This window comes from Apium graveolens, chromosome 1 (genome assembly GCF_009905375.1).
Source record: "Apium graveolens cultivar Ventura chromosome 1, ASM990537v1, whole genome shotgun sequence".
NCBI lineage: Eukaryota > Viridiplantae > Streptophyta > Magnoliopsida > Apiales > Apiaceae > Apium > Apium graveolens.
Window position 1 is genome coordinate 195,144,868 of NC_133647.1, and position 113,726 is coordinate 195,258,593.

The 113,726-nt window shown below is 35.4% G+C and overlaps 9 protein-coding genes across 13 annotated transcripts; 6 read left to right on the forward strand and 3 right to left on the reverse strand.

The window, feature by feature from the left end:
• Nucleotides 1–7,098: 7,098 nt before the first annotated feature.
• On the forward strand, nucleotides 7,099–8,983 carry LOC141714626 (uncharacterized). The gene is made up of 3 exons (XM_074518137.1): nucleotides 7,099–7,816; nucleotides 7,903–8,079; nucleotides 8,271–8,983. The coding sequence occupies exons 1-3, from the start codon at nucleotides 7,099–7,101 to the stop codon at nucleotides 8,981–8,983; spliced, it is 1,608 nt and encodes a 535-aa protein (XP_074374238.1).
• Nucleotides 8,984–32,842: 23,859 nt separating this feature from the next.
• Nucleotides 32,843–34,558, forward strand: LOC141675356 (chalcone synthase 9-like). Its single transcript, XM_074482032.1, has 2 exons — nucleotides 32,843–33,081; nucleotides 33,293–34,558. Exons 1-2 carry the CDS (start codon nucleotides 32,901–32,903, stop codon nucleotides 34,282–34,284), a joined length of 1,173 nt encoding a protein of 390 aa, XP_074338133.1. The 5' UTR covers nucleotides 32,843–32,900; the 3' UTR covers nucleotides 34,285–34,558.
• A 3,065-nt stretch (nucleotides 34,559–37,623) lies between these two features.
• On the forward strand, nucleotides 37,624–45,961 carry LOC141675372 (uncharacterized). Of its 3 annotated transcripts, none has more exons than XM_074482034.1 (9): nucleotides 37,624–37,780; nucleotides 38,784–39,796; nucleotides 41,196–41,859; nucleotides 41,963–42,046; nucleotides 42,648–42,851; nucleotides 42,958–43,043; nucleotides 45,034–45,133; nucleotides 45,366–45,461; nucleotides 45,553–45,961. In XM_074482034.1, exons 2-9 carry the CDS (start codon nucleotides 38,787–38,789, stop codon nucleotides 45,613–45,615), a joined length of 2,307 nt encoding a protein of 768 aa, XP_074338135.1. In that variant the 5' UTR covers nucleotides 37,624–37,780; nucleotides 38,784–38,786; the 3' UTR covers nucleotides 45,616–45,961. The 3 variants fall into 3 exon arrangements, with proteins under 3 accessions (XP_074338135.1, XP_074338136.1, XP_074338134.1); XM_074482035.1 differs by having other exon boundaries at nucleotides 37,629–37,780; nucleotides 38,787–39,796; XM_074482033.1 differs by lacking the exon at nucleotides 37,624–37,780 and having other exon boundaries at nucleotides 38,768–39,796; nucleotides 41,993–42,046.
• Nucleotides 45,962–48,207: 2,246 nt separating this feature from the next.
• Nucleotides 48,208–53,958, forward strand: LOC141675425 (bystin-like). Of its 3 annotated transcripts, none has more exons than XM_074482038.1 (12): nucleotides 48,208–48,423; nucleotides 49,180–49,386; nucleotides 50,124–50,250; nucleotides 50,488–50,539; nucleotides 50,625–50,952; nucleotides 51,276–51,355; nucleotides 51,722–51,769; nucleotides 52,042–52,188; nucleotides 52,646–52,718; nucleotides 52,802–52,877; nucleotides 53,353–53,461; nucleotides 53,531–53,958. In XM_074482038.1, exons 1-11 carry the CDS (start codon nucleotides 48,298–48,300, stop codon nucleotides 53,430–53,432), a joined length of 1,344 nt encoding a protein of 447 aa, XP_074338139.1. In that variant the 5' UTR covers nucleotides 48,208–48,297; the 3' UTR covers nucleotides 53,433–53,461; nucleotides 53,531–53,958. The 3 variants fall into 3 exon arrangements, with proteins under 3 accessions (XP_074338139.1, XP_074338140.1, XP_074338138.1); XM_074482039.1 differs by having other exon boundaries at nucleotides 53,568–53,958; XM_074482037.1 differs by having other exon boundaries at nucleotides 48,209–48,423; nucleotides 53,540–53,958.
• A 14-nt stretch (nucleotides 53,959–53,972) lies between these two features.
• On the reverse strand, nucleotides 53,973–57,434 carry LOC141675408 (purple acid phosphatase 23). The gene is made up of 7 exons (XM_074482036.1): nucleotides 57,006–57,434; nucleotides 56,567–56,758; nucleotides 55,910–56,246; nucleotides 55,527–55,744; nucleotides 55,227–55,417; nucleotides 54,604–54,885; nucleotides 53,973–54,506 (listed from the first exon to the last, which is right to left on the reverse strand). The coding sequence occupies exons 1-7, from the start codon at nucleotides 57,268–57,270 to the stop codon at nucleotides 54,348–54,350; spliced, it is 1,644 nt and encodes a 547-aa protein (XP_074338137.1). The 5' UTR covers nucleotides 57,271–57,434; the 3' UTR covers nucleotides 53,973–54,347.
• Nucleotides 57,435–71,776: 14,342 nt separating this feature from the next.
• Nucleotides 71,777–76,258, forward strand: LOC141675461 (putative pectate lyase 8). The gene is made up of 7 exons (XM_074482041.1): nucleotides 71,777–72,038; nucleotides 72,660–72,713; nucleotides 72,857–72,928; nucleotides 74,189–74,831; nucleotides 74,919–75,022; nucleotides 75,180–75,318; nucleotides 75,459–76,258. The coding sequence occupies exons 1-7, from the start codon at nucleotides 71,962–71,964 to the stop codon at nucleotides 75,678–75,680; spliced, it is 1,311 nt and encodes a 436-aa protein (XP_074338142.1). The 5' UTR covers nucleotides 71,777–71,961; the 3' UTR covers nucleotides 75,681–76,258.
• Nucleotides 76,259–77,956: 1,698 nt separating this feature from the next.
• On the forward strand, nucleotides 77,957–78,746 carry LOC141723656 (uncharacterized). Its single transcript, XM_074525517.1, has one exon. It carries the CDS (start codon nucleotides 78,008–78,010, stop codon nucleotides 78,482–78,484), a length of 477 nt encoding a protein of 158 aa, XP_074381618.1. The 5' UTR covers nucleotides 77,957–78,007; the 3' UTR covers nucleotides 78,485–78,746.
• A 4,616-nt stretch (nucleotides 78,747–83,362) lies between these two features.
• Nucleotides 83,363–85,574, reverse strand: LOC141675477 (GATA transcription factor 1-like). The gene is made up of 2 exons (XM_074482042.1): nucleotides 85,362–85,574; nucleotides 83,363–84,204 (listed from the first exon to the last, which is right to left on the reverse strand). Exons 1-2 carry the CDS (start codon nucleotides 85,482–85,484, stop codon nucleotides 83,584–83,586), a joined length of 744 nt encoding a protein of 247 aa, XP_074338143.1. The 5' UTR covers nucleotides 85,485–85,574; the 3' UTR covers nucleotides 83,363–83,583.
• Nucleotides 85,575–98,282: 12,708 nt separating this feature from the next.
• Nucleotides 98,283–103,660, reverse strand: LOC141675493 (chaperonin CPN60-2, mitochondrial-like). The gene is made up of 17 exons (XM_074482043.1): nucleotides 103,440–103,660; nucleotides 102,995–103,019; nucleotides 102,752–102,883; nucleotides 102,319–102,478; nucleotides 101,803–101,978; nucleotides 101,623–101,718; nucleotides 100,947–101,051; nucleotides 100,706–100,792; nucleotides 100,530–100,619; nucleotides 100,345–100,425; nucleotides 100,188–100,256; nucleotides 99,833–99,910; nucleotides 99,608–99,703; nucleotides 99,425–99,524; nucleotides 99,244–99,347; nucleotides 98,844–99,112; nucleotides 98,283–98,752 (listed from the first exon to the last, which is right to left on the reverse strand). The coding sequence occupies exons 1-17, from the start codon at nucleotides 103,475–103,477 to the stop codon at nucleotides 98,641–98,643; spliced, it is 1,818 nt and encodes a 605-aa protein (XP_074338144.1). The 5' UTR covers nucleotides 103,478–103,660; the 3' UTR covers nucleotides 98,283–98,640.
• Nucleotides 103,661–113,726: the final 10,066 nt, after the last annotated feature.

Sequence of the window (113,726 nt, forward strand, 5' to 3'; positions counted from 1 at the left end):
TATAGCACTTGTGTTGTCACAAAAGAGAGGAATTCTATCAACATGAAGTCCATAATCAAGGAGTTGATTCCTCATCCATAACAGTTGAGAGCAGCAACTTCCAGCAGCAATGTACTCAGCCTCAGCTGTAGAAGTAGAGACTGAATTTTGCTTTTTGCTAAACCATGATACAAGCTTGTTTCCCAGGAATTGGCAGAGCCTGTTGTACTTTTCCTGTCTATTTTGCAACCTGCATAGTCTGCATCTGAATAACCAATTAGATCAAAGCCAGATTTTCTAGGATACCAAATACCTAAATTTGGTGTACTCTTGAGATATCTGAAAATCCTTTTGATAGCAATTAAGTGAGACTCCCTTGGATCAACTTGAAATCTAGCACACAGACATTAGCAAACATTATATCTGGTCTACCTGGCAGTTAAATATAAAAGTGAACCAACCATGCCTCTATAACTTGTAATGTCCACAGACCTTTCAGTCTTATTCAATTCAAGTTGGTGGCAGGTGGCCATGGGAGTTTTTGCAGATGAACATTCCATTAAGTCAAACCTTTTTAGAAGATCATGAATATATTTAGTATGACTAATGAAAATTCCATCACTAACTTGTTTAACTTGTAAACCAAGAAAATAGGTTAGTTCTCCCATCAGGCTCATTCATACTTACTTTGCATTAGCTTAGCAAATTTTTTGCAAAGTTTATTATCTTTAGAACCAAATATTATGTCATCTACATAAATTTGAACAAGTATACTAGAGCCATTAACATTCCTAAAGAAGAGAGTTTTATCAACAGTTCCTCTAGTGAAGTGATTCTCCAAAAGGAATTTTGATAGGGTTTCATACCAGGCTCTAGGTGCTTGCTTCAGTCCATAGAGTGCTTTCAACAGATAATACACATAGTCTGGAAAATTTGGATCTTCAAACCCTGGAGGTTGACTTACATAGACTTATTCCTCCAATTTCCCATTTAGAAATGCACTCTTGACATCCATTTGATAGACTTTGAAATTGGCATGGGCTGCATAGGCTAGAAAAATTCTGATGGCTTCAAGTCTTGCAACAGGAGCATATGTTTCATCAAAATCTATTCCCTCTTGTTGAGAATAGCCTTTAGCAACCAATCTGGTTTTATTCCTTATGACAATGCCATTTTCATCCATCTTGTTTCTGAATACCCATTTTGTGTCAATAGGACTCTTATTCTTTGGTTTGGGTACCAGCTTCCAAACTTTGTTTCTCTCAAATTGGTTCAGCTCTTCCTGCATAGCTAATATCCAATCTGGATCCAATAAAGCTTCTTCCACTTTCTTAGGTTCCTCCTGAGATAGAAAACTACTATACAGATATTCATCTTGAGTAGCTTTTCTTGTTTGCACTTTAGATGATGCATCACCAATGATCAGTTCAAAGGGATGATTCTTGGTCCATTTCCTTTGAGGTGGAAGATGTGCTCTAGATGAGGTGGCCTCAGTATTGTCATGATGTGAGACAGAGTGTTGATTAGTTGAAACTCCCCCTGAGTTATTGGTTCTTTGCAGGGAATTTGGAGTTCTATCAACTGATGATGTAAATCGATTATCCGTTGATGAACTATGATCAACGGATGCTTCATTTTGTACTTCAACGGATGATGCACTATGTCTTTCAACGGATACTGCATTGCCGTCTATCAACGGATGCAGAATTTTGTGCATTATCCAAGGGCATATTTTGAATCCCTTTTGAAGTGTCATCTCCATCAATCTCCTCTTCACTATCATCACAATATATCTCAATGTTGTCAAATTTGAGTCTCTCATTGTGTCCCTCATCTGTTAGTCCATCAATCTTTTTATCATCAAACACAACATGCACAGATTCCATAACAATGTTGGTTCTTAGATTGTAGACCCTATAAGATTTTCCAGCTGAGTAACCAACAAATATCCCTTCATCAGCCTTTGCATCAAACTTCCCTTTATGGTCAGATTGATTCCTCAGTATAAACATTTACATCCAAAGACATGAAGAAAGTTTAGAGTTGGTTTTCTTCTCTTGAACAACTGATAAGGAGTCATGCCTTTAACTTGATTGATCAAAGAAATATTCTGAGTGTAGCAGGCACAATTAACAGCTTCAGCCCAGAAATATGTTGGTAACTTTGATTCTTCAAACATTGTTCTGGCAGCCTCAATCAAAGATCTGTTCTTTCTTTCAACTACCCCATTTTGCTGAGGGTGTTCTTGGAGCTGAGAACTCATGCATGATTCCATTTTCTTCACAGAACAGCCTTATTGACAAATTCTTGAACTCAGTTCCATTGTCACTCCTGATATTCCTAACCTTCAAGTCAGGATGATTATTGACTTGCCTGATGTGATTGATAATGATTTCACTTGCTTCATCCTTTGATCCAAGAAAATAGACCCATGAAAACTTTGAGAAATCATCTACAATCACTAAGCAATATCTTTTTCTTGCATTGACAATACATTGACTGGTCCAAACAAATCCATATGCAGCAGCTGTAATGGTTCATCAATTGTTGTTTCAAGCTTCTTTTTGAATGATGCTTTCCTTTGTTTGCCTTTCTGACAAGCATCACACAAACCATCCCTTGAGAATTCAACTAGAGGAATTCCTCTAACTAAGTCCTTTTTGACTAGATCATTCATTGTCTTGAAATTCAAATGGGATAGCTTCTTGTGCCATAGCCAACTCTCAACTGAACTTGCTTTGCTGAAGAGACAAGTAATAGATTCTGCATCTGTAGAGTTGAAGTCAGCTAAGTACACATTCATTTTCTAACTCCAGTTAGAACCACTTTGTTATCTTTCTTGCTGGTGACAACACAGGCTTCTGAATTGAAGGAAATTGTATTCCCTTTATCACATAGTTGACTGATGCTCAGTAAGTTATACTTGAGACCATCAACTAATGCAACTTCATCAATGATGACATTCCCTGTTGAAATCAAGCCATATCCCATAGTAAACCCTTTGCTGTCATCTCCAAAGGTTATGCTAGGGCCAGCTCCTCTCCTTAAACTCAGTGAGCAGGGAGAAATCTCCTGTCATGTGTCTTGAACAACCACTGTCCAAGTACCATAGATTTCTTCTTTTCCCTGCACACCATAAAATCAATCAAGTTAATTTTGGTACCCAAGTTTCCTTGGGTCCATTCTTGTTAGCCTTTCTCCCAGACTTCATTCCTCCTGCATCTTTAGACTTAGGTAACTTTGAGTCAACCTTGATCTTAGATGTAGTTGGTTGAGGTGTAGGGTTAGTCACAGAATCATTTAGCACATTTGGAATTTGATAAGGCATGGATTGTGTAAGCATGTTATTCCATATTGGCATATTGTATGGCATTTGAGGCATACTAAATGCAGCAAGATAAGGATTGTTAAAATATGGCATGTTTGCAAAATGTGCATAAGGATTCTGTTGAGACATAACAGGCATAGCATGCAGAGGTGATGCAGACATATTAGGCATGGAAGAGGGTACAGGTATGGGAGTTTTCTTAATAGATTTGCAATTAGCAGATAGATGATTAACACTACTACAATGCACACAGCTTTTTCTAGGAGCATACTTATCAGGTGTGTAATTGTTATGTTTGTTAACCCCTACCTTCCCATTTCTATTAGATTTCCTTTTAGTTTCCTTTTTATCCTCAACCACTTTGAGCCTATTCTTTAACTGTTCTAAGGTCATGTGTCCTATATTCACCTTATTGAAATCTTTGGATGTGCTTGCTCCTTCTTTGACAAAGTTCTTGGAAGTTGAACCAAACTTTTTGTTGAGTTTCTTTAGATTTTCACTTTTAGAAACATCTGCCTGTTTTAATTGAGGAACCTTCAACGGATGCTCCTTTTCTTCCTTCAACGGATAACTTTCATCATCCGTTGATTCCACATCCGTTGACAGCCCATCAATTAATTCCAGTTTCTTTTTGTTTTTATCCCAGGCATTCTCACAGAATGATTCAATTCCTTGGACCTTGGAAATTTGAGCACTAACATCCCTAGATGTCTTCCAGGCTTTAATCACCTCTTGCTCTCTCTCTAATTGATTGGAAAGTATTTCTACTTTCTTAACAGATTCAGCTAGTTCATTTTCAACAGATATACAATGTAGCTTAGTTTTCTCTAGGTCAATCAACTTATCTTCTAACATAGCATTTCTATTACTTAAAAACAGATTGTTCTCTTTAATTCTACTATTTTCTTTAGCAAGAGATTTAAGAGACACACGCAAATGATACAATTCGGTAGACATGTCATTAAAAGCATCATTGCACTCTTCTTTAGTAAGCTGTGTTAAATCCGTAGTGATTACCTGGTTGCTTGATGAACTAACTTCATTTTCCTCAGAATCAGCCATTAGAGCCAAGTTGACATATTCCACATCTTCATCCTCTTCTTCTCCATCAGCTGCCCAGTCTTTTTCTTGAGTAATGAAAGCCCTCTCCTTTTGTTTGAGCAGATCAAAATATTTCTTTTTGTAATCTACTTGGTCAAATTTCTTCTTTTCAGAAGTTGGCTTTCTGCACTCACTTGCAAAGTGTCCACTTATACCACAATTGAAACACTTGAACTTGGATTTGTCCACCATGTTCTTATGAGGTTTAGTGGCTCTAGTGTTTTTCTTAAATTTCATCTTTGCAAATCTCCTGGACAGAAATGCAAGATGCTCATCAATACCATCAGAGTCATCTTGGCTGGAGTTGTCTTCATTCTCAGTAACTTGCTCCTTACCCTTGCTTGATTCTGATTTGCTTGTGCCATCTTTGGAGTTTGATGTAGATCTCACAGTTTCTTGTCTGCATTCTTTCTCATTTTCAGCTACCAAGGCAACTGAACCTCCTTTCTTTCTTCCCTTCTCCAATACCTCATCATGTTCCAGCTCTAGTTTACAAGTCTTCAAGATTCCATATAATCTTTCAAGAGTGAAGTCCTTATAATCTTGAGAGTTTCTCAAGGAGACAGTCATGGGTTTCCATTCCTTTGGCAAGGATCTTAAAAATTTAAGATTTGAATCCTTCACCTGGTACACTCTACCATACAGCTTCAGTCCATTCAACAGCTTTTGGAATCTATTGAATGTGTCATTTAAAGATTCATTTTCTTCAAAATGAAAATACTCATACTGTTGAATGAGAAGCTGCATTTTGTTTTCTTTTACTTGTTCTGTACCTTCACACAGTAGCTGAACTGTGTCCCAAACCTCTTTGGCAGTTGTGCAATTTATCACATTATCAAACATATCCTTGTCAAGACCATTAAACAAAATGTTCATAGCCTTCTTATCCTTGTGGACTTCTTCTGTGTCTTCCATTGTCCATTCTGCTCTAGGTTTTGGAATGGATTGACCAACAGCAATTGTGGCCGTAGCAACTGTGGCTACTTTGTGGGGAATATGAGGACCATTCTCAATGCAGTTTACATAATTTTCATCTTGGGAGAGTAGATGAAGGTGCATTTTCACCTTCCAATGGTGATAACTGTCTTTGTCAAGAACTGGGATTTTTACTCCAATATCCTTCTTACTCATCTTTGTTAGTTTCCAAGATCTTTAAACTCTTTGTGTGTCAAGAGCTTGCTCTGATACCAATTGTTATTCCTAGTGGACTAACAATGAGATTTACAGAATGGGGGTTGAATGTAAATCTCAAAACTTTTTCAAGTTTTGAGCAGTTTTAAAGGCTTTGTGTTCAAGATAGACAAGTGTGTGAATTGCTTTAAGCTAATACAGACAGATATATATTCAAGCACTAATGTAAAGAACACAACAGACCTTAAAAACTTTTCTGGTGGATTATTGTTCCACCAGAGATGGTATTTCAGAAAATCTGTGATTCAAGATGTTGATCACAGTTGCGTCCTAGTACAAACTAGATAATTTTTCTCTCAAGATTTTTCTAAACAGCACTGGAAAAATTCTTATCTAATTACTAGCTGCTACTTGGTTTATATATCACCAAGTGTACAAGTGAAGACAAAGATAAAAATACAATAATAAAATAAGTTCTCCACTTGTTTTTTCTCCATATCACTCAAGTACTTTGTTGACTATTGCCTCTTTGTACTAGAGTAGAACGGCTGCTTTTTCTGATGTTCCTGAAATTAGGCTTCCACATTTCAGTTATCTCTGTCAACCCACGTGCCTCTGTCTGCTGTTACAACTACCACTTATCAACTGCTATTTAACAGAACATCCGTTGAAGCCTTCATCCGTTGATGGCTTTATCCGTTGATGTGTTAGCAGTTGAAGCTCTATCCGTTAAGCTTTAGAGACATCCGTTGAAGCTTTGTTTCTCATCCGTTGAAGGTCTTTAAGATATCCGTTAATACCACTTCATTTATACAAAATTACAAGGCATGAAATATTTACAATTGGCCTTCCTATTTGCATATCTTCTAGTAGTCAACATGACTTATATTTTCTCTCAACTTCTAAGAATTATATCTTAAATACAGAGACTGAAATGTGCTACAACACTAGACTTATTTCTAAGTAAAGCTGCACCATCAACGGATAGCCAAAGTGGTCTTATCCGTTGAGGCTACAAACACTAAACTTCTACTTAAGTGTTTTGTTAAACATATCATCAAACTAATGCACATATAATCCTAACAGAAATGATAAAATTTACTTGTAAATTTAACTTGTAAATTTACTTGAATATATTTTTACTTTTAAATTAAAATAAAATTATTTGCAATATGAAAAATTAAACAATGTGACAATGAAATAAATAAATGATGGCATAAATTTGTTTAACACATCAAGTGTACAATCTTTGGACATATAAAATACATATTTCAAATGTAACAATTTTTAGACTCACAATCAAAATAGTATCAAAACAAAATATTTTATTTATCTAAAAAACCTATATCATCATAGGCTCATATATGTCACTCCTAATTTATTCTACTAATCTGCTGATTCTGCTCATAATATATTAATTCCATATAACTCTCTAAATCCTAACAGAAGCACCGACTACTTCACCTACACAACTATATAATATCATATCGTTTAGCCCTGTAAACACACATCACAGTAACACCATCCTCTTCTCTCTGCTAATCACCCGGACCTCTGCAATGACATCATCACAGCAGCCAACAAGGCCAAACACAATACAACAGACCCCGTTTGATCCAGCACCTTTATGGAGTCATGTAACAGTTGTTAAAGCTCCAACAAAAGGTGGAGGTAATCGTGTCTGGATTTGCAACTACTGCCACAAACAAGTGATAGGGTCCTATACCAAAGTAAAAAGTCATCTTCTACAGCTGAAAGGAAATGGCGTTGATCTATGTAATAGTATATCTGATCAAACAAGAGATGAGTTGAGCAGAGAGCATGAAGCAACTGAAAGTCGCAAGTCAAGGCAGGCTCTGGAAGCGAAGAGGAGACAAGAATACATGTCTTTGCCTCCCGGGTCAGACATCAAGCAACAAAAAAATTTGAAAGGAACGGTGGAATCATGCTTTAATGTTGTTAACAGAGATGAGTGTGACAAAGAATTGGCTCGTATGTTATATGCATCTGCTCTACCATTCTCATTAGTCAAGAATCCATTCTTTCGTCGATTTTGTTGGAGACTATCAAATAGCAAGGTGGTTGGCTATGTTCCTCCGACATATAATAGGATGAGGACTAACTTACTTGAGCAAGAAAAGGCACACGTTAATGTTTTGCTCCAACCATTTCGAGATTCTTGGAATAAAAGAGGAGTTTCATTGTGCTCTGATGGGTGGGGAGATAGGCAAAAGAGGCCACTAATCAATGTCATGGCAGCTTCGGGAGAAATTCTATGTTCATCAAATCATTTGATACAAGTGGCAATATAAAAGATTTTGATTATGTTGCAAGTTTGTTTCTGAATGTTATTGATCAAGAAGGGGCTGATAATGTGGTTCAGATCATCACCGACAATGCTGCTAACTTCAAGGCAGTTGATTTAAGCATCGAGGCAAAGTACCCGCATATTTTCTGGACTCCATGTGTGGTTCACTCGCTTAATTTGGCTCTCAAGTCCATTTGCGAACCAACGGTAAACTCCAACCACTTTGAAAATTGTAAGTGGATCTCAACCTTAATTTCTGATTGTGATGAAATCACTATGTTCATTCTAAATCATGGCAAGGCCCTCACTTTGTTTCAAAAGCATTCAAATCATATGTTGGTTAAAACGGCCGAGACTCATTTTGCATCTCATGTCATCATGGCCCAAAGGTTATTGTTAGTTAAAACTTCTCTTGAAAAACAGTTTTAGATCCTAACTGGAAAACATTTAGAAAAACAAACTTAGAGTCCAAGGCTGATCATGTTAAGGAGTGTGTAATTTCTGATCGATGGTGGGATAAACTTGAGTATTCTATAGGCTTCACATCTCCTATATATAACATGATAAGGTTGGGAGATACTGATACTCCATGTTTGCACTTAATTTATGATATGTGGGACACAATGATTGAGGAAGTAAGGGAAAAAGTTTTTAAGGAAGAGGGGGTAGATTTAAAAATGGGTGAATCTTTATTTTTTAATGGTATTCAACATATTTTGGAAGCAAGGTGGAATAAAAGTAACACCCCTCTTCATTGTATGGCTCATTCACTTGTTCCTAAATATTATAGTCAAACATGGTTGGAAAGTGGTAGTGAAATTGTTCCGAGAGTGGCCCCAAATGAGGACCAGGAGGTTTCTCTTAATAGGGCTAAGTGCTTTAAAAAAATGTTTCCAAATCCAGATGATTTAAGAAAGGTGAATGCTAAATATGGAATGTTTTCTGCTGCGTTGGGTTTTTTTCGGAGTCTCATGTTATGGATGCTAGGATTCATGAGGAACCACTTAGTTGGTGGGCTAGTTATGGGTCTGAAACACCAATGTTGCAAAACTTGGCTTTCAAGTTACTTTCACAACCTGCTTCTTCCTCTTGCTGCGAGAGAAATTGGAGTTCTTTCGGAAATATTCAAAGTGTAAATAGGAACAAATTAGCATCAAGTAGAACCGAAGATCTTGTGTATGTTCATAGTAATTTGAGATTGCTATCTCGTAAAAGTGAAGAATACACTAAGGGTCCTTCGAAATATTGGGATGTTGGTATGATTTTTGAACTTTACAACCAATTTATTTATTTTTTTCTAACTAATGCTAATATTTTCTCTCTTTTTTTTGTAAGGTGGAGATTCACTTTATATTGATGATGGATATGCAGAAGCATTTGTTAGGAATATATGTGCATTAGTTTGATGATATGTTTAACAAAACACTTAAGTAGAAATTCAGTGTCTGTAGCCTCAACGGATAAGACCACTTTGGCTATCCGTTGATGGTGTAGCTTTACTTAGAAATAAGTCTAGTGTTGTAGCATATTTCAGTCTCTGTATTTAAGATGTAATTCTTAGAAGTTGAGAGAAACTATGAGTCATGTTGACTACTAGAAGATATGCAGATAGGAAGGCCAATTGTAAATATTTCATGCCTTGTAATTTTGTATAAATGAAGTGGTATCAACGGATGACTTAAAGACCTTCAACGGATGAGAAGCTAAGCTTCAACGGATGTCTCTAAAGCTTCAACGGATAACATCCTTCAACGGATGAGTGCATCAACGGATGAAAGCTTCAACGGATTTTCTGTTGATTAACCGTTGATAAGTGGTAGTTGTACCTACAAACAGAGGCACGTGGGTGAACAGAGATAACTGAAATGTGGCAGCCTAATTTCAGGAACATCAGAAAAAGCAGCCGTTCTACTCTAGTATAAAGAGACATTAAGTCAACAAAGTACTGGAGTGAACTGGAGAAGAAACAAGTGGAGATCTTACTTTATCATTTTATTATATCCCTGTCTTCACTTGTAAACTTGGTAATATATAAACCAAGTAGTAGCTAGTAATTAGATAAGAATTTTTCCAGAGCTGTTTAGAAAAATCTTGAGAGAAAAATTATCTAGTTTGTACTAGGATGCAGCTGTGATCAAATTCTTAGATCACAGAATTTCTGAAATACCATCTCTGGTGGAACAACAAATCCACCAAAAAAGTTTTTAAAGGTTTATTGTGTTCTTTACATTTGTGTTTGAATATATATCTGTCTGTATCAGCTTAAAGCAATTCACACACTTGTTCATCTTGAACACACAGTCTTTATAAACTGCTCAAAACTTGAAAAAGTTTTGAGATTTACATTCAACCCCCCTTCTGTAAATCTCATTGTTAGTTCTCTAGAAATAACAATTGGTATCAGAGCAGGCTCTTGACAAACAAAGAGTTTAAAGATCTTGGAATCTAACAAAGATGAGTAAGAAGGATATTGGAGTAAAAATCCCAGTTCTTGACAGAGACAGTTATCACCACTGGAAGGTGAAAATGCACCTTCATCTACTCTCCCAAGATGAAGGTTATGTAAACTGTATTGAGAATGGTCCTCACATTCCCCACAAAGTAGCCACAGTTGCTACGGCCACAATTGCTGTTGGTCAATCCATTCCAAAACCTAGAGCAGAATGGACAATGGAAGACACAGAAGAAGTCCACAAGGATAAGAAGGCTATGAACATTTTGTTTAATGGTCTTGACAAGGATATGTTTGATAATGTGATAAATTGCTCAACTGCCAAAGAGGTTTGGGACACAGTCCAGCTGCTGTGTGAAGGTACAGAACAAGTAAAAGAGAACAAGATGCAGCTTCTCATTCAACAGTATGAGTATTTTCATTTTGAAGAAAATGAATCTTTAAATGACACATTTAACAGATTCCAAAAGCTGTTGAATGGATTGAAGCTGTATGGTAGAGTGTACCAGGTGAAGGATTCAAATCTTAAATTCTTAAGATCCTTGCCAAAGGAATGGAAACCCATGACTGTCTCCTTAAGAAACTCTCAGGATTATAAGGACTTCACTCTTGAAAGATTATATGGAATCTTGAAGACTTATGAACTAGAGTTGGAACAGGATGAGGTATTGGAGAAGGGGAGAAGGAAAGGAAGTTCAGTTGCATTGGTAGCTGAAAATGAGAGGGAATGCAGACAAGAAACTGTGAGATCTACATCAAACTCCAAAGATGGTACAAGATATCAGGAATCAAGCAAAGGAAAAGAGCAAGTTGCTGAGAATGAAGACAACTCCAGTCAAGATGACTCTGATAGTGTTGATGAGCATCTTGCATTTCTGTCCAGGAGATTTGCAAAGATGAAGTTTAAGAAAAACACTAGAGCCACTAAACCTCATAAGAACATGGTGGACAAATCAAAGTTCAAGTGTTTCAATTGTGGTATAAGTGGACACTTTGCAAGTGAGTGCAGAAAGCCAACTTCTGAAAAGAAGAAATTTGACCAAGTAGATTACAAGAAGAAATATTTTGATCTGCTCAAGCAAAAGGAAAGGGCTTTCATTACTCAAGAAAAAGATTGGGCAGCTGATGGAGAGGAAGAGAATGAAGATGTGGAGTATCATTTGCGTGTGTCTCTTAAATCTCTTGCTAAAGAAAATAGTAGGATTAAAGAGAACAATCTGTTTTTAAGTAATAGAAATGCTATGTTAGAAGATAAGTTGATTGACCTAGAGAAAACCAAGCTGCATTGTATATCTGTTGAGAATGAACTAGCTGAATCTATTAAGAAAGTAGAAATACTTTCTAATCAATTAAAGAGAGAGCAAGAGGTGATTAAAGCCTGGAAAACATCTAGGGATGTTAGTGCTCAAATTGCCAAGGTCCAAGGAATTGAATCATTCTGTGAAACTGCCTGGGATAAAAACAAAAAGAAACTGGAATTAATTGATGGGCTGTCAACGGATGTGGAATCAACGAATGATGAAGGTTATCCGTTGAAGGAAGAAAATGAGCATCCGTTGAAGGTTCCTCAATTAAAACAGGCAGATGTTTCTAATAGTGAAAATCTAAAGAAACTCAACAAAAAGTTTGGTTCAACTTCCAAGAACTTTGTTAAAGAAGAAGCAAGCACATCCAAAGATGTCAGTAAGGTGAATATAGGGCACATGACCTTAGAACAGTTAAATAATAGGCTCAAGATGGTTGAGGATAAAAAGGAAACTAAAAGAAAATCTAACAGAAATGGGAAGGTAGGTGTTAACAAACATAACAATTACACACCTGATAGGTATGCTCCTAGAAAAAGCTGTGTGCATTGTAGTAGTGTTAATCATCTATCTGCTAATTGCAAATCTATTAAGAAAACCCCCATAACTGTACCCTCTTCCATGCCTAACATGTCTGCATCATCTCTACATGCTATGCCTACTATGTCTCAACAGAATCCTTATGCACATTTTGCAAACATGCCATATTTTAACAATCCTTATCTTGCTGTATTTAGTATGCCTCAAATGCCATACAATATGCCTATGTGGAATAACATGTATGTACAATCCATGCCTTATCATATTCCAAATGTGCTAAATGATTCTGTGACTAACCCTACACCTCAACCAACTACATCCAAGACCAAGGTTGACTCAAAGTTACCTAAGTCTAGAGATGCAGGAGGAATGAAGTCTAGGAGAAAGGCTAACAAGAATGGACCCAAGGAAACTTGGGTACCAAAATCAAATTGATTGATTTTATGGTGTGCAGGGAAATAGAAGAAATCTATGGTACTTGGACAGTGGCTGTTCAAGACACATGACAGGAGATTTCTCCCTGCTCACAGAGTTTAAGGAAAGAGCTGGCCCTAGCATAACCTTTGGAGATGACAGCAAAGGGTTTACTATGGGATATGGCTTGATTTCAACAAGGAATGTCATCATTGATGAAGTTGCATTAGTTGATGGTCTCAAACATAACTTACTGAGCATCAGTCAACTATGTGATAAAGGGAATATAGTTTCCTTCAATTCTGAAGCCTGTGTTGTCACTAGTAAGAAAGACAACAAAGTGGTTCTAACTGGAGTTAGAAAAGGAAATGTGTACTTAGCTGACTTCAACTCTGCAAATGCAGAATCTATTACTTGTCTCTTCAGCAAAGCAAGTTCAGTTGAGAGTTGGCTATGGTACAAGAAGCTATCCCATTTGAATTTCAAGACAATGAATGATCTAGTCAAAAAGGACCTAGTAAGAGGAATTCCTCTTGTTGAATTCTCAAGGGATGGTTTGTGTGATGCTTGTCAGAAAGGCAAACAAAGGAAAGCATCATTCAAAAAGAAGCTTGAAACAACAATTGATGAATCATTACAGCTGCTACATATGGATTTGTTTGGACCAGTCAATGTATTGTCAATTGCAAGAAAAAGATATTGCTTAGTGATTGTAGATGATTTCTCAAAGTTTTCATGGGTCTATTTTCTTGGAACAAAGAATGAAGCAAGTGAAATCATTATCAATCACATCAGGCAAGTCAATAATCATCCTGACCTGAAGGTTAGGAATATCAGGAGTGACAATGGAACTGAGTTCAAGAATTTATCAATGAGGCTGTTCTGTGAAGAAAATGGAATCATGCATGAGTTCTCAGCTCCAAGAACACCTCAGCAAAATGGGGTAGTGGAAAGAAAGAACAGATCTTTAATTGAGGCTGCCAGAACAATGCTTGAAGAATCAAAGTTACCAACATATTTCTGGGCTGAAGCTGTTAATTGTGCCAGTTTCACTCAAAATATCTCTTTGATCAATCAAGCTAAAGGCATGACTCCTTATCAGTTGTTCAAGAGAAGAAAACCAACTCTAAACTTTCTTCATGTCTTTGGATGTAAATGCTTTATACTAAGGAATCAATCTGACCATAAAGGGAAGTTTGATGCAAAGGCTGATGAAGGGATATTTGTTGGTTATTCAGCTGGAAAATCTTATAGGGTCTACAATCTAAGAACCAACATTGTTATGGAATCTGTGCATGTTGTGTTTGATGATAAAAAGATTGATGGACTAACAGATGAGGGACAATATGAGAGACTCAAATTTGACAACATTGAGATATATTGTGATGATAGTGAAGAGGAGACTGATGGAGATAACACTTCAAAAGGGATTCAAAACATGCCCTTGGATAATGCACAAAATACTGCATCCGTTGAAAGTCAGAATTCTGCATCCGTTGATAGAGGCAATGCAGTATCCGTTGAAAGACATGGTGTATCATCCGTTGAAGTACTAAATGAAGCATCCGTTGATCATAGTTTATCAACGGATAATCGATTTACATCATCAGTTGATAGAACTCCAAGTTCCCTGCAAAGGACTAACAACTCAGGGGGAGTTTCAACTAGTCAACACTCTGTCTCACATCATGACAATACTGAGGCCACCTCATCTAGAGCACATCTTCCACTTCAAAGGAAATGGACCAAGAATCATCCCTTTGAACTGATCATTGGTGATGCATCATCTAAAGTGCAAACAAGAAGAGCTACTCAAGATGAATGTCTGTATAGTAGTTTTCTATCTCAGGAGGAACCTAAGAAAGTGGAAGAAGCCTTATTGGATCCAGATTGGATATTAGCTATGCAGGAAGAGCTAAACCAATTTGAGAGAAACCAAGTTTGGAAGCTGGTACCCAAACCAAAGAACAAGAGTCCTATTGACACAAATGGGTATTCAGAAACAAGATGGATGAAAATGGCATTATCATAAGGAATAAAGCCAGATTGGTTGCTAAAGGCTATTCTCAGCAAGAGGGAATAGATTTTGATGAGACATATGCTCCTGTTGCAAGACTTGAAGCCATCAGAATTTTTCTAGCCTATGCAGCTCATGCCAATTTCAAAGTCTATCAAATGGATGTCAAGAGTGCATTTCTAAATGGGAAATTAGAGGAAGAAGTCTATGTAAGTCAACCTCCAGGATTTGAAGATCCAAATTTTCCAGACTATGTATATTATCTGTTGAAAGCACTCTATGGACTGAAGCAAGCACCTAGAGCCTGGTATGAAACCTTATCAAAATTTCTTTTGGAGAATCACTTCACTAGAGGTACTGTTGATAAAACTCTCTTCTTTAGGAATGTTAATGGCTCTAGTATACTTGTTCAAATTTATGTAGACGGCATAATATTTGGTTCTAAAGATGATAAACTTTGTAAAAAGTTTGCTAAGCTAATGCAAAGTAATTATGAAATGAGCCTTATGGGAGAACTAACCTATTTTCTTGGTTTACAAATTAAACAAGTTAGTAATGGAATTTTCATTAGTCAAACTAAATATATTCATGATCTTTTAAAGAAGTTTGACTTAATGGAATGTTCATCTGCAAAAACTCCCATGGCCACTGCCACCAAACTTGAATTAAATAAGACTGAAAGGTCTGTGGACATTACAAGTTATAGAGGCATGGTTGGTTCACTTTTATATTTAACTGCTAGCAGACCAGATATAATATTTGCTACATGTCTGTGTGCTAGATTTCAAGCTGATCCTAGGGAGTCTCACTTAATAGCTATCAAAAGGATTTTCAGATATCTCAAGGGTACACCAAATTTAGGTATTTGGTATCCTAGAGAATCTGGCTTTGATCTAATTGGTTATTCAGATGCAGACTATGCAGGTTGCAAAATAGACAGGAAAAGTACAACAGGCTCCTGCCAATTCCTGGGAAACAAGCTTGTATCATGGTTTAGCAAAAAGCAAAATTCAGTCTCTACTTCTACAGCTGAGGCTGAATACATTGCTGCTGGAAGTTGCTGCTCTCAAGTGTTATGGATGAGAAATCAACTCCTTGACTATGGACTTCATGTTGATAGAATTCCTATCTTTTGTGACAACACAAGTGCCGTAGCCATAACAGAGAATCCTGTACAGCACTCAAGAACCAAGCACATTGATATCAAGTACCACTTCATTAGGGAGCATGTCATGAATGGTACAGTGGAACTACATTTTGTTCCAAGTGAACAACAAATTACAGACATATTTACCAAGCCACTTGATGAATCAACATTCACAAGATTAGTAAGTGAGCTAGGTATGCTTAATTACTCTTAAAATTCATGTCCTTATTGCAATTTGAATTGAAGCCTGAAATATATTAGTTGCTAGAACAAATTTGACTTTTAACAAAGTTTATACCATCAACGGATGTTTCCTATCCGTTGAAAGTCAAAATTGCTCTATCAACGGATATTCATTATCCGTTGAAAGACAAATACATTTCTGGAATTTTTATCCGTCAACGGATAAAACTGAAGTACCTTTCAACGGATGACAATTTGCCTTATCCGTTGAAATGTCACATCAGTCGATTCAGGTGTTTCACAGCCGTTGATTCTATTTTCTTAACCGTTAATACTCATACATACATCTGTATGTATTGGTTTTAAAGGTAGTTGTTAGAATACTTACAGTTTATTCTTAAACGGCTGAAATTCACTAACATATACTTATTGATTAATCTTTTACTAATTTATTTTTTTTTGAAAGCATATAAGCCCTTCTGATTTTTTATTTTTACTTTACGCTTTCTTAAAATTTCAAGCATTTACCATTTTCTCTCTGCAAAACCTTCAAGTTATTCTCTGCAATTTCTACTCACAACAATGGCACCAGTCGTGAAAATTATGTCTCAATCTGGGTTCATCTATGAGAAGAACAATTTCATAGCTTTGGTAGAAAAGAATGAAGCCCATTCAGACTATCACAAAATGATGGACTTCATCAAAAACTGTAAACTTAGCTATGCAATGCTGGAAGCCCCAACGATCTACTGTGAAGTAGTTGAGGAGATTTGGACAACTGCTGAGTTCAACTCCATAGATATGACTATCTCCTTCACTCTCAAAGGTAAAAATCACTGTATTAACTGTGATGATTTACAAGCATGTTTTAAATTACCTGAGAACAATGCCATGACACCACACACTGATAATGATGTATCCAGCATGTTAGATTCCATAGGTTATTCTCTTAACTCTGCTAGTTTAGGGAGTATTAGAAGAAAAGGCCTTAGGAAAGAATGGAGTTTTCTTGGGGATGCCTTTATAAAGGTTTTCTCTGGGAAGATTAGTAATTTTGATGCCATAACTTCATCTCTTGTTAATATGCTCTATATGCTTGTTTCTGATAGGTATTTTAACCTTAGCAACTATGTGATGCTAGAATTGGGTACTAGATTAGGTAACAAAGCTAATAGACCTAATAACATCTATTATGCTAGATTCTTTATGTTATTGGCTAACCATGTTGCTGAAGGTTTGGTCATAATCAATGAGAATAATAAACTCAAGTGCTGGGCACAAGAGAAAAGAGTTCTTGCAGATTTATTGAGAATGGATCTCAACAGCAGTGTGCCATTGGTATATTTACCAATCATGAATGCACCTCAGGTAGGTGAGGTAATTGCTTCTACAACTCCTACTTCTTTCAACCCCTCTATTTCTTTATCTTCTAGTGTGGCCATGAAATCTGTGACAATGCCCCAACAGATTTCTACCAAGGTCACCAAACCTAAACTTTCAAAATCAAAGACAAAGAAAACCACCTCTGTTGTTTCTCAAAAGACAACAGTTGTAACACCAACCATTAACCCTGAGGGGAGTGAACAGGGTGTGAGTGGTGAGGGGAGGGGTGAACATCAAAGAAACCCCCAGGATAAGGAAGGAGAGTTAAGTGCTTCCCAAGCTAGCCAAGCCACAGTTTCTCAAAAAGCCGTGGTGGTTGAAAAGGTATCTAGCACATCCCTAGTTGCATCCTCCCAAAAGGATGTTACTATTGAAAATAGTTCCCAACCAGGAACACAGAACAAACGAGGGAGGGACACTGAAGCCAAACACTCACCAACAAAAGCTTTTATTAGAAGAAAGAAGGCAAGAACCCAATCTTCTACACAGGGTGCACACACTGCACAGATACATCCATCTGTATCTATGCCTTCTCAAACTCAGTTTGATGTGGCTCCAATAAATGTGGAGTCACAGCCCCATTCTCTCACAATAATCACACATCAATCACCAAACACTTCATCACCATCTCTGGATGTGGATATGTTATTCCCATCAATTCCTGATTCTCCCTCTTTACAACTCAGGGAGGAGCCCCACTCAAATACAGGTGATCATCATCTCTTAGATGATTTGTTGGATCACCCGCAAATTCTTTCAGATATAATTGAAGGATCTGTGTCACCACATCTCAAATCAATCTACACAGATTCAACAGTTATATCACTTTCAATTTCAACTTCTTTTCCTTCTTCAACGGATATCACTCATCCGTTGACAAGTGGTTGCTCTTCAACGGATAAGCTTAACAGCAGTTATCCGTTGATAACATCAGTTTCACCTTCAACGGATATTCCACATCCGTTGATAGTCTCTCCACACATAACTGAATCAATTCCAAGTGTAGAAGACATGAATACTGTGCAATCACTCTTAGGATTGAGGGAAGGGAGTGAAAATTTGAGTGAGAGGCTGGGTTGCTCCCAGGCAAAAGGAGAGATTGAGAGCTCAAAAATGCATGCTATTTCTTCCAGCATGGCAAAAGTAAGTGAGAGGAGTACCACCTTAGTAGGTAAAGGTGAGGGAGTGAGTTGTGTGAGCCAGAGGGAGCCCCTGATGCAAGAAAATAGAGAAAAAGAGAGAAAGGCAGGTACAATAGATATAAGGGTGGAACCAGCCATTGCTAGTGAGTCAATGATTGTGGATGATGCTGAAAAGGAAAGACAATTTCAGCAACACTACAAAGCTGTAATTGATAACATTTCCTTGGATGCTGACACTTTTACTCATCCTGTGTCAGCCTATCAAATGTTGGCTGCTCAGGGCAATGAGGAGGCAGAAAAGACACTACATCTAGTACACACAACAGAATCTCTTCAAAGGGATAAAGCTGCTATTAACAAGATGCCTTCTACAGCTGGTGAGCCATCTGAGGAATTTGGAGTAAATTCTGATGATGATGACTCTGTTTCTTTTGATGGAAGCATGAACTTAGGGGGAGATGAAGGCCCTAGTTCAATTCCAAATCTACCTGAATGGGCTTTGACAAAGGAGTATAGATCAGGGGAATTCAATGTCTCCTTAGTCAAACAAATCAACACTATTCAACAGGCCATTCAGAACACTTCATATGCAAGTATCAAGGCTATCCTTCAAGCTCACCTGGACTCACTGCATCTCATGAAGTTGCAGCAAGTAAAGCAGAATCTGAGTATGGATGATCTCAGGAAGGATACTGCTGACTTGAAATCCTACAGTTCTGAAAAATTGGATTCAGTCATGCCCTATGGTACATTGCAGGACTTGGTTTTGAGATTGAAAAAGGAATCAGTTACTGAGAAAAGGCTGGCCAAGTTGGAAGACAGAGTTCAAGTTATTGAAGATTCTGTGGCCACCATTCTTCACAACCAACAATCTCAAACCAGTCTCCTCATGCAGCTGGCAAAAGCACAAGGCTTGACCCCTCTCCTTGATGATAACAAAAAGGGGGAGAGTAAAAGGGAAGGGGAAGGAGAGCCATCTACAAAAATCAATATATCTAAAGTGCTAGTTCCTGCCATCACTACTTCTCCAATCATTCAAATCAAAGGAAAGCCTGATGGAATTGATTTGATTCAGCTAGCAGCAGCTGAAATTCAAGTGAAAGAGCAAAGGAGGAGAATTGATGAAAGGTTGCAACTGTTGTTTGGCTCTACACAAGATAAATCAACATCTGTGAAATATAGCACAAAGATTGAACCAATCAACATGGAGCTCAAGCCAGTAGGGAGACATAAGGATGGAGAAGCTTCTTCCAAAGAACTACAAGCTATAATTCTCAAGCCCAATAAAAGATCCAATAAGGACTCTACAAAGAATCCTTTAAAAGAAGTGGACTTTCCTCCTCCAAAAGCTGATGAGAACAAGCTTTTAGGTAGGAGTATTGCTTATCTCAAAGAGACCATGGATGAGGCTGTAAGGAGAAATAGGGCTATTATCTCTAGAGAGGGAAAGAGCATATGTGTGATGCAAGGACATCCCAAATTCTCAATAGCCAAGAAGGAAGAAGTCAAGCAACTAAAGGCTGACAAAAGAGCACAAGCAAAGCTTGAACAACAGCTAAAGTCAAGTCAAGTTGAAGAAGATAAAGGAATTGAAGTCAGGGGTGAAGACAAGATTGCAAACCTAGATGAGGTTTTTGGGAGTATATTTGGTGAGAGTATGGAAGAAAGAGAGGAATGGCAGAAGGGAAACAGAAGAAAGGCCAAGGCACATAGAAGGAGTGAAGATAATACTGAAGTAACCAAATCTATATCTAAACCACTACCTTCTATACCTGAACCTCTTGTTGCTAATCCCACTATAAACATCCATGGTGAACCAATCATTCCAAAAGAGGAACCTATTGATTGGGACACCATCAAATTGCCTACCTTTCTAACCACTCTTCCACTACCAAAGAAACAGAAAAGAAAACCCAAATCTACACCTCCCATAACCTCTAAGAAATTCACTCAAAAACAAAAGCCTAAGCCTAAGCCATCCATTTCTAAAGATGATTATGTTCACATCTGTGACATAAAAGAAATTTCAGACATTGAACTCTATCTGGATGAGCTGGAGGATGTAAGAGGAATAGCTGCTTACAGACAGCTACCAGAGAGATTAGTGTTCAGATACAAAGGAGCTGGGGAAAGAACATGGCCTCTCCACAGGATTCTGAATGAAGGCTACTCTACCTTGATTAGAGTCTTTTCAGCTATACAAAAGGATTCTGGCTTTACCAGAACTGCCAAGACTGAAATTCTCAACAAGATTGCCAATATAAGGAAAACTTGGAGGGAGCCCAATGCTTTACCCAGGACTTTACTCATTCAAGAAAGGGGAATTACAATTCACAAATCACCTCATTGGTTGATAGAATTTAGAGATGATAAAGGAGTCAGAAGATTTTTCAGACTTGAAGACCAACTCAAGATTGCCAGCAATGAAACTCTCAAGGAAATGCAATCTAAGTTGGATATCAGTGTTGAAGATGAAGCTGAATTCTTCAGACAACTCCAACTCCAAATTGAGGAAAATGACAAAGGGCTAGGAAAGAAAATCAGGGAACAAAGAAGAAAAAGATGATTTGCTCAGGCTAAAGGAGTATCCTTGGAAATACTGTAAATCTTCAATTTCCTCCTAGTACATACATTTTTGCAGCATTTTCAAATTTCTACTTAGTTTCAATTCATATATCTGTTAAGTGTTTTGTTATCATCAAGTTAACCCTGAATTTATGCCTACAAGTCTTATAGACATAAATAGGGGGAGATTGTTAGGAATATATGTGCATTAGTTTGATGATATGTTTAACAAAACACTTAAGTAGAAATTCAGTGTCTGTAGCCTCAACGGATAAGACCACTTTGGCTATCCGTTGATGGTGTAGCTTTACTTAGAAATAAGTCTAGTGTTGTAGCATATTTCAGTCTCTGTATTTAAGATGTAATTCTTAGAAGTTGAGAGAAACTATGAGTCATGTTGACTACTAGAAGATATGCAGATAGGAAGGCCAATTGTAAATATTTCATGCCTTGTAATTTTGTATAAATGAAGTGGTATCAACGGATGACTTAAAGACCTTCAACGGATGAGAAGCTAAGCTTCAACGGATGTCTCTAAAGCTTCAACGGATAACATCCTTCAACGGATGAGTGCATCAACGGATGAAAGCTTCAACGGATGTTCTGTTGATTAACCGTTGATAAGTGGTAGTTGTACCTACAAACAGAGGCACGTGGGTGAACAGAGATAACTGAAATGTGGCAGCCTAATTTCAGGAACATCAGAAAAAGCAGCCGTTCTACTCTAGTATAAAGAGACATTAAGTCAACAAAGTACTGGAGTGAACTGGAGAAGAAACAAGTGGAGATCTTACTTTATCATTTTATTATATCCCTGTCTTCACTTGTAAACTTGGTAATATATAAACCAAGTAGTAGATAGTAATTAGATAAGAATTTTTCCAGAGCTGTTTAGAAAAATCTTGAGAGAAAAATTATCTAGTTTGTACTAGGATGCAGCTGTGATCAAATTCTTAGATCACAGAATTTCTGAAATACCATCTCTGGTGGAACAACAAATCCACCAGAAAAGTTTTTAAAGGTTTATTGTGTTCTTTACATTTGTGTTTGAATATATATCTGTCTGTATCAGCTTAAAGCAATTCACACACTTGTTCATCTTGAACACACAGTCTTTATAAACTGCTCAAAACTTGAAAAAGTTTTGAGATTTACATTCAACCCCCCTTCTGTAAATCTCATTGTTAGTTCTCTAGAAATAACAGCATTTGCTAATATATTTTGAAGTCCTAATGATGCACCGTGGCATCTCATATGTTTTCCTTTGTTTTTCAAAACTTTATCACTAAGTTTGTTTCATTTGAATTATTATTGCAATTGCTGCTACTTGGTTTTTTGATGGTTATTTCATGGAATTTAAGTTCTTAATTTTGTTATATTTTTTTTGAATAACATAACTCAACATAAATTCCGAAAAACACTTTATATATAATTTAAATTTATTTAAAATAAAAAATTGAAGTGTCCATATCACCGTGTCCGATCCTTATTAAACGTGTCCCCGAGTCTACGAATTTAAATTTTGAAGAGTCTGACACTCCGATCCGTGTCCGATCCTTTTACAAGAGTCCGAGCATCCTAGCCCAAAAGGCCAAATCATACACATACTAGCCATGGCTATACGTGTCCCACAACTTCGGTGACATGCCCATACAATTTAAGTACACCGCATAGGAGGTGCCAAGTACGAGATTATCCACTCGCGACGGATGTCTTACAAACTCCCAAGTCATACAAATAACATAAATAACTCAAAATAAATACTCAAAGATCACACACTCAAATATCTTACATCTCCAAAATCATATATAAATTTATCAAATAACCTAAAAAAAACTATAACCCAACATCATGAAACAAAATAACATAGCAAACCACTAATTATTGATAAGCTCAAATCTGATCAGTTTCAAAGAATGTCAAATTACTGCATAAAGATGAAATCAACTGAAAAAGTACGAAACACGAAAGTCGTAGGAAATTCCGAGACCTTTCCAGAATGATAAGGCTCGTCAAAAACGAACAAGTAAAGAATTCAGAAAATAAATAAATGTGGACTGTAGAACAGAATCAGCCCCTGATTACAATTGTATTTTGATGTTTAAGACATCAAAATCACAGAATTTAGCAGCAGAATGTAAACGCAAATTGTAAATATCGAAAAGAGCTTTCCAGAATGGTATTACTCATAATATTTGAACAAATATTCAATTTATAATAAATTTATGAAGTTAGGCCGAACAAACAGAAATTTCAACAATAGATTACACAAATAACAGATTTTGACATATTTACAATCTGAATTTCAGAAAATACAAATAACGAAAAACGAAGATAATCAAATTAGCTTTCCAACGAGAATAAAATCACAATCATACGATGAACAACGAATCGGATGCGAATTTAACAAGATTCAGAATATGCAATATACATACACGAATTCGAATACGAAAAGAAAGAATATAAGAAAGATATCCGTACCTCAAGATCTTAGTGACCGAGAATGCTAATAACGATTTCAGAAACACAAATCACAAGAACCCTAATTTCACAAACGCCAAATTCATAACCCTCCAAAAAGTTCTTGATATTCATCTCAATCTCCATCCATTTTTCTCTTTCTCTCTCCCTCTCTCCTCTCTTCTCCGATCAAAATAACGCAAACCCTTTTTTAGCAAACCCTAACTCTTCACTTCCTTCTTTCTCCCTTTTTTCTTAGTAAAACCCTCACTCTTTTTTAATAAAAGCCTTACTATTTTTTTTTAAACTAATACTCTTAAAACAATATTCTGATTATAAATATAAAAATAAATTTACACAAACTATTTTAATTACAACACATTGACATTAATAAATAATTAAATCAAATAATCCAACTAAAAATAATTATAAAATATCGGGATGTTACGGTGTATATGATTGATCTACGCTAATTCGTTGTTAGCTATAATGTAGGTTTAAGATTGTGGGATAACTAGGATGCGACCCTAATAGCCAAAATATTAAAAGTTTGATTGCAGATTTGTGTGTAAAATATTTGATTTTATATAATTATGGCGTTTTTTCAATTTCTATAATATCCAAAACTATTTTAATAAAAAGAAAATAGAAATGATTTTTTAGTTAGTATAATCGCGTCATACTAAAATAAATCAATATATGTTATTCATCCGGACTAAAAAGTTATACAAATGATTCATGATAAATCAAAATTAAAATAAGAAAATAATTATACTAGCTAACATAAAATAATATGTACTTTTATTCGGTTTATCATTGATACATAAACTTTTTATCATTGATCCGGGTTTAAACAAATTAACCCAAAATAAATTTGAATATAATTAATTAGATTTGTTCGGTATACCAAAGTAAAGATAATTCGTTTACTATTGATGTGCGCTAAAATTTATCTTTTAATTAAAACATAATTATCTTTTGTAAACACGCCTATGAATTTTAAAATTAAATATTTCAATTAGTGATATTTCTTTAAAAACTAAAATTTAATAAACTATACACATGCATATTTACAATAATTATCAAATAATATTATCAAAATTTTCTAAAAATAAATTTCAGAGCTTAAAATTTACACTTCAAATTAAATTCAAAAATTATATAATATTAAAGACAATGTATGCATCACACGGGTTTTAGTAAGCAATAATAGATGCTAAATATAAACTTAGGGGCTATTTGGCAAATCTGAATGATTTATATCTGAATTATTAATATTTCTGAATGATCTGAACGAATCAAAATTTTGAATGTTGAACGAATAATATTGTTTGGTATATAATTCTTTTTATAACTTCTGAATGAAAATTTCGCAAATAATTTTTCTAAACAACAAGTTTAAAAAAAATACAAAATTTAATAATATTGATTTATTGAATGTTCGATGTAGAGAAAATATGTATTATCAATACAAATAATATATATCAAGATGTTAGATGATACGTTAAATTTCGATAAACGACGACTCTTAAAACAATATTTTTTTTATTTGTCAATTTTTTTATTAATATTTTATTTTGAAATCGGAAAGAATTTTTTATTCATCAAAATTATTATTGAAACATTTATTTAATTTTAATGCATTGTTTTACATGAACATCAAAATAATAGTATAATAAAATAGAAAAGTTGAAATAAGGGGCAAAGTGCAAGGCAGCAGGCTAGGACATATGAATCATTCAGACACATTTTTTTACATGAATGGCTAGGTAAAATATGAATCATTCATATGTAGAAAACTTTCAAACAAATGAACTTATATAATATAAGATTCGGTCAGATGAGAAGTCAAGAGTTCATGGGTAAACAAATGAGACCTTAATAATTACTGAATCATAATAACATCACTCTAGCACTGTTACATTTCATATTAAGACTTCATACATAACTAAACAAGCTCCATAACTGCTAATAATTAAAAATTAATCTTACTACTAAACAATAATCAAGATATACTCGTGCAACTCCCACATCATCATCTTCGCAGACCCTCTTTGCCCTCTCAGTCCTCTTCCATGCTTTCTCCTTCATCATCTTCTTCTCCTTCCTCTTCCTCACTTTCCTCACTTTCTCCTTCATCATCTTCTTCTGACGAACTTGCAGGAATGCTTTCTTCGTGATCCCAGTGATAGTGAAAATGACTATGAGCAGTTAAAGGATTTCGAGGATAAAGATTTTCAATTTGTACTAGAAGATTGTTAGGTGGTACATGATTTGCAAGGTCATTATTACGATAATTTTCATCCCAATTAAAGTCACGAGCAAAATGATGATAATGCACGTGTAGATAATTGTGATCTTCACGATTTTGCCAAGCAAAATGTGGGTGTGTTTGATTTGGTGCAGGGTCGTGGAGAAGGGAGTTGTGATTGTATATGAATATAAGATTTTGCGAAACAATCGGTATTTGGTCCGGTTGAAAATGTTGAAGACTCTCTCTAGCTTCTTCATTGATTTCGCTCATAAATCCTTCATCTACACGTGCAACAATATGAAGGTTAAAGTGATGGTGATAATGATGGGTAGAAAGAATAGGAGGAGGAGGAGGAGGAGGAGGAGGAGGAGGAGGAGATGGGGTACGGGGAAGAAGGGGACGAACCCTTTCATGGCATGGAGGCATAGTGTAGAATTAGACTAGAAAAGAAGAGGATATAGGATTGAGTAAATAGAATTTTTTTAGAGCTGTAAATATATGTAGTAGAGGTGTGAAAGTTGATTGTGCATGTAGTTGTATTATTAGGTTGGGAGAAAGAGGTGACTAAAATAAGATTTCAATGCATATATAATATTGCAGAGCTCCTACAATATATATATATTAGTGATAGTACATACCTAACTAGTCTTCATGAGATTTAAAAGCTTACCACTCAATCTGATATCCTTGCAAATCTTTAACCAGAGGTATCCAGGCAAGACAAGATAACAAAACCAAGAAGTTGGAGATAAGTAAGAGTTGTGCAGAGGTTTTCTAAGAAGATTTGTATTGGGATGGTGATGTCTCCTGGGCTAAAGCTAGCTAGCATGAGTAATGTTTGATTGTTACATTCTTGTGTTTTTTGTGAGCACAGTATGGGTATTTTTTAATGGCTCTGTGCTTGTGTCTGTAGCATGTAGGATGGTAGATCTGTGTTTTGTATGTGCAATTGGGCTCACTATTTTGAGAGAGATGTTTGTGTAAAATTTTCTAATATTGATGTCCTCTGTTTACAGCTCAAATGTACTTCTGTTTATAAGATTTCATGTACATAAATTGCAGGAGCTCCTGCTACTTAAATTAATGAAAAGGTATTTTTTGAAACATAAAATGGTAAAAAAATTGAGCTACTAAACGCCATTCTTAATTTAAAAATAATACATACTAATGAAATTGACAACTAAAATTTTAAGAGTGTTGTATTTATCTTAATCAATAAATATAACAATAAATATAAGTCAAATAATTATTATAAGGTGCACACTTTGCATATGCAGATATGCTATCATCTTTGACCTGAGGCATGCAGGAAAGAGTGAGGCCCACGTGAAATCTTTGGGATGGAGGATGAAGAGAAGATACCAAGATCAAAAAGTTAATAAGAGGTGTGCAGAGATTTTTTCAGAATCTTTGAATTGAGATGTTGATCTATGCAACAAAACCAAGGAGTTGGAGATAAGTAAGAGTTGTGCAGAGGCTTTGTAAGAAGATTTGTATTGGGATGGTGATATCGCCCAGGCTAAAGCTAGCTAAAGCTAGCTAGCATGAGTAATGTTTGATTGGCACATGAAAGTAGATTTGTGTTTCATATAGAAAGTGTCCAAGTGTTGTTCATGTAGTTTGTACATGTGCTGCTACATACTATTGAGAGAGAGAGAAAGCAGATGATGGCTTAAATATGGTTTATAAGATTTTCATGTGCATATATAGCAGGGCTCCTGCAACAGTACCTTGACGTGCATAAACTGCTAATGTTAATGCACTGCACATCACAAACCCTGGCTAGTCATTGTGACACGTGTTTACTTGAAATTAATGATAAGGTCGGACTTCGGGTTGAGCAAAAAACTAAATTAAAACGGAAGTCGACTGAAATAAGTAAAAACTGCAAATAATTAAACCGCACAAAATCGAACAGAAACAGAAACAGAAACCGAAAATTAAAAACCGAACCAAATTTAATGGTTGCGATTCTGGTTTTAGGTTAAAGCCGAATAGAAATAAATCGAACCGAACCCATTATCAAAATAAATAAATATTAATAATATATATATTATATTAAAGTAAAAATTATATTCATATTAATAATAAATTATAAACTATAGTTTTGACTTGGTACTGCACCTCATTTTTATTGCTAGTGTTCTTAATGACATATTCACAAGTTTAGCCTTACCCTACATTGACCATAGACGTACAAATTCAAAAATGGAACAAATTAATTTACTGCTATATATTCCACTATTGTAATTATAGTTCTATAACATAAAATTAGTTTTATTTTCTACTTTCAGGTCTTTACTATAATTTTCAGACCATATATATTTTTGACATTTTTATTTTTTGCGATTTTATAACCGAAACCATACCGGTTGAAACCGAAACCGAGACCGATCTGGACGTTTGGTTACGGTTTCGATTTTTATTTTAAAAACCGAAGTTATGTGGTTTCGGTTTCAGTTTTAGCATAAAACTGCACCGAAACAAACCGTACTCTCCTCTAATCGGGCCAGTCAAAAAAATTGAAAAATTGGATTTTCATCCAGAAAATTAGTTTTCATATCTTCGAGAAAACTGGAAATTATCTGTATTTAAAATAAAGCGGATATTATTTTTATCCGAATCCGGAAATCTAAAATTAAATATGTATATGATATTTAGAATATATATAATTTTAAAATTTGTTCTACATTAATAATACACTTATACAAATTTTATAAAATTTTAAAAAATACTTAATACATGTATAAAAATATAATTTGAGTTTAATCATAAAAAAATGTTATAAATTTATCGTCAATATGGTAGGGAAATAAAATAATTTAAAAAATCTGATATATGTCCGAAATATCTACATTCTTATCTGAGAAAAAGAATATATTGTCAATATTCGAAATAAAATGGATATATCTCTATATGAATTTGATAATTGCGGAGACGGATACATACAGATACAGATATAGTCAGAATCGTATCCGAATTATCGGGTTAACAGGCCTGTTAAGGTATTATTTAAAATAAAAATGGTAATAATTTTGAGCTACTAAACGTCATTCTTAATTTTAAAATACGACACACTTGTGAAATTTAAAAATAAAATATAATTAAAAATAAATATTTTGCACTTGCACATACACGTTTCGGCAAATTTATAGTTATGTCAATATTATACTCCAAAAATTGATCTTGAAAATTTTTACATTCCCCCTAAAACACAATATTTGAATAATTTTGTTTCTAAAACTACAATTTAGTACTCCCTCAGTCCCTTCCAATTGTTTACATTTCTGAGAAGTGTCGGACACGCATTTTATGGTGCACAAAAAGTATAGTTATTTAACTTATTTTTACAAATTTCTTTTTCCGAATAAAAGGTTGAATGTTTTAATTTTTATTCAGAAAAACAAAATTGTAAAAAACAATTACAGAACTATACTTTATATGCACCTTAAAATGCGTGCCGGACACTCTCTAAAAAATGTAAACAATTGAAAGGGACGGATGGAGTATTATTTAAGTCGAAAAAGGCCATCATATTCCACCTAAAACGTAAAATTAAAAAAAAATTAAAATTAAAATTATATGTATTTTTAAATATTGATATAACGGATATTATCGGTATCTAAATCCGATAATTACGGATACGAATACGTACATATACGGATGTAGTCCGACAAGTATATATAAATTCCCAAAACGTAGCACCTATCTAGCCCATTTACAAATTACAATCAATCCAAAGATCCGGCCCAATACAAGATCCCACCTTCCGGTTACTGCAGGTCTGTAGAAAGCCCTCAAAACAGAAGAAAGCCTAAAACTTTACTTGAAAACGCGAATTTGTAAATTTATGCAGCAAGTCTACTTCAATATTTCAATATATTCAAACAGATAGGAAGCAGCAATAAACATCAAACATCTACAAAAATATTCCATCGATAGATTATAAGCAACTAACTAGCTAGGCGTTGAGATTTATCATAGAATGTCCTCAACTTGCAAGCTCTGGATCAGTATCAGTTTGGCCTGTAAACGCTATCAACTCCAACTTCTAATCAATTCATGGAGTTTTCTGGAAATTAAATGCAGATTGCAGGTGAATAAGAGGTCGGGTACTATATATTCAATAAAAACGTGCCATTTTGGAGTAAATTTTGTGAATGAAGGTCATCATCTGCATTTTGTGTTGAAATTTTGTAATATAAACTTGTAAAAAAATATATTTTTTTTACAAAAAAATGCCAATAATGACTTTTCAGCGACAAAATTAATTACAAAAATGCAGGTTTTTAATGATTACTAGTACTGGAGTACCCAACCTCTCAATTCACCTGCAATCTGCATTTAATTATTTCCCGAAATCGTCATGAATTGGATAGAAGTTGGAGTTGATATAGTAGCGTTTACCGGCCCAACCTGCCTCTTCTTCGTGTTTTCTTCTGGCATGAATCCGCAAGTTCAGGACAATCATTGTTTTTAGCACCCCACTGCATGCAAGGACGGAGGCCGGGAGTGGTCGGCAGGTGCGGCCGTCACCCCAAACTCAGTTATAATCATAAAATTAGTATTAAAATTTATGGGAAAAAATTAAGTATTTATATATTTAATAGTAAAAAAAATTATTTTTAATTTTCGCCCCCTCAAAAGTATATAAATTTTATAAATTTAGTACTAATATTAATGATATTTACAATTGTTCTTAATTTAAATGTACGAATTCAAGTATATTCTGTAATTGAAATTGTTAAAAAAATATTTAATAATTTATTTAAAATATGATAAATTAAAAATATATATATCGTTTACTCAGAAAATATATATTTAGTAGTAAAACAATTATTTTTAATATTCGCCCCCTCAAAAGTATATAAATTTTATGAATTTAGTACTAATATTAATAATATTTATAATTGTTATTAATTTAGATATACGAATTCAAGTATATTTTGTATATTGAAATTGTTAAAAAAATATTTATTAATTTATTTAAAATATGATAAATTAAATATATATATTAGTTACTCCAAGAAAAATTTCGCTATCCCAAACTCCGATTTCTGGCTGGTGTGCCTTGGACTGTTATTAAGTGTTTTTACCGCATTAGTATTGAGTGTCGACATGATATCTCTCAACTTTGCTGATAGGTACAAATTGTAATAAGTTTTGTATTTGTTATAGTATCACCCTTCTTTGTAATTGAAATTTCATGCTAAAGAAATACACAGAGAAATTATAATCATGCTATAAAGTTATTGCAGTAAGGTAAACTTGCTCTAATTCTTTTGAATTCTTATAGCGTAGTCGCTGATTTAATGCAATTACTGATCTGGACGTGTACATTCTGCAGGAGGCAGGGCTAGGTATAAGAATGGAGGTGCTCAATTTGAAGGGGGAATTCTGCGTACACTACAAAAATTTGGCTAAATTTGATCAAATTTTTTCGGTCGAATTTAGTTTCCAGCTAAATTCGACCGATATTGTGTTGGTCGAACAAAGGCTGGTCGAAAATGATAAATCTAATCGAATTTATCTAAATTCGACCGTCCTAAATTCGACCAACTAAATTCGACCACCCTAAATTCGACTGTTTTTTGTGTTAATTTATTTTACAATTTTTTGAATGAAATTTCAAATTATTTTAAAAAAAAATCAAAAATCCCGCCAAAATACTAAATTCAACCAAATTTGGTCGTACCTAAATTCGACCTAATATAGTCGGATACCAAATTCGACTATCTTTGGTTAAATATAAATTCGACCTGATATGGTCACACACTATATTCGACCATATCTTGTCATTATAAATTCGATCAGCTTTGGTTGGTTTTAACTTTAAAATTTACTTTTTCTAGTCGAATATAATATACCATATTTTTTTTTCAAGCTATATTAGTCTAACTTTAGTCGTATTTAACATATTAAAGCTTTAATTGCCTAATATTACATACACAAAAAATTTCATAAAATAATTTATAAAATGAGTTGGAATATTTTAATTGGTACTGTTTATTTGAACTCTGAGAGCCAATTCTAATTAACACTTCTCACACCTCATTTTGTGGAAAATTTCACATTTAATTTTAGAAAATCTAGCATTTTCCTTATATTTTCAATAACTAGGTGCTTAGGCCCCCTGGTACTAGGTAGCAATATCATAGCATTTTCTTAAAAATTTAGCAATTCCTTACTTTTATTTTTAATAATAAAAAATTTATTTTTATCTCTTTCTCTATGATCAAATACATAACTAGAGTTTAAATATAATAATAAAATATTATTGAGATACATTTCCAAGAAATGTTGTTAGAGTTAATCTGTAATAAATATTCCAAAATACTAGAATTTATTTTATAGGAATATTTTTAAAAAATATGTTACTACTCTAGTGGAGCTACTGTCCTGCATCAATCAAATGGGGGTGGGTGATTGCATTATTAAGTTCATTATTTCTGGAGTAATATTAGGTGCACACTTTGAGGTACATAAAACATTTACTACATAATGATGCGGCAGTGTAAATTAATTTCCAGCATTAAATATGTTGGTATTTTCTATCTGTTGTCTAGGTAGTTTCACAGTTACCTTTCATTTTATCTTAGTACAAATTTTTAACTATTTGATTTTATTTTTAGTGTAATTATCATAAAAAGCATATTTTAAATTAATTAATTCAAAATACAATACAATACAATTAAGCTAAGTTGACATTCATAAAAAAATTGTTATGAAACTTTAGAGACAGAAATAACATATATGTACTAAGGTTCATAAGGAAATCAGAAGATTAAAAAACAGCAGTATTTAAAAATATAATCCAAATAACTATTATCGATAATATTATACTCCTAAGTACGTACTCAACTTGTACTCAAGGTGTACAACAATTTACTTGTAAGGGTTTGCTCCAGAGTTTTTTAATGTAAAGAAAGGAAATGTTTAGTAGGTGAAGTGAAAAATTGTCAAATTTACATTTATTAACACTTACTTTTGCACCTTTTAAAAACTCGGCAGCAGAATTTACTTATCATTCACTTGATTTCCTTCCCTTTTAAAACTCTGGAGCAAAGAGTGAGTTCACGTGACAACCGATAAAATAGCTAGTCTGGCTACCAGGATCAACGCCTATAAATACAAAACCCTAACATGCAATAATCACAACCAAGCATTCCAGCATTAAGTTCCAGGTTAGAAAATGGTGACAGTGAATGAGTTCCGAAAGACACAACGGGCTGAAGGTCCTGCAACTGTGCTTGCTATCGGAACTGCTACGCCGCCTAACTGTCTCGATCAAAGCACGTTACCGGATATTTATTTTCATGTCACTAATACTGAAGATAAAACAGGTCTCATGAAAGAAATATTTAAGCGCATGTGTAAGTGTTTTCATGTTATCATAATTTAAATCAAAATGTAATGTTACAACTAGGTTTATTCAATGTGTTAGAATGTAATATAAGATATTGTTGAGACTTTTGTCTAATACAGCTGTACTAGACAACGGTGCAAAACTGTTGTGTGATTGCTTGTTTCTTGTAGTGCAGTGAGATTTCTGCAGAACCCATAATTTAACACTAAACTTCTCAGGTGACAAATCGGGGATCAAAACTCGTTACTTGCACTTTACAGAAGAATTACTGAAAGATCATCCAGATTTCTTAGATAACATTACACCATCACTTGACGCTAGGCTAGAAATTTTGGTAAATGAAGTGCCGAAATTAGGAAATGGAGCTGCCACAAGGGCCATAAAAGAATGGGGGCAGCCAAAGTCCAAAATCACCCACCTTATCTTTTGCACCACTAGCGGTGCCCATTTGCCTGGAGCAGACTTTCGCCTTGCCAAGCTTCTGGGGCTCTGTCCATCGGTGAAGCGCTACATGATGTACCAACAAGGTTGCTTTGGCGGTGGCACAGTTCTTCGTCTTGCAAAAGACTTGGCTGAGAACAACAAAGGTGCTCGTGTGCTTGCCGTTTGCTGTGAGATGACTGTCATTGGATTTCGGGGGCCAAACGGAATGCCAACTGATAGTCTGGTGGCCCAGGTCTTGTTTGGTGATGGAGCTGCTGCGGTGATAGTGGGCTCGGACCCGGTTGTTGGAGTCGAGAACCCTTTGTTCGAGATTGTTTCTGCAGCTCAAACCTTCCTTCCGGATAGTGTTGATGCTATAAGCGGTCAGCTTAGAAGTATAGGGCTTACTTATCACATTCGTAGAGAAGTTCCCGAGATGATTGCAAAAAATATTGGGAAGAGTTTAGTTGAGGCATTCCAACCCTTGGAAATAACTGACTGGAACTCGATTTTTTGGATTGCACATCCTGGAGGCCCAGCTATACTCGATCAAATCGAAAAAGAGTTAAGCTTGAAGCCTGACAAACTGAAGTCTGCACGAACGGTTCTAAGGGACTACGGAAACATGTCAAGTGCTACTGTTCTGTTCATACTGGATGAAATGAGAAATGCTTCAGCTAAGGATGGAAAGAAAACTACTGGAGAAGGACTTGATTGGGGTGTTCTGTGTAGTTTTGGGCCTGGTCTCACTTTCGAGACTGTTGTTCTTCACAGTGTGCCTACTTAACAATTAAGACCTCGCTTAGGGTTTGAAGAACCGCCTACCATCATTTGTCTTTATCCTTTCTCAAGTTAGCTGAGGGGTTTCTACTGAGTTTTCTCCGGTGAAAAATCCCAACCGCTTGCTTTTCTTTCATTTTCGTTGATTTTCCTTTAAAAATCCAATTTGTTGGATATCTGCGTATCTCTTTTTTGGAGTGTTTGTTTTGTCTCTTTTTTATATGTTTTGTTATATTTTTGGCTGTTGCTTATTTTCAGGTAAAGAATTTGTAATTTATGTAGCAAGTGTGCTTAATGTTCCGACAAAAATAATTAAGGTAAAAATGCGGTATTGGAACATAATTTTCATTATACTCCGAGTTTCAATATTCAAACAGATTGGAAACATTAATAAACATCAAACGTCGATAGATTACAAGCAACAAACCCAATTAGTATATATAAGGAAACATATAAACATCTATTGAGCAGAGCAAAGATAAACATACTCCATATAGCCTTCAAACACCGCATTCCATTTAGAACAGCATTAAACAACCTAACGTGATGCTTATATGATGGTCTTAGTACTAGTTTCGGAATTGATGTAGGTTGGATTACTCCAAATATCATTATAATACTTTTTAGTTTAAAGAATTTGAATATTTTATGTATTAAACAATCTGAAAACAAAACAGCTATTTGGTTATCTCGATTTTTGTTTTACAATCAGGTTATAGTTGACAGTTCGGGGGTTTCTCCCGGTTGGGGTTCAATATTTTAATAAATTTTTTACTTTGTTCGTAAAAAAAAAACCTAACGATTATCCCCTCCATATCGTAAGTAATTACCATTTCATTCTAATTTTTTAAACCCTTCTGATGAAACAAGACTCTATGTGTACTTCACAACTAACTCTACTGATTTACAATTATGTCTATCAAAGCATGTATCCAGATTACTATTTTCATATTACTAATTGTATAAGCAAAACGGAGCTTAAAGAGAAATTTAAGCATATCTGTAAGTTTTTAAGCATATATCTCTGTTTACTGTCTCGTCTGTCAACAATAGCTACTATATATGTCCTTATGAATTGTCAAAAATATGTAAATATCACATTCAAAATACGAGTATAATATGGACATACTTATGTTTTGTCGTGTCGCATCACCTAGGCATAAAGATGCTTAGGGCCGTCAAAATAATTTGAAAAATCTGATATCCGTATTTGAAATAAAACGAATATTATCTGACATCCGTATTCGAATATGACAATTGTGGTTACAGATACGGATATTAGTATCCGGATAGTATCAGTCGGATCCGGATTCAGATATTATTTTTTAAATATTTCGGGATATAAATATGGATACGGATTTTCGGATTAAGATCTATAGGTAGATCCGTATGCAAATTATCCGTTTGACAGCTCTAAAGAAGCTGATCATTACCGATAGCCTTGTCCATAGCCACCATCATATCCCTGATAAAAATCATTGTAATAAGCCTGCATCTCAAAATCATTGTAATAAGCCTGCATTTCAGCACCATCTTTTAGGCATTGTTTATATCTTTGACGTTGCTCGAATTCAGGCATATATAAATTCTGAGAGCATCCTCCGGATTGGAAATCAACAAGGAGTACTGCTGTTCTGTCAGTTTTTCCCAACACCTTAAGCAGTAGTTTGGGATCCAATGCTCCAGATACTTGAAACAAGCCCTCACCATACATCCTGAAATTAGATATCTCTGTATACAAAGTAGAGTGTTAAGCAGTAACAAGAATAAGCGCGAGAACTTATAATTTTAGTGCATCTTGATTGGTTCTTTTTTATGATAGTGGTGGATCCCTGCATCCAACTCCATCAATCTAAAATAATACTCCCTCGTCCCAATTTATCTGTCTTGTTTGACTTTTGATGGTCAAATTGACTTAACTTTGACCGTAAATAAAAATTCATTTTTTTATTATTTTGAAAAATTAAAATATACAGATAAAAGTAGATTAAACATACTTTCTAATGATATAAATTTTATAAGTATTTTCGATATTATACTATGTGAAATTTTCGGTCAAAGTTGGGTTAATTTGACCTTAAAAAATCAAACAAGACAAATATATTGAGACGGATGGAGTAACTTCTGGCGTTTATCATGTGCCCATTAGTACATAATAGAAAAACCGTTACTTAATTATTAAGAAAAAAAAGCCTTACGAAGTTGCGAGGACAAAAATTATAACCTAATTTTGTCTTTTTCAAGATTTTTGCCATAATCGATTCCCATGCTAGAGTTGGATCTACCTTCACAACAAAACTCTACATCCACCATTCAGAAAAACTATGTTAAGAATTACAACTATTTGTTACAAAAGAAAAAAAATCAAAGCTTACATAAGATGCTACAATGGAACAATATATACGTTATTTGATTGTAAGTTTATAAAGAACACGAGATAAACTGACAACAATTTGCATTGATCGTAAATTTATAAAGAACACGAGATAAGCGAACAACAATCTACGTCGAAAGAATTGTACCGTGAAGGGATAAAGAGGCTTCTCCTCCTCACTTTTGCCAAATCCAAAGCAGGCCAACATCTCTTATTACAATTCTTCAAGAATTAAGGGTATAAAAAATGGAGCAGGGGTTTTCAGTTTATGATTTGCAAGAGTAAAATATGTATTCTTTGGTGTGAATATAATACCTGCAGCAAGGGTAATAATAACGGAATAAATTGTTTATGCATGGAAATCTTGTAAGCAGAATCTTAAAATATAATTAGTTTTTAAAACTACATGTTAATTGCTTAAATGGAGATATTAGTTTCCTTAACTAAAAATCAGCAGAATCTTTCAATCATTTAATTGGTATCAAATTATTTATTAGATACATATATGGTTATATTAATAAGTCGATTTTTCAAACTTTGCAGATAATTCGGTCAAAATTATTTGTTTGATTCGATAAATCATCCAGTTTTTCAAAAATCATGTTATATACTATAAATCGGTACATCATTCCGATTTTCGAAATTAATAACCATAATAACATCTTATTTTTTCGAAGTTATATTTACATATTTTTGAATAACAAAAGTACAAATTATTGAGCGCGATGAGATAGCTCAATTGGTTAAAGTCTTATCTCTTATCGTTCCCGGTTCTAAATTCGATTTTTGCTCACCCCGAGATTTGTTAGGACAGATGCTCAATTGTAAGGGCATATAAGCCAAATTAGTCAAAAAAAGTACAAACCGATCCGGCCCATTAACAAATTTCAAGCGATCCACAGACCCGGCCCATTCATACCAATACAAAATCGTCTACAACGGACACGTCACTTTCAAAAAATTAACAAGCTCCTCATCTCTCACAGAAGCCCAATTAACGCGATTTGATAGCGCGTGGCACACACTTTCCCCTCATTGTAAACCACAAATCTACATTTCTCTCATCACTATATATAAATCTCACCGGTAAATTTTTCCGGCGAGACGAGTCGTCGGAGATCGTCGCAAGGTTCGATCTTTGTCACTCCGATTCATTGTTATAACTCGCTGTTTGTTTTTTCATTGATTTTTTAAGTTTGTAAATTGAATTTAGTTTAATTTGTGATATTTGTAGCTTTGATGTGTGTTTGTGTGTGTGTGTATATGTAATTTTGTGATTTTAGGTTTAATCTAGTGTTTGATTTGGAATTGATTAGAATTGAACATTTCGATTGTTTCGTTATTAGGTTATTATAGTAATTGTTTGCGTAATTAGATTGATATGTGTGTGTGTGTGTTTTGTATGAAAGGTATATTTAGTTTTATGTATTGATTGGTTGTTGTGTGTTATCGGATTTCGATGCCTGATTGTTGTGTTTGTTTCCGTCGATATGATGAATTTGTCTGTTTCCATTAATTTTTGTTGATTTTATTGAAAATAAAGATTAATTAGATTTTTATGTGATCTGGTGGTGTAGATACACGTATGTTTGTTCCGATCTGGTAATGATAGTAAGCCTATGCCGTCATCAATATTTGTTTTCATTTTTATTGTAAGGTTAATGTTTCGGATGGAATTTCTTTTAACTAATGGTTCGGAGATTTGGATGAACGGGATATTGACATAAAGTGTATTCTTTTATTCTAGGATTAATGTCTCGGATGGCATTTTATATATGATTTTAATAAACGGTGTGGAGATTTGAATGAACGGGATAATGAGTGCTAATGTTTTTGGATCGCTTCTTTCAGTTGAATATAACGATTTTTCTTTTTCCTGCTTACCCGTTTCTTTTTTCATTAACGAGTTCGATTTAACAAGCATTTTTATCATGTTTTTTCACATTTCTCAGAATTGTGAAAAATTACATGAGTTTTATTTGGTTATGTATTTTGTGGTGGCTTGGTACAGTGCTAAACTGCTAGATGCCTAGTCCACACTTTGAAGCTTCTGACATTAGATGCAAGGTTTGTTACTTCTCTGTGTAGAATTAATTAATTAAATGTTTCTTATTTGGATTGTTACTTTGCAGAAGATGGATGACATGGATATTGATCAGGTTGTGGAGGTTCCTGATACCCCAGATAGATTAGCATCTCAGAATATCAATGGCAAAAACTGTATAAGACGAGAGAGACATGTATCATCCATGGGTAATCTTAATGAGAATGCTGATATGTCTAATGCTGGGTTACAAGGTGGGCTGAGAAACAATAAACGGACAGCTAAAAGTGAGGGCAGAAGCGTTTATCTTCCCCCTAGAAATGGTTCCAAAAAATCTGAGCTTCAGGGGAATATCATAAATATTTTATCAGGACCTGCACTGTCTTCTAGGGGTGCGTGCAACTCAAGAAGAGCTGAGGCAGACCTTAAATTCAATCATCGGGGAAAAAGTAGCATCCAAACTGAATACACGGGAAAAGGAAAAGCTCTTTCTAGTTCTCATTCTGAGATGCCTGGATACCAAGGACCTGTTAAAGTACCTGATCTGACCAAAGACGATGACCATTTTAAAATAAGTCAGAAATTCGTCACAGGAAGTAGTCAATCTGAAGAACATAAAAAGGAAATGTCAGACACAAGCTTTTCGCCTCTGCTCATTGCAGAAGAATCTGATATTGGGAAAAAAGTTGACTACCCGAGGACTTCAAATAGAAACAGTTTTCAAAGAAAATTGGTTAGAAATGGATGCATATCTCCACTTAACGTAGCAAAAGCTAAACTGTCGACACAGAAACAGAATAATACTTTTCTGCACACCCACCAGGATTATTCTGCAACTAGTAGGGATTCATCGGCTGAATTCAAAGATTCTTTTCGAGTCGAGGGTAATGGATGTGTATCTCCACTTAATGTGGCAAAGGCTAATCAGTCGGCTCATAAAAAGAATAACACTTTTCTGCACCCTTACCATGAAGATTCTGGAACTAGTAGGGAATTACCTGCTGAAGACTTGGATTCTCGTCGAGTCAAGGGGAAGGGATTACTAACCCATAGCAGATTATTAAAGGAATCTGAGGCAAAAACAAGGCCTTCATCTGGAAGGTATATAGCTGAAATTTAATCAGGCATTTGTTTTTTTTATATGTGTATAAGTATATACACACACGTCAATTAATTTGGCCATCACATTTTCCCTTTTGGTAAGCATACTGCATCATGTTTAGGAGGTAATTTATTTCTGAACAGAATTGGTGTTGATATGCCTTAATTTCTAATTGAATTACCTCACTAACACACACACACCTTCTGTATATGTGATTTATGAATTCGGCATATTCAAAGTGTCGTGTGCGACTAGCAAAATAATGATATCTACGAGAGGCCATTCTTTTAAAATTTATGCAGTTTCAGTTATATATTGCAACTTCAGCTTGGTTTGACTGCCTTATCTGCTAGAGGAGATGATCAGTAGTTTAGATTGGGTTTAGTGGCTCTGTCCTTTTAGCCATTTTGTGCCTCACCGGCTGATCAGACCATGGCCTTGTTTTTTTAGTTTTTACTAGTAAGTAACTTATAAGTTATAACATGAAATAAGTAAAAAAAAAAACTTTTGTCCATGTGTCTATAAAGTCAAAGGAACTAGGCACTAATTCCATTGACATATTTTGAGTAACTTATAAGTTATAAAATGAAATAAGGACTTAAAACAGGCTTTTAAGTTGAATTTTTATGAAGTAGAAACTAGGCACTGATTCCATTGACGTATTTTGAGTTAACAATCTGACTTGATATGGTAGATATTTATATCCCCACATGTAAATTTTGATATAAATACTTTTTAATTTTATGTTTACTAACTTCTAACTTCGACATTATCAGAGAAAAACATATAGTGACAGAAGTAAAAAAATTCACTTCTACTTGTTAAGTTCTGAAGATAACTTTAAAGTAGCTAGTTTTCAAGCAGTATTCTGAATTGCAAGTTCTTGGTTTTTTATTCATTTTTTTCTAATTTTGTTTTCATGCAATATTGAATTGATTCTATACTACCGGCAGCGAGCATTTGTAGAATTTTATAATGGCTGCCCAACAATTTGTTGGTGTTTACAAAATTTAGAATACATGGAGTCGCTCATTTAAAATTTAACGTTGAAGTATGCCAAGTTGAATGGGCAAATTCCAGTTTTTCCTTTCCTTTCTCGCATTAATGAACCATTTATTGCAAGTAACATGTTTTAAGGACACCTACTAAGTGTATCTATCTATGATATAATCTTTATGTTGATGCCATTTTCTGTTTTCTTGATTCCAACACCATAATGAACAAGAGATATTTTATAAAAAATTTGCATCTCTGCCATTCCTGTTTAATGTCAATTCTGTGGTGGCGCTTAGTTATGTAGTCGATGCATGTGAATTGAATAAAATTTAGTTTTAAAGTTGATGAATAATTTTCCCTATTGATTTTTTTTTGAGATATTGACTTGTAATAAACTTACAGGACTCTTGCCGGTAAAGTAGATGTAGCTAGTCATGCCAACAAGGATGGACCAAGTGGATGGATAAGTACACATGAGCATACAAGAAGATTAAATCCTTCCTTGTCCAATGAAGAACCTCTTCTTTCCCGCAGGGCAGATGATCCATGTAATGTGAATAAATTTCCTAGGACTGTGGTGGTGAAAAGGGATAATAAAGATGGAAATATTACAAGAAAACACTCAATTCAATCCCAGAATGTATCAGCTGCACCTATAGTCCAGACCGTGCCCCAAAAGCAACAAGGATGCCACTTGAATGATCATCATGATCCTTCAAACATAGTGATTAAAAGACAGAGGCAGGGTTCCTCTAGTAGTCATCAAGGTGAATCCTCTTCATCAGCAATTGCTAACTCTGAATTGGTGGTTCTTGGGTCACCAGGAGAACCATCAAACGGAAGATCAAATAGGACACAGAATAGTCAGGCAGCACGCGGTTTTAAGCCGATTATTGATATTGATGAGTTTTCCCCCGAAACAAGAAATAATGGCTCCTGTAACATAGATTGCAGTAGTAGAAGCGTGTCAGATATGAGGGATAGACAGCTTGAAGCAGATGAAATTTTAGCTAGGGAACTTCAAGAACAACTATATAATGAGTCGAATTTCGCAGCAGATCATGAGGTATGTCACTCTATTTATTGTACTTTCTGTTTTTGGATCTAAAGAAAACAAGGCACCTTAAAAAAAATTGTTTGCTTAATGTTTTGTTGTCACCTAACAACAGTTTGATGAACACTTTGCATTGGCACTGCAGCAAGAGAATTTACAGCATGCTTTTGATAGTAGAAGTCGGCATGTATCTCATCCTGTAAGTGCATCATCAATCATTATGTTAAATTTTGGTGTACTATACTTTAAGGCATCAAGATGCACACATTTTGTTGTCGGATTTGTGAACAATTAGTTAATTATCACAGAATCTCAAGGGGTAAGTTAAAATGCTTAAATTAAGAATATAATTGCATATGCTGTTGTTTCTTATAATCATGTTGATGTGTTTTCGTTTTAGATCCTTCAACAAATATATCTCCGTGCCTTGTATTAAGGGGCTAATCGAATAATGGAGAGTTTTATTTTAATGAATCTACAGGCAAATTTTTGGCCTATACTAATTATTAGTTCTCAATATATAAAATTGAAGATTTTAAGCTTTCAGAATCTTCGTGGTTCCAGTAAACTATACATCATGTTTTACAAAATGTTTTTTTGCTATCATCTGAAAGCAATTGCGGGCATGCAGCTATGTTTTCATTGCTTTAGGTGGTAAACTAATACTGATGGAGGTATTTCTGCAAAGAAAAATATGAATATCAACCATGTATTCATATGTAGAGCCACTACTAGCAAGTCTTTGCCAGGCAATCATTTTTTAAATGCTTTAGAAATTATCTGTATTTTTTTTGTTGCAGAGAAGCTCGTCCATATCAAATTTACATCGAGAAAACGTATTTCGGTCTTCTCCAAATTCTTCCACCCGGAGAGTTACCCAGCCTCGAGTGCCTACCTCTACTAGAATGGCACGGCTGAGAGGAGGTCGGTTTCCAGGACAATCTCGTACTGTATCATCTAGACAAAGAAATGTCGTGTTTCCTCCCAACATGGATGTTGACATGGTATTGACTTATATATTTGGTGCTCGTACTTATACCCGCTGTTTTAATATTTCTCTAGTTCAGGGTTTAGGATAGACGTGATCAAGATTGATGTTTTATACTGCAGAGAATGCATATACTGGAAACACTAGAGGCCTTCAATGATATGGGAATGGCTGGTAGTCTCCTTCAAACTCAGCGTGATTTCAACGAGTAAGTTATTCATCTTAAATGAGCAAGTTTTTCTTTCTTCTCTTGTTTAGTAGCCCAATATTCTCACTGTCATTCTAGACAATAAACTTTGAATGAAAGTAAACTGCCACTTGTATCTGCACGGCTCATGGAAATTTTAGCACCACTACTATGAAAGTTGAGGACTTCAGGTTATACCTAAGTAACTAGGATTTGATAATCGTGTCTAAGAAAAATTGCTTTGAGTACATAACTACATATTAAACAGTACTGTTACTATCACTTAATTAAAGTTACGATGGTGTACCTAAATCAAAGCCAAGTCCGTCACTGTTTTTTTTGTTTATTTTACTTCAATGAAAAGTTTATGAATTTCTGCCTACCTAGTGCACTGCCTCCATTTTGAGGGAGAAGATTTAAGGGAGGAGTTGGACTGAATCTTCCCTATATACCTTTTCCAGGCTAAGATTTCCCAAATTAAGACAGAGTATAGAAATGTAATCTCTATTACTATGCGTTGTAAATAATGCATTACCTAAAAAAATTTCTACCATAGAATATAGGAAATTTGTGATTCCGACTAATAATTACGAGAAAAGTTAATTTTTACTTGGACAGTAACCAGTCTAACATATGAATTTATAAGCTGTTTTTAAAATTATTACATGAAGCTTCTTATATTAAGGTTTACCTAAAGGAATAAAAATACATAAAGTGTAATGTATCCACATGGGATGTATAAATAATCTTTACAACAAAGTTAATGAAACATATTGCTTATGTTATTAGTGTTTCCCAGAAAGTTCTTCATATATTTCTTGCTAGCTTATAACTTGGGAAATGTACGGATTATCTGTAACTTCTTTTTCTCATATTTATAGAAGTTGGAATTTTTTTATAAATATATAGTTTTACTAGAACATGATGTACTACTAACATTTTATATCAATTATAGTTGTTAAGGTTTAAAACATAGGTCTATTTAGCATAAAAGTATTAAATATCAATTGGTTCCATTTTGTATAAATAATATACTATTATATATCGATTTATGACGTGTCAATTTTTTTCATGTACTATCGATATATTATATTAGTGTATAATTAATAGTTGAACCCAAATCCTCTTTGTTCTTTGATTAAAAAGAAGAAAACGTGATTGTAGTTGTCAAGGTTTGTACACAACTCTACGAAATACTCTCTACCACTAAATCTAACAGTTGTTATCTATTTAGTTATAGATCTAATGGTTCTTCTTCTTGTTTTCATTGCGGTACCTAGACAAATGCCCCTAAACAAAGCCCTTTTAAACCGTCTCATTCCTCATTACTAATCATATAGTGGAGTCCGGTCCTTTTCAGACGCAGCTGCCCAATGCCCAATGGTGCCAACAACTACATCTTGCCAGTTCTAGTGCAGTTAACCTGCTAGGTCATTTATTCAACAATTGTCATATCTGTTGTGGCAGATTATTCTACTGGGTTTCCACAAGATGTGTTTGTTAGAACTTAGGAAGTAGATATAGAGAGTTAAAAATAACTCGAGAAAGAATTAGATCATAATATAACGGTATAGATAGTTATAACATAGACAGAGGGAGAAAATATTGATCTGACAACTTACAAGTACTTGTAGGAAAATGAAAGGTCACCTAGTAGTTTAAGTACTTGTAAGTTTATTTTTGTCTTATTTGGCTGATAGAAGCATTGCTATTGATCTGTTTCATTTTTTGTGGAGTTGCATTCTTACATGAAGAAATGTGCTTGACTAATGACTGCTGCTTTTACCTGCTAAAATTCCTTTTACTAGTTGTTTTTAACAATTTATTTTATTGTTTATGACAAACAATTTAAAACAAGTCATAGAAGGGTACCGTATAATGCATTTTCCTACAATTTTTCTTCCACACTAGAGAGACCAATTCCCCTTTTTGGACATACATTCCTGCATGAAGTGATTGTATCTTAAAGAAGTTTAGTAGTAATCTGAACCTCATTTCTTCTCTGCGTCAGAAATGATTATGAAATGTTATTGGCTCTTGATGAGAACAATGACCGACATGGAGGTGCATCTGCGGCTCAGATAAATGCTTTGCCAGAATCTACGGTTCAGGTACTGTTGGAACCTACTTACCCATAAATACTAATATTAGAAAAATATTGAATTGTAAAGGTGTAACATAGTATTACACCTACTGTACTTGCAACCTTTAAGAGAAAATAAGGATAATTTTCTGTATTTTCCTTCTCTCTTTTTTTTATTTGTATTATTTAGTCCCTTCCCTGTCCAATTCGTGCGTACATGCTGCTGATCTAATAATTTGTTCGTCCACTTGTTTATGCAGACTGATAATTTTGAAGAGTGTTCAATTTGTCTCGAAACTCCAACCATTGGGGATACAATACGCCATCTTCCTTGTCTGCACAAATTTCACAAAGATGTAAGAACTAAATATTTAATACTTGTGACTTGTCCTTTTCTATTTTCTAGCAGCTGCAAGAATCTAACAATGCGGTTTTCTCAACTCCCAGTGCATCGACGAATGGGTCCGAAGAAAAACATCGTGTCCAATTTGCAAGTCATCCGTCACTTGAGTTGTGCTTCATCTCTCTATCAAGTACCAGGCCATCATAATGTAGGAGCAGGAGTTCTCATGATGACCAACTAATATAAAATGTCTGGCATGGACAGATAAATTTAGGCCTCAAAAAATTCAATGCAAATATATTACTTTTTGTTGGTTAATTAAATCTGTTGTCATGAATTTAAAAGTTGTGTTTTGAGATTGATCTATCTATGAATCGATCTAGACTATTAAGGACTAGCCGATTGGTGGCAATTGTGTCCCTAGTGCTAGGAGAGGTTTCAAGTTTGATTTTCACATCCCTTTCTGTAAGCGCAAAATAAGCCTATATTCTACATGGAACTAATTTGAAATGACATAGAGAAGCCTATATTCTACATGGTTCATCTTGCAAATGAGCCTCATCTTAGTTATGTTGACGGATATATGCAGGGTAAAAACCAGAAAACAGCTTGAAATATTTTTTGCCACTGATTTCGACAGAAATTGTGATATTCCATTGGAATTTGACTACCAACCAATTTAGAAGCAATTTTCTGTTGTATTACACTTTCTAACTAAACATTGGCCCCCAATTTGAGCCAACATAGTGTTGGTGCAGTGGTTGAGCACCCATGTCTTACAAGTCACGAGTTTGACTCCTGATGTGCATGTGATTAATTGTCGAATTTTTTTTTATATACAAATACAATCCAAGCTGCACAATATATGTGCACACCACATTTTAACACTAAAAGAAGTCATGAAATGTAGTCAATCCAACGTGAACCATCCATATAAGATTATAACTATGGCAAATCTATACCATCAAAAATAGTGTATAGCACATCACTAGATCATTTCAGCTATCGAAAAGTTCTCAGACCACCTCAAGAATTATATAAAACGGAACAAAATAAAATAAAGGGAGCTGATATGTGCACACCCTGATTTATAAGTGCACACCCAATTATGACCAAATTATCCTCATGAAAGTAGACTTAAGTTAAATATGAATATAAGAATATGTTGGTCTTAATATTGGGTGTGCACCTATAAACCGTGTGCAGAGATTCTCGTCTTCTCTCCAGTGCTCAGATCCGATCATGTAGATAAACACAAGAATGATAATCTTTTTCAGACGTGATCATAAATTTTTTTCTCAAGCAACACAGAGGAGTTAAAAGTTTGTTGCCATCTTCAACTATTTGAAACCGGAGAGCCCATGAATCATGAACATTGTAATCATTCATGACCAGTGTTCTAAAAATTCCCGATTCAACCGATTAATCCCCGATTAATCCTCCACAAAGTATCCGACCGATTCGATCTTTGAAATCCAATTAATTATTACGAATTTTTCTTTATAGGAGTATATATAAATATTTTTTTTAAATTAAAATATTATATTAATTTAAATATGAATAAGTATAGAAATTATGATAAAATAAATATATATTTGTTAATAAATAAATAATATAATGATAATAATATACTAAATATAATTTAATATTATAATACATCCGATTTTTACTCCGATTAATCCCCGATTTTCAATTAATCCTAAATCGGTAGCTCGACCGATCTTCACCGATTCCCGATTTTTACAACACTGTTCATGACCCATAATTCAAATTTGTATGGCACTTCAAAGTTGTAATATAACACGGCTAGTGAGTCCTCTACTGTCGTAAGTACCCAAGAATATTTCAACCGATCAACAACATCGTTATCAAACACCTTTATTAATTTATTTATTTTTATCGTAAATAACACACGACATCTATCATTCGGGTGCGTACTGGGTAAATCATACGGGCTCACGCAATAGTCTGCACCGGTAAAACTTGGATCGATTAAAGAGCGAATGTCCTTACCGATATGGCTTTACCCCTGCATTATACATCTTACTGCATAGTTTCATGAACAATTAATTGATTTTGAATGATTTTGGCTGATTTTAATTATAAGTGAATTTTAACGGAGTTGTTGAATAAATCTCGTAGAGTCTTGTTGATTTGACTAATAATTTCTATAAATCTATCAAATTCTCTTGGATTTTGTTAAGATTTCTGAAAATATAAAATACACTAGCAAATCAACCGAATTTTATAAAATACAAAAAAATTCATGAATTTTATAATACCACCAGATTTTTAATGGATTTAGTGTCCGTTTGAGAAATCTTAAAATAAATAACTTATGACTTAAAATTAATAAGTAACTTAAAATTGATAAGTAGATGAATACTTATAAGTTATGTAAGTGTTTGGTTAATTTTACTTATAAGTCGGAATTTTTATTAACTTAAATAAATTAAAATAAATAATTTTTAAATATTATTATCTTAATTCATGACTTTTAAATTAACTTAACATTTAAAAACATATATTTAAAAACTAAAATTAATAAAAAAGTGAAAATTCAAAATAAGTTGAGAAAAAGTACGTCGTTACCAAAATTGAACTAATCAGCTTATAAGTTATAAATTCGACTCATAAGTTGGGTCGACAAACACTCTTCGATAAGTACCTAGGCTGGTTTTAGACATTTGAGAAAGGCCACCTTTAGTGAAAAACTGGGCTGAGGCCCATTTTTCGTAAAATGCTATTATGTCACCTAAAAAAATAGGAAAATGACTGTTCAAACTTGCAAAGGGTTTAAGAAACCCCAAAATTAGGGTTTTACAAACTGAAAGCTCTGCCCCCAAAAGATGGCGAAAAAGCGAAGCAGAAATCAAAATCCAGAGCCGTTTCTCCCCGAAGAAGAGCATGACTCCAAATCCAAATCCTCCAAAAAGCATTCCAAAGCTCCCAAACTTCACCAGCAACATAACAAGGTACACACTTTACGCTCGGGACCGGAAAATTTTATTCATTTATCGAGATTACGGTTAAACCTCGATAAATAAATATTCGCGGAATTTTATTCATTTATCGAGATTGAACCACATTTTTTATTTTATAATAAATACAATAGATACAATTGATTAAATTACATTGTCTCTGTTATTATTCTCTGTTGTAATCTGCTGAACCTGAGAAGCGTATTCATTTATCGAAATTAAAGTACACTGTTGTTATAATTCTCTTTTATAATCAGCTGAACCTGAGAATTGTATTCATTTATCGAGATTAAAAAAACCACATTGTCTCCAGTTATAATCATTGCAATAGATACAATTGATTGAAATTACATTGTCTCTGTTGTAATTCTCTGTTATAATTGGCTAAAGCTGAGAATTGTATTCATGTTATAGATAAAATAGGTTAGAATCACTATGCCTTTGTTACGGTCCTGATAATTTTATTCATTCTTCGAGATTAAAACTATGTTGTCTGTTATAATAGATAAATTGATTAAATTAACTGTCTCTGTTATAATCCGCTGAACCTGAGAATCTAATTCATTTATCGAGATTAAAACCACACTGTCTCCTGTTATAATAGATACATATATACAGTATTAAAAATTGCAATGTCTTTGTTACCGTACTGAGGATTTTATTCGTTTATTCTCGATTTAACAGGTACATTGTTTTTTTTGCTTATAGACCGGTTATGGTTGTTTATTTGTTAATTAACTGTGTGTACAGCTTATTGCATCGGATATGAGCTCGAAGATATTAAAGGAGGCTTTAATTCAGCAAAAGGAAATACAGGATGAGGCCGATACTCAGAGACCTGGTGCTGCCGGTTTTGCGTTCCTTAAGGAAAATACGGATGCTGTTCAATTAGATGAAGAGGAGATTGATCATTTCTCTGGATTTTCCGAGACTCAAAGCCAGTATGGAGGCAATGAGGTGGTTAAATATCTTGGATTTTTATATTAATTGCGGTTTTCTATTTAAATTTTTACAATTTATATGCGCTTTACTGCATTAGTGTAATTTCTGAGTTGTCGGATTGTGTTGAGGATTTTCTTTTCGTGTCATCTAGATCTTCATTTTTTGTTGTTGCAGTGTTTGACGAATTAAATAATTTTTGTTCTGCAAGTAGGATTATCTTTGTATGTGTATTATGCAGCTATCAATTCTGTTATCATGTCTTGATTTGGTTAACGTGCGTTGTCCCACCAAAATTAGAGTAATTATATTTCCCATGGCTGCAATGGTACATTTGGTACGAAATGTAATTTGAAAAAAAACAGAAAAGTCTTCGTCCCTACTAGTTAGTCTTCCCCTGTTATATGAAAAATTAGAAGTTGTGTTATCTAACATGTATTTGACCCGTACAATGTTGCTAAAACCATCTGGTTTATTATGTGTAGTCTGGTATTTTTCAATTTGGGTTTTTTTTAGAAACAAAATTAAATAATGTTGTTTTCATTTTTCCATAAGTTTCCCCTCATATGGATAAAGACAGAGACCAAAATCATTTTTGCTGCTTACTATTTTTTGGTTTTTATGTTGGTTATGTGTGAGAATATGGAGAAGCGATGTGAATTTACCTGTAATTTCTGTATTTACTAACCATGTTAGTGATTTCTATAAGAAGAGACATAAAATTTACAAAATTATAAATTACTATAACAAAACAGGAGGAGATTGATGAGGATGATGAGAAGTTACTGGAGGCATTTTTATCAAAAGATGCCCGTCCGCAGCGGACTCTGGCAGATCTTATTGTTGACAAGATCAAAGAAAAAGATGCTCAAGTTTCCTCAGGTTTCTTTTTGTTTTTTTCTGCTCTTTTATATTCCGTTGCAATTATAGTAGCATCCCTTTTCTTCCATGAACTTTTCTTTTTAATTCAAGCTGCTATGCTCTAATTTTCTATGTTTTCTTTGAGATTAAAGTAAATTCGAGGTCTCTCTGTGTTTCTTGGTCTGTCTTGTTTTTTTTTGTTGCAGTTTCTTTACTGTTAACTTTTTGTGGAGAATAAATTTGAATTATTGGCTGCAGAAAAACAATTGCTGCCTAAAATGGATGACTCCATCATCGAATTGTACAAGGGGTAGTTCACTTGACTGATTCTCATAGTTTTATTTGTGTACAAACTTTGTTTATTTATTAATCTCGGATGTAAATCTAATACGCAGAGTTGGAAAACTTCTTAATAAATACACGACAGGAAAGATACCCAAAGCTTTCAAGCACATTCCTTCCTTGCAATTCTGGGAAGAGGTATTGTACCTAACTGAACCTGAGAAATGGTCTCCAAATGCAATGTTTCAAGCCACAAGAATATTTTCTTCCAATTTCGGTGTAAAGAAAGCAGAACGATTTTACAAGCTAGTCTTACTTCCGAGAATTAGAGACGATATCAGCAAGAATAAGAAACTGCATTTTGCGTTGTATCAAGCTCTTAAAAAATCACTGTACAAACCTGCTGCATTTAACAAGGGGATATTGTTTCCTTTGTGCGAGGTATGCCTATTTCTTATTTGTTGACCAAATATATGCATGGAAGATGGAGTTTTATTGTATTTGACCATAAAGATTGAAGTGTAGAACTAATTAAATGTGTAAAATAAAAAAGGTATTATGAAAGGCTGTGCTCTACAATTCGTCACCCTGAATATTTGAGCAAGAATCTTTCTAATACATTCATTTCGATGCATGGATAAAGTTGAAATTGAACTATATTGTTTATCTGCATCACCCATGAAATATTTATGGAGATTTTGTAAATCTGGATATGTGTCTTTAGATGACTAAACTTTCTGGGTTTTAACATACTTTATTCGCAGTCAAGAACTTGCAACTTGAGGGAGGCTGTCATTATTGGGAGCATCCTTCAGAAAGTATCCATTCCTCCTCTTCATTCAAGGTCGGACATTGTACTTTCCTTTGAGACTATAAATTTTGGTGTACTTTCTGGTTTTGTCTTCTGATTCTGAATGTACTTATCTTATATACATATGTTTAAGCCCCGGAATGTTCATAGCATATATAACTTCTCTATTATATGTATGTATACTGTCATTTTCTCCACAAACCTACACAATATTTTTATTTGCATTAGGTGCATGTAGTACTTATTTTTGTAAGGTACATATTGAAATACCCATTTCATTTGGGTTGTTTTTGTATTTTTGAATACTTATTGTTCTCTAGTTCTCAGTTTTATCTCTAATGCATGTCTTCATATTATACCTGTTTGTTGGAGGCACTAATTTTTCTATTAACTACACAGTGTTGCGCTGTTGAAACTAGCTGAGATGGAGTACTGTGGAACAACAAGGTATGTCATGTATCTTCAGTAAATGATCGTAGATCCAGATTTGCAAATTACTATTTCCTCGAGTACTCTGGCTGTACTTAATGACTGTAATGTCTAGTATGCTTCTTTGCTTTATAGTCTTCGACACATTCGACAGTGAGCTTTGTTCAAATATTTAAATATAAAATCTGCTATTTTCTAGGTTATATTTTTATATTTTCCATTAAATTGGCTACTGTTATCAAGAAAGTTTTACTTAACCTCCTTTTTTTTGCTTCTGGTATTTGATGCAGCTATTTTATAAAGCTTTTAGTTGAGAAGAAGTATGCTTTGCCATATCGTGTCCTTGATGCCTTAGTTGAACATTTTATGGCCTTCCTTAACGATGAAAGGATAATGCCTGTGATCTGGCATCAATCACTTCTTGCGTTCGTGCAAAGGTTGATTCCATATTCTAATGTGTTGTGATTTATTTCATATCCCTTTGTTGTGATTTACTTTCTTAAGTGCCCAAAAGTGCCAAAGCTAAGTTCTACACTAGCTAGCCATATAATCAATTAGTATGTTTTTTGCTGAAAATAGTTTAATATTTGAAATACTAACTGCACTTGAAGTAATGCAATGAATTGATGTCATGCTCATTCATATATCAACAAGTTTTACTCTCACTTTCTCTGTGTGTCTACTGTTATTGACATTTTGTTCATAAAAAAAATCAGGATTTGAGTTGTCCAATGTCTCTCAGCTGTAACTAATGCAAAATAATGTTATGCAGGCTTAAGATTAGTTATTGTTTAACTTAATTTCATCATAATATGTTTTCTCTTTTTCTCCCATTAATATCATTGTAGTAGTTTTACTTTTGTTTTATGTGTTTGCTTACAACCGTCATTACAGGTACAAAAATGAGCTGGTGAAAGAAGACAAACTCAACCTTAACGCTCTTGTAGAAAGACAATGGCATAGATTAGTAAGGATCGTAACTTTTGCAACTTTTCTATGAATTTCTTCTCAACATGAAATTGCAAGTAATTGTATTTTATTTAAATACAGGTTACTCCTGAAATATGTAGGGAGCTGAAGAACAGCCGGAATCGTGGAGAGAAAGAGGATGACCTTATGTCAATATATATCCTTTTGTTTTTGCAGAATAATACTCCTTAAGTTCCCATATCTAAATTATTCTCGTGTTCTCGACAAATTAAATTCTTAATCTAAATGTTTAATGGGTAGTCAAGGTTACTAATAGAAGTAATGGGGAAATATGTAAATGTATAAGCTATGTTTTAGTCAGTAAAAAATTCAGCAGGCACTTCGTATCTGCTTTTAACTTTTTCTGTCTAGAAGTCTTTGCTGGGAATGCTATCTATTGATTAGGTGAGATAATTTTGTAAATGTAATAAAGCCAAAGAGCTCTAATTTTCATTGGCTCTATTATCTTCACTAGAAATGTTACCATGTATACTACTTGTAGACCCAATTTGCTGTACCGTTAAATTAAGCATACATGTTCTACAAGTTGTTCCCTGTTAGTTAGATAATCCTTTGTATTTTAGGCATAGCTACCTCAAACATAAATTCATACTTCCTTAACTTGTTCTCACCTTCTTCTGCTTATGTGATTAACAAAACAATTGAAGAAGATAGGTTTGATATTCCAGAGGTGCCAATGGAGGAGTATTGAATAAGCCTGCACTATATCTCACCAGTCAGGTTAGACCTATACACCCAGTGACAGATGCACATGCATATTGAAGATTGTGTTGTATTACTGATGAATAGTATTTTCAGGTACTGATAGAATGCTGATCTTGTTTAGCTTTAGTGAATGAAAAATCTGTGGCAAAAAGTGGAGCATGTTCAGTCAATTAGTCCTAATCCAAATGTTGTAGTTAGCAGCCTGTTCGAGATCTCAACAGACTTTGAAGGGATCTCAACAGCCTGTTCTTACAAGACAATTATTATTGTTGCTGCAAGTAGTGCTAAACAAATATTATTGTTGTGATAGTGATTGACATTAGGTTTTCGTTTTTTTTACAAGAGTAGTTGATATCACATTATATCAGCCTTTGTTAAAGTCCATCTTCAAGATTGTATACCATGACTCTCGTTTACCTAGCTGTTTTGTATCATAGTTAGGGATTAAACAAATTGTCAAGTCCTTGCGTGTGATAATATATTTGTATGTGAAAAAACCATCAACCCCTTGAGCGAGATTGCTTTTGATTTATATTTTAAGTACAAAGGGATAGTATTTTCTAGCCAAACTAGTTCTGCATTGAGCAGATACATATTGTGTTGTTTCACTACTATTGAACAGGCGAGAGTAATTCTTCTTGGAGACTCTACTGCAAAACTGCAATTTTGACCCAACAGGAAGCCCGCTTACCGTATTCAAAGTTAGGCTAACTGAAGATCTAAGGGAGTTTAGTTCTGGCAAACTGGGAATGTAGAAAGAAATGTAACTAGGCCAATAGCCGTATATGTTTTGCTGGTAATGTTGATTGGTATTTAGATCCTTGTGTCCTTCGTGAGATTTTGCACGTTTAATGGTCTAAAAACGTGCAAGTAATCGGAGTGATGAGAGATGATATCGAGTTTAGGGAGCTCCAAGTTCAGGTGCAGCATCTATTGCCTGTGGAGTCTTCAAGCATATATGAGGTTGTCGTACAATGTATATTTGGTCTCCATGGCTATCTTCCTTGTACACGTCCTGATTTCTGTGCCAAGTCCATAGTGCAAACGTAGAGTTCATAACCTGTATCCGAATATCGACATTACATCAATCTTTTTTAACTCTAGACTTTGCAATGTACTTTTTCGTATTCTGGCATCACAAACACAAACTATATTACCTCAAGTGATCCATGTCCGAAGCTGCTCTCTCTGTAGGCGCTCCAGTCCGGCTGTCTGTCCCAACAAAATTTTCCTTCAGCAGGGCCAGAAGAGAAGTTCATGTGGCATACCCCTCCAAATTCCGGCTTATTGTCTCCAGGTGAAGGGCAGTTACCAGGATCATCTGCGTGCTCAACGTCAACTTTCTCAATGTTCCCACCATCTCCAACTGTTATATAAACTGGTCCGCAAGGATCCAATGTATAATTGTAGACTCTATTCATTCGCTCATACGCGTGCACCTGGTACCAGAAACACACTTCTATTTATCAATGTAAACTAAACTATGTATGTTCTTACCAAATTTTCCATCAGCTTAGTCCATAATAATACTTATTTCGGCAACTTACTATAAGATCCTGAAAAGGATCATTCTCTAACATCTTGAGGTTTTAGAGTAACCGGTTCCTTGACATGGTCTTAGAACTCAGGCTGACTTGACATGGTCTTAGAACTCAGACTGACAGATGACTCAGGTTAGATGTCACCCCCAATATTTCTTATTGGCCATTATTGAACAAATAATGTAAGTTTCTTTCTCTTATTCAATATCAAATATTTTAGTTCAGAAGCTAACACTTACATGACCAGAAAAGACAATGTCAACTTTATATTCGTACAAAATCGCTTCCATTTCAAGTCTCATGCATTCGAATTCCTGATAATGTGACGAATAGCTATTATACCAAGGCGGATGCCACACAGCTACTAACCAAGGGGTCACACAACGGTTAAACTGTTTTAGATCTTTCTTAAGCCATGAAAATTGAGCACCTATATGAAATTTCACACTAATCAGATTAGTCTCATTCGATAAAACATGCTTTCAGTGAAACGTTTGCTCATCCGGGAAGTATATCAGATAGATAATCGAAGCAGTTACCAGTGGTATTGTAATCAACATATGCCCCCAACATGATAAAATGGATTCCTCCAGCATCAAAAGAGTAAAAGAAGTTGCTATTCGAGCCAGATTCACTCGAGGGAACTGCAAACCTTGTCAAATATGATTGGAAAGTTCTTCCTTCAGCTTGAGGTTCAATCTCGTGGTTTCCTTCTATAACCATCATAGGGACTCTTGAGGTCAAGGGCTCCATGAACCTGAACATTTAAGTTCAGTTATATCAGTAGACCAAGCCAGATAGATCAAGTTCATATAACATTAATATGGTCATTAGCTAAACTTTGTAACAATAGTATACATAACTGATGATTACACAGAGAACTTGAAAGAAATAGTCTAATTAGCTAGAATTAAGAATGTACCTTCCCCATCCATCCCATCGGGGTTGATAGGTTTCTCGGATAGGTGCATCAGGGAATGCACATGAGAAGCAGGGAGCTCCTTTGCCACCAGTTGTAAGGTACTGATTCGCGTAGCTCAAGTCTCCAACGAAAAGGATCATTGAAGGATCATTCTGTATAACATGGTCAATGGTTGTTGTGGAATTCAATGTGAGACCTAAATCCCCAATCACTGCTATTCGACGAGGATAATTGTTTGGTCCAGGTACTAATAAGGTCTCGAATACATGTTCCTCACTCATAGCCTTCAAGAAACTATCGCCACACTTGTAATAGTACTTTGTTCCTGGCTCAAGATCTGCCAAAAATTATAGATCATTCTACCCTTTCATCAAAAATGACCATTGGAAGTAAAACATATTTCTCTGCATCAGTCAGTGCTGGCACATATCGAGTTCTATTACTGCAGTTTTACATACTGATCTCATCATCATCATCATCGTACCCAATAATACCGCCTATGGCAGTGTCTGGGGGAGGGTATATCGTACGCAGCCTTACCCTCATTCCAAAGAATGAAGAGGCTGTTTTACATACTGATCTCTTTCTCTAATAACAAAACAAAGAAATTAACTAGACAAAATTGTTTAAAGAAACTGCATAACACATAGGACTCACCATCAATCCTGACATGATGAATGATCCCAGATGTATAATTAAGGAGCCCCTGGAAAGGGTAATTTTGATTGTAAATTGTTGAAATCCCGATCCGCTTCATCGAGTATTTGCCACTTTTCTTCCCATACCACACCTCACTAGCAACACTAGATGGATCCACTGGAGTAACATTTACTCCAATCTGAGCATCCCCTGCAAAGTAAACCATATTAATCAAGTATAACATCCAAGCCCACAAGGCCACAACCGAATGTGTACCGACCCAACAACTCACGCGGGTCTTAGTAAACATTAGTTGTTGACTTGTATCTGTAAAGGTCTCAAAAACTCTTATTTTTATCGACGTGGGATGTTACCCCATCCAAAACCAGTCAGAAACTCAGAATCATTAAATGGCAAAATACATTCAAATCAAGAAAAGGGTGACTAGTTAACATACCAGTAATCCAAGAAACCCACATTGCAGTTGGAGATGATATTGCAAGAGCAATTTGTTCTGGAAAATTTGAAGTTACATTCTTTTTAAGCCTAGGATCATCCATAGGCAAATCATCACTACCTCGACGCAAAGACGGATCGAAAGCTCGAGTTTTAGGCTTGAAAGGACCATCCAAAGTGGTGGGAATGTTATGGTGCTTACATGCAACCATTTCTGCAATGATCAAGAGCACAACTAGAGGTGTACAGAACTTGCAAATTTCCATTGACAAATTTATTCTTGTACTTCTTGTTTAATTCTTTTGAGTTCAAGATTAATGAATGTATTGTAGATGATCACTATAGTTTTACAGTTTTGTAAAAAAAATTCAGTTTGATGATTGAATATTTTTCCCCATGAGTCACTCTGAATCTTCGAGGTTTTCTATTGGATACCATTGGATATGCTATGGTAGATTCGTTATCTTAATATTTTATAGCTGATTGAATTTAACTATAAAAAGGTTCTTAAAAAGATGTTTCAATTAATTTTTTATATTTTTTAATTAAAAATTCTATTCACAGTAATTTTTTTAAAAAAAAACTTTTTGGGATGAGCAAGCTATTTAAAAAAGTTAATTATCAAATACTAATAATAAGGATCTTATTTTATCAAAACTCTAATTTGATTAAAAAGCTATTTTTTCAACCTCAAATTTTGGAAGCTGGACATAAGTTTTGGAAATATAAGAAAAATTGTAATTTTCCTAACAATCTAAATGAAAATGAAATGCAGTATAGAAACGGCCGGATATGAGCACTTATTTTTTTTTAACAAATATGTCTTATAACCTTACAAATTAATATATGTTCTCAGATACGACAAATGATAAATTCTTAACCATTTGAGTTATCCAACCGTGCTCGCCGCATACGAGCACTTTGATGTATAAGTAAAATGCAATTTTGTAATAAGTTAAATGAAAATGAAATGTAATATAGAAACCACGAGATAGAGGCATGATGCGACAAGGAGACTACGAGAATTTGTATATACCTAAATTTATATAAAATGATATTTTCGAAATTGAATTCATTTTTTTTATTATTAAATTATTGAATATTATATTAAAAAATAATAATTAACAAAGTCATTTTAGACTAACTGTTTCCTTCCTAATATAGAATAAGAATTAGCTTAATGTCATACTCCCTCCATCCCATTTTAGTTGTCACATTTCCTTTTATAGAAGTTAAATTGACCAATTTTTGATCAAAGATTAAATATTACTCTTATATTATTTCAAAAACCTAAAAATTATATATTAAAGTAGAGTAAAGCTACTTTCCAGTAATATAATTTTTTTATTTTGTTCAATTATAAAATATCAATAAACTTCAGTCAAACTTTAGTCAATTTGACTGGGTCAAAGTTAAATGTGACAAATAAAATGGGATGGAGGGAGTATTGTCGTACAAAACTTTAAAACTTAAGAGCAAACCACACTTAACAAAATAATTTTAGGTGTCAACTATTAATCTATTATATATATATAATATGTATAAATTTGGAAACTCAAACCATCTAAAACCCTTAGCTAAAATTATAGGCACTTTCTCATCACGACTAAATTTATCGAATGTCCTAGAACTGTAATAAAACTGTAATTATAAATTTAATATTATAGCAAGTTCCAATGGAGCACATTAAGTTACAGATCCAGCAAATTTTACATAATCATTATTTTATATTATTTTAGTCAACCATCTTTTCTAATACCATTACAGATGCTGTGAGGCCATCAGTGTTGCATTCAAAACTTTACTTCTTTCCGAAGCACAAAGCCCACCTCTAACGGGCCTGTGTTAGCCAGAGGATAGAGGTAATATTTTGGGCTTTTAGCAGTCCCGGAATTGAATAAAATGGAATTTATATCAAAGTTACGTATTCCCTCTGTCCCAACCATTTATTTACACTTTACTTTTTTGATATCCCATTCAATTCTTTACATTTCAAAACTTATTAAAAATAGTAAATGGGCCCCATCATCTTCCCATATTTTTACCCTTTTCATACTACTTTTACTCCACTATCTTCTTTTTATACATTAAAAATCAATGAGTCTCACTATTTCACTCACCTTTCTTTCTTTTTTTCACTAATTTATACATATTTTTTAACATTCGTGCCTAAAACAAATGTAAACAATTGGCCGGGATGGAGGGAGTATATTTTAAAACTTAATTTCAGAAATATGGTAAAAGCAAATGAGGTTGAAAGCAGGAGCATATAAGGTTTAAGAAGTTGCATTTCATCTCATATTTTAATATTACATTATATTTTTGAATATTTTTTATAATTAGGCTATTTTTGAAAAATTTACCCTGAAATAAAATATATAAATTAGATGCTTTCAAAAGATAAAGTACATAGTATATTATAATGATAAAGTTATGCAATACCAAAAGTAGCTCTTTTATAATAATATCATAAACATTTTATATTTAACATAAATTAGTATTTACTTGGAGTATAAAACCACATTTATCAATACATTGGTCTGGTCAAATTCTGTAATTAAAAAAATAATTAGTGTATTAATATCATAAACCTTTTGTATCTCACATAGCTAAGATGTACTAAGATTATGCTCTGAGTTGTAAAATAGGAGAGAAGAAAAAAGAATAAAAATGAAATTTTGAAATTTTCTTATGTAAGCATACTCTCAAGTATTTTAGGGAGAAAATAGAAATGATTCGAAAAATAAATTCTTCATATTTTCTTCTCAAAATTCTCTTCCCAATTTTGGGTTGATGGGCAAGATTGTCACCAAAAACAATTTATCAGTTTTGGATTATTATAGTTTTTTTTATCGTAAGTAATCCGCAGCCGCTACCCTTCGACAGACTCTGACTCAGGAGGCATATTCATAAATTCTTCTACCGTGAGATTCAAACATGTGACCAAGAGGACAATTTTTTCTCTCTTAAACCAATTGAGCCAACCCTTACGGGTGTGAAAATTGTTTTACAATCCATATACTGCCGTTAATTAAGCAGAATAATTGTTATTAAGTCAAATAATGATTATTTATATACATGCATGTATGTTTCAGAATCTGTTCATACTTCATAGTGTGTGGTTAACATGTTATATGCACGTCTTCAGATTTTATGCACCTGTCAATTTTTATGCTGGGCCTTGTTCCGGTTCATGTAATCTAACTCTTCATGCATGCATGTGAGCATGTATATACTTCTTTTTATCGTTAAAAACACGCCGCAGCTATTTTTCGGGTGTGCAATGGACAAATCTCACGGGTTCATGTAATAACTTGCAAATTACGTGAATCAAGATAAACCGCACTTAAATGATAGATTCTGGTTCAGAAATTATAATCATAAATTTTCCCCGTATAATTCGAACCTGTAACAAAGTGTATATTTTTATCAATTTATATAATCAAATCATATGTTTCTTCTTGTTCAAAATTATTAGTCATTGGTTTTGTATTAGGTTAAGTTTTATGAGATCTTTATTGGAGATTTTAAATATTATAAAAATGTACTATTATATAAACTATATCAGATATTACCATTTTTGTTAAGTAACCGATCAATCTAAAATCTTAAGATAGCAGAGAAAACCCGAACATGATCTTATACTCTTTAACACGCATTCTCAATCGTACGATATTTTTTTGTTATGATTGACAACAATAAATACTACCAATTTCAATACTCATACCAATAACAAATATTTAAATTAAACAAATAGGGTGGGAGGACACCCGAGTTTCTCCCTAAACCGAGCTCTTATACCGTGTTAAGTAATCAGTCACACTAAAATTTTAAGGTAGTAGCGAAAGATCCAAACATGATCTTATGATCTTTAACAATTTTCAAGATTTGGATGATATAATGTTCTTTATAATATATATTTCGTAGGATTTAATATTTTACCGTATATATGTTGATTCCTGAATATAAATATTTTACAAGATTTTGAATAAAATAATGAGACAAGTAGAACCATTCTCCATAAAAATTTTAATACAATTAAAATTGTTTAAAGTCAAGCTTAACTTGTAAAAAAATGCTCGCAAGTGTTGACTCAGTTGGTTAAAAGAGGAGATAACTATTATGATTATGTCTCATGAGTCAGAGTCTGTCGCTTAAATGCGGTTTATCTTGATTCACATGATTTGCACCCGAAAGGTAGCGGTTACGAGTTATCTACGATAAAAAAAAAACTTGGTACCAAAAATAATTTTTTCCCAATGAAGTTTGTATCTTACCTAATAAATGATTTAGGTAAATCGGCATGTGTAAAAACATTTGAACCCCTTTAAATTTGATGTAATTGCATGCATCCCCAGAACAAGAATCTTGGCACATGCATTACTTTGTTAAATAAAACATCTGTTAATCACTATACTTAATTATGATTATATCCTTATAAGATAACTTAATCTAGGCTCTTAACCAACCAAATCATGTTGTTCCTTAAGGACACGTGTACACCATCATATGAATACACATGTCTTGTAATATTCTGTGTGTAATAAAATCAATTTTTAGTGGCTGATTATGTATCTGATCATAAATAATGTTGTATGTTATTTAAAGTTTTGGTAAAGAACTTTTATTGTACAATCACATGGCGGGGATTGTGCGTGAATTTTTAGTATGTGTTAGTTATCGTGTACACAATAATCTAATTGAATCTTTGATCATGCCGCAGCGTCTGCGTTGCAGTACACTAACTCAAAAATTTGAATTCAACTCATAATATTTAGTTCGTTAAATTTGGTTTAGAATTTTGCTTTTAATTTGATTTAGGTCTCGTAAATCGTAATTATGTTGACTGAATATTTTGGCGATATTTTATATTCCGCAAAGTTAAATGATTCAATTAATTTTTCAAATAATTTTTCATAAAAATTAATATATGTTTATTTGGGAAATTTTAAAACATTTAACTTGTAACTTAAATTATTGCGAGCTTATAAGCCGACTTATAAGTATAAGCCAAGCGTACCCCTATATATTAATATCATTTAAATGAATTGTAATAATAAATCTAAGCCAAACAAATTTTATAGATTTTTCTAAACATTAAAATTATAAAATTGACTCATAATTAAAGAGGAGTCTATCAAATTATGTTAAATTTATAAAATTTAGTATTTAGTGTGTATTTGTGGCTATATTACAGAAAAACCGTTCAAGATGAAATGCTCAAAAATGTTACTCCCTCCGTCCCTAAAAACGTTTCCTATTTGTGTTGGACCCGTTTGCCAATGCACACTTTTGATTGTTAATATCTTTAAATTCGTATTAGTATTAAATATAAAAATTTCACTGTATTAAAGTACTGATAAATACGAATCCAACGAGATCACTTGTGACTATGTTTGATATTATAGATTAGACGTAAATTAGTAGTCAATCGCTTACTGTGAACAGTACCGAAAGTCAAATTAAACAACGTTTAACGGGTCGGAGGGAGTACAAAGAAACAAAATTGTTATAACATAGAACAAAGCGTGTGCACAAATATATACGTAAAATATGCGTACACACAAACATATTAATTGCTTCCGGTGCACCATACTGATCAATGAACTCTAAATTTTAGAATTTGAAATTGAAAAAATAAAATATCTGTTTTCAAAAAAACCAAATAAAATATGGAATCACATGAAATGAAAGAGAGTTAGGAAGTGAAGACTTGTGGGTGAAGAAGAAGATGGTGGTGGTGAGTCGTGGTCCTTGACAAGAGAGGGCATGTGGGTGGTGCATCGATTTTACACTATTATTATTTTTATATTAAATTTTTCCTCTCCGCAATTGTCGGAACTGCTAGTATATTTATTTAACAACCAACCAACCAACTCTATACTTGAGGCAATTTGGCTTCCAACTTATATTTGATTACTACTCCTTCCGTACCACAATATTTTTCCCGTTTTAGTTTTTATCACTATTCACGTTAAGTGATTAACTATTAATTTATGGTTAATCTATAAGATCATACTTAGTCATGTGTGATTTTGTTATATTCATGTTTACGAGTACTTTAATACAGTGAAGTTTTTATATTTAATACTAATACGAAATTAAAGATATTAACAATCAAAAAACGTGCATTGACAAACGTGTCTGACACAAATGGGAAAAAAGTATTTAGGAACATAGGGAGTAATAATTAACCATTAATAATTTATTCAAATTTCCTAATTTTATCTACTAAGTTGTTCGGAAACTTTTTTTTTTCTTTCAATCACGCTGCAGGATGTAGGCAGAGTCAAGACGAGATTACTCGGTTAAAATTTTAAAAAATAATCAAATTACAGGTTAAATTCAAAAAAAAATATAATTTAAACATGAAGGAGTAATTCCCGCCTATTAATAACGAGATGTTTTTTTTACTAATTGATTACACAGACGACCGACAATTCCTGACCTTCCGCAAGAGTTACAAGAATCCAACCACTTCATCAACACTTCGTTAATGACGAGGGGTTTCCTGCTTGACATATGATCAATAATCGCACTTTTAACGTCGTGTAACGGTAACAAGAGCTCAATCACGTGTCAACCCTTTATTGACGAGACACGTGATATTGTTTTGAGGAACCTGTTCTATTTATTCTTTGCGTAATTGCTATAATTCCCCTGCTTGGTAATTTCAATGTAGCAAGGATTTTTGCTAATTAATTGTATTAAAGTAAACATAGCTGTCTGTAACGCGAACTTGGTTTGCGACTGAGAAATGAAGCTGGGTGTTCTACCAGCAATTCCTGGCAGGGACAAATGTAATCCAGCCAGGAGATAATTTAGAGAAACACATGTTATTGCCATATATATAATATATCTCTTAACGACTCATATAATTAATGGGTCTCACCTATTTATGTAAGCATTATTAAACTTTAATTATTTATATTATTAATTATACAAATTTAAATGCGCTTTTAACTTTTTTTTTTTTTTTGAAAATGTCGTACTTGCATTAAACATCGGAAACAAGATTACAACTTAGAAATGTTGGAGCAGTATAATGCCATTCCATAGGACCTGACATAGAATATGCCACCTGAGCTAACTTATGGGCAGCCATATTCGCAGATCTATGAACAAAACATACTAACACCTCTTTAAAGTGTTTAATAATATCCCTACATTCCTCAACAATTAGGTGGAAATAAGTAGCGCCACCTTCCCCATTCATAGCATCGACCAAAACCTTCGCATCACATTCAAAAATACATTTGTGAACCCTCCAATCTTTCACCCAACTCAGTGCTTCTTTAAGGCCTACAGCTTCTGCCTCTCTAGGTTGAAAGTTCCCCTGGAAAACATTACTTCTAGCACGAAGGAAGTTACCTCTTTCATCACGTACAACACAACCTACCGAGATCTTGTTTGAGCCCATATGACATGCTGCATCTGAGTTTATTTTTATCCATCCCGCCTCTGGTTTGGACCAACATCTTATAGCCTTTTGCAACTGGCATTGAGCTGCTCCTAATTGTTGCTGTGCGTGTCGCCAGTCCGAAAGCATATTGCATGCTTTATGCTTCACACCAAATGGAGACATATTTACTTGATTCCACACCCAAGAGTTCCGCCTCTGCCAGATACACCAACACAGTAGGGCTATCATGAGAGTTTGCTCATTCGTACTTACCTGGAACGCTCTTCGCAAGATCTCCAACACCGTATCATTATGCAGGACTGCAATTATGCTACCCAGGTCAGTGTTATCCCAAACTTCTCTTGCAAAGCTACATTGGAAAAGTACATGTATGTCAGTTTCTTCATACATTCGACACCATGAGCAAATTGTATTAATCTGCACCCCCTTCTCTACCAAAGCCTTTGCTGAAGGTAAACATTTTCGACAGGCGCAACACATCAAGTTGATCACCTTCCCAGGTAATTTGAGCTTCCATAGTTTTGTCCAGAACGACCTATCCATACATGCACTCTCTCCTCTAATACGTCTATAGCAACTGCGTACAGAGAACTTACCCTGCTCATCAAATAACCAAAACCAGGTATCATTTCTTTGTAGCCTCGTCAATGGAATCTGTTTGATCAAGTCTCTGTCTCTCTCATTACACAAATCCTGTAGTATCTCATCATCCCAACCCCTCCTGTCTTCATTCATGAGTCCAGCAACTGTTGCTGATTTCAGTTCATCTGGCATTTCGGTTGTGAGAAAACCATTATCTGGACACAACAGCCATGGCACTTTCCAGATTTTAGTGGTTAGACCATCACCAATTCGCTTTCTACAACCTTGTTTAATTACCTCTTGAGTCTCCAGTATGCTCCTCCACACAAAACTTGGATTTGATCCAAGTTTCGCATTCAGAAAATCAGATTCAGGATAGTAACGTGCACGCATTAAGTCTGTTACCAAAGGGTTCGTATTATTAATCAGTCTCCACGCCTGCTTTGCGAGCATTGCAACATTAAAGCTTTTCAGACTCTTGAACCCCAAACCACCATCCTCTTTGACTGTGCACAAACGTTCCCATGACATCCACCTTATACATCCATTTGTTCCACCATTTCGCCACCAGAATTTATTCATAGACTTCTCAATTCTATCTGTTATTTCTGAAGGAATCAAAAACATGTTCATCCAGAAATTTGGGATGACTTGAGCAGCTGTTTTAAGCAAAATGACTTTTCCCGCCTTTGAAATTGTTTGATTTTGCCATCCCTGCAACTTTTTCTCCACTCGTTCAGACAAGAATGAAAAAGTTGTACATTTATTTCTACCAACCACCATGGGCATACCCAGATATTTACCAGGGCTTTGACAAACATTTACCTCCAAAATCTGACAGAGTTGTGTGCGATTTTCAGGACTTGTATTTGGTGAACAGGTGAGAACCGACTTTGTATAATTTATTTTCTGCCCAGACATTCCTTCATATCGATTCAGTATTCTTTTCAACACATCTGCCTCCACAGCATTTGCTCGGAAAAAGAAATAGCAGTCGTCTGCAAAAAGAAGGTGTGAGATTGTAGGAGCCCCTCTTGCAATCGTGCGTCCATGCAGAATACCAACCTCTTCAGCCCTTCTCAGAAGCGAAGTTAGACCTTCAGAACACAAGATATAAATATAAGGTGATATAGGATCACCCTGACGTAATCCACGCGTTGGAATTACATTCCCAAAAACACAACCATCATGCAAAAATCCATATGAGACTGACTGAATGAGACTCATGATTCTATTAACCCATGTAGCATGAAATCCAAATTTCTCCATCATATGCTGAATAAATCACCATTCTAATCTGTCGTAGGCTTTAGATATGTCAATCTTAAAACCTGCAACACCATTTTTTCCTTGCGTCTGTCTTTTAATGTAATGATTAATTTCAAAAGCAATTAATGCATTGTCAGTCAGAAGTCTCCCCTCCACAAACGCACTTTGTGTGTTTGATATCAAAGAGCTCAAACAAACTTTCAATCTGTTAGATAACACCTTGGACAGAATACGAACGAGTACATTACAAAGAGAAATAGGTCGAATTTCAGACATGTTTTGTGGGTTTTTTACCTTTGGGACTAAGCATACAACCGTTCTGTTGGCCTCCATAGGTAACTCTCTTGTCTCCAGAATTTTTTTACAGAAAGCCAACACATCCAATCCAATGATGCTCCAAAATGATTGAAAGAAATCAGGATTTAAGCCGTCTTGTCCAGGGGATTTTTCTGGATGCATTGAGAAGACAGCTTCTTTAACCTCCTCAAGAGTAAGCTCTGACAATAATTGAACATTCTCTTCCTCTGTAATTTGCTTAACTTTCTCCCTGTCCGTAAGCTTACTTGTCATTCCTGCAGTAGTAAATAGCTGTGTGAAGTATGTAATAACAACATTCTGGATATCATCTTTATTCTCTCTCCAAACTCCCTGCTCATCCTGAATACGTTCAAAGCAATTATTTTTCTTTCTCACAGTGGCGTTCCTGTGAAAGAAACGAGTATTTTGGTCACCCCCTTGTAACCAAAACTGCTTGCTACGTTGCTTCCAGTAGGTCTCCTGTCTCTCTAGCAGTTTCAAGAAATGGTATCGAGTTTCATTATACTGTTGAATACCATGGAGATCTCTCCTGCTTCGAAGTCTACGTAGCTTCACCCTGTAATCAGCCAACTGTTGCTTATATTTCTGACTCAGACCTCCTCCCCATTCACTCAGTTTTAAACAACATGCATTGATACACTCAAGGATGTCCTGACCTGAAGTAGATAACCAGCTTTCTCGAATCAAACTTGCACATTCCCTCTCTTTTAACCACACATTTTCAAATTTAAATCGTCTACCACGTGGAACATAAATTTTCTTATTTAGCTGCAGAAAAAGTGGCAAATGATCTGACGTTGCAACTTCTAGAACATGAACTTCAGATTGGGGGAACATGTTTATCCAATCCTGCGTAGCCAGTGCACGGTCTAAACGTTCTTGAATCCACCTTGATGCGCCCCTGGACCGTTCCCAAGTAAACTTTTCTCCTACAAAACCCAGGTCTATCAGCTGACAAGCACTTATTGTTTCCACAAAACCATTCAGAAGGTATTGTGGTTGAGCTCTACCTCCTCTTTTTTCGTCAGCGTGCATTAGGTCGTTAAAATCTCCAATAATACACCAAGGTCTATTCGATCTAGCTGCCAAATTCTTTATTTTAAGCCATGACTCCCTTCTACGGCTACGTTCAGGGCATCCATAGAAGCCAGTGTATCTCCACCTACCGATTTGAGTATTTTCTACTTCAAAGTCGATGTGATGCAAATCAACATCCATTATCTGGCAACTACCCTCATTTTTCCAGAAGAGAGCTAAACCTCCCCCATGGCTATGATTTTCAACTGCTATACAACCTGCAAACCCCAAAGATTTTCTAACAAACTCTACTCTTTCTTTATTAGCAAAAGTTTCTGATAAGAAGATAAAACAAGGCTTTTTTTGGTGGGTAATCTCTTTTAGGAACTGAACTGTACGTGGTTTACCCAGCCCACGACAGTTCCAAGCCAGTATACTCATTTGGCTAGGTGGGCCTGTAGCACAGAACCCACCCTTTTCTCGTTTTTTGACCCAGTCTGCGATGAGGGCCCAATTAGTTTTTCCACATTTAATTTATTACTCACGCGTTTCCTTTTAGGATCGATAACAATTTTTTCATTTTTCAAAATTCCCCCGCCCATACTGTCATCCTGTTGGTTTGAAATATTGTTGAGATCCTGATTTTCCTCCTGATTTTTCTCAACAACTCGAATCCCATCATCATCTCCAACAATCTCGCTGATTCTGCCGTCTACCTCCATGAAACGCGCTTCTGGTCCATCTCCGCCTTGTGTAACAGTGGAGCTTTTACCTTGCTCACCATCTGCAGGCCAGGTTTGATTTGCTTCATCTGCATTCCTAAGCCACTTTGCTCCCAGATTCTGACTACTACCTCCTCTTATTGGTGCCCTTAGCCACACTCCGTACGCACGCTTGATCTCTTTATCCGGGTTTGCATACACTACACCACACTCTCTGTTAGAATGGCCCAAAATACCACAAACAAAACAGAATGTACTGAGTCTTTCATATTTAAAATTTACCCAACTCCACTCTCCTCCTTCTCTTTTAATCTTCATCTTACGCTTCAACGGCTTTTCTATGTCAATAGTTACTCGCACTCGAGAATACATCTTCCACATCCCTGTAATATTTGCTGGGTCTGATTTCACAAACTCACCAACAAAGTTCGCAATGTTTTTCAGTATATTTTCGGACTGTAGCCCCCTGGGAAGGTCGTAAACCTGCAACCAGATGTCGACCTTATTGAGTTTTACAAGGTGAGGGTCTACATTCCCAGTAATCTGTTGATAAACAAGTAAGTTTTGCTCGAATGTCCAAGGCCCACCCTCCAAAACCTTCTTCAGATCCAACACATGGTAGAAAACAAAAGAATATCTATGCCCTCCAATATCATGTATTTCCATGCCTTCCTTCGGTCTCCATAGGGATGCCATCAGATTCTTCATTGCATTAAAATTTATGTTCTTCTCTGTAAGGAACTTACCCACCAAATTTTAACTTAGGTCTCTGAATATTAGTATTACATCCTACCAGGGGCAGATAATTTTTGGAAGACACCACTTCGATTTTTAATTTGTAGGGGCTATTATTATATTTTTTTCAAATTTTTAATAGTGAAAAGACGTAAAAAATTATTTAAATATCCGGAGATGCTCTAAACTAGATCCTCCACTACTTCCTAAATAGTAACCTTCTCTCCTGTCCGACCCATTTATTTACATTAAAATTAGGCATGGGTAAGAAAATGATAAATTAGTGATGCAAAGTTAAAAAAATTAAGTAAAATAGAAGAATTAATTAAGATTATATATATAAAGTGGATATAAAATAGATAAGTAAAGGATGTTGTTATTTTTTATATTTATAAAAATTTTATTGATTTTATAAAATTTTAAATTTAAAGAATCAACACAAATAACTTAAAAAACTGTAAAAAAAATGATTTGGACAAGAAATAGAATGTGAATTACCAGAAAACGGTGCAACTGGGTGGGCACCCAATGGTACCGCTCCACCACATGGTGCACACATGCATGGTCTTCTTAGCAAATTGCTACACCCTTGAGTTGACCCTTCCAACTTTTGTATCTCAACGAGCTACTCAAGTCTTTCATTTCACGTCAACGTCAACAGAGTGTTAGTGTAGTGATTGATTTCGTTTACTCTTTACGGGTGATTACAAGTTTGACTACTACAGTATACATAATCCAAACCAAACCAAACATATCCAGTAAATTTCGCTTATTGCAGGGTTTAGGGAGAATAAGATGTGCGCAATCTTACCTTCGTTCAAAGAATGAAGATACTGTTTTCCGTCTGTTATTTCATACATACGTCATACATATGATTATATTATATTTGTTATTGGCATATCATTATCCACATAAGATAATGTGTTTAGGTCCGGTTTCGGTTCGGATTTCCAAAACTTGACAAATAACAAAATCAAGTTTGGTTCAGATTATGTAGAAAAGACATAAATTCAAACTCGATAAGCAAACACTCGACTCATTTCTAATCCTGCAAATTGTGGATAAGGGTTGAAGAAGATGAAGTTGTGAGATATGGTGGTGGTGGTCTGAGTTACATGTGCAACATTTCGTGTGGTGGGAGACATAGAGGGGTCATCCTTATTACTTAGCCTATATACGTAGTTTTTTCTTATGCTTCATAAATTTTGTTTAAAAAACAAAAAACATGTACATTATTGTTGTCTAATACAATGTATATATTATTGCTGCATGTAAAATGTTAGAGCATCTTCAACGGTATTATTATCTAAAATAGTTTGTTAGAATAATATAAAATAATAATTATGTAAAATTTGCTCAACCTGTAAGGTGATGTGCTTCAATGGGACTTGGCTATAATAATATATTTATGTTTAAAGCTTTGTTATTGGAGAGGTTCGACAAATTTAGTCAACGTAATCACATTGGCTATAACTTTAGCTAAATTTTTTGCATGATTGGAGTTCTCAAAATTATACAAATTATGTATAATTTGTGCCATATAGGATATTTTTGCTAAGAGTTTATCCCATTAGAGATGCTCTTAGCCCGTAAAATTTAAAAGTTTATTTATCAGGTGAATGGGTCACATGACTCGGATTTCAATTTTAAGGTCCACTAATTTATTTTATTATGAGAAAATAATTTCTTCCTGTAAATACAATTGCCTCGGGCTTACTAGGTTGTTTACATACTTTTCGACACGTTTTTCAATGGTCGTTTAAATTATAATTTCATAATTTTTTTTGAATAAAAATTTAAAATGTGTATAAATAGTGAATATAAACATTTCCGTGAAACAGAAGGAGTACGATGCTATAAATATGCGATTACTGAACATGTCCTACAAAATCTTGCTTTTACTTTTGATTACGTTCAAGATTTATTAGAGGTGAAAGTGGAGATTGCTGGTGAAGGTAGAAATATGTAGTTGGGGTGTTAAGTAATGTTGTCGGAGCTAAATCATGAGTTTAATACAATTTTTTCAATTTTCCATCCTACGTACTTTTAAATTTTCAAAAACTATCTCATTCTACTATTAAGCGAGACGCATTTACAGTAAACCCATCAATTATTATCACGTTATCTGAGACAAAAATTTTAATTTTCGGAGGTAACATATCTAAAAAATTACAAAAAAGGTTTCAATGTTTTACCTTAGAGGTATAAATGATTCAAACTGTTCGTGAGTTAGTCGAGTGCGGTTTGTAAAATACTCGATTTCGGCTCGATAATAATCGAGGCGAGCTTGAGCTCAACCTATTCAAATTATTTACCGGGCCGATCTCGAGTTTCAAATTACTCGACTCGTAATCCGAGTTCGAATCTAAATATTTTTAATCGAGTTCGAGCCGAGTCGACTTAGTTACATCCTTTACGTATACAACCGCATAATAAGCTTGCATAAAGCGTTAAATTAGCAAGAGTAAAGAGAATACGAAATAAATATTAATGAGAACACCCAATTAATAATTCCCGTTGCAGCCGGGACCAATCAAAAGCTACATTAATTTAAGGTACAAATTAAAAAAAAAGGAATATGATAATAAATAAAATAGTTGGTTAGATAATTAACGGCGTCAAGTACAACGTGGTCTAGTTGTCCAATCCCCTGTTTGTGTTTCATGTTTTGTCTATAAAACCATCAGTTTCCCCTGCTCTAAATCTTTCACTTTTATCTGCCCTCTCTGTTCTTGCATTACCTCTTTCTCTAGCTACTTTTCTTCTCTAAGTTCTTCTCTTTACAAACACATCAATTTCGATAACAGAAGCACATTGTAGACTGAGCAAGAAATATAATCGAAACTCGAAAGCGTTGTAGCTGAATTTGATATCAGTGAAGATCACTGATAATGTCGGTTTCTCTGAGACTGATTCCGGTCACTTTGCTACTGCTATGCGTCGCAGCCATTGCCACTACTGATCAAAGGTCTGTTACTATGCGGATTTCATAAATAATCGGTATTTACATAATTTTTGGTCCTCGCCTGAATGTTTGTGCAGTAACGTAATGACATGCGTACTGACATAGACGCATAGTGTGTGCATTATCTCAACTAACTTATAATAATTCTAACGTAATGACCTGCGTACTGGCATAGACGCATAGTGTGTGCATTATCTCAACTAGCTTATAATAATTCTCAATGGAGATTTCGAGTGCAATATTATTATACTTCCCCTGTCTCATTGAATTCTATACGTTACTTTTCGGCACGTTTTTCAATTCTCATTTAAAACATAACTCCACAATATTTTTTAATTTTTTTTTTCTGCATAAAAGTTTCATGTTTAAACTTTTATTAAAAAAAAAACTGAAAAAAATATTATCAAATTATACTTTATAAAAGACTCGAAATACGTACAAATAGTAAACGTATAGAATCGAACGAGACGGAGGTAGTACCGCAATAATGATATAGGGTGTGCGTTATCTCAACTAGCATAAATTCGTAAAATCTTATGTGTTAAAGTGAGATACTGTTATGTCGGTAGGTCTTGAGTAAAATGTTACCGACATTTAAATACTTTTACCGCTTGATTTACGCAGCAGCAGTAAAAAAGAGGAAGTGCAGAGCTCAACCAACACATCAATGGCAGCAAGGTACTTCTATTATTCAATATCAGTTGAACAACTCAAATCTAGAATTAGTTCAGTTCAGTCAAGTACTAATAGTAGTAACTAATTTTGACCTTTACTATCTCTATTAATGGCTGGTTTATTATTAATGATTTGTGTTGTGACAGAGTGAAAGATGTTGAAGGTCTGAACAAACATGCAGTTTCTGACCCAGATGAGATTGCTGCCATGGTTGACATGTAAGAAGAATTTCTGCTTTCTCTGTCACACACATTGTACAATTTTATACATAATCATGGTATATTTGTAATAACATTGATTAAAATTGAATTCTGGTGGTTATGGTAGTTCTTGATGTGTGACCACAGTAGGAGTAGTCCTGCATGTGTGCGTTCGAGTTTCAGCGGAGACAAATGTGTGCATGATTATTTAATTTTCGGGTGATTCATCATTCCCGAAATATAAAAAGTTAAAAACAAGATGGCATATTGATTTTTAAAAAAAATCTTGTTTTTTTTCTGTTATCTATCATTTTTGATAATTTAAGAACTTTTAATCTGGGGATTCATTGACCCATGTTCTACTCTGCTATATTCTGAACTCCCATGTCTTGTTTGTTCTGTTTCATCACATGCACCTTCCTTAGATGACCAATATACTACACCATTCTCTATCCTTTCTGTTATATATTGCTACCAATCCATGACAATGACAGAGCTATAAAACTATTGAGTTGATGCCATGGTGCTGCAGAAGCCTCATTCAAACTTACTGCTGTCCTTGCTCTAATGTCCTAACCAAGAACTAGTAGAAGAAAAATTGAAGTTTCGATATGATTAAAGAACTAATTGTTAGGAGTTGTCTCACATCGTTTGTGGGAGGGGTAGTTTGTTAGAATATAAGCAGTCATATAACTTAATTAGTATGGGGCGTTTTGGGAGTGACCAAAAAACAAACCCGTGAGGGCTCGGCCCAAAGCGCACAACATTGTGCATATGCCAATCACAACTGTAAGGTTCTTATTCTTTTCATTAACTAAGAAGCATGTTCATGTCCTAAAAGGTGCTTTCTGTAGTAATGGGCATATTAACATAGTCTTTTCTCCTCCTGTTTCCCATCTTTTTCATTAGACAGCCTCAGTTATATGTGGGAAAGCAGAAAAAAGGCACCTTCCATATGGTGCTTTAACTTCTAAGCCACCAGAAGTTGGTCCCATAAAACAGGAAGGACCAAATTTTCTTTTGTAGATTGACAAATTTAACTTCCACCGACACTCTACATTACCCTGCATCTGTAATACTATGTCTAGATGTCGAAAAAATCCAACTTTTGTGGAAACAACAGTCGATAAGTTTATTCACATTTCAAATGGTAGTATGGTACCTTCTGTATTGAGATATTTGACAATGTGGCATATCCTAGCATCCTTCGATTTTGTTATGATTCTGTATTATGTTAACTCAGTACGCTTAGTGAAATTTCGGTACTTAATACTACAGGAGCATTAAAAACAGCACTGAAAGGAGGAAATTAGGATATTTCTCCTGTGGAACTGGAAATCCCATTGATGATTGCTGGCGTTGTGACCGTAACTGGTTCCGCAATCGCAGACGCCTTGCTGATTGTGGCATTGGTTTTGGACGCAATGCAATTGGAGGCCGTGATGGTCGTTTCTATGTTGTCACTGATGCTGGCGATGATAATCCTGTTAACCCCCGTCCTGGAACCCTGCGCCATGCTGTTATCCAGGATGAGCCTCTTTGGATTGTTTTTAAGCGTGATATGGTGATAACATTAAAGCAGGAGCTCATAATGAACAGCTTTAAGACAATCGATGGTCGTGGTGTCAATGTTCATATTGCTAATGGAGCGTGCATCACTGTCCAGTTTGTGACCAATGTGATTATTCATGGTCTGCATATTCATGACTGCAAGCCTACTGGAAATGCTATGGTTAGGAGCTCACCGTCACATTATGGCTGGAGGACTATGGCTGATGGTGATGCCATTTCTATCTTCGGGTCAAGCCACATATGGGTTGATCACAATTCACTATCCAACTGCGCTGATGGCCTTGTTGATGCTGTCATGGGCTCAACTGCCATTACAGTTTCTAACAATTACTTCACCCATCACAATGAGGTATGTTTTTGTGAGAACTTTATTCGCAGTACTCGTACTTTACTCTGTCCCTTTTCATGTAAAAATTAATACTGTTCTGTAAACCAGGTTATGCTGTTGGGTCACAGTGATTCCTACATGAGAGACAAGCAAATGCAGGTGACTATTGCCTTCAACCATTTTGGAGAAGGTCTAATCCAGCGAATGCCAAGGTAAATTTGTATTTTATTCTTCTGTGATCGACAGATGATTACAACTCTGGTTTATAAACTTTTCTAAACAAATCATGATAATGAGACAATCCAAATACTTTCTTATTGTCGGAATTTAGGTCATAGTATCTAACACATCTTATGATGGATAATGCAGGTGCAGACACGGATACTTCCACGTAGTTAACAATGACTACACTCACTGGGAGATGTATGCAATTGGTGGAAGTGCAGGCCCTACCATCAACAGCCAAGGCAACAGATACCTAGCCCCAGTCAATCCTTTTGCAAAGGAGGTACTTCTTCTACCCCTGCCATTCTTTTGATGTTTTCATTTTTATCGTAAGATGGATAAGATAAAGATATGGCCTGATTGATAATGTAACAAGTGCAAAATTACTATAGGTGGATTGTATTGATGAAATTTATGTGCCAGGTGACAAAGAGAGTAGATACTAATGCTGGCCAGTGGAGAGGTTGGAACTGGAGGTCAGAGGGTGATTTATTATTAAATGGAGCCTACTTCACTCCATCTGGAGCAGGAGCTTCAGCCAGCTATGCCAGAGCTTCAAGCTTGGGTGCAAAGTCTTCTTCAATGGTCGGCACCATCACTTCTGGAGCTGGTGTTCTGGGCTGCCGCAGGGGAAGCCAATGCTAGCGATGGAGGAACCTAAATGACTCAGTATATTGTATTAAAAAAGAGTCTTTTCTCCTCCCCTTTACCTTGTCAAAAGTTCCATTTTACTATTATATAGCGCTTTTGTCTCCCTCGGCCTGTCTGCAATTTTCTTTTACTTTTGGCAAGTGTACATTTTTTACACATGTCATCATCATTTGTCCCACACATCTGTCCATGTCCATTGTTGTGCAACCTCAGCCTGCTTATCGAAAAAAACAGTCCTCATTCAAGGGGTAGGCCAGGAAGCGTTGTTCATCTCTTCATCTCTCTCCTTATTGTCTGAAAACTCATAAAACTTCTCCATCTAACCACCACTGGCTTCCGTTTATCTGATTATAATTCAGATATTTGCAACTTATATAATATGGTTATGACATTTGGGCTTATAGAAGAACATTTATATTGTATTTTTTCCCTTAACTCAAGGAGTCATACGTAAAAGTAAGAGTCATTATGTATTTGTCAAAACTCTTTCTTCAATCTGTAAAGAAGCAAATGTCAAGAAGAAAAAAGTTTCTTCCTAATCTTTATCAATGAAAGTATCTTGCCTTTATTTAGTTGTAAAATCTTTCAATGTGTTTTCTGTTATCACCTTCAAAGGTTTGCAAATATTGGTAGCTTACAGATGTTCTTTAATGTTATGCAGTGTTCTTGTTAGTGTTTGATACTTTCTAATATAGAACGTGTCGTATGAAAAGATTGATCCCTGAGTAGCGATTCTGTAATCTATAGTAATCATCTCGAAATTTTGCTAACTCTGACTAGAACCTAATAATCCATATGAATCAGTGGATGAAGATGGAAAATACAGATCAAGAACTAGTCATGTGAGATTTGGGTCCCTTAGTCATGTGAATGTGGATCTTGTTCAATTTTTGGGTCCTTTCTGCATTAATGCCTGTTACCGGTCATACTTGTACTCCCTGCCTACATTGGAACTGGAGTTGTCACACCAAAACACTCAGCATGTAGGTCTGGTGATTGGCATCATTAACTTTCTTGTTGGTTTCGATCTTTGGATGATCTAGATGTGTGCCTGCTCCTCTAATGTCCCAGCTTCATTAACTCTATACTTGCAAGGTATTGTTTGTCTGGGCCTGTTTGTTTGTACTTCCATTGCTGCATAGAGAAGATTGTACACTTTGTCAACCGCATATACTTTTGAAAGTGCCACGACAAGCTTGTAATCATTCTCGTATACCTGTTGTCATCTGCAGCTCAATAAACATATTCTAATTATCGACATTGCTTATGAGAGAAATTACATGTCTTCCTTTTGTTGCAAATAAATCACATTGAAGTATCTCATAATGTCATATTAAATTCACCCTAATTCTATCAAAGTCTCAAGTAAAAACCTAAAGCATTCCAGCTGTGCTGCTCGTTGGAAAGCAAAGCAACTCGCTTCTCATTTGGTCCATGAGCAAGTAGAAGAACACATCATGCTTGCATTGATCTATCCTCATATGCCAATAACAAATTGTCAATACCATGATATGGAGCTGGAGGTATTGTTCAATACTATGATGTGGTAGCCGTAGCTTTCTCTAAGGGTTCAAGGAATAGACGAAAAGAATTTGCTCCTGCTATGTAATGTGTAGCATCAGAGAGTTTCAATCTGCCATGGCAGCTACTGCTTATCTCTTTATCTAAAGAATGTTGTAAATATCATCCTAAACTCCAGCTCCAGGTAATGCTGGTGTTAGACTGTCAATTGGTCATCTAATATATAACAATTGTTAGCTCTTTTCATGTGCCTCTCTGTAATTATGCTCATCACTCTGTTTTTTCCTGAATAACTTTATATATGCTTCAACGAATAACTGAAACAGAAAACACGGCAGTGGTGGGGAGGTGCCAGCAGATAGTGAGAATGTGGTGGTGGTGGAGGTGGCAAAAGATGAAAATGAGCTAGTAGGACTAATATTTTCCTTTCTAATTTGAGCTATGGGCTACAGCCTACATGTATCTACTTGAACGCTAATAACTGTTAGACCACGGTGATTTAGGCACCAAGGAGTACATAACAGATACAACATACATTATATAAAAAAAATTAATGCAGGCTTAAAAACGATATATTCCTCTGAGTCACCAACACTCTTGACACTGAGCCATTACTGACAGCAAATGCCATGTAGTTCTCGCAGAACTCAGATCTGATATGAATGCAGGTCTTCAATGCTCACAACTGTCCTCTCCCCCTCAATTCTTGTATAAATAACACATCAAGTTTAGCATTTTTCAACACTTTAATTAAAATCTACTTTATAGTGCTAGTAAATTGTATTGTACTTGTTTGTAACATGGCATTAAAGTTGCACGTAGTGGTGTATGTGGTAGCACTAGTAGCAATTGTGGTGCATGTAGCAAGTGCACGTAGTGTACCGAGTGAGAGTGATCAGAAGAAGCAAAATGTCTTTGTTGTTGGCAATAAGAAGCCTAGTACTGTAGGTGTGGAGGACAAGAAGAACTTCATTACTTTTGGTGGCATTGGTGGTGTTGCAGGTACTGGTGGTGGTGTTGGTGGACTAGATGGTGCTGGTGGTGGTATTGGTAGTGGAGTTGGGGGAATAGGTGGCATTGGTGGCGTTGGCAGCACTGCCGGTGTAGGTGGCTTAGGTGGAATTGGTGGTTTAGGTGGAGGAGATGGTGGTTTAGATGGCATAGGGGGTGTTGCTGGAGGTATTGGAGGAGGTAAAGGTGTAGGTGGAGGTGTTGGAGGAGGTGCTGGTAGCGGAGCAGGATGTATCGGAGGTGTTGGTGTTGGGACATTACCCTAGTATTTTGATTGCAGTAACATACAAACGCAGTGTTGTTCTACATACTGTAAACATGCACATGTGCATGGTGCATTTCCATGTTTTAGTAACTTTCTTGTCTTTCCCTTATGTGTTGTGTACTTATGTTGATCCATTTGATCAAGAGTGGTATGTACTTAAGTATGCGAGTTGAAAATCTTCTTGAATTCGAGTCAAGTTCCTTATGTCTAAGGTGTTTCCCATAAGTTCAATAACCAGATGTCCAGATCTCCCTTTTACTACATTTTTCTTGATTCTTGATTATAATGAGAAATTTATTAAGATATATCTAGTTTGTGAAATTCATGTAGAAGCAAAGTAGTCCGAGAGGAAAGCTTTGATTTTGCTGCAATTTGCATTAATCTATGTGATGTTCCTGTACTCAGGTACAAGAACATGAAACTGTTCTTTAACAGTAAGAATTGCAACTCATTTTCTGCAGTAATGGTTGATTGGTGCCATGAAACTTGTTATCTATATGAGAATGTAGTACAGATGAAATCAGTTGCTGAGTTAAGAATACACATAAACTACTCTAAACTGATTGCATTCATCTTATAATATATCGCGAAATATATGGACAAAGAACAGACAAACTGAAACCTGATATGTAACTTGTCTAAATGCTTTGCATAAAACTTTGAATTACAACAGACCGGGCCATTAGGTTGCCTACGTACCTCCCTTACAGTTAGGAGAAAATCGGGAGGATCAGGTCATCGTAGTTCCAGAACTTAAAAAGACACTGTTAAAATAGAGAGAAAAGTAGTAATGCAGTATGAGTCTTGATCCTTCCTCTAAATCATGCTTCAAGTGCTAATGTAGAATGACCATCCTCGGTAGTTGCAAATTTCCTCCCAACCTTTGCTGATGATACGAAAGTCCACCACGAGGCATCAATGGCGCACAGACAGGATGCTGGTACTGCAATGGCACTAATGGCGCACAGACAGGATGCTGGTTCTGAACAGGCGAAGATTTGATAGTACCAGAACAATACGATTCAATAGCCTTAAGCGGAACAGCCCAAAAAGGATGCTCTGAACAACGCGTAATTTTCCTCCAATTCTCCCCAAACCTGTCCTTAAGCAACAACTTGACAACCTCAGGCGGAGGCATATGAATCACATTGCACTCTCTCACTTGTCTCCCTCCTAACTCAGCCAATTTATCCGCACACTGATTCCCCTCGCGTCTCGTATGCACAATCACACACTCATGTTCCAACAATACTGCAACACCTTCCTTGATCACATCTTTCATGGCATGATTCTGATGAAGTTCTTGAAACGAAAACAGCTGCATGGCAGCCACACTATCAGTCTCCACCAAAACCTTCCTAAACCCGAGTTTCTCGACAACTTTCAAGCCTTTGATTATAGCCCACATCTCTGCCTCAAGCGGTGTGCACAATCCAGGTAATTTTCCATGAAAACCTTTAATCCATCCTCCCGATTCGTCTCGAAAAATTCCTCCATAGCTAGCTGTTCCAGGACTTCCCATGCAACTAGCGTCTGTGTTCATCTTCAAGTACCCTTTCGGTGGAGCCTGCCAATTACATGCCATATGAGTTCAAATTTTTCTTTATTTTCTTGAATGTACTATGATGTTTACGTGATATGCTTCTAAATTTGTAATAAGGCAACATGATCGGTTCAAGTATATATAAATTTATGTCTACTGATCCTATTCCTAGTAGGATTTGTATGTTCTGTTATTTCTGATATCCTATTCACATAATTCTTAGTTTCTTACCGACTGCCTTAGCTTTTACTTCACGCGCAAGTTGTATACCCAGTACCCAGGAGATTTGACACGCTAGATTTGACATGGACCGGACCGGGATAATAAAAGTAGTGTGATCGATTAATATTTATTGTATAAAATGAATATATTGGAAGAAATTAGTGTTTATAAGTGATTATAATATAAAACTCTACTATTTTTTGAATGTATATAATTGAGAGGGACGTACAAAAAAGAAATTGTATAGAATTGAACGGGATAAGGGAGTAATATATTGGCTTATTTAAATTTAAAGGAATATATTTAAATAAAATTGAGTTTTTTTTAGTTGTATAAAATTATGCTAAAAATATTGCATTACGTTTTTAAAACAAAATATGTCTCTATGTGACTAAAAATATTGCGTTACGTTTTTAAAACAAAATATGTCCCTATGTGACTGTAGTGTTAAAAATTTATTCTCTCGTCCTGGGTAGAAGAAGAGCTGCATTTTTTATTGGAAATTTATCAAAAATGCTACTTTTTATAATTTTATTTGCGATTTTACTCACTTTTGAAAAAAATTGCAAAAATACTATTTTATTCTGAAAATATTTGTAAAAATAGAATTGTGTATGTTTTAGGTTGTATTTCGGGTTGCATTTTTCTGTTGCATCTTAAGTTGTAATTATGGTTGCAATAGATATTTTTGTAATTTTTTATAATTTCAAATTGTAAACTGGTTGCACATATTTTTGTAAATATTTTTAAAAGTGATAATATTTTTACATATTTTTGTAAAACTTGAGTATTTATGAAAAAAATCCCTTTTTTATTTTATTCGGCGCAAGAAGACTATCAACTTCCTATTAGTGTGATAAATTAATAATTACATATAATTATGAATTTGTGATCAAATGAATTATGATTTTATATGTTAATAATATAATGAGACATGATGGAATTTTATAAAAATATATTTTGAAATTCACATTGTTTATGATGATATTTAAAATCCTTCGAAAATTTCCTATTTATTTGAATTTCTTTGTATGTTTGCGACTTTATAAAAGTCTATACACATATATGTTGGATTTATCAAATAAATTGTACATTTTGAAGATAACAATGTGTTCATAATTTATTTCTTTTAAAAGATCATTGTTCATAATTTGATTAGAATCCAATTTCAAATCGCAAAAATGTTCTTAGACCTTTCAACCCAAAATGATGCCAAGTTCTTTACTTATAAAACAATGTATGATCTATTGGCCCAAAATTTATTCATGTGCAATTCTTGCCGTGGAATATGATACATGTCTCGTATTCGTATTATAAACGATCCAAATCTGGCGAAAAATTAAGTTCAGATAAAATATGATTCTCGATATGAGCACTCATATACCCGTTCAAATTGTGTCTCATATTATCCTCTATAAAAAAAATCCTACCCGAATATCCAAATATGATATATTACTCATATTCGATTCGACCCCACATGTAGAATATATTTTGAACCCATTATATTTGTAAATAAATAATTATTTTATAATTTTTTGTTTCTTATATAAGTTTTATTTCCTATAAAGTATGACTTTTATGGTTATTATTTTAATAGTATTATATTTATTTTATACCAAATAGTTGAAATAAAAATAATATTTAATATTAGTGGATCATACTTGACTCGTATCCGGTGGGTCATAAGCTACACGATTAGAAAATGAAAATACGATACAAGCTCATGTTCGGTTTGAATCCAGTTCTCATATATCTAATATCAGTTTGTATCCGAATAATATGATCCCGGATCCAAATATGGACACACTAAAAATAAAACGATACGATACTTGAGCACATAAGTGTCCGATTCTACCCGGATCAAGCCCTACTCACTGGATCCTCCCCTGTGTTCAAGTAAACTTATATTAACAAAAACACCAACTTACTAAGCTTTTTGGAGTGATTACAATCAACGAGAACGACATAGAAAAAGATGAAGAGCAGATAATCGATCACAGGATCACGCAATCACAGAATCACACAGAAAATTCGAGATAAAGATGAAGATTCACAAGAGTGAGACGAAGGATCCTGGAATAAGTTTTTAGCAACATGATTGTGTTGGAGTTGAGGCTTCTTTGCCTCATCCTCACCATTTCCCTTGTGAGTAAAGATAGTTCGTTTTACTCCTCAGTCCTCACCTTAGGGAGTAAATGAGCTGTACTAAAGATAGGTTTCGAATTCGATTCAAGCCAAACTATAGCTACAAAAGATAATTTAAGACCATAGTCCATACTTCATCATTCATCATGAACAATGCAATGCACCAATTCCCCCATCATATGCAGAGAAAAGAAAATCCCATCCCTTACATGACAAAGGGTCCCAAGCTGTTGCTAAAATCCAGATCACTTAACATGCTTCTACAATAACAAGACACACACCTTCCTCGAGTCACGCAAGATTACAACGTTATAGCCAACAAGTTCCAGCTCATACTATTTAGCAATGACAGTCTATGTGACTAGATTGATCACACCTGACTGAACGTTATCACATGATTAAGAGTTGAATGAATATCTTGTAAATAATTAGAGCATACTCTCGTTTCAGCTATCCGAAGTTTGATTAGTAGCAATAACCAACATGTAAATTTCTAGTGTATTCTGTATCCAGGGAGACAATGGATACAAAATTACTGGTTCAGCTTAACAACCATATTAAGAACAGAGCTGATAGCACCAAGTATAAGAGCATATTTACTGTAAAAAACTCAACAGGCAAAGAACTGGATGACATTCATCAGCAGATTTGCTAAGTTTTAAACTTTAATACAATGAAATAGCAGAAATGTTAACCCGATCCCAGCTAGAATTGTATCAACCCATTCTTCTCTCTCTTTTCTCATTCTTTTCCTAGAAGCTTAGGATTCTTGTTTGTTCTCTCCGTAAAATAATAATAATAAAAAAATATGCTCACCTGAATCGACTAGGCTAATTCATCCAAATGACATATACAGTTTTCATGAATCCTACAAGTAAGAAGAATGTGCAATATCATAGTATCAAAAAACTAAAAAAAAAGGTCCCGTAATCAATCAAAAGTAACTGTCAAGTCTTATGCTAAAGGATATCAAAATTATGTGCATTAAGATTTCAGCAAAGAAACCAAATTTTGGGAATAGACGTCTTGATAAATACGTTCATAATTCCAAAACCAATTTTTCTTTTCCTGTCTAATTAAAATTTTCTAATATTGTTGACGCAATTCAACAGAAATGGTTCACTAAACTTCTAGCCCATTACAACAGACATTAACTCCTAGTGAAGATAGGAAAAAGTAAAAATATCGAACTACTCACCCCTATCCAACCTATATCCACAGACTCCATCCAGCATCATCTCTCCAGTTTGAATCCGCCTTCTCTTTTCCATAATCTTTTTGTGAGAATTAGAATGCACCTTGCTCGAAAATGTTGGACTGTTAGCTGGACGATACTCAGGAACAAGCCGCCCTGACCTGTACCTTACACCGCAAGCATTGCATAACGTCTTAGGCCCCATAGGACCAGCACGCCATAGCGGGGTATGATCTGTTTGACAATGCTGACACCTCCTGCCAATTTCAGCACCCCTGCTGACTTTCTTTGACACGAACAATGACTTCTCCTGTTCTTGCTTTGGGTTCTCCATGCTAGCTTTATTCCACTGCCACCCCTGCTGAACACACAACTCTGGGAACCTTCTTCGTCTTTTCCTTAAACCTTTGCTACGTCCACGAACTGGGAAGCTGATAGGAGTCATAAGATTTCCTATGTAACTCCTACCACTGTTTTCTAACACAGATATAGGACTCAGGTGATTTTGATCATTCGGAAAAATGCCTCTTTGATCCGAGATTACATCCATACAAGTTTCAAGCGATGGGAATGCATCTTTGTTCGATAACCATTCCAATTCTTCCTCTTCAAATTCCTGAACAGGAACAACTATATGACTTGGTCCCTAGTCCAAACTATATCACAAACACTAAGTTAACACCGCAAAAATCACCACATTTATGTCTAACATCATCCAAGTACATGTCCCATCTATAGCCAAAGAGACTGGGGCAGAAAAAATATTTGCATTGTAGTGTATATATATATATTTACCATAGTGAATTTCTACTTGCAAATGATTCACTCAGACATGTACGTGAGAACAATTGTTATGCACTTTTTTCTAACAAAAGCATAATAATGTATACTACAATAACAAAAGCATAATAATGTATAGGGCTTTTTTGAAAAATACCAAGTCTAAAAACATTTTTGCAAAATACTGTCATTTTTTTTTGCAAAAATACGTTTTAATTTGCAAAAATACTATTTTTCAATATTTTTTGCAAAAATACGTTTTTTTGGCAACCGGAATCAACTGCATGCAACCTTTGACGAGTTTCTGCAATTACATACAACCTCAAATCAACCAAAAAAACTTTATTCAACTAGTTGCATATCTGGTTGACTTTGGTTGATTTCGATTTATTCCGTATTTTTACAAAAAAAATCAGAATATAGTAAAATCGCAAAAAAAACTTAGAAAAGTAAGTATTTTTTGGTAAATTCTCAACTACAAAAATTACTATGTGCCAACTAATTGTTATAAAAGGCGTCAAAAGTTGATACAACCCGAAACCTGACACGATAAAATCAAATTGAACAAATTTCACGGACTTAGCCAAACCCGACATAAATCAATTGAGATTAATATTTTTTTTAAATGGCACTACTAGACTACTAGTCTCCTACGTTATTTCACATTCAAAATTTTGTAAAGAGCGCCACAAATTAATAATGGGAAAAAAATAATAATAAATCAACCCAGCATACATCATACATGCGACAGTGTGACACAATTACGTAAACTTTTAAATTTTTTATTAATGAAATACCGAAAATACCCTTTCAGGCACTTGTCTAATTTTACCCACACTAGGGTTTGTAAGGACAAAACAGACTCCTCAAAAATTCATATTCACACAGCCGCTACACAACCCTGGACTCAGTAACTCACTCCCAACTCGCCCGAGTCAAACCCAACTCGGTCCGAGTCTGAACGATTCAGACAAAAGGGTAGATAGTACTTACAGGAACAGGAAGAGGGTCATCATCTTTGTGTCCATTAATGGAGATTAAGGAAGAAGAGGAGAAGGGTAGTTTGGTCTTTTCCTCATCATCAGAAAAATTGAGAAGGTCATCTAATGATTCCATTGTAGAGAGAGAGAAGGGTTGTTTTGGTTTGTATGTTGTTTGAGGGTTTGAAGAGGGCTTGGCTTTTGAATTGGATGGATGTAGCTTTAGTTCTGGTTGTGTTATAATAATATACTTTTATTAATTAAACTTTTTTTTTAAACAATAAATGGAATATAACTATTTCTTGAAATAATTACAGTTAAAACTCTTTAAAGTAACATGGTAGGGATCAAGAAAAAATATTACTTTAGCGAGTTTATTATTTTACTGGGAGTAAAAATATATTATGTCCATTATGTTGAGACCGAATAAAATATTATTTTAGCGAAGTTATTACTTTATCGATTATTACTTTATCGAGTTTAACTATACGAAGAATGTAAAAATTGTTATTATAGCTAAATTTATGTTAATTGATTTTCATAGTGTCTAATAAGGGTTCTTGGCAATTTTTTTAAAAAAATAATAATATATTTTCTTGAATAAGTTTAAAATAAATTTTAGTAAACTCAACTAATATTACATTATATATATAATAATAAAAAACTATTAATATAAATTAGTATCAAAATTTAAAACATATGTTAATAATGTAACATATGTTATATTACATAGTCATATCCGAATATGTGAAATTATATCATTATTATATAATATACATATATGGATATTATTCAATTTTTTGTTAGTCATACTGCCAATATAACCATTTGATCTTTAAACAAATTAGTCATAATCGTTATATCTAAACTAAAGAGATATTTTATAAAGAATAATAAGTAGATATTCTAAATTTAATATGATATCATATATGATGGGGATAAATAAATTATGATTGTATAATTAAATACTGCATTAATTGTACAAGCTGTGGGCTGCTAGGCCCAATAAAAAGATATATGATACTCAGACCAGAAAGGTTAAGCCTGATGGACCAGATCAGGCCTGATGGAATAAAAAAGGCCCAAAAGCCCTGATTATTAATTAATTTCGTAATTAATTAATAAGGGAAAAATCATATGTTGAGAAGAGTCCCGATAAGGATATAAATCCTTAGAGATTAGCCTCAAGCTGACCTAAAAGGATAAGGAATCAGTTTCCTACTATCTAGGACTCCAAAGTCCATTCTAATTATGAGACTTGCCCACCAAGTCTCCTATACCAAGTCCAATTCAAGGACTCCCAACATCTATATAAGGGGCCTCACCCCACCAATCAGAACTACGTTTTTTGGCTTGATTCTCTAATTCACAGAGATACGTGGCATCTCGTAAAGGCAGATCGAGCCACGAAACACGAGAGCAGCCATTAAAGGCCTTGAGCTCCCGAATCTTAGTAATAAATACAGCAAATAATAACCTTAGTTTTTTATCCATAACATTTGGCGCCGTCTGTGGGAAACGCAACAACAACCATGGCGAGAACACGGAGAACAATTGGAGCTCTAGAGGAAGGAACACCATCAGAGACAACCCAGGTGATTTCATCAACCGTGGAGGTTCCTCCCCATTCAACTTATGCATCTACTCAGGGGGGAGCCCAGACAGGGGCAACTCAACCTCAGCCACAAGGGACAACTCCCCCGACTATTCAAGGTACGAATCCTCAAGTTCAACAAGTACATATACCAGTGAATTCTCGACCCGTCGGGTATGAATATTCAACTATTGTTACTACTAACCCCCCTTATGGGATGCCCCTTCACCCTGAGGTTGGAGGAAGCGGATATGTTGGGCGAAGCGAAGCACGAGGGCAATCGCCCCCTATATACGAGGTTTGGGTCTTATCCCTGAGGATCGGGAATTTTCTGGTCCTTACACTGAGAGAGACTCCGAATCTTCGGATGATGAAGTGGCCCCGAGAAGAAGGCATCCTGGAAAAGAGCCAATGGCCGATGGAAGGCAACGCCCCCAAAGCACCCCAGAGGCGAATCCCCAAGAAGTGCAGGAAAGGATCAGGGCTCATGAGGCTGAAATCCAAAGGCTGAGGCGTGATTTGGAGGCTCACCAGGCCACCAGACCCCAGATACCTCCTAGGGGGAGAAATCCTCCTCCTGTCATAGACCTGGATGGTCCGGTAAGAAGAAGGGCTGCTGTCCCAAGAACTAATCCAAGCAATCTCCTTCCCCTTGGAGATCCTGATGATCCAACTCCACCCTTCACAGAAGAGATAATGAATGCCCATATCTCGAGGAAATTCAAGATGCCCACTATCAAAGCCTATGATGGCACGGGAGACCCCGCTAATCATGTTAGGACATTCTCTAATGCACTGCTGCTGCAACCCGTGAATGATGCTATAAAGTGTCGGGCCTTCCCTCAAACCCTGTCGGGTATGGCTCAAAGATGGTACAGTCGCCTGCCCCCAAATTCTATTGGATCGTTCAGAGAATTAAGTCAGGCTTTTATTAAGCAATTCATCAGTGGAAGAGTCCATGAGAAAAGTTCAGCATCTCTTATGAGTCTTGTGCAGGGAGCTAAGGAATCCTTGAGAGATTACCTGAATCGTTTTACAAAGGAGGCTTTAAAAGTCACAGACCTTGATGATAAGGTAGCCATGATAGCACTGCAACAAGGAACCAGGGATGAGTTTTTCAAGATGTTCTTGGCCAAACGTCCCCCTGAAAACATGTTGCAACTCCAAGAGAGGGCAGGGAAGTATATCAAGGTTGAAGAAAGCATGAGGAAGACCGTAGTAAGTAATGAGCCCACTGGAGGCAAGAAGCGAAAAACTGATCTGGAGTATATCGCTAAGGACAAATATCCTAGAACCGAACAAAACCCTGATTCAATCCCCAAGAAGGGAGGACCTGGGCAAAAGTTCACTGAATACGCTAAGCTGAGTGCTCCTAGAAGTCAGATTTTGATGAAGATTGAGAAAGATAGAGATATTCGCTGGCCTAAGCCCTTGAAGCCTGATCCCGCCAAGCTAGATAAGAGCAAGTATTGCAGGTTTCACAAGGATGTTGGCCATGACACCGATGAGTGTAGGCAATTGAAAGATGAAATTGAGTTTTTGATTCGAAAAGGAAGGTTGAACAAGTATACTGGAGATGGAGGGGACAGAAACAATAATGGAAGGAAGAACTTTGAAGATCGTAGGAGGGACCAAGACGATCAGGGGCGGAATCCCCAACCTAGAGGGCCGGTTATAAATGCAATTTTTGGAGGACCGCGACGCCCTCGAGGGCCTGTGATAAACACGATCTTTGGAGGTCCAACTGCTGCTGGATTGTCCAAAAATTCCAGAAAGGCATATACTAGGGAGGTTATGCATATTGTTGGAGAAGCCCCGAAGAGGGCCAGGACAGAAGTAACATTGGCTTTTGATGATTCTGACCTAGAGGGCGTGAAGTTTCCCCATGACGACCCGCTGGTCATAACACCGATAATAGGAAATAGCCCGGTTAAGAGGGTCCTTGTGGATAATGGTGCTTCTGTGGATATCTTGCTCCACGACACCTTTCTAAGGATGGGGTATAACGACTCCCAGTTGACACCAACCGACATGCCGATATATGGATTTGCTGGAGTAGAATGTCCTGTGGAAGGGATAATCAAATTGCCAACCACCATAGGTACGGAGCCAAGGCAAGCAACGCAGATGCTGGATTTCGTGGTGGTAAAGCCTAGTTCAACTTATAATGCTATAATGGGGAGAACAGGGATACATGCCTTCAAGGCAGTCCCCTCTTCCTACCATTTAGTCATGAAGTTTCCCACCCGAAACGGGATTGGAGAAGAGAGAGGAGATCAAAAAATGGCTAGAAGCTGTTATGTGGCCTCTTTGAGGGCAGATGGAGTCGGGGGGCAGGTTCTTCCTATTGAAGATATGGATGTTCGAGAAAATGATGAGAATAGAGGAAGGCCAGCAGAAGAATTGGTTTCGGTTCCTTTAGACCCCGAGAATCCTGAGAGGATGACTTTCATTGGAGCCACATTAGAGGAGCCCCTTAGAGGGAAGTTAGTAAAATTTTTGCAAGAAAATATTGATGTGTTTGCATGGTCAGCAGCTGATATGCCAGACATAGACCCGGAGTTAATTACTCACAAACTAAACGTGGATCCAAGCCGGAAGACAGTGAAACAAAAGAAAAGAATTTTTGCCCCGGAAAGACAAGAGGCTATAAAACAGGAAGTAGAAAAGCTCTTAGAGGCTGGTTTCATCGAGGAGATTCAATTTCCGGAGTGGTTAGCAAACCCTGTAATGGTGAAGAAGGCTAATGGAAAGTGGAGGATGTGTATAGACTTCACTGATCTGAATGATGCATGCCCCAAAGACTGTTTTCCGCTGCCTAGAATTGATACTTTGATTGATGCCACTACTGGACATGAGATGCTGAGTTTCATGGATGGATTTAGTGGATACAGCCAGATCAAAATGCATAAGGATGACATTCCAAAGGTATCATTTATCACTGACTTTGGTGTTTATTGTTATCTTGTTATGGCGTTTGGTCTCAAGAATGCAGGAGCCACCTATCAAAGGTTGGTGAATAGAATTTTTAAGGATCTTATTGGTAAGACTATGGAAGTCTATGTTGATGACATGTTAGTCAAGAGTCTAGTAAAGACTGATCATATAGCCCATTTAAGGGAAGCTTTTGAGGTCCTGAGGTACCACAAGATGATGTTGAATCCTACGAAGTGTGCTTTCGGAGTAGGATCTGGAAAATTCTTGGGACTGATGGTCTCAAAGAGGGGAATTGAGGCTAACCCGGATAAAATAAAGGCGATCCTGGACATGGAACCACCAAAAACTGTTAAGGATGTTCAGAAGCTTACAGGAAGGGTTGCTGCGCTAGGACGATTCATCTCCAAGTCGGGGGACAAGTGTTTATCATTCTTCAAGTCGCTAAAAAGCATCAAAGACTTTGTATGGAGTGAGGAAAACCAGAAGGCATTTGAAGAGTTAAAGAAGTATATGGCCCAGGCCCCATTATTGGCCAAGCCAGTTCTGAGTGAAATTTTATTCTTGTACTTGGCTGTTTCAGAGAGCGCCTTGAGCGCGGTGTTGGTTAAGGAGGAACTGAAAGTCCAGAAACCCGTATACTATGTCAGCAAAATTTTGCATGGTGCTGAGTTGAATTATTCAACTATTGAGAAATTCGCTTTAGCCTTGGTAATGGCTTCAAGAAAGCTGCGTCCTTATTTTCAAGCTCACCAGATTGAAGTACTAACAAATCAGCCACTGAGAAATATCATTCACAGTCCCAAGGCAAGTGGAAGACTGATTAAGTGGGCAATAGAGTTGGGAGAGTTCGATCTCAAGTATAAGCCACGTACGGCCATAAAAGCCCAGGCACTAGCTGACTTCGTGGTGGAATGTACCATACCCAACCAAGAAGTCGGGGGGCAGGAAGATACCATACCTCAAGACAAGGGAGTCGACAATGGGGACAAGGAGAAAGAATATTGGGTTCTCTATTTTGATGGAGCATCAAAGACAAAATCGAGCGGAGCAGGGTTGGTTTTGCAAAGCCCTGATGGATTCTTAATTGAGTATGCTATGAAGCTAGACTTCCCAACCACAAACAATGAGGCAGAGTATGAAGCCCTGATTGCTGGTCTTGGTCTAGCTGGGACACTTAGAGTCAAAAACTTAAAGGTCCGTGGAGACTCGAAGCTGATCATATCCCAGGTAAAGGGAGAATTTGAGGCAAGGGATGATACGATGGCTAAGTATGTTCGCCTAGTAAGGGCTGTGATGACCCAATTTAATGAATGCCATGTTGAACACATTCCAAGGGAAGAAAATGCTAAAGCAGATGCGCTATCAAAGTTTGCTTCATCTGAGATTGAAGAGAGTTCAGGAAGTGTGTACTTTCGTGTTTTGAAGACACGAAGCATAGATATTAAGCTTGTGGCTCCCATAGGCTTGGGGACGTCATGGATTGATCCCATCAAGGCTCACATTCAGACCGGTTGGTTGTCAAGCGATGCAACTGAGGCACGGAAGTTAACTATTCGAGCACTAAGGTACTCCTTGATAGATGGAATTCTGTATAAGAGATCTTTCGTGGTTCCTTACTTGAGGTGTCTCAGGCCCGATGAGGCACGCTTGGCTCTTGAGGAAGTGCATGAAGGTATTTGTGGGCAACACTTGGGGGGCAGGGCCTTGGCTCATAAGATAACCCGTTTAGGCTTCTATTGGCCAGAAATGATGACTGATGCCAAAGAATATATAAAGAAGTGTGATCGCTGTCAGAAGCATGCACCAGTTGTTAGACAACCCCCCGAGATGCTGACCTCTATCAACTCGCCTATTCCCTTTGCTATGTGGGGGATGGATATTCTAGGACCTTTTCCTATGGCCACGGCACAAAAGAAATTTCTGATTGTAGCCATTGATTATTTCATCAAGTGGATCGAAGCCAAACCCTTGGCCAAAATCACAACTAAGCAGGTTGCACAATTCCTGTGGGAAAATATTATGTGCCGATATGGAATTCCCCGTATCCTCGTCACTGACAATGGAACACAATTCAACGATGAGGAATTCAAGAAGTATTGTGAAGAAAATGAAATTGAGTTACGATTCACCTCTGTGGCTCACCCGCAAGCCAATGGGCAAGCAGAGGTAGCAAATCGGATAATCCTGGATGGACTAAAGAAGATGATCGAGAAGTCAAGGAATAATTGGGTGGATGAGATACTTCCCATATTATGGGCCTATAGGACTACCTGTAGAGTCACGACAGGAGCAACTCCTTTCATGTTGGCATATGGGGCAGAAGCAGTAGTTCCCGTGGAGATATCACATTCCTCTCCAAGGATTCAGGCTTTCAATGCTGTAGAAAATGAGGAAGGGCAGAGGTTAGCCCTGGATCTAATTGATGAAGTGCGAGATGAGACACATGCAAAGATAGTAGAATATCAGAAAAAGGCTTCATTCTATTACAACCTAAGGGTTAAAGAGAGATTTTTCAAACAAGGAGATCTAGTCTTGAGAAAAATAGAGGCTTCTGGTGTCGGACAGAAAGGAAAGCTTGCCCCGAATTGGGAAGGGCCGTACAGAGTCAAGAGCGTTCAGGGTAGAGGAACCTACAAGCTGGAAACTATGGAAGGTTTTGAAGTCCCGAGGACCTGGCACGCACAAAACCTGAAGGTTTACTACGTGTAAGATAGGTGAAGTACGATTCTCACTTGTCATTGTGACAAGTAGGTTTAAAAGCACCTTGAAGCTTTGCTTGCGTAGGATTTTATATTCCAGTAGAATTTACATTGTCTAGTTATTGTTGATTAGGGTCGAACCCATGCTATGTAAGGTTTTGGAAAACCAGACTTCATATTAAAGAGTTTGAAATTATTTCTATCTAAGGATGTTTAAAGTTCAAATGTGTGTTAAGATTGTAAAGTTAAAACAGAAAGAGGCAAGAAAAGCAACATATAAAATATAACCCCGAAGGGTAACAAGTTTAGATATGAATAAAGTTCAAAAAGAAGATATACAAAAAGTTAGGCCTTGGAAGGCTGAGATTCCTCAGAACCACTATCCGAAGTCTCCTCGGAAGTCTCAGTCGTTTCTTCGGACGTCTCGGTTGTCCCCTCCGAAGTCCCTGTAGAAGTTCCCTCTGCAGGAGATGCTGGCTGTTGAGGCGCTGCTTTTGGAGGCTCTTCCACCCTGGCCTTCTTAGCGACAGGCTCAAACTCCTCCTCGGAAAAATCTTCCTCCTCTCCGTCCTTGATCATAACAGCAAGCTTCTCAGTAACACCTCCAAGCTCTGGAACCCGCATAGGGCAAGGAAAGGGGGACTGTTCAAGGACCTCTGGAAACTCATCCTGGATGGCCTCCACAGCAGCATCCCAGCCCTCTTTATAGCTAACTGGGTGAAGAAGGGAATCATGCTCCACCATCAAGTCCTTGAATTCTTGGGTGTCCATCCAGCCATCAAAGGCTTTGTCCTTCTGCGCCTTCAGAATGACATTTTCGGCCCGGGCCGTCTCCAGGTCAGAAGTGGAAGAGGCCAGTTGAGCTTCAAGGGCCTCTATTTTCTGGTTGGCCTCCTCCAACTTCTTGTTGGCATCTTCCAGGCCAACCTTCCAAGCCTTAGCTTGGTGAATTGCCCCTTGGAAATGGGCGTTAGCCTGCAAAAGAAACAACGAAAGTTTAGAAAAGAAACATGGAAAGATAAGTACGAAGGGCATAAGTAAAGGACGTACCGTCGCCAGAGCCTGGGCTCCAAATAGCTCATTCCCCTCTAAGTCCTGTTGAAGGACAAAATCTTGATAATCCACCGGGGAGATGGAATGCTTAGACCATTCCTTGGACAGCGCCGTGTTGCCCACGATTGAGTCCTTACCCCGGATCCCCCAGGCAGGTTGAAAATAGGCCCCTGGCCTCTGCTTGGTGCGCAAAACTTGGCTGGGGCCTTCCTCGCTTGGCTCCATTGCCTGAAGGAGGAACTCGGGGAAGCGATCACCAAGTCGAGGGTCTTTAAAGACCTTCCCAGCCCTCTTCATCCTGGTTGTCTCCAGGTCCTTCAGCTTGGTAGCCTCCTCAATCTTCTCAGCCACTGCAACAAACAAAGTCAGTTGAAAACCAATGAAATAAAAGTGCAGGAAATAAAGGAGGTAAGAAAGGGAACTTACTTTTCTTATTAACGGGCGAAAGGCCGCGTTCTACCAGGACGGTCTCCCGGATAAGGTCCCAAGAATGGGAAGTACCGTTGTCTTGCGTAAGGAGGTTGAAACCTCTAGCCTCCTCCTCAGACAAAGTTATGTCATTTGGGCTCCCGTCCACGGCCAGCCCAAAGGATGATCGAAACAGGGAGCCCCAATCTCCACCTTCTCAAATAACAAACAAAAAATCTTTCTTCCACCCCAAGTTATTGTCAGGGATGGACTTCCCATTCACGATATGGGGGATAGTGGGGCGCTGGTTGATAGAAACCCAACCCGGACTTTTATCAGGGCTGTTTTTGAACTGAAAAATCTTCCTGAAGACAGCAACAGATGTGGGGACGTTGTGCTTGGCGCATTGCGACAGATAGCACAGAATCAACCTCCAGGAATTAGGGGGAAGTTGGCAAGGGCTGATGCCCACATGAGCCAGTAGCAAAGGAATGAATGGATGAAAAGGGAGTCTAATACCTGCCCTTAGAGTGTCCCTACAGACGCATAGCGCGTCCTTCTTCCACTGACAGGCCCTGTCGGCCGGACCCGCAAGAACCAGCTTAAAAGGCTCCTTGATTTTGAAGCAGCTGCTCAACTTTTCCAGCTCCTTGGGATCCCGTAAAGCACTAATATGATCGTGCGCGTCCAGATGCGCATCAGACGGATACTCGTCCTCTCGAGTGTTGATCATGTCGTTTAAGGAAGTATACCTCGATCGAATAGGAAAATCGTTGGACTTTCTAGCCACGTTCATCTTGGCCAAGCGAGTCATTCTTTTGTCAGCCATCTGAAAAAGTAAGGGGCATGTAAATAGGCTATCTTAAAATGGCACACAATGGAAAAATAGACACGAAAAGCAAAGGGAGGAATCTTACCTGAAGAAGCGCTCTTGAAAAAGGCTTTGAGCTCCGACTTGCTGTTATTCCTCTGAAAATCTTAGCAGGAAGATAAAGAAGAAAACTAAGAAATGAGAAAGTGAGGAGTAATAACCTTTCCTCATTCCTTTATATAAGAGGAAAAGGAAGTTGAAGGGACGAAAAGCCCATTGAGAACAAAAGGCCATAGGAAAAAGCCCAGAAAAAAGAATATTCCAGAATATTCCTAGGAATTCTAGAGCATTCTAAACAGGGTGTATTAAGCCCAGATCAATAAAAGAGGCCCAATAAGATTTGAAAAGGCCCAATAAAAGAGGCCCAATAAGATTTGGAAAAGCCCAATAATAGAGGCTCAGTAAGATTTGGAAAAGCCCAATAATAGAGGCTCAGTAAAATTTAATAAGGCCCAACAAAAAAGGCCAGGCCCAAATCTAATCAGGATTTGGAAAATACAATACCCTAAATTAAAGCTAAATAAAGAAGGCTAGTGGAAGACCAGGAACCAGGTCGAAATCCAGGTCGTTAATCCTGCCCGAAATCTTTCGAGCAGACACCCGAAAATAACGGGTAAAAAAGACCAGAATCCAGGTCGAATTCCAGGTCGTGAATCCTGCCCGAAATCTTTCGAGCAGACACCCGAAAATAGCTGGAATAACGGGACTGAATTGAGGTCGAAGCTTCGACCAGGAATGAGGTCGAATAAACCAAACATCTTTCAAAAAATGGGGATTAAAAACCCAGGTCGAAGTTCGACTAGGATCCTGGTCGAATTCCAGGTCGTGGATCCTAGTCGAAATCCTTCGACCAGGAAGCAGGAAAACCAAAGAATCTTCGAACAGGATTCAAGTTGAAATATCGACTAGAATCCTAGTCGAAATCCTAATCGATAGGCTCATGACAAGAAGCTAAAAAAAAGGGTGGAATTTTCGACCTAGATCCAGGTCGAATTTTCGACGAGGATCCTGGTCGAATTCCAGGTCCTAAATCCAGGTCGAAATTTCGACTAGGATCCTGGTCGAATTCCAGGTCATGGATCCTAGTCGAATTCCTTCGACCAGGATGGCAAGGCTGACCCCTATTTTCGACTAGGATCCAGGTCGAAATTTCGACTAGGATCCTGGTCGAAAAAGGACTGGAAATCTGAAAAATCCAGAAAATTAGGGAAAATCCCAGAAAATTAGGGAAAATCCCAGAAAATTAGGGAAAAATCCCAGAAAATTAGGGAAAATCCCAGAAAATTAGGGGAAAATCCCAGAAAATTAAGGAAAATCCCAGAAAATTAGGGAAAATCCCAGAAAATTAGGAAAAATCCCAGAAAATTAGGGAAAAATCCCAGAAAATTAGGGAAAATCCCAGAAAATTAGGGAAAAATCCCAGAAAATTAAGGAAAATCCCAGAAAATTAGGAAAAATCCAGAAAATTAGGGAAAAATCCCGGAAATAAGGGGAAAATTCTTGGAAATTAAGATAATTCCTGAATAAAAGGAAAAATTCATTGTAAATGTGTAGGTCGCTCCACACTTTACGGAAAAACGAAACCCTGTAAGGGAACAAATAGACTTAACTTCTGCGAAACCTAATCAATGTTTCCCAAAAGTTGGGGGGCAAATGATGGGGATAAATAAATTATGATTGTATAATTAAATACTGCATTAATTGTACAAGCTGTGGGCTGCTAGGCCCAGTAAAAAGATATATGATACTCAGACCAGAAAGGTTAAGCCTGATGGACCAGATCATGCCTGATGGAATAAAAAAGGCCCAAAAGCCCTGATTATTAATTAATTTCGTAATTAATTAATAAGGGAAAAATCAGATGTTGAGAAGAGTCCCGATAAGGATATAAATCCTTAGAGATTAGCCTCAAGGGGACCTAAAAGGATAAGGAATCAGTTTTCTACTATCTAGGACTCCAAAGTCCATTCTAATTATGAGACTTGCCCACCAAGTCTCCTATACCAAGTACAATTCAAGGACTCCCAACATCTATATAAGGGGTCTCACCCCACCAATCAGAACTACGTTTTTTGGCTTGATTCTCTAATTCACAGAGATACGTAGGCATCTCGTAAAGGCAGATCGAGCCACGAAACACGAGAGCAGCCATTAAAGGCCTTGAGCTCCCGAATCTTAGTAATAAATACAGCAAATAATAACCTTAGTTTTTTATCCATAACAATATATTTTCAAGAATTTAAACAAAAAATAAGTAGGTACAAAAATGAATAGAATAATAATGTAAAATTACTTTTTTGCCTAAATTTTTGGATAATATTTGTTGGACAAAAATTTTAAACCAATCGCTGAATTAAACATTTTTCGTGGGCTTTGCGAGGGCTTAAAATCGTCAAAATTTTATTTATAGAACTCACGGTAGAGTCGAAATAAAATCAAACGGAACTCGGTAATTTTTTTTAAATATTTGAATTTGAATTTGATTATTATTTTTTCTATTCTAAATTATTAAACATTTCTTGAATCAAAAATAAAATATTTATTCATTGCGCGCGCAAACATTAAAAATGTGGTAGTCGGTTAGTCATTACCGTAATTGAGTTTATATAATACACGAAATTATTTTTATATTTATGCTATTCATACTACTTTTTTCAAAGTCTAAAAAAGATAATTCGTTTGTCGGTTTAATGACATTGAAATAAGATAAATGATATACACTATTTATTCTGGCTAAAACAAAAATATACTGAGGTTAAAATAAATTTAAACTTAAACTAAGTTTAAGTACAATTAGTTGGATTTGGTGGTGTAATGGATTTCGGGTTAAAATAAAATAACAAAACCTATTCATTCATCTGTAAATAAATATATTTTTGAATTAGTAATTTGTCGTATATTATACACTATTTATCTTGGCCTTGGTATAGTAATTAGTTGAATTTAGTCATACACTATTTATCTTGGCCTTGGTACAGTAATTAGTTGAATTTGGTTAGGTAAAGTGAATATACCACTTTACCCACTTTTCCTAATTTTTTCTCACAAAATTACACTTTTTCATAATTCTCGTGTTCAAAGCAAACATATAGAATTCAACGGGACATAGAAAGTAACTCTTTTTTTTTGTACCTTTTGTACCTTTAGCTTCAAAATTTATTCCAAACATCAAATGTATCACCCGGAGGTGACGCTGGGAGTTAGAGAGGCTCTCCTCTTATCTAAATCTCCTCACATATACATCTAATCTATACAAATCTTCATGTTACTCTAACTGAGGTTGATATGTCTCAAGATCACTCTTTTATCTATACAAATCTTCATGTTACCCTAATTGAGGTTGATATGTCTGTTTGGAACAAGTTTCAAAGCCAAGAAGAGATCAAAAGTAAAAAGTTATACAGCAATAAGAATGATAATCAATAACTTGTCTAATAGAGTATAAAAAAACTAGTATATTCATCTGATGCAACGTAGACAGAAAAAATGCCTTGAAATTGCCACAGATCATACAAAAACGAAACAAACGAAGAGCCATTTAGTCCTCGAAAAAACACCCTCATGTATAAGAATCCTACAAATACCAAAAGTTCCTATAGAGCATTCTCCTTGGTGCAATTATTACCTGCCGTGTGCTTTTGTCGCCCAACATAAAAGTATCCTAACCTAACAGGCAAAAACCCTTGTATTGATTGTAATGTATGTCGGACTTGTTAATCAATATGTCTTATCAATAATCCATGCCTCCCATACCACCCATGCCGCCGCCCATTGGCATGTCTTTATCGTCCTTGGGGAGTTCAACGACAATGGCTTCCGTAGTTGTCATCAAGGAAGATACACTGCATACATGAACATGCAGATAAACACGGTTACTTGCACTGAACAAACGGTTTCAGAACAAGAGAAGACCAAAGTAGCTGTCTTTCTTACCTTGCGGCATCAACCAATGCTGTTCTAATTACTTTCAGAGGGTCAATAATTCCAGCTTTGACCATATCAACATAAGCACCTGTTGGTGATAATTTCAGATTATATATTAGACGAGAAAAAAAGATAATCAAGAGAAACAAACAAAACAAACAGATAGACTTGCCTTCAGCCGCATCATAACCAAGATCAGGGTCATCCTGCTCCAACAGCTTGCCAACAACAACAGCCCCCTCCACACCAGCATTAGATGCGATAGTGTGTACCGGTGTCTGCGATAACAAGTTTTTATTATGGCTCAATACACTATTGGAGACATAAAAAATATGAAACAAAAAATCAGACATAAACAAGTGACTCTTCGAATCACAGCAAGAGACTGTTAGAGCATTTCGAGATAGACCTTAAGGGCATCTCGAATAATCTGCACACCAATTTTCTGGTCAAAGTTGGCTGTTGGAAGCTTTTCTAACTCTTTAGTCGCGTATAAGAGAGCAACTCCCCCACCTGCAAATACGACAAGTTTAGTATGTCTTTTCTGGTCTTTCATCAAAACACGAACATATATAGGAGAAAATTATTACCTGGCACGATTCCTTCCTCGACAGCAGCCTTTGTGGCATTCAGCGCATCTGTAACTCTATCCTTCTTCTCGCCTACTTCGGTTTCACTAGCTCCTCCAATCTACAAAAGATGGAAAATTTTGAACACAGATTAGCTCTGAAATAAATAATGTTATAATTGAGTTTTCCAGATGCAGGACAAACCTTCAGTACAGCAACACCACCAGAAAGCTTGGCTAATCTTTCTTGAAACTTCTCTTTGTCATAATCAGAAGTACTTAATTCAATTGATGACCTTATCTGTATCAGAGACAAAAGATAAACATTGAACATCAAAAATTACAGTGTACTACTTGGCTCATAGAGTGGGTAAGCCAGCCAATCCTGGTCAATAACAATCCATGTTGGATATGGAAGGAGCGCACTAACCTGTTCACACCTCTCTTCTATAGCTTTTTTCTCACCAGCACCATCAAGAACAACAGTGTCATCCTTGGATATTGTGATCTAGATTAAACGTTCTTGTCAGAAAAAAATATATATCGAAAAGGAGTTGCATCTACAATAATTTCTCTGTAATTTGGTTGAGGTGCTATACCATTTTTATTAAAATACATGACCAGACAAGAATTATCAAGAGTTTGCAATTTTGCATGTTTTTATGATAAAATTGCCACATGCTATATGTAACTACATTGTAGATTACCTTGTTTGTGCTATTGGTAATACAAGGCATAAACTCAATAACCAATATAATTTCAAGAACAAGTTACAAAAGATCTACCTTTTTGCATGACCCGAACATATCTAACTCCACATTGTCAAGGTTCATACCAAGCTCTTCAGTTATAACCTATAAACCAAATGTATACAGGTTAGCTGGGTACTCCTAAATGAGCAAAATTTATGTAAAGAGTAAAATATTTGGCAAAATATCCAACCTGGCCACCAGTAAGGACAGCAAGATCCTGGAGATTAGACTTTCTGTTATCTCCAAACCCAGGAGCTTTGATTGCACAAACCTAAAAAGAACCATGAAAGGAAGATGAGTTCATTCTAATTTTAAATTTATCAAAAGTTTTTTTTGAAGAAAAATCATTACTGCACGTGTACTAAGAAAGAGAACCTTAATTCCAGCACGTAGCTTATTTAAAATTAATGTAGCTAATGCTTCACTGTCAACATCTTCAGCAACTATTAACAAAGGCCTTTGTCTCTGAAAAATTCTTACATTAGTAAACATAAATGTGTAGCAAAGAGAAGCAATCAATAGTGAGTCAACAGCTATGCGGTAGCAAATACCTTTAACGCCAACTCTAATACTTTTACCACTGCATTTATGCTAGAGATTTTCTTTTCATGAATCAATATAAGTGGATCATCTAACTCCTGTGAGAAATAGGAAAATCTGTTAATTTTGAATATCCAAATACATCTGAATATACATAACTTTAATTGAAAAAAAACTGAAGTAAGCAGCTCTTGTTCATCACAATCGAAATCCTTTTAAAGATAGTTCAATTTTATAGAAACTAAGGCTTACACATTTCTGGTTCTTCTGATTTGTGATGAAATATGGTGATATGTAACCCCTATCGAGCTTCATTCCTTCAACAACTTCCAACTCATTGTACAGTGTCTTTCCATCCTGCATCAGTTTTAAAGAGAACATACATCCATATTCGGCATCAAATTTATTAAGATTTCAAGATCAAAATTTACTACTAAAGATTTAAACTAAACATGTCGCAAGAATACAAAAAGAAAATTGTAGTCAGAAAAAAAGACAGGTTGCTAGAACTTAATTGTTTCCACATGTTTAACTTAGAGAGGCAAGCAAAACAGGGTATCAGGTGATAATACTTGGAACAAGTTTGAGAAAGTACAATAATCGAGACATTCCTTTTGAGAAGCTTAACTTTTGGTGAGGACATCAAGTTTTTAAAATTTTTTATTTTTTTTATTGATTAATAGTTTAAAGGTGGATAGAACTGACATCAGCACTTGGTATTTAGCAAATCTGATTGATTTCCATGGCTCACATAATTATCCATTTCAAACACTAGAGTAGACTAATAGAATCTTAAAATGCTTGCATATATCTTGGCGAGGGCTACAGTTTCGTTACTACCAACATGTAAGCGGTACAAAAAATAGGCTGACATTATTTAAAACCTATTGCTGATTTTTTGAAATGTTGCCTAATAGATAAAACTTACCTGGATTGTTATTACTCCCTCCTTGCCAACCCTTTCCATTGCCTTCGCAATTAACTCTCCGATTTCCCTCTCACCATTTGCAGATATAGTTCCAACCTTCAAAAATACAAAGACAGCCATTATTTACAAACATGGTCATGTCACAAATATTGACAAACTACTTAATGTTATAAAACAAACCTGTGCAATTTCTTCAGATGTGCTTATCATCCGTGCTCGACTCTTTAAGTTTGTAACCACAGCATCTACGGCCATGGTAATGCCACGTCTAAGGTCCATTGCATTCATACCAGCTGCAACTGATTTGCAACCTTCAGTGAATATCGCACGGGTGAGGACTGTTGCACAAGTAGTACCTGGATTTTCGTACAAAAAGAGGTAGATTAGATGACTTTAAGCACAAGCAAAAACCCGAAACATGTAAATATCATTTGTTAGAAATGGTAATTTCTGGAATATGCACATGAGTTAGAGAGCAGTCCGCGTATAATCTAGTAGTATACTATAACCAAAATATACTTGCTACGAAGAAAACCACCATCATGTTTTCGGAAAAACACTGACCAAGTATGAAATGAACAAAAAAGGTCAGCCACCCTTTTGATTTATTAAATCCTATATTTCATTTTGTGAAGCAAGTAAAAATTACCCTCTAGAATACAATCATGAAACAAGAATATAAAGGTAAGACTTTACCATCCCCAGCAACATCATTGGTTGCGTTTGCAACCTGTTTGACAAGGCTTGCTCCGATGTTCTTCACTTTGTCCTTAAACTCGATACTTTTAGCAACTGTTACCCCATCTTTAGTAACTTTTGGTGCCCCATAAGGTTGCTCAATGACCACGGTACGCCCCTTAACAGTGATACAACAAATTGTTTAACTAATCAAAAAAAATTTAAAAACTACTGATTCATACTAGAATATAACCATGTAATTGTTGGCTAGAACGAGTACCAATAGATGTGCTCCATTTTAAATTAGAAATTCAAAATAAAAATTTCAACAACCAAGTCTTCCCAATACAACAATAAGTCAATAAGACATAATGGTAAGACAACCGACAGATCACTATAAAAATTGTACTAAATTAACAAAAAATATGAACAGCTATAAAACTCGAAGTACCTTAGGCCCCATAGTTACTCTAACTGCATCAGCGAGCTCTTCAACACCTTTTAGCATTAAAGCTCGGGCTTCAACCCCAAATCTAATATCCTTGGCAGCATAGTTTCTACTTAAATTTAACCTACTCCCAATCTTTACAAACAAAAACAGAGACCAAAAAACATAAACATCAAACTTCCACAAAAAATGAAGCAAATTTCACAACTAAATTTTACACTCTGTCAATCAATTTCGTAAAAATACCTGTTTGCTGCTGTTTGAAGCAATCCTGCACAACAATCACAATTGGGTTCTCATATTAGATTAAAGTTCCGAACTTTACAACAAACTAATTGCAAATTCAAATTGGCTAAAAGTCTATGCTAAAACTACAATAAAGATCAAAACTTTAAATCAACAACATGGGTTGGCTCAAAGCATAAACACCAAACAATATGTTGCAAATTCTAAAGGGTTTACTTAAATTAGAATAAAAATCAAAACTTTAAGCAAAAACAACAATCAACAATCAAATTGCAGCCAATTCAAAAGGGTTGGCTCCAATTAGAATAAAAATCAAAACTTCAAGCAAAAACATCAAACAACATGTTGCAAATTCAAAAGGGTTGGCTCCAATTGTAAAAAAGATCAAAACTTTACAAGAAACAAACATAAACAAATGAATTATAATACATATGGGTGAAAGTACCGTGCTTTGGAGGCAAGATTTGCTGCAAATCTGTACATGATTTTTCTGGGATTGTTGCAGAATAATCAAATGTTTGTAAAAGTGAGAACTATTAGAAGATGCAAGAAGAAGAAATAGACAGGCAGACTATATAAATATAAGTGTGGAGGAAGAGAAGGGCCTAGAAGAAGCAGGGTTTTAGCCTTTTAGGGTTTAGGGGTTTTGCAAAAACACTAACAGCAATCCTGAATTTAGTAATTTATTTAATTGTCAAATTGTTAGTATCAAATTGTCAAATTTATTTAATTTATGTTGGAGTACTTTTTATCTTTTAAATATAATATTAGGAGGTATGTGAATGTAATTTTACTAATTTTTTTAAATCTTTATGGTATAGTTTTCTGTAATATTTTATTAGGTCCAAATTTTTAACTAAATTGTTTCTATCTTCTAAAATGGGAAACAGTTTCAGAGAAGTAGATTGTAACTAAACTTTTGGGCTTTGAAAAGAGAACTGTTGGGCCATATTATGGTGTTAGAGTCTAACATTAAAGCCAGTTTAGGGAGGGTGTTCGGTTCGAATACTCATGCTTCATTTATTTGATTTAAATACCAATCTCTATGTTTTGTTCGTTTTGATTTTACACACATTTTAATATGTTTGATGGTTTGTAAAATTTTGTTTTAATAAATAAAAGTTGATACTATATGATTTAGTTCACAAAATATGAAAACTTTTATAATTATAGTTTTAACTAGTTCAAATATATGTGTAACAAATTAAAACAATAAAAGAAAATAGAGGGAGTATTATTGGCATAGGTGATATGATTGTTTTAAGCCATCAATTAGGTGAGAGTAGGGCTGTAATTCGGGTCGAGCGAGCCGAGTTTCGAGCCGGACATAATTCGAGCTGAGATTAATCGAGTCGAGTCGAGCCGGCTCGTTTAACTGACCGGCTCGTTTAGTTAAACGAGCCTAAACCTCTGGCCGAACTCGACTCGTTTAATTTCACGAGTTGAGTCGAGCCGGCTCGAGTAATTAAACGAGCCGGAATCTCTGCCCGAACTCGGCTCGTTTAGTTGAATCTCTGCCCGAACTCGGCTCGCTTAACTAAACGAGCCGAGTCGAGCCCAGTTAAACGAATTCGAGCCGGGCGAGCTCGCGAGCCGCCCGACTCGAATTAGAGCCCTAGGCGAGAGTTCAATGGTTTCTCAGATACTTGGACTACATTTTTTTAACATGTCTCGAATAAATGTTTGAATTGTTTGAACCATTATATTGATGCAAATATTTGCTCTTATCTATTCATAAAACAAGCTAATCGCCATTTACTTGGCCAAATCATTGCTATAAAAACCTCATCATCCGTTACATATTCATTCTGTCATTAGTAGCTGACAAATAATACATAAAACTATGAATATATTTACTGATTTTACTGCTCTTTTGTCAACTTTGCTTTTAGTGTTGGTACCTACTATGGTTGTGCATGGTGCTACAACATCATCACTTTGTAACCAAACACCTTTTCCCCAGTTATGCCATCATCAGTCTTGCTTTAAATAAAGTTGCAATGGCTTCGCAAACATCAGCTCCATCTCGTAAAAAATCAAAAGGACGGCGCTTACTAAATCATGATCTGCCAGAGTGGCTCTCGACGAGTGATCGCAGGCTTCTTGTGGCAAATGCACCCGTAGCTGATATCGTGGTAGCGCAGAACTGTCGGGTAATTTTAAGACCATCTCTGAGGCCTTGGCTGCAGCAAAGACCGGGAGTAAGAGATTTGTTATCTTGGAAGGCCCTGGGGGGATTATTTGAGGACAATTGTTATGAAAAGTTATATATCTAGAAGATTTAATCGACCTTTCCTGTTGGCTTCCGTGGAACGATACTTGGAATCGTGTAAACACATCGTATTATGCCGAATATATGAATAGGGGGAGTGGTGCAGGTACTGCAGGCAGGGTGATATGACTAGGGCATCAGATCATAACAAATGTTAAGGGAGATGAAGGATTTTCAATTAGAAGTTTGTTAAATGATAAGGTGAATTTATGTTTTTTTACTAATTAATTAATCACACACGCTAAAAATCGAACTCTTGACCTCTCGCAAAATTACTGCACCAACCTTTTATTTACAAATTTATGTTAGTTGTTGGAAGGTGGAGTTCAAGTCACACCTCACAAGAAATTGCATAGGAATATAAAATACCATCATATCAGGAGAATAGGTCCTAGCACTACAAGAAATATACCCATTTGCGATGAAATTTTTACACTACAATACAATTCGTCGCAATTGGCTCAATTGTGACAAAACATATTCGACGTTTTTGCTCAAATCTTAAGTTCAAATTTTCGTCACAAGTAACCATTTCGTCATAAGTATCAATTCTGTCGCAAACCCCAATTTTGTCACAAGTACATATTTCGTCATAAATAACCATTTCGTCACAAGTATTCATTTCGTCATAAAGTTAAGAAAAATATCACAAGTTAGGGAAGTGGAGCTCACTTTTAGTGAGCTAATAACTACACTTTCGACGGTATATTTCGTCATTTTATCCTAAATTTACGACGACAGTATGTCGTAAGTTATCATCTTGGGCCCACAAACTTGTCAAAATTAATTTAAAAACAAACAAATGAATAAAATAATAAAGAACAACCAAAATTTATTAGTAAAACATTATTCTTGCGACGAATTTGCATTCCATCGTAAAACCATGCGACGATTTGACGTGTTCTGTTGTAAAGTGACGCGCCCAATTATTCCGTCGCAAGTTTTCCGTCGCAAATGATCATATTTCTTGTTGTAGTGTAGAAACAAGATAACCTAAAAGTTAATGGTTTTCTTTTATATGAGAAGAATTATTAGATTATGATTCAAGAACAATGAACTAAACATATGTTGTATCATTACATTATTAATCACATATCTTCAATCTCTAAGAACAATGCCATTAAACTATTTATCTGTCCAAGTGTGTACCAAAGTCCAGTCTGATCCCGGGAAAGGACCATCAGTCGTCGCAAAATAAAAACCATCAGGCTCAGCTAACCAGTAACACAGATTCAACCCATTGCCTTCATCTTGGTGAGAGCATTTATAATAATAACTTTTGTTAAACACTTCAAACGCATTGTCTAATTTTTTCTGATTCCACCAGAAGTGACAAAAATACATAGTTCTCAGAAAGAACTGCACATTGAAATCCCATTTCATTTCTTGACCTTGTTGAAGATGGAATTCACCGATCTCGTCGTCTTTGGATGCGCAATGAACCCATATTGGATCGTTGATTCCGTTCCGTACATGTATTTCGAAGCTGAAAGTTAAAGCATTGTTTGCAGCACAAAGTTTTGTAGTTTGAATGATCAGAAGAAAGAGAAAGAGATTTCTCATTATTATGCACTTGTACATTTATTAAAATTAAAACTTGTAATTGTTTCCTATTGATTTATATTATAGTTGGATTGCAATAAATATATATCATACTAGATATTACATAATTTCAACTATTTGGATTGTAATTAATTATCACTAGAAACTTGATATGATTAGTCAAAAATGGATTGAGATATGAGATAACAAAAGATATAAGACCACTAATTACATTATGTTATGAAATACCCTTGTGTCCATATCGTTACCGAAAATGGATATTCATTAGTACTCCCTAGAGATGCACAAAAGGTTTACCGGGGCTTAAAAAACCCGAGTTTTTTGGGCCGGGTTTTTTGGGCTTTGACTTTGACCGGGCCGGGCTTTCCGGAAATGTCAGAGCCCGTTTAGACCTTCGAGGCGGGCCTAATCGGGCTTTTTTTCCGGACCGGATCGGATCGGGTCGGGCTTTTTTATAATTTAAATCGGATCGAGTATTATTAGAGATTCTGAAGAATACATGTGTTAGCAACTAGATCATCGTAAAAATGTATTACTTTATATGAAATATTTTATGAAAACATTACTTCGTTGAAAACATTTAAGTTCAGCAAAAAATAAACATGTTTATAGAATAATATGTTTTAACAATGATATCCAAATATTCACAACAATGATATCCAAATATATATAGTGTACTTATTATATCTTCTTTCATTATTTATGCAACGAAGTATATAAATAATATTATTAATCACAAATATGTAAATATATATGTGTTTAAAGTATTATTTATATTTATAGTAAATGTGAATTTATAAATATATAAGAAAATAAGAATAATCAAATTATAACCGGGTTTTTAATCGGGCCAGGTCGGGCCGAAGCCCGGGCTTTTAACCGGGCCGGGCCGGACTTTGCCTAAAAATATAGGGCCCGTCGAGGCCCGAAGCCCGGGCCGGGACCGGGCCGGGCTTGACCGGGCTTTGACCGGATCGGGCCGGGCCAGATTTTCGGATCCGGGCTTTTTGTGCATCTCTAGTACTCCCTCAGTCCCACTGGATTGTTTACGTTACTTTTCGGCACGCTTTTCAATGCTCATTTAAAGTATACTTCCATAATATTTTTATTTTTTAAAAATATTTTGAAAAAAAGTTTCATGTTTAAACTTTTATTCAGAAAAAACATTATGAAACTATACTTTATTTAAGCCTCGAAATACGTGCAAACAGTGTACGTAAACAACTCACCGGGACGGAGGGAGTACTAAACTGTCGATCAAAGGACAATGATTTAGGGTACCACAATTTGAAATGCTTGAAAACAATTTGAAAAAAATTAGAACGTTTATTGTGGGACGGAGGGAGTAATTTAGATAGAGTAGTGCTACAGACCCAAAATTGGGTCCAAAAAAATAGTGTTACAAAATGATGTGATATTGGTGATTTGTCATTTTTGACTCTTTTAATTGGAGAGATTTATGTGAATACATAGGGATCAATCTTATTAATTATGTGATGACCTATCAAAAGCATTTTGAAACGATTTTAGGAATAGATTTTGATTATCTAGCATTTCTCATTTACATGCTTGGAGATTAGGTTTATTAAAGGCTTTTGACTTTTGGACATTGTAAAAGATTTTGTTTAAATTGCAAAGTCGTGGCAGATTTCTCGCAAATTAAATGAAATTATAGATGATTGTATCAATATTCTTTTGAATTCAGAAAACTGCATATGTTATTACTCCATTCTTTTTTAATTAATAATTGATCATATTATTTATTAATTATGACAAAAATTAATGTTACATCCAAATTTTTATGTGTGTTGGTGTTATTAGCGGTCGATTTATCTTTGATGAAATTTTCAAATATGAATATATGTTCGTGCTTAATCCAGAGATAAGATGCTTGATTGAGAGATAAGCTCTTACCTAATACCTTATATTTTTATATTGTGTGCCATAAACTTTTTTATGAATTGAAAAAAAAGAAAGGTGAATATTTAATTTCTTTAACTTGTTCCCAAAATATTTTTTTGGAAAAAATAAAAAAATCTAAAGATTTTGAAGGAAACTCTTTCCATTTCTGTCTCTAAAATTTTCTTTTCCCAGTTTTGAAAAGATTTAGAGAGAAAAGAAAACAGTCCATTTTTAATTCTTTTCTTTTTTTGTTGATTCAGGAACACATGTAAAATCGAATACCTAAAAGTTGTAAATTTTTCATAAATTCACCAGTAATTTATATTTTAATATCCTTCTTAATAAACTACCAAATTTAAAAAGATAATTTTAAATACAAATCGGATATATTAAACGAAATCAACACAAATTCCTTAAAAGTAAAATGCAATAAATACCGGAGGAAAAAAACAATAACACTATCCTCTTTGATCATGTAACAGATTTTGTGATCATTAGAGATATGGGAGAATCACAAATATTGTTTCGAAAAAATATTATATTTTGAGAATATTTTGAGAAGACATTTTTAAATTTTTATGAAATTTCTTTTCATATATTTTCAAAAATTTAATCATAAATACAAGTCCACCCGAGTAGTTTTATATAAATTTGAGCACTTGTGAGTAAATAAAACAATTACAAACAACACAACCAAAAAAATGACCTCCAGCTCGAGGACTTTTTTCTTTATTCATATTCTCATAATCTCGCATCTTTTTCAAACATGTTTCGCAAAAGAACACGTTGCTATAACCGACCATATCGTGCCCGGAAACGGACATCCTTTAGTAGTTCACTGTCAATCAAAGGATGATGATTTAGGATACCACAACCTGAGTTTAAATCAACTGTACTCTTTCGGTTTTCATATGAATTTATGGGGAACCACCTTATTTGTTTGTCATTTTTACTGGGGTCAAAAAAAGGCAGCGTTTAAGGTGTTTGATAAAAATATTTATAGCCAAATTGCTGAGGATATGAATACTTATTCTTATGAAGGCAGAGAGGATGGCATGTATTTTTATAAATATAATACTGATATTCATAACATGAAGTGGACGCTGGTGATGAATTGGCAAGATTGTGTTCCAGATGACCATTGTGGCAGTGCAATTTAAATTATATCTTGTTTTCCGATATAATAATATATATAAATGTATAAAAATGTATTATTCTTGAAATTATAAATTATTACATTGAGTTGATTTGAATTTTCTTTTACCAAATTTACATAATTTGATTATAATAATCTTAAGGATTAGCAACTTAAGAAAGTTTTGTGTTAACAAAAAAGATGGAGTTCTGTGCATGCCCATTTTATTCTTTGTATTGAACATCTAGTTCATTTTCATTTGGTGATGCTGTGATCAAGGTTAAAGAGTATACAAGCTATGCAGCTTCTGTGATCTTAGGGAATGTCTTCTGATCTGTCATTTTCAGTTTCCTTTTTGCATCAGGTTTGTCTCTCGTAATTTGTCTAAGTGAATAGCCTTGATGCCTGATGGTGTCTATTCTAGTCGAACATGATGAGATAGGTCAAGTGGTAAAGACTTATTCACTATCTTCGGAGGTTCTGAGTTCAAAAACTTGACTTAGGAGAGTTTAGTCCTCCTGACACCTTATAATTATAGGGAACTTGGTACCTTTTGATCAATCATCTCGAGTTCAGAGTTCGAATCAAGAGAATCCCAGTATTCGTATAATATTGTATCTTGATTCTAAGATTGAATTTATTGTCCCACATACGTGCTAATACTCGTTCACTTTTCAACCCAAAAAAAATCAGATTTTGAGGGGACGTATTAACATGTAAGCTTGATATGCAAATTAAACCAACTTCCTTATACATTAAAATTTTGAGAAAGTAACTCAATAAAACAATTTACATTTGATCTAATGGAGAAGGGATATCAATTCTGTTTTTTTTTCCTTTTTCTGCCTAAATAATTTACGGTATGAGATAGATTGAGCAGTGGCATTGCGTATATTATGGTTGTAATTTCAACTTTATTTTAATTAAATGTGGTGATTTTCTTGTTGCAGTAGGGACTTCATTAGGGTCCATAACCGGAGCTTTGATAGGCCAAGAGACCGAAACTGGTTTTGCTCGGGGGCTGCTGTCGGAGTCATATCTGGTGCTGTGTTCTCTCTATCGAGGTATTCGAGTCATCTCTACTCTATGGCATTCTGGGGAGTCTGGACTTCGCTGTGTTCTGTATCTGGTGAGCAATTTTGCTAAATTTTCTGTTAGAATAATATAAGATCCTGGAAATGGTCATTCTCTAACACCTTGAGGTTTTAGAGTAATTGGTTTCTTGACACTTTCTACACGTATATGATCAGAACCTATCTTCTCTAGCTGGGAAATCGTATATGTACCAGATTGATCATCAAATTATGTACATGGTTTATGATTTTACAAGACCAATTTGTTAAGAAAATATTTATACTAAAAAAACCTTTAAGAATAATCTTAAAGTCATTCTCCGTAGCTCTCATCCAAAAAAATCAGTCATCAGGCAAATTATTAGCTAAATTCCTGACAGATACCATCATAAAAACTCATAATGATACTGCAATAACGAAGCCTAACCTCTCTCAATAGATTATAATTCCAAAATTTTCGGGGTCCCTATTATTATTAATAACATTATCAAGTACACGCGTGATATGTTAGGGACTTCTTAGGGGCCCTAACCGGTGCTTTGATAGGCCAAGAGACCGAGAGTGGTTTGGCTCAGAGGGGCTGCTGTCAAAGCCAAATCAGGTGCTGTTTATTCTATCGAGGTATTCGATAGAATAAACAGCACTTTGCTATGTTCTTGGTGAGGAATCTTGCTAAACTTTCTACCTGTATATGGTACTTTAAATTAATATGGTACTTTGGCAGGTGATTCAGTTGATAAAATTTCAAGGATCACTAGGGGAACTCAGGAAGAAACAAATAATCACCATAGATATATATAAATTTTTAAATAAGTCTCCCACTAAAAACATATGAAGTCATAAAATCAAAGTTAGCAATACTACTAGATAAAGATGACAAGTCTTGAGACACCTTTTAAGTATAGATGATCAACCCTAATGCAAGAACCATCATCATCATTGTTCAAACTATTTTCCTTTACCAATTACTATCTTGATAAAATTGATCGTAAGCGTGATCTGGATAGAATTGATCATAAGTGTCATCTTGACGATAAGTCTCAACTCCTTGATTAGGAGCAGATCTTGGTCCAATAGGATAAAATTTCATGAGTTGCTCCATAGTTGGTTGCAGGCCTTCGCCATTGTAATTGTTCATATAAGCTATATTTTGTACTGTCCCTGGAACCGTCCAACAATTATAAAGAGACTGAGACGAATGTGCATCATACACAATGTTTGACGCGCCACCAACATAATCATCATCAGAATTGACAATTATTTGATTCTGGTAATGGTCCATAAACGGAAACTCCAGCTGTTCAATTGGCATTGGAACTGGCATCACAGAACTTTCCTGGTGAGGGTCGATTGTAACTCTATACTTGGCAGCTCGATTTTCCTCTTCAAAATACATGCTCCTCTTCTTAGTTAACACCATTTGTTGTTGCTGCTGCTGCAACTGAAAATAAGCACAATCGACATTTTTACTATGAGCATAACCTTTTATTTGTCCCAGTTTAGCCTTTGCATTTTTAACAGTGTTCTCCAGAGATGCAACGATTCTCCGAAGATCGTTTTCTGCAAAGCTACTAAAACTAGAGATCCCTGTCGGATACTTCGACTGAAGATTAGTGCTACGCAAGGTGGTTATGTCTTTCTCGCATTTTTTGATCATGCCTTTAAAAACGTCGGAAAGAAGAGTTGTCTTGTTTCTGCGATCCTCGTATGACTGGCCTTTATATTTGTTGATTAATTCGAGAACTTCATCATGATTATCAGGAAAAATCGCGGGTTCAAGCGGACAGGCTTGTGTTGTATCTTGTTTAGGCCCGAAAATGATTGCTATAGCTTTGATGCCACATAGCGTTGCAAGCTCACCAACTTTTTTCATCACCATGGTTTTCTTCGTGTGGAAAGTATTATTTCGCGCCTTTTCCTTCGTTATGAGTTCCATCTTCAATCTTGCTTTACCCATCTGCACCACAAAATTCTTAATTAGTTTAGATACAAGATTCAAAAATATTAAACAAAAACAAATTATATTTATATTATATTAATCGGAATAGGATATATTTTGGTATGCTTATTTTTGGTTCGTTATCTTTTTAATCTAGTGATCAAAATCGTTAGGTTGGAATACTATAATAGTATAAACAACTCAAACTCTCAGGTTCGAATCACGCCGACAACAAATATTTATATTATAATTTTACGCTACTAAACTTCCGAGGTTCGAACCCTGCCAACAACAAATATTTATATTATTATTTTTCACTACTCAATCTCCGAGATTCGAATCTCGCGAATAGCAAATATATATATTATTATTTATATGCTATCCAAGTTTAATGTTTGACTATCGCCAACAACAAATATTAATATTACTATTTATAAACATACTAATAAGGTTAATGATCTAAATCTCATCAATTATATACTATAAATAATATATTTTAATTTTAAATCATATAAAAATATTAATGAAGACGGATTATAAAGTCAGTATTGATAAACAATGCAAATATACAAACTATTACAATCTACAATGAAAACTGTAAGTAAAAATATACCATAAGAACTACCCAAGAATTGTAGTAATAGTTATACAATGATTATAACAAGGTGTATGTGTATGCAGCTTAGATTGTGTGACATTGATGTGAGTAGAACAAGTTGAACAGGTCTAATTGGATATGCATTATAAGAACAGTTTCAGTTTACAAGTACAACAGATCATCTCAGACAAAAGATAGTTACAACTTACAATGATGAAGCCAACAAGACTCCTATGAACTGTCTAGTTTA

Bases quoted from the DNA above. Each gene is read 5' to 3' on its own strand.
- LOC141675356 (XM_074482032.1), top strand. From the start codon at position 32,901: ATGGTGACAGTGAATGAGTTCCGAAAGACACAACGGGCTGAAGGTCCT. The intron at 33,082-33,292 runs GTAAGTGTTTTC...TAAACTTCTCAG, and splicing joins AGAAATATTTAAGCGCATGT to GTGACAAATCGGGGATCAAA.
- LOC141714626 (XM_074518137.1), top strand. From the start codon at position 7,099: ATGACATCATCACAGCAGCCAACAAGGCCAAACACAATACAACAGACC. The intron at 7,817-7,902 runs GTTCATCAAATC...TTGATCAAGAAG, and splicing joins AGCTTCGGGAGAAATTCTAT to GGGCTGATAATGTGGTTCAG. The intron at 8,080-8,270 runs GTAAGTGGATCT...CTTGAAAAACAG, and splicing joins CTCCAACCACTTTGAAAATT to TTTTAGATCCTAACTGGAAA.
- LOC141675461 (XM_074482041.1), top strand. From the start codon at position 71,962: ATGTCGGTTTCTCTGAGACTGATTCCGGTCACTTTGCTACTGCTATGC. The intron at 72,039-72,659 runs GTCTGTTACTAT...TGATTTACGCAG, and splicing joins ATTGCCACTACTGATCAAAG to CAGCAGTAAAAAAGAGGAAG. The intron at 74,832-74,918 runs GTATGTTTTTGT...TCTGTAAACCAG, and splicing joins ACTTCACCCATCACAATGAG to GTTATGCTGTTGGGTCACAG.
- LOC141723656 (XM_074525517.1), top strand. From the start codon at position 78,008: ATGGCATTAAAGTTGCACGTAGTGGTGTATGTGGTAGCACTAGTAGCA.
- LOC141675493 (XM_074482043.1), bottom strand. From the start codon at position 103,477: ATGTACAGATTTGCAGCAAATCTTGCCTCCAAAGCACG. The intron at 103,020-103,439 runs GTACTTTCACCC...ATTGTTGTGCAG, and splicing joins AATCTTGCCTCCAAAGCACG to GATTGCTTCAAACAGCAGCA. The intron at 98,753-98,843 runs GTAAGAAAGACA...TCATGTATGCAG, and splicing joins GCATTGGTTGATGCCGCAAG to TGTATCTTCCTTGATGACAA.
- LOC141675425 (XM_074482038.1), top strand. From the start codon at position 48,298: ATGGCGAAAAAGCGAAGCAGAAATCAAAATCCAGAGCCGTTTCTCCCC. The intron at 49,387-50,123 runs GTGGTTAAATAT...ATAACAAAACAG, and splicing joins GCCAGTATGGAGGCAATGAG to GAGGAGATTGATGAGGATGA. The intron at 50,953-51,275 runs GTATGCCTATTT...CTTTATTCGCAG, and splicing joins TATTGTTTCCTTTGTGCGAG to TCAAGAACTTGCAACTTGAG.
- LOC141675372 (XM_074482034.1), top strand. From the start codon at position 38,787: ATGGATGACATGGATATTGATCAGGTTGTGGAGGTTCCTGATACCCCA. The intron at 41,860-41,962 runs GTATGTCACTCT...ACCTAACAACAG, and splicing joins ATTTCGCAGCAGATCATGAG to TTTGATGAACACTTTGCATT. The intron at 42,047-42,647 runs GTAAGTGCATCA...TTTTTGTTGCAG, and splicing joins GTCGGCATGTATCTCATCCT to AGAAGCTCGTCCATATCAAA.
- LOC141675477 (XM_074482042.1), bottom strand. From the start codon at position 85,484: ATGGAATCATTAGATGACCTTCTCAATTTTTCTGATGATGAGGAAAAG. The intron at 84,205-85,361 runs GTAAGTACTATC...GTTCCTGTTCAG, and splicing joins ATGACCCTCTTCCTGTTCCT to GAATTTGAAGAGGAAGAATT.
- LOC141675408 (XM_074482036.1), bottom strand. From the start codon at position 57,270: ATGGAAATTTGCAAGTTCTGTACACCTCTAGTTGTGCTCTTGATCATT. The intron at 56,759-57,005 runs GTATGTTAACTA...TTTACTTTGCAG, and splicing joins GTGGGTTTCTTGGATTACTG to GGGATGCTCAGATTGGAGTA. The intron at 55,418-55,526 runs GTAACTGCTTCG...AATTTCATATAG, and splicing joins TGTTGATTACAATACCACTG to GTGCTCAATTTTCATGGCTT.